This window comes from Dendrobates tinctorius, unplaced genomic scaffold (genome assembly GCF_039654945.1).
Source record: "Dendrobates tinctorius isolate UK_male_01 unplaced genomic scaffold, ASM3965494v1 ptg000304l, whole genome shotgun sequence".
Taxonomy (NCBI): Eukaryota; Metazoa; Chordata; class Amphibia; order Anura; family Dendrobatidae; genus Dendrobates; species Dendrobates tinctorius.
The window spans coordinates 592,687-736,865 of record NW_027361971.1 but is presented as its reverse complement, the minus strand read 5'-3'; the positions used below and the strand labels follow the sequence as shown (position 1 = coordinate 736,865).

Here is a 144,179-nt window from a genome sequence, read left to right as displayed (position 1 = left end):
TCACCATATATTGAGAGCTCTAATTTTTCCGTATTTTGACTCACCGAGTTATGTGAGGTCTTATTTTTTGCGAGACGAGTTGACGTTTTTATTGGTACCATTTTCGGGCACGTGACATTTTTTGATCGCTTTTTATTCCGATTTTTGGGACGCAGAATGAACAAAAACCAGCATTTCATGAATTTCTTTTGGGGGGGTGCGTTTACACCGTTCCGCGTGCGATAAAATTGATAAAGCGGTTTTATTCTTTGGGTCAGTACGCTTACAGAGATACCTTATTTAGGTAGTTTTTTTATGTTTTGTCAGTTTTATGCAATGAAAACTATTTTATATAAAAAATAATTATTTTTGCATCGCTTTATTCTGCGAGCTATAACTTTTTTACTTTTTTGCAGATGATGCTGTGTGGCGGCTCGTTTTTTGCGGGACAAGATGACGTTTTCAGTGGTACCATGGATATTTATATGCGTCTTTTTGATTGCGCGTTATTACACTTTGTGTTTGGCGGTATGATAATAAATGATTATTTTTTGTTTTGTTTTATATTTTTATTTTTTAAGGGGTTCGCTAAAGGGGTTAACTAATGGGACAGTTTTATAGGGCGGGTCGTTACGGACGCGGCGATACCTAATATGTGTACTTTTATTGTTTTGTTTTTTTTTATTTCTAAAAAATGGATTTATTTGGGGGAATATTTTTTTTTTTTCTAATTTATTTGGCGATTTTTTTTAATTTATTTTAACACTTTTTTTTATTTTTTTTTTACTTTATTAAATAGTCCTAGGTGGGACATCACTGTCCTGTGACAGATCACTGACATGGACGGGATAGTACGTCTCATGTCAGGAAGGGGTTAAATACAATTTACAGCTCAGGAGAGGGAGGCCACACCCTAACTTGCACAGAATGCAAAAATACAAAGAAAAAAACACAAAAATTGAGCTTGGTTTGAGTTGGTATACATGCAGCATATAAACACATGTTCACTGTAATTAAACAAATAAAAAGCAAAAGTGAATTTAAGTAATACAGAGTTCTTAGTAATACTATATTTGATCAAATATAGCAAAAAAGTCGTCCCACCATCGACAAGGTGACTCTGTGGTCGGGGTGGTCCTACACTGTCTAATATTAAAAACCTTATCATTTGTCAGGAATAAGCTGGGAAGCAGTCTAAGGCTACTTTCACACTTGCGTTTTTTTTTGCGCTGCGCACCGTGCGCAGTGCAAACGCACATAAAAAACGCATCATGCATTTTTGTGCGGTTTTATGTGTGTTTTTATCTTTAAAAAATGCATGCTTTTTTGCGCTGATGTGCGCATTACCATGCGCACGTCAGCGCACCCATAGACTATAATGGGTGGTTGGGTGAAAAAAAAACGCATTGCGTGCGCATGCGTTTTTTTGGGACAAGTCGGAAGCACAAAAAATGCAACAGGGTGCATTTTGTGTGCCCGAGCGCACACTTCAAAAAAACACATGCGCATACAGATGCGTGCAAACGCATGTGTATGCGCACCCATGTAAAGTATAGGAAAAAAACGCATGCGTTTTTTTGTGCAAAAAAACGCAAGTGTGAAACCAGCCTAAGACGGTCAGGTCCGGGCAGGTGCCGCATAGAAGCGTCAGCAAAAGTAGGGAGAGCTGAGAAAGCAAGTAGAGATGAATGTGTATCCTACAATGTGCTGTGGATATATTGTGTGAAGTTATCAGTAAAGAAACCGTTCTAGTTACCATGGACTATGTCTCAGTTACTGGGAGTCGCCTCGGAGAGAGGCCATCGGCCGCTTGGGAAGTGCCCAGGGGGACCCTAACCTGGAGACACAGGTACGCCGAACAGTGGATTGCAATTTTCTATGAGGAAAGGCCGGGAAACTGATGCTTTAGTGTCTCTGGCCACAACTATAGTCCTGGCCCCCCCTTACACAATCTCACTGATCACAGCATTTAGGCTATGTGCACACACTGCGGTTTTTGCTGCGGATCCGCTGCGGTTTTGGCCGCTGTGGATCTGCAGCAGTTCTGCAGACAGTGTACAGTAGCATGTAAATCTATGTGATTTACAATCCGCAGTGCACATGCTGTGGATTTTACACTGCGGAAAAGCTGCGGTTTTGAATCCGCAGAAAGAAATGATATGTCACGTCTTTTCTGTGGATTCTGCTGCGGTTTACAATTTCCTCCATTGTAGAGGTGATAAACCGCAGGCCAATCCGCAGGTAAAACCGCAGGTCATTTTACCTGCGGTTTTACGTACGGTTCCGCAGATACCAATCCGCAGCGTGTGCACATAGCCTTAAAGGGTTAAAGTGCTGGGTGCAATGTGGGCACCGCTCCTGGCACTGAGAGCTAGGTGTCAACTGTCTGTATCAGCTGACCACCAGCAGTGATTGCTGGCGCACAGCCCCCTCTATCACTATGACCTTCATTTTCTACAAATGTTAGAAAGGGGTTAAAGCATTTATTTAATTGAATTATGTTATAAAAGGCTGGTTAGGGAGGTAGTTTAATCATACATAGGTCAATGCTGCTGGATTGACGGGCATGGGGGATCTAACAGGTTCCCTTTAACCAGTTACCCTGAGCCTTGTGAAGTTTCTGGGTCCGGAGATTTGACCAATGGAAAGAATTGGCCCAGTTTACTATGGGCGTACTGTCATGTCAAACTTCAAATGTAATGTCAGAGAGGGTATTCAGCATGCCTGTGGCTTTATCACACCCAGGTGGACCAGGTTATCTGCCGCAAGTGTGAAAAACTTCACATTTGTTAGGATGAATCAGGGATCAGTGCAGACTTTCATTCACCTATAGCTGAGGCCAAAGTTTAATTTGTCCATGCCATATGCTGTCCTGTCTGTTATTTGTTCTACACTGTTCTGCTGCTGCCAATGCTAATGGCTCAGCACCTCCTAAAAATTTTTTTTACTTACAGTAATAGATGAAAAGTGAAGGTTGCTTTTTCACATGGCCTAGATTCATGCACATGTGCTGTCTATATTAGGCTAGGCTCAGATTTGCGGATATCAGAGCTGCGGAGGGCTGCATAGTTCCTCCGTTCAGCTCCACCTATGTCTGCATGCGGCCTGCGTACTTATCTTTAACTTTGGGTACACAGGCCATGAGGATGTATGCGGATGTGTCCGCATGCGTCGTTTTGATGCTGCAGCGACCTGCGTCGAACGCAACATGTTGCATTTTGTTTCAGTTGCCACAGCGTCAAAACAACGCATGCGGACACATCCGCATATATCCACATGGCCTGCGTACCCACTGTTAAAGATAAGTACACAGGCCGCATGCAGACGTAGGCAAAGCTGAACGGAGGAGGTGTGGCAGTGGGCGGAGCTTCATGGAGGAACTATGCAGCCCTCCGCACCTCTGACATCCGCAAATCTGAACCTAGCCTTATGCAGTTTCCATAGCTTGCACGTGTTCACATTAGGAGGTGCTGATCATTTTTTTTGCTTATTTAATTACTGGATGCTGCTTACAGCCTGATCTTGCACTCCTCCCACTGGCCTTGCAGGTGCCGTTATCAGCTCTACTTGCCCATAAATTGTAGGCTTAGCCCGGTAGTGACATGTTTGTCCAAAATTGTTGGCTGGTGGCCCAGAAGTTGCTTATATTGTAGAGCAGGGACCCATCGGAGGGAGGTCATCTTGCCGTGGTTGATGGGTATATATGAATTGGCCAATTTGTGCACTAAGAACCTTCATGTTTCATCTATTACTGTAAGTAAAAAAAAAAAAAAAGTTTGAAAAAAATTTTGGGGAAAATTTTGAGAAGTTTAATCTAAATGGAATGTTTTTAATGTTTTTCTGTGTTTTCACGTGGCCTAGATTCATGCAAATGTGCTGCTGTGTTCTTTTTTGTCTATATTATGCAGTTTTCGCAGCTTGCACGTGTTCACGTTAGGAGGTGCTGATGTTTTTTTTTCATATATATATATATATATATACACACACAGTACAGACCAAAAGTTTGGACACACCTCATTCAAAGAGTTTTCTTTATTTTCATGACTATGAAAATTGTAAATGACAGAAAAAACTGACGGCACATCTAAAACTAGTCTGAATAGGTGCAGACCAAAAAACAGCTTATGTATCAAAACAAGGAAATGGTTGCACTCAATTGCATTAAGGCATATGAAATATATGAAGTATGAATAGCATAATGGCTTTTGTAATTTAGAAAAAAAACATATGAGATACTTAGCACAAAATTTGGCCAAAAGATGTGAGCCCATTCACCAACGACAAGGTGATCTCATTGAACGGGTCCCTATTCTAACTGCCTAGTGTGAACTAACCTCTGGCTAATAACATGGTAAAGCCTGTATTTATAGGAAAATAGGAACCAAAATGTGATTGGATGTAACTAAAATCACAGCTTGACGAAGGGCGGAGTGCTCAGTCAGAAAGCTAACATGCAAATGACAGAAAAAACTGACGGCACATCTAGAACTAGTCTGACTAGGTGCATACCAAAAAGCAGCTTAGGGACCCGTTCAGTGAGATCACCTCATATGATTTTTCTAAATTACAAAAGCCATTATGCTATTTACACTTCATATATTTCATATTTGATATGCCTTAATGCAAGTGAGTGCAACTATTTCCTTATTTTGATATGAAAATTGTAGATTCACTCTGAAGGCATCAAAACTATGAATTAACACATATGGAATTATATAATTAACAAAAAAGTGTGAAACAACTGAAAATATGTCTTATATTCTAGGATCTTCAAAGTAGCCACCTTTTGCTTTGATTACTGCTTTACACACTCTTGGCATTTTCTTGATGAGCTTTAAGAGGTTGTCACCGAAAATGGTCTTCCAACAGTCTTGAAGGAGTTCTCAGAGATGCTTAGCACTTGTTGGCCCTTTTCCCTTTACTCTGCGGTCCAGATCACCCCAAACCATCTCGATTGGGTTCAGGTCTGGTGACTGTGGAGACCAGGTCATCTGGCGTAGCACCCCATCACTCTCATTCTTGGTCAAATAGCCCTTGCACAGCCTGGAGGTGTGTTTGGGGTCATTGTCCTGTTGAAAAATAAATGAAGGTCCAACTAAACACAAATCGGATGGAATAGCATGCCGCTGCAAGATGCTGTCGTAGCCATGCTGGTTCAGTATGCCTTCAATTTTGACTAAATCCCCAACAGTGTCACCAGCAAAGCACCCCCACACCATCACACCTCCTCCATGCTTCACGGTGGGAACCAGGCATGTAGAGTTCATCCATTCACCTTTTCTGCGTCGCACAAAGACACGGTGGTTGGAACCAAAGATCTCAAATTTGGACTCATCAGACCAAAGCACAGATTTCCACTGGTCTACTGTCCATTCCTTGTGTTCTTTAGCTCAAACAAGTCTCTTCTGCTTGTTGTCTGTCCTTAGCAGTGGTTTCCTAGCAGCTATTTTACCATGAAGACCTGCTCCACAAAGTCTCCTCTTAACAGTTGTTGTAGAGATGTGTCTGCTGCTAGAACTCTGTGTGGCATTGACCTGGTCTCTAATCTGAGCTGCTGTTAACCTGTGATTTCTGAGGCTGGTGACTGGGATGAACTTATCCTCCACAGCAGAGGTGACTCTTGGTCTTCCTTTCCTGCGGCGGTCCTCATGTGAGCCAGTTTCTTTGTAGTGCTTGATGGTTTTTGACACTGCACTTGGGGACACTTTCAAAGTTTTCCCAATTTTTGGACTGACTGACCTTCATTTCTTAAAGTAATGATGGTCACTCGTTTTTCTTTACTTAGCTGCTTTTTTCTTGCCATAATACAAATTCTAACAGTCTATTCAGTAGGACTATCAGCTGTGTATCCACCAGACTTCTGCACAACACAACTGATGGTCCCAACCCCATTTATAAGGCAAGAAATCCCACTTATTAAACCTGACAGGGCACACCTGTGAAGTGAAAACCATTTCCGGTGACAACCTCTTGAAGCTCATCAAGAGAATGCCAAGCGTGTGCAAAGCAGTAATCAAAGCAAAAGGAGGCTACTTTGAAGAACCTAGAATATAAGACATATTTTCAGATGTTTCACACTTTTTTGTTAATTATATAATTCCACATGTGCTAATTCATAGTTTTAATGCCTTCAGAGTGAATCTACAATTTTCGTAGTCATGAAAATAAAGAAAACTCTTTGGTCTGTACTGAATATATATATATATATTCAGTAGGAAGAGGCCATGGATACTGCTCCCCATGCTAAAAATATCAGCTTTTAGATATATATATCTACCTATTCTATTTTTATTTACTGTATGTAATCCATCTCTTCTATCCTGTCGGCTCCTGCTTTTCTTCTATCTATCTATCTATCTATGTAATATATATAAATATATACCATATTTTACAGATTATAAGACGCACTTTTTTCCCCCAAATTTGGGGGGTGAAATAGAGGTGCATCTAATAATGCTTATATACCTTACCGGTACTGTTGCTGTAGGCTGGGATGAGAGGGTGTCCGGCAGTGCTGCTGGGGTCTCCAATGCTGCTGCAGGGGTCTCCGGTGCTGCGGAGCGCTCTGCCAATATTTTGTGGCAGGCCAGAGCCCCTGCAGTTCTGTGGCTTCCTGTGCGGTGGACTCAGGGAAAATGGCCACCGGGGGCGACGCATGCGCAGATGGAGATCTCGGCATCAAGATCTCAGGAGATGAGATTTCAGTGCTGACCCCCACAGCACCACTGGACACACCTGCATAATTGCCGGGGCACCCGCAGCTCCGGACACCTGCATCGGCACACTGCACATCAGACACCCCCTCATCCCAGCCTGCGGCCTACAGAATCACCCTGCCTCCTCCAGCAGTGACCCTGGGACCCCGCTTCACTGCAGCCACCACCCCCAGTAAGCAATATGACACATGAATTATAAGAAGCACCACCTTTTTATAAAAAAAAAAAAAATTCTCTATTTTTCTCCGAAATATTTGGGGTTTGTCTTATAATCCAGAGCATCTTATAATCCTAAAAATGTGGTATATGTGTGTGTATCACTGATATCTATATATTCTATGTGTATATACAAGTGCTTCTCACAAAATTAGAATATCATGAAAAAGTTAATTTATTTCAGTTCTTCAATACAAAAAGTGAAACTCATTTATTACATAGTCATTACAAACAGAGTGATCTATTTCATATTTTTACTTCTGTTAATGTTGATGGATTATGGCTTACCGCCAATGAAAACCCTTAAGTCATCTCAGTAAATTAGAATAATTGACAAAAAAACACTTGCAAAGGCATCGTAAGTGTTTAATTAGGTTCCTTAGTCTGTTTCAGTAGGCTCCACAATCTTGGGGAAGACTGCTGACCTGGCAAATGTCCAGAAGGCAGTCATTGACACACTCCACAAGGAGGGAAACTGTCACGTGTACCTGTCCTGTGTGACATGACCCGCAGGTCGGTAACAGAAACAACAAGATAAAAGGGGAACACCCAGGAAACAGTTACAATGGTGGGCCCTGCAATAGGGAATGGGGATGTGGAGACCTCATGCACTCCCCTGAGGCAATGTCCCTGAACACTCCTAATGTTCCCTATACAGGCTCTTCACCTGTCACCGACCAGGATACCTGAATCCCTCACTAGCCCTGCACCTATCCCTTACTAGGGAACTGGATAGTGCGGACACTGGTCCCACCGCTGCACTAATACACACGAAGGAAAAATACACCAAACGGGGGAAAGCAACAAAGACTTGCCTTTAACACAAACAAAAAGCACAGAATGACAAATGTGCAGAAATACCTTGCAGTAAGACATATGACAGTAGTCGGCAAGTGCTGATAAAAGGTAACAAATACAGGGTATTTAGTCGATACGTTTTTTCGCAAAAAAATGTATGCCAAGCTGCTCCACCTCGTCAAGGTAACCCGTATTGAAGCAGTCCCTATCTAATGTATTTAAAACCTGAACATATGAACAGTGTCTAAATGAGCAGGATTAAGACAGGCGCTTTCTAGTATGGGCACGTGGTGTAAGACAGCTCCTTATGTGCATGTCACACAAGAGAGGGGTGGGGTCTCTCAAATCATGCATAAGCATGAAAAAAACTGGAAAAAACACATGACTACTGTCATATGTCTTACTGCAAGGTATTTCTGCACATTTGTCATTCTGTGCTTTTTGTTTGTGTTTCGGTCAGTGGGTGGTGTGAACATTGTCCAACAGACTTGTTCACATTTGTGCATGTCACATGTGTTTTTTTTTCCTTTTTAAAGACTTATCTTTCTCTGCTGCAGTCACCAGGCAGCAGAGTTGATCACTGGCTTAGGTGTCGAGCCACTGCTGAAAGCTAAGAGCCAGCTGCTACTTTCACCATCTTCAGCAGTGGCTCGACACCTCAGAGCCAGCTGCTACCTTCACCATCTTCAGCAGTGGCTTGACACCTCAGAGCCAGCTGCTACCTTCACCATCTTTCTCTGCTGCAGACACCGGGCAGCAGAGTTCAGCACCAGATCAACTTTCAGCAGTGGCTAAACACCTCAGAGCCAGCTGCTAACTTCACCTTGGTTGGAATCCACAAATGACCTGCTATAACCAACACCAGCTGATACACCATGTGACCTTATATAGCAAAGGAGGAGTGGTCACCATCAGCTGAGAAACCAAAGGCATGTAATAACCCCAGTGACCACCGGGGGCAAAAGGTAAAGCAAAGAAAACTATCAGACATGTAATAACACCTGTGTCCACTGGGGGCAAAAACCAATATTAAAGCCCCAAAGGCCTGAAAGGGGAAAAAAAAGTTTAAATGAGGGAATCCAGAAACTGACACAGATCCAAGAATTGGTCTGTGACAGTAAGCCACAAAAGGTCATTGATAAAGAATCAGGCTGTATTTAAGCATAATAATGAAAAGTTGAGTGGAAAGACAAAGTGTGGAAGAAAAAGGTGCATAAGCAATTGGGATAACCGAAGCTTTGAAAGGATTGTTAAGAAAAGGTCATTCAAAAATTTGGGGGAGATTCACAAGGAATGGACTGCTGCTGGAGTCATTGCTTCAAGAGCCACCACACACAGACGTATCCTGAACATGGGCTACAAGTGTTGCATTCCTTGTGTCAAGCCACTCATGACCAATAGACAATGCAAGAATCATCTTACCTGGGCCAGGGAGAAAAAGAACTACACTGTTGCTCAATGGTCCAAGGTGTTGTTTTCAGATGAAAGAAACTTTTGCATTTCATTTGGAAATCAAGGTCCCAGAGTCTAGAGGAAGAGTGGAGAGGAACACAATCCAAGCTGCTTGAGGTCTAGTGTGAAGTTTCCACAATCAGTGATGGTGTAGCAAGGTGGCACGGGGTGGTAGTCGTGGGTGAGTTCACTAAGCAACAGTCAGGGAGCATCCCAGCACCTTGTACATGAAAAGATAAAGTCCTGGTACTGCTATACAGTTGGTTATTTCTACAACAAAAAATTTTCATTAAGGTGTAATTCCTTGTGGGAAATATGAAGAGATCCCAAACAAATGAGGATTAAAAAATACTTTATTAAACAACAATTAAAATGACCTAAAAAACCAAAATACCATCCAGGGACATCAAGCAGAAAACAAAAATCAAGGGGAGGAAAGGCATATTTCACATGAACAGACCAACTAATATATATCTGAGACCAAACTCCCAAATAGGCACATAATATATGCAACATACATGAAATCATCTACATACAGGTATTCATATTCTTCATATAAAAAGGTTCCCAAAATGCAGAATAATAGACATTATCACTCTGTCAGAATCACATATCCCTTTTGCAAAATTTAATTATACAGGACAAAATAAGAAATAAGGCCAAATGTAAATAGCTGGGACAATGTTACCCAAATAGAATCCAAAATTAATGCACTAATGGCTATAAAAACAGGTGGTATATGAAAGTCCCAGACAAATAGGAAAAACAGTTTTACTGGTAAACAGGAGGTCCCACAAGTCTACTTGGCGTCCCACCCACCCCAACGCGCGTTTCGCCACCAGCTTCTTCTGGAGGTGTGTCAGGGTGAGGGGTAACCGAATATTTAAGGAGAGCACCTCCAATCAGTGCTTACGGAGGGAGGAAGGAGGAGCGCTTGCCATTGGTAGCACATGACGTGTCCTCCCACCTCACAGATGTACTTCCTTGGTAACACTCAATGACACACAAGCTTTCCAGCCTGCATGTCAGTGTATGAACATCTCCAGAAGTCTCGGAGGTCAGGAGCAACAAGCATGCGCACAGACCATCAGAAGTGCACAGAAGAAAAAGAAGGAAAGGAATGGCTTCAGGAACAGAATATTCAAATAATGGATTGTCAAACGATTCACCATGTATTGCTATGGAGGAGACACTGAGTATATTATGGAAAACATGAATTTTTTGAAGGATGCCAGTCTCATATTCCATATAAGTAAATACTGAGTAAATATAAAGTGCCCAATACATATATTTCTTAAAAAATGGTGATATTATGAGTAAATAAAGACATAATCAAAATGAATCATGTGATGACTATTTATTAAGGCAATACACATAATTAAGATGACAGTGATGGTGCTTGTATATAATGAACTTGCAGTGACCATACAAAAAACAATAAAATGGCAGTGAATCAAAATTGACAATGATGTAATATTAATTGAAGTGACCATGCCTCAAAATGCCTAAGATGCAGCTTGTGATGTGAAAACTACAGTGCTGAAAAAAAGAGGGGGGGGTGAAAAAGTGAACACATAAAGGTGGTTATGATAGTATCATAATTATAAAGTGCTAGTGCAAAGGTATAAAAACCCAATAAATAGAAAAAATCCATAATAAAAAAAAACCCCTAGGATTATATTATTAAAATGACAGTGCAAAAAATTAGATAAAATCTACATTGGAAATGTACTGAAAATAAATTAATAATAATAAAGGGGGTAATAATCCACCAAAGCACATTTAACAAAAAGATGTCCTATGAAGACCCCCCTCCAAAAAAACAGTCCTCCAAAAACAACTCCAATAAGTCTCCAGAAACCAAAAGCCTTCAGATTCCGATCCCAGGACATTAGATTCTGTAGAGGATCATAAAAATGAGAAATCCTTCCTAAGGGCCAAAATCATGTCAAGATAACTTGAATAGAGAGAAAAAGCAGTTAAAATACAAATAAAAACACATAAATAAATACCAGACAGTACCCTATGAACCCGGATACCACCCACCCATAAAAAAGATGCCCATTATAGAAATGCTGAATAACGCTGATAATGCTGATGGTTTAGTTTAAGATCTGAGGGATTGAGGGTGCCTAAACGATATATTCAGTGACACTAAAGTTGTGCCAATGCTTTGCCGATATCCCCCCCACAAGAACCCATATCCAATTGGTCAATGGCTTTGATTTTTAAGCCTGTGAGTTACTTATGTTATATTTTAAAATGGCATGGCAAAGTCTTTAGTTATGCATCATCCACAGCAGTACGGGCCTTTTCAATGTCTAAGACGTTCCCTAACCCTGATTTTTAATTCTCATGTAATGAGTCCAACATACACTTTTCCACACGGACACTCCGCATGGTATATGGCAGCCTTGGATGTGCATGTTAAATGTTTCCAACTCTCATACATCTGTGATCCATCAAAATTTTTAAAAACTTTCCTTTAACGAGATTGAGACATGCCTTACAAAGGCCACACGGAAAAAATCCCAGAGGAAGAGGAGAGATATTGGTGCCTTTCCTACATGGTTCATAGTGGCTATGAACTAAGAGATCTTTAAAATTTGCTAAACGTTTGGCCACACATTGTGAAGATGAAGGTAATATTTGTCTGAGTACCAGGTCCGTTAATAAAACCTTCCAATGTTTTTTTGATAATGTCAACCAGGTGGTGCCATTGACTATTGTAAGTTGATATAAATTATACTTGTTTCGTATCCTCATTATTTGCCCCCTTGTTAAGCCCATATAATAACTCGTCTCTAGATGTGCAAACTGCTCTATTACATCCTCTCCAGATCATCTTGCGACTATATCCTCTCTCCTGGAATCTTTCAGTTAGATCAATACATTGTCTTTTGAAGGTTTTTTGATCCATACGTATTTTCTTCACTCAAAGAAATTGACGAGATGGAATGTCTTGGATAGTACTTCTGGGATGTGCTGAATTTGCCATTAAATATGAAATTGTAGCAGTAGGTTTTCTGTACACGTCTGTATGTACAATTCCATCTATTGAAGCCTTGATTCAAATATCAAGAAATTCCAGGCTCCTACCAGATTTAAAAGTGAGATTCATATTAATGTCATTAGCATTTAATTTTGCATAAGACACCCTAATTCATTAACAGTACCCTTCCAGACAAAGAGGATATCGTCACTATCCCTCATCCAGTTGTGCACTTTACTCATCTCCTCCATGTAATCCTTTAAAAAATTCTTTCTTTCCCAGGCATCCATAAATAAATTTGCATAAGAGGGGGCACATGAGGCCCCCATAGCTGTACCTTGCTGTTGGAGGTAGACATTTCTATTAAAAATTAAAGCATTGTGTCTCAGGACAAAGTCAAGTAAAGCCAGAAGGAGGTCTGTTATGAATGGGTCACCGAGGAGAAAAAAAACAAAACAAGCTAAGCCACAGAAAACCAGAGAAGTTGGTAACTATGCAGATTGCAGATCCCTGATCTTGCCACACAACTAGCAGTAGCCGTGGAGCGTGCCTACGATGTTCCTAGACGCCTCGTCATGGCCAGAGGACTACATAAGCCTAAAGCAAGAAAAGGGAAAACTAACTGCCCCAGAGCAGACCCCAAAGGGATAGATAGCCCCCACACATGTATTGACGGTGAAACAAGATGAAGGCACAAACACAGGCAGGAAAATAGGATGAGCAAATGATGGGGCCCAAACTAACTAGACAGGAAAGGCAAGTCACTGTTTGCAACCTGCAAAAAACCCTACAAAAATAATGTCCAACACTTCTGATAGCAAAATTAACCCTGAAGTCACTAGACTTCTCCCACTATATCAGCACTCTGGAATATTCTGAGACAGAGGAAAAAGAGACTTAACTAGTAAGGGACAAAAAGCCAATTTGCAAAATACTGATAAATAAGAGTGGAAATTCAGCTCAGCCCCCAGCCGGGGCTGGCAGACCACACAAAAGACTGAATAGACCAACAAAATCAAGTGTGAACATTAGCAGAAAAACTTAGCTTTAGATGACTGGAACAGAGCTGAAAACCAAGAGCTGACAAGCCAGAAGGAATCACCAGCAACTCAAAAGGGCGTCGGCTGTCTTAAATCCAATCTGAGTATCCTGAGGTCCAATCGTCATCCTCATTCTCAGGTGGCAGACCTCCACCGATCAAACCAGCCGCACCTCCTCCGGAACCAGAGAATGAACTCACAACAGTAACCCCCCCCTTGAGGAGGGGTCACCGAACCCTCATGCACGCCACCAGGTTGATCAGGATGGGCCCGGTGAAAAGTACGAACCAATCTATTGGCATGAATATCGGAGGCAGAGACCCAAGAATTATCCTCCTGACCATAACCCTTCCATTTGACCAAATACTGAAGTCTCTGTCTAACCAAACGAGAATCCAATACTTTCTCTACCTCATATTCCACATTGCCTTTGACTAACACAGGGTCAGGAGGTGCTGCCATAGGAACCACTGGTTCAACAAACCTCTTTAACAGAGATTTGTGAAATACGTTATGGAACTTGAACGTAACTGGAAGAGCCAATCGAAACAAAACAGGATTAAGAATTTCCAAAATCTTATAGCGACCAATAAATCTTGGCTTAAATTTAGGAGATGCAACCTTCATAGGAATATTCTTAGATGACAACCAAACCATATCACCCACTTTAAACCGGGGATCAATGGTTCTATGCCGGTTGGAAAATCGCTGGGCCTTTTCCTGAGAGAGTGACAACTTATCCACCACTTGGTCCCATATCTGCTGCATTCTCTTAACCACAGTGTCCACACCTGGGCAGGAGGAAGATTCCACTTGCCCTGAAGAGAATCGAGGATGAAACCCAAAATTACAGGAAAAGGGTGACATCAAAGTGGCAGAACTAGCTCTATTGTTCAGTGCGAATTCGGCCAAGGGCAAAAATGAGATCCAATCCTCCTGATCAGCAGATATAAAACATCTCAAATAAGACTCCAAGGTCTGGTTTGTTCTCTGTCTGTCCATTGGTCTGGGGATGAAATGCGGGGGAGAAGGATAACTGAATTCCCAGATTGGAACAAAAGGCTTTCCAGAACCTGGAAACAAACTGGACTCCTCTGTCGGACACAATATTCTCAGGAATCCCATGTAACTGAACCACCTGTTGTAAAAACAAGGGCACCAACTCAGCGGAAGATGGCAACTTTGGGAGTGGTACAAGATGGACCATCTTCGGAAATCTATCACAAATCACCCAGATAACAGTCATTCTCTGAGAGACTGAAAGATCAGAAATAAAATCCATTGAGATATGGGTCCATGGCCTCTTGGGCACCGGCAAGGGCATCAGCAACCCACTAGAATGAGAACAGGGTTTAGAGAGAGAACAAGTCCCATAGGACTGTACAAAATTCCTGACGTCACGAGATAAGGCAGGCCACCAAAAGGACTGACTCACCAAATCTCTGGTACCAAAAATACCTGGATGACCAGCCAATGCGGAGCAATGAATTTCAGACATCACTATCTTTCTCCACTGGTCAGGAATATACAATTTTCCCATAGTGCAATGTTCAGGTTTATCCTCCTAAAATTCCTCCAAGGCGCGTCTCAAATCGGGCGAAATGGCAGAAAGAACTACCCTCTCACCTAGGATAGTAGTAGGCTCAGTCACACTAAGAGAATCGGCAAAGAAACTCCTAGAAAGGGCGTCTGCCTTAACATTCTTAGTGCCCGGAAGAAAAGAGACCACAAAATTAAAACGCGTGAAAAACAAGGCCCATCTAGCCTGTCTAGGATTCAAGCGTTTGGCCGACTCCAGATAAATCAAATTCTTGTGATCGGTGAGGACCACAACTTGATGTCTAGCTCCCTCCAACCAATGTCTCCACTCCTCAAATGCCCACTTCATGGCCAACAATTCCCGATTCCCCACATCATAGTTGCGTTCAGATGGGGAGAACTTTCGATAAAAGAAAGCACAGGGATTCGTCTAAGAAGTCACAGGGTCTTTTTGGGACAAAACAGCTCCTGCACCAATCTCAGAAGCATCTACCTCCACCTGAAATGGAAGTGAGACATCAGGTTGCCGCAAAACTGGAGCTGAAGTAAATCTCTGCTTAGGCTAGTTTCACACTTGCTTTTTTTTGCAGCGCGTTTTTCCCGCAAAAAAACGCATTGAAAAAACGCATACATAAGCATACAACTGCTGCGTTTTTTTCAAGCATTTTTATGAGCATGCATGAAAAAAACGCAGCATTTTTATGCGTTTGTATGCGTTTTTAGTGCGTTTTTACCGTGTTTGCGTTTTTTTCCAACATTTTTAGGTGGCCCCTCACACTACCCAAACCATGACTTTACTAACCCTAACCCTGACCCTAACCCTAACCCTAACCCTAACCCTAACCCTGACCCTAACCCTTAACAAAACCATACTTGACCCTGACCCTAACCCTAACCCTAACCCTGACCCTAACCCTAACCCTAACCCTGACCCTAACCCTTAACAAAACCATACTTAACCCTAACCCTGACCCTAACCCTAACCCTAACCCTGACCCTAACCCTTAACCAAACCATACTTAACCCTAATCCTGACCCTAACCCTGACCCTAACCCTAACCCTAACCCTGACCCTAATCCTTAACAAAACCATACTTGACCCTAACCCTAACCCTGACCCTAACCCTTAACAAAACCATACTTAACCCTAATCCTGACCCTAACCCTGACCCTAACCCTTAACAAAACCATACTTAACCCTAATCCTGACCCTAACCCTGACCCTAACCCTTAACAAAACCATACTTAACCCTAATCCTGACCCTAACCCTGACCCTAACCCTTAACAAAACCATACTTGACCCTAACCCTGACCCTAACCCTAACCCTAACCCTGACCCTAACCCTTAACAAAACCATACTTAACCCTAATCCTGACCCTAACCCTGACCCTAACCCTTAACCAAACCATACTTAACCCTAACCCTGACCCAAACCCCAACCCTAACCCTGACCCTGACCCTAACCCTAACCCTAAACCCCCTTAACTAACCCTAACTCTAACCCAAACCCCTAAATTCCATGGTTAAAAAAAAAAACGCATATGCAAAAAAACGCATACATGAGCATGCCAGTGCGCACATATGCGCATCCATAGGCTATAATGGCCATTTTTAGCGCAAAACGTGCGCATATGTGCGCATGCGCTTTTTTGCAGGGCCAAAAAATGCAACATGCTGCGTCTGGAAAATACCAACGCACACCCCAAAAAAACGCAGCGCATGAAAATCGCATACATGCGCTTACCAGCGCGCAGGTATGCGCACCCATGTTAAATATAGGGGAAAAAACGCATGCGCAGGTATGCGTTTTTTTCCAGCGTTAAAAAACGCAAATGTGAAACCAGCCTTAAGCTCCTGAAATGCTGAGAGAGCCTCAGGAGACCAATTCAGCACATCAGCGCCCTTCTTGGTCAGATCAGTCAGTGGTTTGACAATACCAGAAAAATTACCTATAAATTTACGATAGAAATTAGCAAAACCCAAAAACTTCTGGAGGGCCTTCAAAGAAGTAGGCTGAACCCTATCATAAATGGCCTGTACCTTGGCCGGGTCCATTTCAATAGTCGATGGAGATAAGATAAATCCCAAAAATGAAATCCTCTGTACACCAAAGAGGCATTTCGATCCCTTAACAAACAGGGAATTCTCCCTCAAAATCCGGACACAGTCCGGACGTGTTCCACATGAGAATCCCAATCACTAGAAAAGATCAAAATATCATCCAGATAGATGATCAAAAACTTATCCACAAAGTCACGGAAAATATCATTCATAAAGGACTGGAAGACAAAAGGGGCATTAGTGAGCCCAAAAGGCATCACCAGGTACTCAAAATGTCCCTCCGGAGTATTAAACGCCATCTTCCATTCATCCCCGTGCTTGATGCGAATAAGATTATACGCCCCCTGAGGTCAAGCTTAGTAAACCAGCAGGCACTCTTAACTCTGGAGAATAAATCAGACATCAGAGGTAACGGGTACTGATATTTAACCGTCATCTTGTTAAGGGAACGATAATCAATACACGGTCTTAATGAACCATCTTTCTTGGCCACAAAAAAAAAAAACCAGCACCTAAAGGTGACGAGGATGGTCTAATATGACCCTTCTCCAATGACTCCTTAATATAGGATCACATAGCATCATGTTCGGGTACTGATAAGTTGAAAAGCCGACCCTTGGGAAATTTACACCCAAGCATCAACTCAATTGCACAGTCATAACTCCTATGAGGAGGCAAAGATGCAGACTTACTCTCACTAAATACATCAGAAAAATCGGCTAGATAATCAGGAATATCATGAAATTGAGGAGAGGTGGAGGAAACAGGAGCGTCCCTAAGAACACACTGACAACCCCAACTCACCACAGACCCAGATTTCCAATCCAAAACTGGATTATGAGTTTGCAACCAAGGAAAACCCAGAACAATAGTATCATGCAAATTATGCAGCACCAAAAATTTACAATTTTCTTGGTGGTCTGGGGCAACCCGCATCGTCACCTGGGTCCAAAACTGAGGTTTATTCTCCACCAAAGGAGTAGCATCAATACCCCTCAAAGGAATAGGCGTCCATAAAGGCGTCATGGAAAAACCACAACGTTTAGCAAAGTCCAAATCCATCAGATTCAATGCTGCTCCTGAATCCACAAAAGCCTTCGTGGAAAACGTGGATAAGGAGCAGATCAGAGTAATTGCCAAAAGAAACTTAGGTTGTATATTGCCCATAGCAAATGTGTGTGCAAAACGTTTCTCTCGTTTTGGACAGACAGAAATAGTATGAGAGACGTCTCCACAGAAAAAACGCAGCTTATTACGCCTTCTAAACTCCTGACATTGCGCCCTAGAGAAAACTCTATCACATTGCATAGGTTCAGACTTTTGTCCAAAAGGTGGCAGCGCCTCTTGTGTAGTTATGCGTTCACGTAAACGCCGATCAATTTGAATGGCTAATGACATAGAATCGTCAAGACCAGAGGGAACAGGAAATCCCACCATAGTAACTTTTACGGTTTCTGATAAACCCTTCCGAAAGAGAGCTGCCAAGGCACCATCATTCCATGTAGTAAGGACCGCCCACTTTTGGAATTTTTGACAGTATAACTTTGCAAAATCCTGACCCTGGTTCAATGCCAATAGGGCTTTCTCAGCTTGATCAATAGCATTAGGTTCATCATACAACAACCCCAAGGCTTGAAAAAATGCATCCACATTAGTCAGAATAGGATCTTCAGGTGTCAAAGAAAACGCCAAATCCTGGGGATCGCCGCGCAGCAAAGAGATGACAATTTTAACCTGCTGCGCAGAGCTCCCCGACGAACTAGGCTTCAAGGCAAGAAATAATTTACAATTATTCTTAAAATTCAAAAATTTAGACCGATCCCCAAAAAACACATAAGGAGTAGGGATCTTTGGTTCAGCAGCATGTGAATGAGCGAGATAGGCGGAAATTCACCGCACTTCAGCAGTGAGCTGCTCCACACGATCAGACAATTGCTTAATCTCCATTAAGAAAAAAAAATCCTCCTACGGCCCCAGAGAAAAAGAGGAAAAAATATAGAACATAGAAAAAAAATAAAATTCTGACACTTTTTTTTTTTTTTTTGTACAATTCTTTCCTGCTTTTGAGTACCCTTGAATCTGCGGTATGGCTAGTGATTTTGTTTTGAATGGGTCACCGAGGAGAATAAAAACAATACAAGCTAAGCCACAGAAAACCAGAGAAGTTGGTAACTATGCAGATTGCAGATCCCTGATCTTACCACACAACTAGCAGTAGCCGTGGAGCGTGCCTACGATGTTCCTAGACGCCTCGTCACGGCCGGAGGACTACATAAGCCTAAAGCAAGAAAAGGGAAAACTAACTGCCCCAGAGCAGACCCTAAAGGAATAGATAGCCCCCACGCATGTATTGACGGTGAAACAAGATGAAGGCACAAACACAGGCAGGAAAATAGGATGAGCAAATGATGGGGCCCAAACTAACTAGACAGGAAAGGAAAGGCAAGTCACTGTCTGCAACCTGCAAAAAACCCTACAAAAATAATGTCCAAAACTTCTGATAGCAAAATTAACCCTGAAGTCACTAGACTTCTCCCACTATATCAGCACTCTGGAATATTCTGAGACAGAGCAAAAAGAGACCGAACTGGTAAGGGACAAAAAGCCAATTAGCAAAATACTGATAAATAAGAGTGGAAACCGATCAAACCAGCCGCACCACCTCCCGAACCAGAGAATGAACTCACAACAGAGGTCCACAAGATGTTGGTCAATGTTGCTCAACTTCAAGAACCAGGATGTACCCGACAAGCCATCACTATGTTTAATAGAAGTATATAAAGCTTCTACATCGGCTGTCACTAGAAGTATGTTGTCTTCCAACTGTAGTTGATCGATACGTTGCAAAGCCTGGTTGGTATCTATGATAAATAATGGAAGGGAGCAAACAATAGGTTTCCAAAAATAATCTATAACATCTGACACAATCTCACACAGTCCTCAATTCCCAGCCACTATAGCTCTCCCTGGTGGATCAGTGGGATTTTTGTGTACCTTGGGAATGAGGTAAAAGGTGGACAGTCTAGGATGATAATCACAAATCCTCTCCAGAAAAGTCTTGGATATTAAATCATCGTTAAAGGCCTTTTCCAGAATGTTAATTAAAGTCTATTGAAAAGGAGGTAACAGATTATATGTCAGTTTTTTTGAAGCATCGTCCATCATTCAACACTTTGTAGGCTTGTCTCACATACATTTGAACTGTCCGGACAGCCAGGTTGCCCGCTTATCTACCAGTTGGAAGACAACGTCATCCCAAGTTCTCAGGTCTGCCAAAGGTTTGCGTTCCAAACAAGATCGATTCCGCAAATTTCTTTGGTTTAACGCTAAACTTTCCACATCTTGGACTACCAATTGCCCACATAGGAATGCATTGTTCTGCTTACTTCCCGCATGTGGCTGTGCCCACCATGCGAAAAGTAAGCAGAACATTTGTGGATGGTACCCACGGTCCGGAGGAGAGGGGACTGTCCCTGTAAAAAAAGTAGAATTAAAATAAAAATAAAAAATATTGTTGTTCTCACCTTCCGGCGTCCCGCGCAGCCTTCCCGCCTCTCTCCATGTTCCCGGCATCTTCCGGACCCAGTAATCCTTTGCGAGAATGACCGCGATGATGTCACGGTCCCATGGGAGCGTGACGTCTCGCGGTCATTTGCGATGACGTCGCAGCAGCGTGACGTCTCGCGGTCATTCGCACAAAGGATTACTGGGACTGGAAGATGCCGGGAGCGTGGAGAGAGGCGGGAAGGCTGCGCGGGACGCCGGAAGGTGAGAATAACAATATTTTTTATTTTTTTTTAATTTTACATCCTACATAGGCATAGACATGCTGCATAGGCAGCAGCAGTAGTAAAAAGTTGGTCACACTTGTCAAACACTGTGTTTGACGAGTGTGACCAACCTGTCAATCAGTTCTCCAAGCGATGCTCCAGATCGCTTGGAAAACGCTAGCATTCTGCAAGCTAATTACGCTTGCAAATCGCTAGTTTTTCCGTGGGAAAATTACCGGAGTTTAAAATGCGATTTTCCCACGGAATGGAATTCCGGAATTTTTGCGGTAATTTCCGCGAGAGTTCCGCTACGTGTGAACCCAGCCTTAGGAAGGAAAATTTTTAGATTTCATAGTCAAATGATTTGGAATCATACTGATCTCCTTTTGGTTCATTTTCTTCTTCTAAAGATTCCAAAATTTGGATGGCTTTCCTCCCCTCCTCAGTCTGAAGAGCGCTTTGTTGCTCCGGCTTAAAATGCAATTTACGAAGTATGATCTTCCTAGCAAACAGATTAATATCTTTTACTGTATTAAAGGCATCTAGACCGGAAGAGTTTGAAAAGGTGAGTCCCTTGCCCAGAAGTTATTCATGGGCATTGGATAAAACATGAACGGATAAATTTATTTGATCTTTTGGCTTCCTTTGTCTAGATGGTTTATTAAACATGTCCAGAAACTTCTTATGTCCCCCACTACATAGATAAAACTCCCTGGTATATTTGGTATCCCCTGTAGACATACCACTTTCATTGCCTGAGACACTAGACGTGTCAGACCTGTCCCCTGAAGCAGTATGAGTCATGCCAGTTTTCTTAGGCTGTTGCCACCGATATACCATATGTGTTTTATAGTCTTTGGAGTCTCGTAAGAATTTCTTTAATCTGACTTGACTCACTTCATCCTCCCACTTATCCTCTTCCTTTCTTAGCTCATTCAACCACATATCCATCTGTTTCGCCGCTAAGCTAGTATGTAACGTTTTATAAGTGGTTTCCAATTCCATATCAATTGTTTTTAATATCGCTGTGTTATGCTCAATGATAATCTTGATGAAATACAAGGAGCAAGGAGAAGCTGTGTCAATCCATCAATTAGTTAATAGATCATCATTCAAGTCAAAAGTCGGATACAATTGAACCCTCAGACCTCGTGGAATTATCTTCTTGCTGAGATAATTTTCCAACGAAGCCTGGTTCCACCATATTTTAGTTTATTGGTGGAGGGAGTTCTTACATTTAAACATGAGTTATTTATTAGGAATGGATGCATCTTGAGAAACACTGATGGTATTTTGCTTAAAAATATCATCTGATTTGGTTTGCCAAGTCAATTCCTTGGATTTAAAATCCATGGTAGAATGGACAATCTGTTACAGAAACTGCAAGGATAATTATATCAAAAATATGTTGAAATTAAAGGGGCACTTCTACATAAAGCTACAACCCCCTGACGAAGGCAGACGCCGAAACGCGCGTCGGGCTCGGGTGCATCCTAGGAATCCTGCACCACTGATACCAGGTACTTATCGGGCACTTCTTTTGCATGTACGGTTTTACCTTTGGCGCAATGTACTTAAGAAAGGCATTTAAAGCGGCCATTGTAACTTTACTTCATAAGCCTGGATATGCTTCTCTGTAACATGTATTGCTTTACCTTTGGCATAACACACCTTAGATAGGTGTTCAAAGCGGCCATTGTGTCTTTACTCTATATGCCGGTATATGCATTATTTATTGCACTTGTAACAGCACTTTTTCTGCATTTGCACTTAATATATTGAGTGGTGTATTTCAGCCCTGCTGTTTTTTCATCAGTGACTTTTCACAAAAATTCTAATTATTAATGTGGAAATCATTCCTGCACTTGCACTTTTAATTATTGTACCAATATATATTTTTGTGAATTGATTTTTTTCACACCTGGTCTTTATTTTGTACATTTTCTAATTTATATTTTTCAGCACTGTGGCACTTTATAGTCATATTTGCACAAATTTTGTATTGATTTGTGGTAATCATTAATTACATTCATGTGCTATATTGTGGCACTATATGGGTTCCTATTTTTTTGCACAGTCCGTTTGATATTTGTTTCCCATCATTTTTTGTATGCTATTAACTTTGTGAATAAAATATCTATTTTATTTTAATTATTGGACGTTGTTGTTCGGATCTCTCGTCGTTATATGATAAAGCTACAACAAAAAAATCGTATTAACCCCTTCATGACCAGAGCTTTTTTTGATTTTTCGTTTTTAGCTCCCCTTCTTTCCAGAGCCATACCTTTTTTATTTTTCCGCCAATATGGCCATGTGAGGGCTTATTTTTTGCAGGACGAGTTGTACTTTGAACAACATCATTGGTTTTAGCATGTCATGTACTGAGAAATGGGTAAAAAAAATTCCAAGTGCGGTGAAATTGCAAAATAAGTGCAATCCCACACTGGTTTTTTGCTTGTTTTTTTTTTTTTGCTAGGTTCACTAAATTCTAAAACTAACCTGCCATTATGATTCTCCAGGTCATTACGAGTTCATAGACACCAAACATGTCTATGCTCTCTTTTATCTAGGTGGTGAAAAAAAATTCCAAAATTTGCTAAAAAGAAAAAGTGCAATTTTCCGAGACCCATTGTGCCTACAATTTTCGTGACCTGGGGTTGGGTGTGGGCTTATTTTTTGCGGGCAGAGGTGACGTTTTTAACGATACCACTTTTGTGCAGATATGATCTTTTGATCGCCTGTTATTGCATTTTAATGCAATTCACAGCGACCAAAAAAAGGTAATTCTGGCGTTTTGAATTTTTTTTTCTCGCGACGCCGTTTAGCGATCGGGTTAATGCTTTCTTTTTATTGATCGGGCAATTCTGAATGCAGCAATACCTAATATGTGCATGCGTGGTTTTTTTTAATTGTTTTATTTTGATGGGGGTGATTTGAACTTTTAGGGGTTTTTTTATATTTTTTTAACTTTTGGCATGCTTCACTAGCCTCCATAGGAGGCTAGAAGCATGCACAACTCGATCGGCTCTGCTACATATGGGAAATGAGCAGATCGCCCATATGTAGCAGATTTACTGCATTGCTTTGAGCTCCGGCCACGGGGCGGCGCTTTTAGCAATGTGCCTGCAACAACCATAAATGTCTCTATAAGAGCTCTGGTTGTCAAGGCAACGGGACGCCGACCTCCGATCACGTGACAGGGGTCGGCGATGAGCTCACTTCTGGCCCGACGGCCGGAAGCGCTAGCTAAATGCCCGCTGCCAGCACTTGACAGCGGAACTTAACTAGTTAATAGGCGCGGGCGGATGGCGATTCCGCTCGCGCCTATTACGGGCACATGTCAGCTGTTCATAACAGCTGACATGTTGCGGCTTTGAGGTGGGCTCACCGTCGGTGCCCACCTCAAAGCAGGGGAGTCTGACTGCCGATGTACTATCCCGTCAGCAGTCAGAAAGGAGTTAAGGTGTAATTACTCGTGGGAAATATAAAGAGATCCCAAACAAATGAGGATTAAAAAATATTTTATTAAACAACAATTAAAATGATCTATGATGAATTGATAAAATGATGGGTTTAAGGTTTAGATTATGATAGCTTAGTTCTTTTCATGGTAACAGTTAGATTTTATCTAATTTTTTGCCCTGTCACTTTAATAATATAATCCTAGTTTTTCTATTTTGGATTTTTTCTATTACAATCATACTCGGTCTGATCATCCACCAAAACAGGAGGCGGACGAGACGGAGAGTCCCCTGAGGAACGGGGGCAAGCGCAGGCAAAAGGCATACCTTCATAAGGTCCAATAAACTTGGGGCCCAGCTTGGCAGAAGGAATCCTCAACCTTATATTCTTAGAGGATAACCATACCTTATCCCCCCCCCCCATGAAATTCCGGCCTCACCAACTGTCATTTATCGGCAAAAAATTTATACTTGCCCTGAGCCTCCCCAATGTTCCGTTGGACCTCCCCCCAGACCTTCCCCAACCGATGAATGGCAACATCAGCTCCTGGACACCCCGAATCCAGCTGAGAAAATTCACCAAAATGAGGGTGAAAACCATAAGAACGGGGAAGTACCAGTGGACTGATTAATTATTAAATGCAAATTCTGCCAACTATAATAAAGAGCACCAATCGTCCTGACGGGACATAGCAAGGCACCGTAAAATCTGCTCCAAAGATTGATTGGTCCTCTCAGCCTGACCGTTGGTCTCAGGATGATAAGCTGAAGAAAAGGTCAAACTGATACCCAGCCTTTTACAAAAAGCCCTCCAGAACTTAAGCCCCTGTCTCACATAGCAAGATTGCTGTCGAGATCGCTAAAGCATCACCGATTTTGTGACACAACAGCAATCTCACCTGCGATCTCACTACATGTGACACGTAGCAGCGACCGCCCCCCCCCCCGCTGGATATCACTGATCGTGCTGGAATGTCCTGGGCCATTTTTTCATCGCTGTGTTTGACGCCGACGAGCGACCTCGTTGGCGATGCAGAACTCAGGGACGCAGGCTGGAATCATTCAGAATAGCTGCTGTGTGACAAGGTACCAACGATGCCGGGGTCGTTATATGGATCACCGGATCGTTGCTGCGTCACTGAAGAGATCTGCCTGTTTGGCAGCTTACTAGTGACCATTTAGCAACGCACCAGCGATCCTTACTAGGTCGTATCGATGGCACGTCGCTATTTGAAACGGGACCCTTAGACACAAATTGCACTCCTCTATCAGAGACAACACTCACGGCACACCATGTAATCGCACAACATGCTCAATGAAAAGTTTCGACAAAGTTTCTGCATTAGGCAACCCTGCCAATGGTACAAAATGCGCTTCTTTGCTGAACCTATCCACCACCACTCAGACCACAGTTTTGCCATTAGAAGGCGGAAGATCCATGATAAAATCCATGGGCAGATGGGTCCAAGGTTTATCTGTAATTGGCAACGGCACCAATTCCCCGGCCAGCCGGTTATGGGAGGTTTTCGCGTGGGCACATGTCTCACAGGAGGAAACAAATACAGGGACATCAGAAGTCAATGAAGACCACCAAAACAGCCTAGCCATGGCTTTGTGCGTGGCCGTGATTCCCGGATGCTCACTAAGAGCCAAGTCGTGGAATTCCCGGAGCACCCTTAACCTATACTGGACAGGCACAAAAAACCTATTATCCGGCATGGATGGAGCAGCAAGAGACTGGGCCTCCCGAAACTCCTGCTCTAACGCCAAGGAAACTCCAGCCACAACCATGATGACCGTGATTCGATGGACAGCCCCCTCCAAAAAATACCTCCATTCTTCAAAAGCCAATTTAATGGCTAGTAATTCTCTGTTACCCACAATTTAATTCCTTTCAGCAGAAGAAAACTTTTTAGAAAAGAAGGCACAGGGTCTTAAATTGGTTAACGTAGTGGGCCCTTGAGGCAACACCGCCCCCACTCCCACCTCCAAGGCGTCCACCTCCATGATAAATGGCTCAGACAGATAAGGTTGAATCAGTACAGGGACAGACATAAAAGATTCTGCTAAAGAAGAAAATGCCGCTAAACCTGGAGCTGACCAGCTTTTGATATCAGCCCCCTTGCGAGATAAATCAGTGAGGGGGTTAACCACCTGTGAAAACCCCTTGATGAATTTTCTATAGTAATTGGCAAAACCCAAAAATCTCTGAAGACCCTTGAGATCTTTGGGTTGCACCCGATCAACAATAGCCTGTACCTTTCTGGGGTCCATGCAAAACCCCTCAACAGACAAAATAAACAGACAAAGGAGAATTCTTGCACAAAAAAATGAACACTTCTCCAGTTTAGCAAAGAGAGAGTTCTCCCTGAGCCTCTGGAGGACAGCACGGAGATGACCCATATGTTTCATTTCATCAGCAGAATATATAAGGATATCATCCTGATACACCAACATGAAGCGCCCAATGAAATACAAAAAAAACATGATTATGAAATTCTGAAATACCGCTGGCGCATTAGTCAGACGAAAGGGAGAAATTTCACAGCAACTTTTGAGGACCAATGTCTCATGTTACCCTTGCAAAAATAAAAAAATGGGGGCTAAAAGATCATTTTTGTGGAAAAAAATTAAAAAATTTTATTTTCCCAGCTCTACGGTGTAAACTTCTGTGAAGCACTTTGGGGTTAAAAGTGCTCACCATACATCTAGATAATTTGTTCGAGGGGTCTAGTTTTAAAATGGGGTCACTTTTGGGGAGTTTCCACTGTATAGGCACATCAGGGGCTCTCCAAACGTGACATGGCGTCAGCTAATTATTCCAGTGAATTTTGCATTCAAAACGTCAAATGGTGCTCCTTCACTTCCAAGCCCTGCTGTGCACCTAGACAGTGGCTATACCTCATGTATGGGTTATTGGTATATTCAGGAGAAATTGCACTACAATTATTTACAAATACCTTTGTGAAAAAAATTTTTTTTTTTTGTCTAAAGTAAACTTTTAGTGAAAAAAAGTTACCGTATTTTTCGGATTATAAGATGCACCCCAAATTTTGAGGAGAAAAATAAGAAACTCTTTTTTAATAAAATGGTGGTTCTTCTTATAATCCATGCGTCTCATTGCTTCTCGGGGGTAGTGGCTGTGGTGAAGTGGGGTCCCAGGGTTGCTTCTGGAGGAGGCAGGAGTGGGGTAATGCTGCTGGCCACAGGCTGGGATGATGGGGTGTCGATGTTCAGTGCGCCACTACAGGTGTTGTGAGTTCATTTTCCCCTTCGTCACTGAGGTCTTGTGAACTCCCTATTCTGGTAAAGGAAGGTAATGAGCCTGATTATCAGGCACCTGAGTCTAATGAGGATGACTGGCTGAGTGGAGTCACGGACTGGATATAAGGCTGCCAACGCCCTTCTGCCCTGCGGGTGATTTCTCTGTGGACTTCTAGGACACCAGTCTGATTCCTGCTCCCCCAAAGCTAAGTTTTTTGCTTTGCCTGTTGCATTTGTATTTTGTTTTTGTTTTCCTTGCTTTTCTGGATTCTGCCATTCCCTGCTGGGGTGAGCTGAATCTCCTTTTGCCTGTTGCTCTGTCTTCAGAATATTCCTGAGTACTGACATAGCTTTTTGAAGCCTAGCGCCTTCAGGGCCTTTTTCACTGTCAGCCTGTTGGCTCTTATTTTCATAGGGTTTTTCACGGATTGCAGACAGCAGCCTTCCTGTCCTTTCCTATGTAGTTAGCTTGGGCCCCGTCTTTGCTCAGTCTATCTTTCTGTCTGTGTTAGTGTTTTCATCTTGCTTCACCGTCATTATATGTGGGGGCGCTGCCTATTGCTTTGGGGTCTGCTCTGGGGCAGTTTAGATTTCCCCTTTCTTTCTTTAGGCCTATTTAATTCTCTGGCTGTGATCGAGGGGTCTAGGGCTTCGTAGGAACCCCCCACGGCTACTGCTAGTTGTGTTGATAAGTTCAGGGGTCTGCAATCCGATAGCTGCCAATTTCTCTGGTTTTCTGGACTTGGCTAGCATTTCTGTTTTTGCCTCCTACAGTGACTCAATCATAACATACAGGTGTCCGGTGCTGCAGGTGTATCCAGCGCTACGAGTGCCTGGCGGTGCTGCGGGGTCTCCGTTGCTGCTGCAGGGGTCTCCGTCCGGTGCTGCGGGGGGGCTCTGTCGACAATTTGTGAAAGGCCAGAGACCCCGTAGTTCCGTGATTTCCTGTGCAGTGGACTCCGGGAAAATGGCCACCAGGGGGCGGCGCATCCGCAGATGGAGATCTCGGCATCAAGATCTCGGGAGATGAGATTTCAGAGCTGAAATTAGAATCACCATCCCGCTTCTCTGTATTCAGAAAAGCTCTTTGCTCACGCTCACCCCCTGACGAAGGCTACAGGCCGAAACGCGCGTTGGGGAGGGGCAGCTATCCCAGGCGTCCAGGAGCTTTACAACCTGTAAGTTATAATTCTATATATTAATGATGCTCTGAGTTTTTATACTAATCCTGAGCCTAGCTAGGTCCTGCCTATACATTTATACTGATTGCTGTTTGCGGGTAGTTTGATTGATATACTCTATACTGAGACACCTGCTGGTCTTTGAAGATAACTGCACTTATAACTGAACCTTATCAGCTCACATTTTTTATCACTTTTTTATAAGTAAATAATCTGTGTTTTCTTCGCATATATAGGTGGTAATTATTATTTTTTTGTGGCAACAATTATTTGATTTTTTTCAACACTTAATATTTTATACACTTGTATTGCACTTTATTTCCAGCAAAATGTTCATTGTATTAAGTATGGTCCCATAAAAGTGGACAGCACTGCCCCCTCTGCTTATGTAGTGATTATAACATTATGTTGACATTGCTGCTTTGCTTTTTAAAAAAAAAAACTTTGTTTTTATTAAATTATTAATAAAATATACAATTTTACAGCAGGACTTATGGTCATATGTTTTTTGTGGTATGCTTTGTTCAGTTTTTTGACTGTCCTAAGAGGTATTACATAGTCTGTGGGGATCTCGGCTGAACATATACCACTTGGTCTGAGAGAATATTCTGTTTAGTTGCTGTTTTCCACTCTTTTTCCTTTTGTTTGCTTCACACTGAAAGAGGATGCATTGCAGGCGGAGCAAGGAACCATACAGGGTGATTACACACAGCCAAGCCTCATGTCATCCCAACGTGGATTGGTTGACAATGAGGAAGAGGAGGAGGAGGGACAGGAGCTAGTTTCATGTGCTATAGACAGTACTATAAGCAAAACTGTCATACCGTCTGTTCAGCATGGATGGCCTTAGGACATGGAGGAGGAAGAGGACAGAGTGGTCACTCGTCCTCTTGGTGAGGATGTAAGAAGATGTGACAAGACAGAATCAGTGGTGTATGGTGCCCTTTAAGGCTGGAACTATCGGGACTGTCACCACTGCTAGCGGGGGGGAGATTTCCCCTGGGAGGGAGAGACCATCTGGTCAGACAGCAGGGGGCATGGGGTACTTAAAGGGGACTGAGCGCAGGAACAGAGCAGACTTTGCGGGAAGGCAGCAGGAGATGGTTGTCTCCCTCTCCGCAGCTCCTACTGACGACTCCCCTGCTTACAGACATCTGTGTGCTGACTTAAAGATTACCCTGGACACTATTGAGTTACCGTGTGTGAGCAAACCATTGGCCATTGCTGGTACAGCCAAGAAACTGTCGGTGCAGCTTAGACACTACTCTGGGAGACTGCGAACTGTTGAGGACAGTGCACATGCTTGCGACCCGTGCCCGGCGCCATTCCTGGGACATTCATCCAGAGGATTGTTTCCACGCTACGGCGCAGTAAAGACAAAGAGGACTGAATCCTTCGGCACTGTCAGGCAACAGTGTTATTCCTCTCTGCGGAACAGAGCCAAAGACTTTGTGTGCCACTTGCGACATCGCCGGGAGATATTCCAGCCTTCCCCCTGCCAGAACGTCAACCGATAAGTTCACTGTTTATTTTGCATTTTCTTGTTATCATTTTTCATTGCCTCCCTGTGAGGAGTATTGCTGTGAATGACTGTTTAATAAAAACTGTAAACCCTTCTCTGTCTCCGGTTGCTCACAGCATCAGGCGAACTGCTTCCTCCTCTTACAAGGACACTGAAGTCTTGCCTATTTGCACACTGGCATGCATGGCTAACTTTATGTTGCACTGTCTTTCCCGTGACCCTTGCATGCTCAAAATTTTGGGTGACACTCATTACTGATTGAATAAAAAAGGAAAAAATGCAAGCTTACCCGGTTGGTTCAAAAGATAAGCTGCTATACTGTATAGGCTCTCAGCAACGGATAAATGACAGGAGCTCTTGCCAACAATAAATGCGAAAAGGAGATGAATCCAGCGAGCCAAGTTTGAAGTACATAAAAAAATCTTTTTCTTTATTTCAAACGTGGATTAAAAATATTTATCCATAGCAGCATATTATAAATATAGGCAGAGATAGGAAAAATTACTGCTGTAAAGCGCACGGCAAGACACGTTTCGGCTAAATCTTTATCATTGCCATAAACATTACTGGTTGGTGACACTTCTAGACCCACACTACAAGAAGAACTTTCAGTCTCTTATTCCAGAGGCAGACAGGTCTACTAAAATGGGGCAGTACCAGAGGGCCATTGTTGCAGAATTATTAAAAAAAATTCCCATATGAAAACGCTGCCAGCAGAGGTCACAGTTCGTTGGACAACCAAGGAGTACAGGCAAGAGAGTCACAACTCCAATACAGCAGAGGCAGGGGAACACTGTCAAAGTTCTGAGAGAGTTTTCTCAGACCCTCCCATCGCACTGGCCCTGAGGCGCGGGGTACTCTCACAAGGAGTGCAAAGTTTTGGAAGATACTGAGGGAGTACCTTGCTGACCGTGCCAACGTCCTCCGTGATTCTTCTGTGCCTTTTAATTATTGGGTATCCAAGGTGAACACATGACATGAACTGGCTCTCTACGCCTTGGAGGTCTTGGCCTGCCCTGCCGCTAGTGTTTTGTCAGAGCGGGTTTTTAGTGTCGCAGGTGGAATTATAACTGATAAGTGCATCCGCGTGTCAACTGAAAATGCTGACAGGCTGACTCATAAAAATGAACAATGGCTGGATTGGGCCAGAATTCTCTACACCACTGAATGATAACAGCGAAACAACCTCAAATCCCAGTGTTATTTTTTGGGAGGTATATTCCCATGCACCTCTTCACACCCACACATGAGTATACGCTTCCTGATTTTGCCTATTTGCTGTTATTCTCCTCCTTCTCCTCATCCTCATCAGCTACCACCACACTAGATCACCATGGTGACCGTGGTCCATATTGCAATAGCCACATTATTGTGTTAAAGGGTGTTTTTGATGCCCGTAAATAATTTTTTTTACACATTATGTTGAGGTGTACCCCCAAGTGGGAAATGTTGCAACCATAGGATACCCGCTCATTTAAATTGGGAAAAGATTTTTAGTAAGACATCCTCCACGTCTCTTCCGACACCACTACTAGATTACCAGGGTGAACGTGTTCCATGATGCAACAGCCAGTTTTTTTATTTTCAAGAGTGTCTATGATGCCCATAAAAAAAAGTTTACACAGCGTGTTGATGTGTACCCCCCAGAGGGAAATGTTTGTCAGCCCATACACTTAGTGTATGAGCATTACAACCATAGAAAACCCGCTCCTTTAAATTGGGAAAAGATTTTTAGTAGGCCCTCCTCCACGTCTCTTCCAAGGGGTATTGAAGTGCATCCAAATGTGGAGCAGGCCTTGCATTCACTTCATGGGCAAACATGGGAGTAGCAAATTAAGAAAAATGCGAACTTTGGTTTCATGTGGCCATCCAGTTCATTGTTTCAAAAGGTTATTGGGGTGTGTATAACTTTGGGGCAGGGTAGGCCTTGCATTCAATGCATAGGCTAACATTATATGGGAGTAGCTAATTAAGAAAACTGGGAACTTTGGTTTCATGTGGCCATCCAATACGTTGGTTCAAAGGATTATTGGGGTGCGTGTAACTTTGGGGCAGAGCAGGCCTTGCATTCAATGCATAGGCTAACAGTATGGCAGTACCAAATAAATAAGAATGGGAACTTTGGTTTCATGTGGCCATCCAGGACATCTGTTCAATGGGTTATTGGGATGTGTCCAAATTTGGGGCAGGCCTTGCATTCAATGCATAGGCAATAACAGCGTAGGACACCCACTGTTTAATAATGGTAACAACAAAGCATAGCCGGCTGATGGCTCTCTAAGAATAGTGAGGACAAATTGCTGTCCCTTTAAGAAAATTAAAGTCCACCTGATGGCCCTCCTCCTTTAACAGTCCCTCCTTAATAAATGAGATGCATTTAGCTTGGTTGAAAGCAATGCTAAAGTTGAAAAACGCATCAAAAACACTACGTGTGAACATAGCCCAAGTGGTGGAGGAACATTTTTGTTTTGGGTTGTCTATTTGGCTTTACATACAAATCATTACCCTGGAAAGGATCTTTCTTAACATATTTCCCAGGAAAATCAGTTTTATTTTCGTATTTGTATGTTTTATTGTGCGCCCGGAAAAGTGGCATAAGACTCTGACAACACTGTTCACAGCAGTGACCTGGGAGTTAGAAATGCTTCCAGGCGTCTTCCCTATGATGTTCCCATGTCATTTCAGCACTATTCCCAGCGATTTCAGACATTTTTAGACCATAAAAAGACCCCTGGGGGGGGCACGGCAAAAATGCTCGGGTTTCCCATAGACTTACATTGGGTTCGTTGCTCGAGCACCCGAGCATTCCAATTTGCTCGCCCATCACTACGTGATATTTCAGTTTTTCTTTTTTAATAAAATTACAAAAATGTATGCATTTTGTTTTTTTCAGTCAAGATGGGGTGCAGAGTGTACATTCATGAGAAAAAAAATAATTTTTTGAATTTACCAAATGGCTGCAATGAAATAAAAAGAGAAAAGTTTAAAGAGGTTTGAATACTTTCCAAACCCACTGTAGACCCTTCAAAGTCACTTCAAATGTTATGTGGTCCCTCAGTTTTTTAAATTTGGTTGGCAAAATAAAAAATCACTGGTCAACTTTTAACCCTTGTAACTTCCTAACAAAAAAATTGTTTATATTGTGCTGATGTAAAGTAGACATGTGGACAATGTTATTTATTAACTATTGTTATTTATTAACTATTTATTAACATATCGCTCTGATTTAACGGCTTGAAAATTGGAAAGGTTTCTAATTTTTTACCAAATTTCCACTTTTTTCACAAATAAACGCAAGTCATATTGAAGAAATTTTACTACTTTTATGAAGTACAATATGTCATGAAAAGATATTCTCAGAATCCTTGGGATCCGTTTAAGTATTCCAGAGTTATTATCTCATAAATTAACACTTGTCAGAATTGTACTGGTCATTAACGTGCAAACAGTCTTGGGGGGGGGGGGGGGGGTTAAGGGGTTTATGGTAGAAAAGCCCCAGACGGATGAGTATACGAGGTCTTAGATTGCGCACAGACATTACAGGAAGAAACAAAGTTGACTAGATCCCAATTCAACCTTGGGTACCAAGAACAACAAAGAGCAAAGCCCAAGGTTGCTTCACTACTTGGACGATCAGCTATGATGAGCCCCTAAAACTTTGAGATGCAGATGAAGATGGTACAAATAATTTCCCTGAAAGACAAGCAGGGGCAACCCCCTGAACCTTCATTACCTTTCCCTCCAGCTTAGAACACACGGCAGAGACAACCACCCCTTCCCTTAAAATTTGAATAAAAGAGTCCTCTAGACAGAAGCAGAATGGACCTTCAGGATCCAATCCTTGAGCCCCAAGGATTGTTTTCGGTAAAGAATGTAACTTGCTGCTAATTTTCTCCAATTAAAGTATGGATTTTATTATTACATTTGAAGCTGGAATGTGTCACTCTGTGATATCTCTATTTAGAGTCTTTTATCTATATCTTTTTCTTATATACACTAATATCTGGTATTTATGACATGAACTGCTGGAAACCCCTGGCCCCATTAAGCCTTATTTCATCTTTTATGCTCTGTTTTATTGTTCACTATTAGGCTGTATCGCCCATCTACCTTCCGAGGAGTAAGTTCATGCCGGGAATGTCAGCGATTGCGATACAACTGCAGCTGCTCAGAGATACATTCCTGAGACATGGATCCATGGTGGCACTGGATATTGCTAGTGCATGGCCTTTTTTATTGGTGTGATTTTCCTTTCCACCACCGCATATCTGAACGCTTGTAGCTATGCGTTCCAGCTTGGAATGCATCGCTGGCATCCAGCGGAAGTACAATCTCCCTGCGCATGCACGGTTAGCATTTATGCGTTCCATTCTGGAACACAGATAATTCCAGGTCTGGGAGACGCTGCACATCAGCACGTGAGTGTTATACCATTTCACAGTGCTTTGATCCGGTACTGCATCACAGGATCAGGTACGGAAGGTATGGGCCAACCCATCTACATTTATTATATACATTAGGATGCTACCAGGAACTGTGTGTTGGAGGGAGGGGCCTGATGAACAAGTCAAACTCTTCCATATATTTAACCTCTAGCCTTATGGATTATAGGACAGGCATCGACGTATTACCTTGCACGGTGAGGGGCTACTTGGCATATGGGGTCATATTTAAGGAGCACATGTTGCATAGCCCAGGCACACCATCATGGGCCTCTAATCATCTTATGAACATCTATAGGCATCTACATCTCACATGAACATACCAGCCTCCTGATGAACCACCAGAGGAGAAACGCATCGAGGCAGGGGCATAGAAGCATCTGATATCCATCTACATCAGAATGATAAGTACCTCTATCTTTGTTTACTACGTGTAACCCAGCTTCCCATCCTGGTCCTTAGCCTAGTTGTCTCGTCTAGGCTCCCTGCATTTACATATGCACAGGGCCTGCAGGGTAAGGGGCAGCCTTCGTGGAGCAGAGGGCGCCAAACATCACTTTCTAGGGTGCCAACCTCCGCTAACAGGTAGAGATGACAGTGGACACGTAGGGTTTCCTAGGCCATGTGTTGTTGTACCTGGGATTTCTTCTGACTGAGATTATGCAGCCCGTTCTGGCCCCCTGCCTTTCCAAGGGCCTCTAATCCCTGGCATTTGGTGAGGAGGTGGAGACAAAACAGTGGATCTCTTTTGGAACATATGTTTGACTGCATAAAGTATATGATGCATCTGAGCAGTCATACATGAAATATATTGTCTGTGTGATTACTTAGTCCATCACAATTTTGTACACCTGGGTTTTCTTTTGGTGTTATTTCAATAATTGCTTAATAAAAGTATTTTTTAAGGGCTATATGTTCACACCTTTAATCCCTTAATATTATTTATACATTTTTTTATAGTATTGAGGTCCTGAACATTCAGTGTTTGCCAAGTGTTCATGTTCATGACAGCGTGGCAAACAATGCTTCTGATCGGTGGTAAAATGCTTACCACCAGTCAGACAGCTGCATTCCCCATGCGGTCAAATGACAGTGTGAGCCTGCAGCTGTGATCTGAGGTAAAAAGATAACCTTCGGTCACTGGTGTTGATTATGGGACTACGGCTCCCATCTGCCTACACCTGCTGCCGCTATTAAGAGTGAGAGCATTTGGCATTTGGCAGCCTATGGGAGTATTCATCAGCCATCGCCTGTGCTCTAATTAAATCATTTTTAAAAAATGGTGTGGGTTCCCCTTTACTTTTGATAACCAGCCAGGTGAAACTGAGAGCTGGGGGCTGCAAACCTCAGCTGTCAGAACTAGAAAGGCTGGTTATTAAGAATAGAGGGGTCTCCACGCTGATTTTAGCATTGCCCGGTGACATCAAGCCCATGGATTAGTAATGGAGAGGCTTTTTTTTTATTTATTTATAGCACAGGCGGCGGCTGATGAATACTCCCGTCAGCCACCATCTAGTCTCGCTGGTATTAGCGGCAACAGGTGTAGACTGATGGGAGCAGTAGTACCATCAGCGGATGCCAGTGACAGGAGATAATTTTTTTACCTCTGATCACAGCTGCGGGCTCACGCTGTCATTTGACAGTGTGGGAACCGCGGCTTTCTGACTGGTGGTAATGATTTTACCGCCTATCAGTCACAGTGTTTGCCATGCTTTCATGCACATGACCGCGTGACAAACACTTGGTATTCGGGGACAGAATCCGAACAGTGTCACGGTCTTGCTGGTGAAGTCCGTGTTCAGTGTCCGTGCTTGAACAATAGGTGTTTCTTACGGACGCCGAACTCTACTGTTCGCCTATCTCTAGTCACACCTCCTCCTTCTTCCAGATCGCACCAAGCTTTCTTAAGATGACCACCAAACCAATCCTTTCTTGTCAGGCACTTTGTTCTGCCCATTCTGTGCAGCAAGACATTTCTTAAGTGCTGTTCCTGCTATGGCCATTAGATGTCATAGTTGCCCTTCTCTTTCCTATTCATGTGTTTGGAATCTTTCCCCCTAAACGGTTAATCTGTTCAGAACCGCCCCATCTTCCTTCCCTGGTCAACAACATGTAACCATTTCTGCCGGATCGCTGAGGAGTTCACATGTGCTCAGCTCCCTGCAAAATCACTGCTTATATCAAGCGGATTCCGGTAAGGCTTTACTGCATTTATGTAAAATATGCTATGCATCTGTGTTAGCTGGCCATAGTGCATGCCTTATGATATTTGCAATGCATGTTCAGCTCCTGTAATGCTATTACAATGCATGTTAGTTACATGCATCCTCTGTTCAGTGAATGCAAGGCTGCAGCCATAAGTTGTTCAGATATTTATTTCTTTTTTACTGCTGTGTATGTTGTATTGCTCAACCTCTACATAATGCGTGCTACCGATATAACAGCCTCCTGTGTCATTGTTACTGTTGTGATAGTACTCTGTATTGCTGTGATATTGTCTGCCAGTACTGACATGCTGCATTATCTGTTTCTTATAGTTTTTACCTGAATCATCCATAATTGTGTACAACAATCTCTGATATCATCCACAACTTTGTACAACAACCCCTGATCTCATCTACTACTATGTTCACCAATTTCATCTACTATACTATCTGTTATCATCTCCCATTGTTGTCCATATTATTCCAATAAATATAGACTTAAGCACCCATACAGTCTTGTTACTGGGAGTGGATGAAAGGTTTAGCCGTATGCTGGAATCCACACAGCATCATACGTGGAAGAAGGCAGAACATACTTCTTCTCAATTGCTTGTACTGCCCCCTGGCCTGGGGCTCTGTCTGGTTCTTTCCAAACTGCAGTTCAAACCAGCAGAACAAAGTCCATTTAACAAAATACCAGTCTCTGCCAACAGAATGTATGTTTTTTTATTTCTCCTCACAGGACTGGAGTCTCTACCTCAGAATAAAAATCCAGCACAAACCAGGTTAAGCCAACGTCATCAAGCAGTTGCAGGGTATACAGTGGCCTCCTGTAGCTGTGATTAGTACTGCAGGCAAAAATATTGTCAATTCTACATTACTAACAAAATAGAACAGCAGCTAGCTGCAAATTATATGCAAAAGGTTAATGGTAAGTGATGGTCAGCGGCATATACCACATTACCTCACAATTACAATAATTTCTGGGAGAAACACTTTGTTTCTGGGAGAAACAGATTTTCTGGAACAATTTCAAGGATGCCAAAACTTTTGGCCATGACTGTATTTACACAATTAGACATATTGTGCAGTAACACTTATCCTGTCCTTTATACCAATTGTGTCTTATTCTGGGCATCTTAAAATGCATAGTCAATATCAGGGGCATGGTCTTTTTAAGGGGGATGACAAAAGTCCATAAACAATTTAGACTGTGTGTGAATTTTGGGTCAGTTTTCCAGAAAAACTTGAATAGTAGGTTGATAACCCTGTTTACGTGGGTGGTGTCTATAGCCAATAATGTTGCACAATCTGTCTGGAACTTACAATGTTCTATGGCCCATCTGTCACTGACAGATGCGAGAGGAGCTCAAACCAGGAGAGTTTAGTACAGAAGGTGAACACTTTAAAAGAGTGTAGAAAAGCAGCAATGTTTCAACTAATTATATGTAAATTGAAAAATGGAAAACACATACACCACAATGGCAGACTAACAAGAACATTTATTAGGAATTATACATTGAGGGTCTCAGGTTAGAGGAGATGGATTTTCACGGCCAGTTGCAGCACTTGCAACTCATGTCAAATACTAAGCCATCAGTAGGACATTTCGTTGAATAGGTAATTCCAGCTGCACATGTGTAAAATTTGTTGGAGTTTAGTGGGTTTACATAATGGCCATCAGCTCTATAAACACAGAAGTTTGTGTCAACATCATCAACAGGAGGATCAGGTGGAGGAATGACTGGAGGCACTGGTGTGCTGCCTCCACCAGGATTGGATGTTGTGGTTGTTGTGGTTGTTGTACCTGGAGTTGGCGGAGTAATGATGTCACCACATATCTCCCCATGGCAGTTCACTGTTGAACCTAAATAAGTTACAGAGAAAACATTCCATGAAACATTTCCTTATCTGTTGAACAGAAACAATTCCTTCAAGATGTTGTCCACTACTCTAACAACTCCCTCGTAATCCCTATGCTTCCCCCTTATAAAACAATAACACCTATACTCACTTCCGGTGCTGGTGCCATTCTAGCAGTGGCTCTCCCGGGATCATGGTTATGTCACACAATTCTTGAAGCTAATCGGCGCTGGCTTCACTCTCCTATGGGTAAAGCACAGACGCCAGAGGGAGGACACCCATTGGACAGGACCATCCTCATTTACATACAGCACCGAGCAAAGAGACGACAGACACGTTTATGGAATGCAGTATAAGAGCAGATAAAGGTCATAAGTAGAGTTGAGCGACTTTTGGTTTTTTAGGGTCGCGTTTCGTTTCGTGAAACCCGACTTTTCCAAAAGTCGGGTCGAGCAAGATCGTCCGATTATAGGGAAAAGTCGGGGTCGTCCCGAAACACGAAACCCAATGTAAGTCAATGGGGAATAAAAGTCGGCAGTGAGAGGAGGACAGGAAACACACCTACAGTGCCCATTTGAATGCCAAAAGCATCAATTCTTCTTTCTTAAGCTTGTCAACCTTAATTAACTTCATAATACAAGTTACGCACTGAAAAATGGGGGTTATTTGGCTACAAACTGTGGGGGGGGAGGGCTGGCTGCAGGTTTTCATGTGCCCTGGGCGAAAGAGCGCCCCTTTAACACATACCACAACTCATCATGCTCCGATACGGCAGAGAAATAGCGGTATAGTAGAATGAAAAATACCTCACGTTTTACATCTCATGACGAGGCCCATCTATTTCTCCATACAGAATCATTGGTCCCATATAATGTTTGAAACAGTATATGATGAGCTCCACATAATGCTACAGTATATGTTGGTCCCCATGGATGAAGCTCCACTGTCTTATGGGCCCAAATAATGCTCCAAACATAATGGGCCCCATTTCTAATGCTCTAGTGTATAATGGGCCCTGTAAATGCTGCTCCAGTGTCTGATGTCCACCTTTGGAATGTTCCAGTGTATGGTGGGCCCCATCTATCATTCTCCAGAGTATAGTGCTCTCCAAAAATTGCTGTCCCAACATTGAAAACAATCAAATAAGTCTCCTCGCTAGGGAATCCCTGTACTTGTCTGGACAGGTGCTGTAGCTTGCTTAACAGCTCGCCAGCCGTTCTCACGCCCAGTATGGATTACACGTGATTGCACAAAGGTGAGAAAGGGTACCGTATCCCCAGATAACATGTATGGATAGCGTACACATTCAAAATATATGTCTCAGGAGGCAGGCTCAGACGGTGTTAGGCCCAGTATGGATTGCACGTGATTGCACAAAGGTTAGAAAGGGTACCGTATCCCCGGATAACATGTATGGATAGCGTACACATTCAAAATATATGTCTCAGGAGGCAGGCTCAGACGGTGTTAGGCCCAGTATGGATCGCACGTGATTGCACAAAGGTTAGAAAGGGTACTGTATCCCTGGATAACATGTATGGATAGCGTACACATTCAAAATATATGTCTATACAGCATGAGGCAGGCTCAGACGGTGTTAGGCCCAGTATGGATTGCACGTGATTGCACAAAGGTTAGAAAGGGTACCGTATCCCTGGATAACATGTATGGATAGCGTACACATTCAAAATATATGTCTCAGGAGGCAGGCTCAGACGGTGTCAGGCACAGTATGGATTTGACGGCTCAGATTACACAGCGGAGGAGCAGGGAGAGGTAAAGATTGCAAATGCTGGGGCCCTGCCCAAGCAAGGGGGGCCCACTCGTGGGCGTCGGTACTGGCACTGGGCCCCTCATAGTACAGCGGTGTGTCTGACGGCGGGTGTGCACCACCACCGTCAGAGACACTTGATTGCACTATGAGGGACCCTGTGCCAGTGCCCGCGCCCAAGAGTCGGCCTACCCACCTGTCCAGGGCAACGGCACTCGCACGGTGTCGTGCGGTAGGTGGTGACCCCGGCCATGGGGGGGGAGGCAGCACAGTTAGGGAGTTTTAGAAAGTGGCATATGTTGATGTTGGACATTCAGCTGATGCAAAAGGCGAAATAGGTGAAGTACCAGGAAGAGGTGGACCAAAGCAAGCCATTTTTCTGTCACCCTATGTGTCATCAGGGGAAGGTGGGACAAAATCCTTGGAAACCCATGCGTGGTTCATTTTAATGAAGGTTAGCTCATCCACATTTTGGGTTGACAGACGGGTCCTTTTTTCTGTCAGGATTGATCCAGCTGCACTGAAGACTCTTTCCGATAGCACACTTGCAGCTGGGCAAGCGAGCTCCTGTAAGGCATATTGTGCCAATTCAGGCCAGGTGTCCAGTTTAGCGGCCCAATAGTCAAAGGGGAATGACCTGTGTGGGAGAACATCGATATGGGAGGAAAAGTAGTTTGTTACCATAGTTGACAACTGCTGTCTCCTGTCACTTTCCATCGATGCAGTATTACCAGTTGTGTGAGCGGTATTTGAAAAATCAGTCCACAACATTGTCATGAAACCCCTGTCTCCAACGCCAATTCTGCTGTGTGCACCACGAACACCTCTACCAAGCTGCCCCCGGCCCGTACGGCTCGTGTGAGAACCATCACCGCTGCTGTGTGCTGGGAATGCCTCAAGCAACCGATTTACCAGAGTTGCTTGTTTATTAGCCAATATTAGGTCAAGGTTCTCCTGTGGCATGATGTTTTGTAATTTGCCTTTATAGCGTGGATCCAGGATGCTGGCCAACCAGTAGTCGTCATCGTTCATCATTTTGGCAATGCGGGGGTCCCTTTTTAGGATCTGCAAGGCATAATCTGACATGTGGGCCAATGTGCCCGGTGTCAATGATGCACTGCGAGTGCTGGGTGGAGGAGCACTTTCTGGCAAATCCACATCCCTCCAGTCACACACAAACCCTGTACCAGACCTTGCCACGCCAACATTTTCACTTGCCCCACGAGATGCATCCTCCTCCCCTAAGTAATCATCCCCATCATCCTCCTCCTCCTCCTCTTCTTCCTCCACCTCGTCCAGGAGAGGTCCCTGAGCAGACAATGGCTGAATGTCATCAAGGATTCCCTCCTCCTCTTCCTCCTCATCAACATTGGCTGCAGACGCCTGCTCCTTAAGGTGCGTCAAAGTTTGCATGAGCAGACGCATAAGTGGGATGCTCATGCTTAGGATGGCGTCGTCTGCGCTTACCAGCCATGTGCATTCCTCAAAACACTGAAGGACTTTACAAAGGTCTTTCAGCTTCGACCACTGCACACCTGTCAACTCCATGTCTGCTCTCAAAGTGCCTGGCCGTGTATCCTCCCACAAATGCATTATGGCCTGCCTCTGCTCGCACAGCCGCTCCACCATGTGCAGGGTGGAGTTCCACCTTGTTGCAATGTCGATAATGAGGCGGTGGTTGGGAAGGTGGAGCAATCGCTGCAGCTTCTGCATACGAACGGAGTGTACAGGCGACCGGCGAATGTGCGCGCACAGTCTTCGCACCTTCTGGAGCAGGGCTGTTAACTCCGGATAATTTTTGAGGAAGCACTGCACCACCAGGTTCAAGGTATGAGCCAAGCAAGGTATGTGGCTGAGTTATGAAAGGGCTATGGCTGCCACAAAATTACGCCCGTTATCACTAACTACCTTGCCTGCCTCAAGATGTACACTGCCCAGCCATGACTCAGTTTGTCGCTTCAAGTACTCGGCCAGCACCTCGGCGGTGTGTCTGTCGCCCAAACACATCATCTGCAACACAGCCTGCTGACGCTTTCCACTAGCTGCTCGATAGGGGGACACATCGTGTGCAACAGTGGCAGCTGCAGATGGAGTGCTCGTACGACTGCGCTCTGTGGACGAGCTTTCGCTTCTGGAGGAGGTGGAGGAGGAGGAGGGTCGAACGCCTACAGCCAACTGTTTCCTATACCGTGGGCTAGGCAGCACTGTCCCACCACCGCTGTCCCCTGTGGACCCTGCATCCACCACATTAACCCAGTGCGCAGTGATGGACACGTAACGGCCCTGGCCATGCCGACTGGACCATGCATCAGTTGTGAGGTGCACCTTTCCGCTCACTGACTGCTTGAGTGCATGGACAATGCGGTCTTTCACATGATGGTGGAGGGCTGGGATGGCTTTGCGAGAGAAGAAGTGGCGACTGGGTAGGTCATAGCGTGGTACTGCATAGGCCATGAGTTCGCGGAAAGCTGTGCTTTCCACCAACCGAAAGGGCATCATCTCAAACGAGATTAGTTTGGCAATGTGGGCGTTCAAACCCAGTGTACGCGGATGAGAGACTGAGTACTTTCTTGACCTACTCATAGTGTCTGGGAGGGTGAGCTGGACTTGAGAGCTGCATATGGTGGAAGTAGCGGTGGACAGGGCGGACTGAGAGAGGGTTGATGATGGTGATGGAGTTGGTGTTCTTTCTGATGGCCTAGAATCAGTCTTTCGTTGATATAACAGTGGGATTCCCTGACTGCTGTGGCCTTGCAACGACACCTCAACATTTGCTGCTGTGCTAACCGGTGGGCTTACAGTGGGGGAAACAATGTAGCGTTGCTGACTACCTTCGTTGTGATCAGTTGCACATGTGGCACTTGAGGTTTGGTGTTGTGTCCACGCTTGCAAGTGCATGCTGGTTAAATGTCTAAGCATGCAACTGGTATTCAAATTTTTCAGATTTTTCCCTCGGCTAAAGGTCTTTGCGCACTTCTTACAGATAACCTTGGCCTGATCATGAGGATTTTGTTCAAAAAAGTGCCACACTGCACTCTTCCTACTTTGGCAGACATTTTGCGGCCTAGCACGCTGTGATCTTTTGACCCTCTGGACAAGCTGTCCAGCAACTCTTTTGATGTTTGGAACCTGTCTTTGGAGTGCTCCGGGCCTGCCAGATAACAGCTGTTGCGATGTCGATGTCTGCTGTGGATGCTCCTCATCTGAGCTATTGGAAGCAGCACCCTCTTCCCCCAATGGATGCCAATCTGGGTCAACAACTGGGTCATCCATCACCTCCTCTTCTATGTCATGTGCACCTTCCTCTGTGTCACCGTGTATGGTGGTATAGTGTGCGGGAAGGGGCACCTGAGTCTCATCAGGGTCAGAATCTGGCTCTGTACACTGCAAGGACAATGTAGTGCTCTGAGTGAATGTACCAGCAGAATTATCCATCAGCGGCTGTGCATCAGTGCACTCCATGTCAGATTCATCTTGGCCTGGGTAATTCACCATTTCACTTGATAATCCAGGCATGGTATGTGAAAACAGCCTTATGCAGTAATCAGTAGTATGGCCTGCGTCATCCTTCAATCTTGGTTGGGGTGAAGGACACAAGGAAAGGTGTGGTTCATGAACATGAGCCTCCAATGATGACTCAGTGCTTTTACTTTTTACAACTGAAGAAGAGGAGGCGATAGAGCTGGAGGCTGAGTCAGCAATGTAAGACAAAACTTTTTCCTGATGCTCTGGCTTTAAAAGCGGTTTGCCAACTCCTAGAAAACTAAGCGTTCGAGGCCTTATGTAGCCAGACGATGACGCAGGCTCAACACCTCCTGCATTCGGTCCTATTTTGCTCTTGCCACTACCATCAGATCCACCACCAACACCATCATTACCAGCTGCCAACCCCCGCCCAATTCCACGGCCTCTTCCACCAGCCTTCCTCATTTTTGGTAGAAATGTAGACAAAATCCAACAAACTATATAGTATGTAAAACAAGGTGTCTATAGGACAGGGGAGATTTTGAATTTCTGCACACACTTTTGGACACTGGACACTTTTGGATTGTGTGAGGCCCACTGATATCTGAGCGCTATGTGACTAGAGAATAAGTGAGATTTTGAATCTCTGCACACACTTTTGGACACTGGACACTTTTGGATTGTGTGAGGCCCAATGAATATCTGAGCGCTATGTGACAAGCTCGATGGCACAGCTGTGACCTAAGTGACTAGAGGATAAGTGAGAGTTTGAATCTCTGCACACACTTTTGGACACTGGACACTTTTGGATTGTGTGAGGCCCAATGAATATCTGAGCGCTATGTGACAAGCTCGATGGCACAGCTGTGACCTAAGTGACTAGAGGATAAGTGAGAGTTTGAATCTCTGCACACACTTTTGGACACTGGACACTTTTGGATTGTGTGAGGCCCAATGAATATCTGAGCGCTATGTGACAAGCTCGATGGCACAGCTGTGACCTGAGTGACTAGAGGATAAGTGAGAGTTTGAATCTCTGCACACACTTTTGGACACTAGACACTTTTGGATTGTGTGAGGCCCAATGAATATCTGAGCGCTATGTGACAAGCTCGATGGCACAGCTGTGACCTAAGTGACTAGAGAATAAGTGAGATTTTGAATCTCTGCACACACTTTTGGACACTGGACTCTTTTGGATTGTGTGAGGCCCAATGAATATCTGAGCGCTATGTGACAGGCTCGATGGCACAGCTGTGACCTAAGTGACTAGAGAATAAGTGAGATTTTGAATCTCTGCACACACTTTTGGACACTGGACACTTTTGGATTGTGTGAGGCCCAATGAATATCTGAGCGCTATGTGACAAACTCGATGGCACAGCTGTGACCTAAGTGACTAGAGGATAAGTGAGAGTTTGAATCTCTGCACACACTTTTGGACACTGGACACTTTTGGATTGTGTGAGGCCCAATGAATATCTGAGCGCTATGTGACAAGCTCGATGGCACAGCTGTGACCTAAGTGACTAGAGAATAAGTGAGATTTTGAATCTCTGCACACACTTTTGGACACTGGACACTTTTGGAGTGTGTGAGGCCCAATGAATATCTGAGCGCTATGTGACAAGCTCGATGGCACAGCTGTGACCTAAGTGACTAGAGGATAAGTGAGAGTTTGAATCTCTGCACACACTTTTGGACACTGGACACTTTTGGATTGTGTGAGGCCCAATGAATATCTGAGCGCTATGTGACAAGCTCGATGGCACAGCTGTGACCTAAGTGACTAGAGGATAAGGGAGATTGGATTGCTTTTAAAAAAGCAGTTTGCGGAGCAGTGGGTAAACAGCAATGCCAGCCTGTCAGGAAGCCTTAAAAGGCAGCCCAACAACCAACACCACTGATACACCACTATATAGCCTCCCCTTGCACTGCACACAGTGACTGGTGTGTTGTGCAGGCCAAATTGCTATCAGCAGCAGAAGCAGTTTTTTTTCTTCTCAGCAGGACAAAAAAAAAAATTGGGATTGCTTTTAAAAAAGCAGTTTGAGGCCCAATGAATATCTGAGCGCTATGTGACAGGCTCGATGGCACAGCTGTGACCAAAGTGACTAGAGGATAAGGGAGATTGGATTGCTTTTAAAAAAGCAGTTTGCGGAGCAGTGGGTAAACAGCAATGCCAGCCTGTCAGGAAGCCTTAGAAGGCAGCCCAACAACCAACACCACTGATACACCACTATATAGCCTCCCCTTGCACTGCACACACAGTGACTGGTGTGTTGTGCAGGCCAAATCGCTAGCAGCAGAAGCAGTTTTTTGGTCTTCTTCCCTGCCTAACGCTCTCCCTACAGAATCAGCAGCAACCTCTCCCTATACTGAGATCGGCAGAAGTAAGATGGCGGTCGGCGTGCACGCCCTTTTATACCCCCTGTGACGCCCACCAAAGCAAGCCAATCACTTGCATGCCCTTCTGAAAGATGGTGGTGACCCGTGCCTATGTCATCACGTTGCCCACAGTGTCCGTGGATCCTGATTGGCTGAAAAAGAGCGCAAAACAAACTTTTGAAACGCGACTTTGGCGCGTAAGTCGCCGACCTCGTGGCCGACCTCATCCTAGGGTCGGGTTTCGTTTCATGAAACCCGACTTTGCCAAAAGTCGGCGACTTTTGAATTTTTTCGACCCGTTTCGCTCAACTCTAGTCATAAGAGACTCAAAAACTGATGACAGTTTTCCTTTAACATACTTTTATTTTTTTAGGATGTTGGAAGACTTTAACACCAATTTTCCATGATTAAATGGAAATTTTAAGGGTATTAGAAAACACCTTCCCTATAAATTAACCCATTTTAGGAATTGCACCCCTCAAAAATACTGCTGCTTCAGTATTTTTTTTTTAACTATAAAATGCACTTCAAAGAAACCAACACAACGTGGAATGAAAGAATTAAAGATTTTTTTCCCACTAAAATGTTTTAACTTCAAGTTTTTCTTTTTCACGTTGTTGGAAAAAAATTCACCCCTTCTTTGGTCACAATTTTTTCAGAAAGGAAAATAATTGATATTTAAATGAGGCCTAAGTGTGAAAAAGTACTCATGTATGTTCAACAAAGTTGAATACAGCTACATATACAGCTCTAGCACTAATTACTGCAGGTTTGAGAAGAGGTTTTTGGCTTTGTGGCTTGTACAGGTGAAGCACACCAAGTTCGGCTATTTAGTGTAGATTATCTATATTCAAGAATTTCTGTTAAAAAAAAGGTTAAAAATGGAAATAGCTAATTGTTAAGTGCAGGTAATATGCAGAAAATAGAGAATGAGCAAATTCCAGTGTTAAAATTATACAGTGTTAATTCCCATTTAAGATGTCAGCAGATGTCATTCCTGCATAGGTTTGATGCTGCTTAATGCTAATAGCTGCATCCTCTCTGTAAAATGGTCACTTACTTGCCAGCAGGGACTTTAGGTGATTGATCAGTGGATATTTCCCTTCATTGCAAAAGCTTCCTCGGAAATCATCCAAATCAAGGGCCCAAACCATGGCACCACCAAACCCACTTTCTTTTAAGAACTTCACCTTGAAATAAGAAAGAGATCATAGGGCTAGATTCATTATTACATGTTTGTCCTTTTTTTAAATTCATTACATTTATGGCAAACGCACTTCAAAACTCTTTAGGGTAATCTTATGTATGCCAAAAAGGTGTTCTTCATTTTAAAAGAAAAATAGCACTGCATGTAGCCACATTTTTCCTCTTAAAAACAATGGAGTCTGCAATGGGGACTACTCAAACAGCAGATGTAAACAGGGGTTGTCTGCACATATAATACTGAAGAACTATCAATTAGATAGATCATCAATGTCAGATTGGTGGGGGCCATCCCCCAGCACCCACACCCATGAGTTGTTAACAGTTCCGGTGGCAGGCAGATGTAAACACTGAATGGAGATGTTCAGCACTGCTCCATTCAATGTATAGCAGGCACTGCCTCCACAGTGCTACACAGAGAACAGAGCTAAGCCATTCAATGCTAAAATCCAGCCTGCGCAGGAACTAATAACAGCTTATCACAGAACATAAGCAGTTCTTTTCTGCTACTGCCATCTCAGCAGTATATGCAAGGGAAAAATCAGCTTTTATTCGTAAAGTGATCACTAGGCATCCAAAGCACTGACACAGGGTTTTACCATAGACAGGGCCTTACCAGAGACAGGGCCTTACCAGAGACAGTGCGTTACCAGAGACAATGCTTTACCAGAGACAGGGCTTTGCCAGAGACAGGGCCCAACCGGAGATATGGCTTTACCAGAGACAGGGTCTTACCAGACACAGGGCCTCACCAGAGACAGGGTCTTACTGGACACAGGGCCTCACCAGACACAGTGTCATACCAGATACAGGGCCCAACAGAGACAGTGCCTTACCAAAGACAGGGCCTTACCAAAGACAGGGCCCTACCAAAGACAGGGCCCTACCAAAGACAGGGCCCTACCAGAGACAAAGCATTACCAGACATTAACAGAGACAGAGCCTTATGAGAGACTGGTCCTAACCAAAGACAGTACCCTTCCAAAGACAGGGTCCTACCAGAGACAGGGAAATACCAGAGACAGGGCCATGCCAGAACCACGGTCTACCAGAGACAGGGGCTTACGAGACCTAGGACATCTCTCTGTTGGACAAATGACGCAGGTTTTGTTCACAACTAGGTAAAATATTGGCTGCTTTTTCAGGCAAAGTAACAAACTTAAAAAAAACACTCCAGTGTCGTTTTGTATTTCAGCACTGGAGTGGTGCTGCTAAAGCAAGATCCCTGCACCTATTATACTCACCAGCCACTCCAGCTTCAGCTTGTTCCTAGCACCCCTCCGGTCCCCCGACACCATCTTGTGACCATAACTTCTGACTCACTGCAAGTCAGAGGTAACTGTCACAAGTTCTCAATGCAAGTCTAAGAGAGCCAGAACGAAGCTCTCACAGATTTGCATTGAAAAGTGACCACCGACTCACTGCAGCAAACACTAGAGCGATCCAGCAGGTCACAAACTGCCGGAGACTAACTAGAACGGTGAACAAAACAGCAGAAGACAGTGGATGGTAAGTATAAGACTAAGTGAAGCAACCGTAGATTAGTAGTACCAAATCCAGAGCTGCAATAAGAAAAAATGTTGGAGTGGCATTTTAAGGACACTATTATAGTCACTAGAGTCCTCCACGCACAGATCATTGACAGCTATTAATTCAATTTTTCTGTTAATTTGCTGGAAAAGAAAAACAGAATTTGGTACAGTCTAAAGTTGATTTCCACTGTATCTGATACTAATGCACCTTCAGATGCATAGAAAGGATGGCGCGGCATAAAAATTTTCCACCTAATGCTAGATGTGTCCAGCTAACACGAGATCAGGTAAATATAGTGATCTCTGCTAAAGATATACAGGGTAAGGCTATGTGCACACGCTGCGGATTCACCTGCGGGTTTTTCCGCGCGGATCCGCAGATTTTCCGCAGGTAAAGTGACCTGCGGTTTTCCTGCGGATTTGCCTGTGGTTTTCCCCTGCAGTTTGACACCTGGACAATGGAACAGGTGCCAAACCGCTGCGGAATCCGCAGAAAGAATTGACATGCTGCGGTTTGAAAACTGCAGCAAAACCCCACGGAAAAAATGAAGCGTGAGCACAGCGGTTTTGAAAACCCATAGGATAACATGGTACTGTACCATGTCTGCAGAACTGCTGCGGATCTGCAGGGCCAAAAATGCTGCAGAACCGCAGCGTGTGCACATACCATTAGCCATTTATATGGATACACCTGGGTGGGCCATTTATATGGATACACCTAAATAAAATGGGAATGGTTGGTGAAATCAACATCCTGTTTGTGGCACATTAGTATATGGGAGGGGGAAAACTTTTCAAGATGGGTGGTGATCATGGCGGCCATTTTGAAGTCGGCCATTTTGGATCCAACTTTATAAATGGCCCACTCAGGTGTATCCATATAAATGGCCCACCCTGTATATTATATAATAAATAAATCAGTATGCCTTCAATCTGCCATTTTTTAACCCCTCATCATGTGCCCTACAGACAGACAATTCCAGATATAACAATAGCTATACAGAAGACTTTAGAACAATTTATTTAAGCTCCATCTTACTTTGCATTCATAACTTTGTTGGTTGTCAAATCCAACCCACTCATTATCTTTACAAGCATATGGCACCCTCTGGTCAGCAATCCACCTCACTGTGGTCCCTTTAAGCCAAGTGCAGATCTAAGAAGAACATATAGAACAGAATGTTACACAGCGATTATTGTATTTGTGTGACACTGTACTGTACACCCGACCCTGACAGTCAACCATGGCCTACAATCAGGTTTGTTACAGTTTTGTGTAATGATACACTGATAGTATAAAAACCATAAACACGTTTCATTAACATTAAGCAATGTGAGCTCATAAGTGTTAAAAATCATATAAAATAAAATGCATCATTTATGAATTTGATTATGATGAACATATTAGTTTTCTAAAAACTGGTTACATTTATTGATAATATATTGTCCAAACATGAATAATTTATACATTAATGAAACACCACAAATATTTGGACACCTTTTTTGAACTTAACACTTCTTAGTACTATACAAGATATATATATATACAGAAGAATGATGGAGGTGGTGGAAAGGGCAATAATGGGGGTGGTGGTGGAGGAGGAAATGATGGAGGTGGTGGAATGGGCAATGATGGGGTGGTAGGGGAGAAGGCAAGGATAGCGTGGTGGGGAAAAGCAATGATGATGGGGTGGTGGGGAGAATGCAATGATGGTGATGGTGGAAAGGGCAATAATGGGGGTGGTGGAGGAGGAGGAAATGATGGAGGTGGTGGAATGGGCAATGATAGTGGTGGGGGAGAAGGCAGTGATGGAGGTGGTGAAGAGTGCAATGATGGGGTGGGGGAGAGGACAATAATGAGATGTGGGGCAGGAGGACAATGAGGGGTGTGGGGGATTGGGATGGGAGGAAGGGGGACTTATAATGACTTAGGGACAGGGGGAGGTGGAGGAAAACATTATTATTGCCTATTATTTCTAACACAGTCCCTTAGTATATAGTGTACTCACTTATGTCTAACACAGTCCCTTAGTATATAGTGTACTCAATAATTCTGTATAACACCATCCTTAGTTACATAGTTTCCACTTTTATTATGTATAACACCATCCCTTATTACGTACCATCCTCTCTAGTTATATATGGTGCCATCCCTTGTGTGGTGTAGTAACCACTATGTCCGCTAGGGGGCGCTGTGTAGAGGTTCCAAGGGAAAGGATGAGTGGCAGAATCCTGAAGGATGGTTGTGTATCTCAAAGGGGGTGGCTTTGAGATGGAGACTTAGTTATGCGTATTGATCAGCAATGGTATTGCTGAGGTGTTATTTCAAGGTATAAGGGAGAAGTCTCTAGGTAACTTGGGAGTTGGGCGGGCCAGTTACCTACAAACCCACCCAGGTGTGTGTCTGAAAACGCCTGTATTAAAAAGCTATGTGAGTGTGTGAAGGACCTGTGATGAGGTCATAGTCACGTGACCCGGTGGGTGTGGCTATAGACCATATAATGTGGCCAGGGTAGGTCACATGTGAGGAATGCTGGGACCTGGTTGGTCCAGTGTGGAAGGTCCTGCAGACATGGAACTTCCTGCCTGACAGCACGTGTGAAGTGGCTGTGAGCAATGGCAATATGTGCCTGAGAGTTCCCTGGAGGGAACGAACGTATGCGGAATGCTGAAGCCACACGAGGAGCCCTGACTTGGGTGAGATAATTGTGAGGCTAAGTGAGCCTGCGCACTGGACATTGATAATAAGATGGAAGCATTATAATGGACGCTATGCTGGTAATGCTATTAAGTGAACTTTCTGTTGCTGCTGTGGTTTATGAGGCGTGAATAAACCGCAAGGACTGTATGATTTGTTGGAAAATCCTGTGCCAAAACTGGTTTTTGTTCGCTGCAAGCGAGAATCCCCTAAGTAAATGACAGCGCTACCTCACATTTGGTGGAGAATGCGGGAAATATTGTAGCCTTGTTGCTGGGAGCTACGGAAGAGGACTGCAAAGTCGGTTGCTAAGGGCAACGGATTCCATAAAGGCGTATGTTGCAGTGCTGGCAACGCTGAGCCAGGAAGGCTGACGAGGAAGCCACTGCCCGGCTGTGGTTCTGGAACTGTGGGGCGGCCTAGTGAGTAAGGCACTCTCCGAATCGGTGAGCCCAGTGCGGCCGTTTCCTCAGGAGAAAGAGACTGGTATTTATTAGGATACCTCTGCGGTAGAGGGGTCCGAGAACCTGCGCGGCCAGCAGGTGACGGTCGTGAAAACCGTGTTGTACTGACCGGGCTCAGTGAGCAAGAGACTGGTGATTGCTATAGGGTGCCTCTGCGGATAAGAGGTACCCAAGAACCTATGTGGCTGACACAGGCAATGGACTGGTGTTCATGTGGTACTGACCTGGGTCAGTGGTAAAGACTGTGTTCCTGGAGGGTCAGTGAGCAAGGTCCTGGAGGGTCAGTGTTGGGAAGAGCCCTGGAGCATGTGGTATGACCTTGGACCAGGTGAGGCGTAAGTGTTGGGCAGTATCAGGCCGAGATGGATGTCCTGAATAGCACCCGCTAAGCCCCTGGACCTGGTGAGGTCGGTGTGTTGGGAAACCCTGGAAAGAGGGTCGGCTCTCTGAATAGCACCCGGTGCGCCCTGTGTGTTGGACGGTCTCAGGCGGAGACGGTGCATCCTGAATAGCACACAGACAGGACACGTGAGTTTTGTGTTGGTGAGGCCGGTGTTGGCAAACCCTGGGAGGAGGGTCGCTCCCTGAATAGCACCCGGTGCGCCCTGTGTGTTGGACGGTCTCAGGTGGAGACGGTACGTCCTGAATAGCACACAGAAAGGACACGTGAGTTTTTGAGGTTTTTTGTGGTGTTTAACTATTCTTCTTTTCTCAACTCAGCCGGCGGTGGCTCAGTGGGAGTCAAGAAGTTGACAAGCGGCTTGAGGTGGCTCAGTGGGGCCGCGAAGGTGACTAGCGGCTTCCGGTAACTCGGTGGGGTTACGAAGGTGACAAGCGGCTTCCAGTGGATCGGCGGGTCCACGAAGATGGCGCAGCAGGAGCTGCAGTGATTCCAGCCGCTGTGTGTGTGAACAGCAACCAGTGGTGTCGGTGATCGGTGACAGCAGGAGCTGTGGTGGTGCCAACAAGGACTTGTGTGGTATCGTTAAGACATAAACTGTGTTGTGTGAACTGTGGTCTGAGAAGACCGGTTTAACGGACATGGGGAGATCCCGAAAGGGGGTGGAGTCCCAGAAGGGGGCAGTGACCCAAAGCGGAGTGGTAACCCAAAAAGGGGTGGAGTCCCCAGGAGGGGGTGGCAACCCAACGTGGGGTGGTGGTCCAGAAAGGGGCCAAATTTGAAGGAATGACAGCACTGGGTGACTCAGTGGGTATGTCTGAAGTACCGCAGTATATGTGTATGTCATTTCCAGAATGTGGGATATTCTTTCCAAATGATGACGGGCCGCAAGTGTGTACCATGATACTACACCGGGAAGGGATATCGGGACGGTTGGACTCAAAGACTCAGGTGACTCTGGTAGGAACTCCTCTCACTCTCTGTCTGACCGAGAAAATGGTCCAGGTTCGCTGTGCACATGGGGTCACAGTGAACTATGCGGTAGACAGAGTAGTGTTTAAGGAGTTCAGAGGCAGTAAGTGCCAAGGTGGCAGTATACCACCAGACTTAGTGTATGTCTGGGAGTGGGGCCGGGACTTGGTCAGGGTTGATGACCTATGCCAGGAGGATAAAGATGTGTCTACTGTAGGGCTAGCAGACACTGAGATGCTGACGCCTCCTAATGTGGACAAGCCAGACGTAGGGGTGACCAGAGAAAGAATGGCGTCGGACGAATTTACTGACCTAACGTCACCTGAGGGGTACATCAGTGTGAATAAGAACAGTGAGGTAAACAAAAAGAGCGGAGCTGACACACAGAGAGAGAGTGCCTTGGGGGTTCACCGGACGGTGTGGTGTGACTGTGATGTGTAGTTACCAGTGGCCACCCCTTGGACAGAATCTAGTGCTGTGCTGACTGAAACTCGTGACAGGACGGATGGTAACCTGGTCGAGAAGATAACGGGAGTAGAGACACAGTCAGAGGGTAACTGGGGGGTTCACTCGACTGATGGGACTAACCCAGGGGTACCCTTAGACGATATGATTAAAGAATGATGATAGTGCAACACATACTGGCCAAAAGAGAACTAGAGCAGGAGATACAGTTAATAAAAGAGACAGTGAAGGAACAGCTCGAACGAGAAAGTGTGATGATACAAACGGCCAAGCACAGAGTGAAGGAGCTCGAGAAAGAAGTCTTGAACCTCAGAGGTCACCTGTCAACGTGGCACAGTGTGAACAACACCTTAAGAGAGGATGTGGTAGGGCTTGAGAAAGAAGTCTTGGAGCTCAGAAGTCACCTTTCAACGTGGCAAAATGTGAACAAGACCCTTACAGAAGAAATGAAGGAACTCAGAGGAGTAGTTAAAAGTCTTCTGCGGGAGAAGTTGGATGAAGACTTACCGCGGGTGAGCGCAAGTGATAACAGGACAGGACGGCCAGTAGCCCTCGGGGCAAAGGGTCATGAAGGGACCAAGTCATATGAAGTCGATGAGTTAAGAAAGGAAGAAGACAGTCACCCGGTCGGGTCAACGGCAGTGAGGGAAGTGTCCGTGGTAAAGCTAGAGCCTTCGGTCCAGGAAGAGAGCAAGACCACAACGTTCCAATTTGTGATTGATGTACCAGAGGACATGCAAGGGGCCTGTGCAGAGGAAGGTATGCATGAGGCTTTCAAGGAAGCGGTCAAGGCATGTGAGGTGCAATGGGCACCTGAGACTCGGCAGTTGGTGATAGTATCGGACAGAGAAGATACATCTACCCGAGTAGTTGTCCTAAAGGAGATGCATCTACAATGTCTCTACACTAAACCAAGGGTCAGGCAGAGTAATGTGAACGCTGCTCGATGCCTAGAGTTAGCAAGGGAGGCTATGGATCAGCTTGGTTTGCGGAAAGAGGTGGTGCCGGTACCCAAAGCTCTGATTGGGAGAATCATTGGAAGATCCGGGAAGGTAATGCAAGACCTTGTAAATATCTCCGGTGTGGTGAGAGTGAGGATCCCTCCTGATGATGAAGACCAAGTATCTAGTGAGGTGGGTAGGATTCCCATCCTGGTGGTTGGCTCCGTGGAGAGCCTGAGAGACTTTCAGATGCTATTGGAGTATCGGGTGAGGTACCTGCAAGAGATCGAGCAGTTGAGGCAGGACCGTCGGCGAATTAATAAAGAAGTACGGAATACCAGGTGGCGGCCGCCTGCAACCCAACGAGATGTAAGAACTCGAAGAGTTCCACCAAGAAGTGACAGGGCAGATGGCCGAAGAATGTCAGCAAGTGGTAGTTCGACTGGCAGGATGACGGGATGACGTTGAGAGACCGTAGTTCCTGTGAGACCCTGAATGAATCAGACTTAGGCCAGACAGTAGGCCTGATTAGGACTGATGACCATACCAACCGGGGGGGGAGCTGGTCGGGGAACGGAACAAACAGAGAGAGGAAGGTGGTGACTGGACCGTGTCTGATAACGCACTGTAACTGGAGGGTCAAAGAGCAGGACCGATATTCTGACCGCTGGGGGCGGGGGAGGCCTAACGTAGAGAGGAGGCCGTATGACAGGTGGAAAAGGTTCTCTCGACCTGTAGGGCAAGGTGTGATGAATGCCCGGTCTCGAGAGCCTGATGTAATGTTGTGTATCCAACCCCACAAAGCCACCCCCTTTGAGATACACAACCATCCTTCAGGATTCTGCCACTCATCCTCTCCCTTGGAATCTCCACACAGCGCCCCCTAGCGGACATAGTGGTTACTACACCACATACCTTGCCCCTCTGTTCAAACTTGAGATGGAGACTTAGTTATGCGTATTGATCAGCAATGGTATTGCTGAGGTGTTATTTCAAGGTATAAGGGAGAAGTCTCTAGGTAACTTGGGAGTTGGGCGGGCCAGTTACCTACAAACCCACCCAGGGGTGTGTCTGCAAACGCCTGTATTAAAAAGCTATGTGAGTGTGTGAAGGACTTGTGATGAGGTCATAGTCACGTGACCCGGTGGGTGTGGCTATAGACCATATAATGTGGCCAGGGTAGGTCACATGTGAGGAATGCTGGGACCTGGTTGGTCCAGTGTGGAAGGTCCTGCAGACATGGAACTTCCTGCCTGACAGCACGTGTGAAGTGGCTGTGAGCAATGGCAATATGTGCCTGAGAGTTCCCTGGAGGGAACGAACGTATGCGGAATGCTGAAGCCACATGAGGAGCCCTGACTTGGGTGAGATAATTGTGAGGCTAAGTGAGCCTGCGCACTGGACATTGATAATAAGATGGAAGCATTATAATGTACGCTATGCTGGTAATGCTATTAAGTGAACTTTCTGTTGCTGCTGTGGTTTATGAGGCGTGAATAAACCGCAAGGACTGTATGATTTGTTGGAAAATCCTGTGCCAAAACTGGTTTTTGTTCGCTGCAAGCGAGAATCCCCTAAGTAAATGACAGCGCTACCTCACACTTGTTATATAGCTTCCTCTGCTGTTATGTACAGTCCTCTCTTACATAGTGTATTCTTGTTAATTCTGTTACTCACAGCGCCCTCTTTTATTACATAGTCCCCTCTCTTTTTAGATATAAAATGACTGCTGATGGAGGAGCCGGTGACCAGACGACCAGGCCATCAGCTCCTCCATTAGAAAGGAAGCTTTCCCCATCAGCTCCATCAGCCATCATTCCATTATACAGTTAGAAAGACAGGACGGTATGCAATAAAAAGCATAAGAGACGGTGCTGTACATAACAAGAGAGGGCACTATATAATAAGGGATGGCAATATACATAATAAAGGAGACTATGTAATATATATACACATGTATGTGTGCGTGGTTATATATATATATATATATATAATATAGCTTTGTCGCCATAAAAGGAGGGAGGCCCAGACACATTTCTTACACAGGGGCCCCAAGCTGTCAGTGTCCACCCCTGAGGCCAGCACATAACACCAGACCAGGACAAGGTGTAGGCATACATATAGATATGGAGTTCAAACCTCTCACTCCCTCCATATATTTTTTCTAAAAGCAGAAATAAATACCAACAGAGTATAGAGAAAAAATACTTTCCCCTTCTCTCTTATGAAATCTGTTATTTGGGCAAAATATTAACAATAACAAGCAAATGAAGCCATACAAATACACATTAATTTATAAATTCACACACACGACATCCCATAATAGTGACCCGCTGTGCTATTGTGATACTCTGCCCAAAGTAAAGTAATACTATTGAATCCTACCTCATAGTAGGCCCAGAATCCAGCCTCCCTGGTATATGGTCCAGCTGATCCTGCTCCAGCCACCGGGATGCCTACATCACACTTGCTAGGATTTGGGTTTCTGAATGTTCGGCCATAAGTTGGGAATCCAAGAATTAGTTTCCCTGCAGGAGCTCCATTGTTTTTCCAATAATTCATGGCATAATGCTAGGAACAAAGTAACCATATGATGTTTGGGATTACATAGGACAGGGATGTCAAGCTCATATACACAGTGGGCCAAAATTAAAAACTTGGGAAAAGTCTTGTGCCAGCCTTGATATTTATAACATTAAACACAACAAAAAATGGGTGGTGGGGTTATGATGAGGGGTAAAAAAATGGGTTGGGGAAATCTTCCTATGGTGGGAAGAATCCCAATACTGCAGGATAAGTTAGAGTTGTGGGGATCGTAAACAGCAAAAGGAGTATGCAAAAGATGTGGTGACTCTCAAATACAAGGAAATATAGGGAAGTAGAGAACATAAGTACGTGAAGAGTATGCAAACAATAGCATTCACAGAGTCAAGATAGTAGGAAGTGAACAAAATGTTAAGATCTCAATACAATGGGGAAATGTTAGAATGTATTAAAAACAAAACAGAGAATACATGATCAAATCGAATAACAAAATAAATCATGGCATGATTACAGCGGCTCAATAGCATACCTGTTCCCAGATTATGGAGGAGATAGAGGGTAGGAGCTTTGAGCAAGCAGATGTGTGAAAGAGGACAAAGGGACTGAGAACTGATGTAGCATTAGGAGGGAACTTCCAGCTCAGGGGAATGCTGGTCAGAAAGTGCATCATAACTAGGGGGCGCGTTACTACGGGGCATGTTGTAAATAGTCTTGTGTCAACCAGAGAGCGTGCCAGATCGGAAACACGGGATATGTAGTATTAGCAGTGCATGCGCTGTCTACCAGCCAGCCACATCTAGTAGACATTTGATCTTTTCTTGTGGACCAAACATAATTAGATTGTGGGTCAGATTTCGCCCGTGGGCCTGAGTTTGACATCTATGATGTACAGAATTATATAAAGCCTTAAAAACAAGGTTAGAAGTGAGATTTACAATAGTACAATGCGTCAGAATTCTGATACACAATGCAACAAAAAAGTGGTGTACATGCAATACAGCAGATCCATCAGAGTGTTTTTGTAGTCTTTATGGGTAGCACGGTGGCTCAGTGGTTAGCGCTGCAGCCTTGCAGCGCTGGTGTCCTGGGTTTGAATCCCACCAAGGACAACATCTGCAAGGAGTTTGTATGTTCTTCCTGTGTTTGCGTGCGTTTCCTCCGGGCACTCCGGTTTCCTCCCACACTCCAAAGACATACTGATAGGGAATTTAGATTGTGAGCCCCATCAGGGACAGTGATGATAATGTGTGCAAACTGTAAAGCGCTGTGGAATATATTAGCGCTATATAAAAATAAAGATTATTATTATGCAAGCTCAAACAGATTTTTGGAAAACGGGCGAAGCCTAACAGTAGGACAGAGTGGCCAAAAGAGTCGGACAAATTCATCATAATTACTCCCCAAAGTGATGTAAATAATGACAGAAGTGTACTCCAGTCAACTACTGAGCACTACTTTGTTGCAGAGCAACTGGAAGATGCGCCAAATTTGAGGAAAAGGGCTTGTCTCTTAAAAATTTTGCCGCATATTACATCATCAGCCTCTTAGTGTTTTAGATGCAACTTACATCTCAGTACACAGTTCTGAAAAGTGTTTAGGAAAGGAGTCACAACTCAGAATAATCATGAAATATAGCAACTTAACTTTCATGTGGTCATAAATCAGCTGAGAGGTCCTCAGAGAGAGAAAGAGTGGCATTATAGACTCTTCTGTCAGTACAGGCTCTCTGAAGGATTAACTCCTCATTCAGCAGCCAGTAATAGACAGTGCAACACTGAGGCATACAATTTGTAATAACTCCTAATTGAAAAATACATTTTAGCCAAAAATATATGGATGTAAGTATAAAATATTCTGTCAATTAAATCCATATCCTTAAAATCGCTTTAAGGTATAGTAATGTCCATCAAAAAAATAGTGAAGTACTGTGTTAGCCCATGAAATCTATATGATTTTACTAAGAAAAAATAAAAAATTTGTCAATATAGACTAGTGATGAGCGAGTATAATTGTTGCTCGGGTTTTCCCAAGCATGCTCGGGTGTCCTCCGAGTATTTTGGCGTGCTCAGAGATTTAGTTTTTTTTCGAAGCAGCTGCTTGATTTGCGGCTGCTAGACAGGCTGAATACATGTGGGGATTCACTAGCAAACAGGCATTCCTCACATGTATTCAGCCTGTCCTGCAGCTACAAATCATGCAGCTGCATCGACACAAGCTAAATCTCCGAGCACGCCAAAATACTCGGAGGACACCCAAGCATATGTAGGATAGTGGAGGAGAGATAGATGAAGAGAGAGATTGAAGAGACCAACAGGGATGGGGGGTGACCCACTTCTTGGCGCCGACAGACTTGAGACTGAGACAGAAATTGAGTTCAACAGGTCCGTGTTTATTCACCGCCTTTTTGACGACTTCCGCACTTCGCCACAGGAATTTCGCATTTCCTTTTTACACAGACCCGGGTACCTTCACTTCTTATTGTGTAGGTCGTGGCTTCCTTTGTGTCTCTTTCCACTGTGGCTGCCCTAGGCACTTCCACCACAGCGCTTCACCATTCAAAGTACACGGTTACTTGTTACTCTCAGACCATCTCCGTCTGCCGCTACTGTCCTTTGGGCCACCCCCCATGACTGTCTCAACTGTCAGATTCTCTCTGAGGGCTTTCCACCACCTTTCACTTCACGGCAGACCCTCCTATCTAGTGAGCTCCCCTGGTTGACTGGAACTTCTAGAACCTTCCCTCAGCCTTTATACTACCAGCCCTGGTAGCTCCGCCCACTATCACCTGACAGTTATCCTGACCAATGGAAGTTACACAGTCACTCTACTACTCTCCCTACTGCCCTCTAATGGTCACACTACAGCACTTCACCCTTTTCTCTTCATCTCAGCACCCCTGTACCTACACTGCGCTGTCCCTCTGCCTATCACTAAAGGCAGATCTGTCCGTCAGGTCAACCTCCCTACACTCCTCCTTCCTTTGTCCATTGTTGTCCTCGACAATCTCATCCTATTCTCCTGGGGGTACGTGATACTGGGGACCTGACTCATATACCTTGGTCTGTCTACATTATTCCTGCCTCGCCATCCTGTCAACTTGAATAAGTCGTGGTTGGCATACTCCCCGCACCTGGGACCTGTTGAACACACATTTTTTTCTTTTATAACACTTTAACATTTCAAATTCACTACACACTTTAACATATTTGCTGCAATACGTTTTTATCAAAACAGAATTTTTTTTTTAGATTTTTTTTTTTAACACAACTCACTCAAAAAGAAAATGTTAACCAGATGAGGACAGGGGTGCTCCCCCTTCCTTTAAGAACCACACTTCCTGTGGGCATCCCTGCTACACCAGAAGTAGGACGTTCTTTCCCATGGGGACGCGGAACAGTCCCCTCTTTTGTGCAATGGTGCACTGCAGTCCCGGCAGTCCAATATAGTAGGTGCTCCGGGCCACCTCCTGGCGGCCCATGTCTCGCCATAACAGGGGACTCCACAGCCATGGAGTCTTCTGGGATGCCAACAGTATTACTGGGCCTCGAGTGTCCCTGATGCTTGAGACCCAGGAGTCCTCGTCCCTTTATGGAGGCTTGTTCCCCTCAGGGTAGGCGATGACGGCCACCGTATAGCAGCTGCGGGGACAATATTCTTTGTAAAAGGAGACTAAATCTCCCTCCCGCGGAACCCGGCCGTGCTTGATGGAAGCCACGTTTAAATAAATTTTATAGCGCATGGTGAGATCTCTGATAAACCCGTAGCCCTTGCCAGCATCCAGGTACACCAGCCGCCCATATGACTGAGATACAGGAATGGCGGCCTCCCCTTTTTCATGGAGCAGCACCCACACCTCCCGCTCCTCAGTCTTCTTTTCCTCGATGACCTCCGCAAACCAAGCAGAGGGTCCGGTATAGGCCGCGGAGTCCGGTGGGCGGGTCGCAGCCGAGAGTGGAGCAGAGGCGTCCGCAGACATTGGGGAGCAGGCCGCAACCGGAATAGCGGACAGGGCAGAAATGGCCACAGGTGTTATCGGGTAGGCTGTGTGGTCAGTCACAGCCGAAATCAAGGTGGCCGTGGGCTCGGGTGAGTAGGCCGCAGCCATGGTCGCAGATGAAACAGCGGTGGCCGTGGGTGCCGGTAAATAGGCCGCGGTGACTTGCGACGGGCCCGAAATGACAGCAGGCTCTGGTGAATAGGCCGCGGCTGGAAAACGGATCACCGCAGGGGCAGCAGTAGGTTGGCTCTGCACCGGCGTCGCAGAGCGGGGCAGATCAGGACTGTTATCGAGAGTCATGGAATCATCCAGGGCTGTAGTCGCTGAAGAGCAGGAGGTCAGTCAGGGAGACCGAGGGCCGGAGTCAGGGTCCGGGGGCCTGTTTGGTGCATTAGGCCTGGGGGCGGGTTCTGCCTGTGATCCCGCCGGCTGAGCCGGGGGAACGCTCACCTTCCCCGGTGTCACGGCTCCCTGTAGGCTTTCCCGCAGCTTCTCAAAACGCCATGAGTCTTCACTCTGCCCTCCGGCAGGGCTGGCCTCCAGACCCGATGGCTCTGCAGGAGATGTTTGTCCAGCTTCTTCCACCGGTGGGTGCAACGAGGTACGGACCACCGAGAATGGCTCCCAGGGGCAGGTCTCCCGGCAGGTTTCAACCTCCTGATGCCATTTCCATTCCAGGCGTCCGAGGCCACAGCAACTGCAGCGTCACACATCGCCCGAGTTTCCAAGGCTCAATGGCGCTAAGCAGCTGCACCCAGTCTTTTCACCAGGGCCACTCCCGCTCGGGGGTGGGGCGTTGATTGGCCTCTCTATCCATTTTCCAAGGGCCAGCATGGGAGGGCAGCTGCCTCCTGATGTTAGCCGTTCCCCCCCAGGGGCGGGTGCGACACAGTCCTAGATTGTCCATTACAGTTTCAAACTCCTGTGCTTCCTCCTGACGCTGAAATGCCACAGCTATTTTAACAGTACACTTTTCTGCTCCGGTTTCACTTATTGTCAGCTAGAAACTTGAAGCACAGTCCCAAATTGTAATCCACAGGTAGATTAAAATTCTTCACCCCGTACAGCTTGGGGTCCTCTGGTACTTTGTGGCAGGCTTGCCGCTGAAGATGTGTTTGCGGCAATGATCCTGCCGACTACGCCAAATGTAGGATAGTGGAGGAGAGATAGATGAAGAGAGAGATTGAAGAGACCAACAGGGATGGGGGGTGACTTACTTCTTGGCGCCGCCAGACTTGAGACTGAGACGACTTCCGCACTTCGCCACAGGAATTTCACATTTCCTTTTTACACAGACCTGGGTACCTTCACTTCTTATTCTGTACGTCGTGGCATCCTTTGTGGCTCTTTCCACTGTGGCTGCCCTAGGCACTTCCACCACAGCGCTTCACCATTCAAAGTAAACCGTTACTTGTTACTCTCAGACCGTCTCCGTCTGCCGCTACTGTCCTTTGGGCCACCCCCCGTGACCATCTCAACTGTCGGATACTCTCTGAGGGCTTTCCACCGCCTTTCACTTCACGGTAGACCCTCCTATCTAGTGAGCTCCCCTGGCTGACTGGAACTTCTAGAACCTTCCCTCAGCCTTTATACTACCAGCCCTGGTAGCTCCGCCCACTATCACCTGACAGTTATCCTGACCAATGGCAGTTACACAGTCACTCTCCTACTCTCCCTACTGCCCTCTAATGGTCACACTACAGCACCGCACCCTTTTCTCTTCATCTCAGCGCCCCTGTACCTACACTGCGCTGTCCCTCTGCCTATCACTAAAGGCAGATCTGTCCATCAGGTCAACCTCCCTACACATGCTCGGGAAAACCCAAGCAACGAGTACACTCATTCATCACTAATATAGATCCCTTTAGGTTTCTTCATTGTTACCTTGCACACATCTGACGCATTTCTCTCTACACGTCCTTGTAGTAGTGCAAAGGAATCACATGTCAGGTTAGTGGCCATTCAATCATAGCCCCTGTGGTGACATCACTTGTGACTACATACTTCTGTGGCAACCTATTAATTGGTTGGTCTGGTCACATGACATCTATATAAGCAAAGCATCACTGCACAGGCGTATAGACAAGTACAGCAGAAATCCTAAAGGTTATTATAGCATAAAGCTTCTAATTAACATATTAGTCTCAGTAAAACTTTTTTCCTTTAAATGTCAAGGAAAAGTATAAAAGTCATAAAACAATAAATGTAAAAATAAAGTATCTAATATTTGTAAAATGCATATATTGTAATGTACAACATGGACACAGGGCAGTCTGTTCTGCGCAGAAGTCAAGCATTGGACACATTAAGTTTCCAGCAGACTGAGGATTGCAGTACACTATCCTTGTCTATAGTTAGCGATTGACCAGAGGGTGAAGAGGATCATCGCAGGGGGAGAGGGCTCGGCTGGTTTATTATACACACACATATGTACATGAAACTTTTAGAGAAATATTAATAGTAAAGGAAATAAACTAATTTTCTTACAATATTAAAGTATACTAAATCTCCGGAGTCTGTGGATCCCTTACAGAGGGGGCTGTTATGTCCAGACTGAGGATCCCACCCACCATGGAAATCATAAGACATCACGCTGATGAAATCCAGTAACCTATGGAGAAACAAGCAAAGTCATTCCCAATTTCTTTCTAAATGTTGTACAACATGCAACAGTCACACTCATTCTTGTGATCTTCCATTATGCAGTTAAAACCACGAACTATGACAGACTGGTCACATTGCGGAAGATTACAAAGCCTCAAGAACTTCACCGTAGCCCCTTAGTTTACTTCTCCATACTCACCGTCCGATCTCTGCTATCTCATATCCAGCATCTATGGTGCCTTTTCCTGCAGACACTGCCGCTGTGATTAGGAGTCGTGGAAGACCTGAGGATCTCGCTTCTTCATTAAATGCATCAAGCATTTCCTAATAGAGGGAAGGGAAAAGCACAGTTTAAGGCCCCCTTCACAAGTCCATTTTTTTGTCCGTATGGGGTCTGTTTTTTAAGGACCGGAAATACAGACACACGTACACCCACTGTATTCAATAGTAGTGAGCAGATGTCAGGTTTTTCACAAGGAACGTGTGTCTGTGTGAAAAACCCCAGATATCTTTTTTTTTTACAGCAGCACGGAGCAATTGCGTACTGCACACGTGCACACTGATAACACATAGATGACATTGGAAATGAAAAGCTCCAGCAGCTGGGAAGGGCAGTACAGTTAGTGCTTTTCCCAAGTGTCGGGTGCCGATTACAACTATCATCATCCTCGCCTGCTCTCCCTGCGATCAGTGAGACTAGACGACACGGATGACAGTTGTAGTAAGCAGCCGCCACCTGGGAATAGCATGCATTAACTAAATCTAATATATAAAGCTCAATGTGGGTGTGTATGTATGTATGTATGTATGTCCGGGATTGGCATCCGCACCGTCGCAGCTACAGCCACAAAATTTGGCACAGTCATACGTCCGGACCCCGAGAGCGTCATAGGCTATGTTGTGAGGCAAAATTTTAACCCCGCGGGTTCCAATTCACCAAAGAATTTTGCTCCTATCTACATAATGGGGAAAACGTGAAAGGAAAAGTGTTGGAGGCAAATTGACAGCTGCCAGAAGTTAACAAGGGGGACTTAAAGAAATAGAGCGATGGCGCCAAAGAGTATATACTGTACAGTTGCTAAGGTGGGGCCCTGACATGGGATACTCACCACACACGAGGATATGAACATGTGGCGCCCCTGAGGGTTCAGTCGCCACAGAGGTACTGCACCTCCTCCTGAGGTGTAGTAACCCACTCTCCAGGTAAGATGGTAACACCTGACCAGCCTCCAACACCTGCATCCCACACAACATATTAGTGTAGCAAAGCACCTTGGGTGGCTCCCTGCTTGGAACACGAAGAGTCCTGGGAGGTGGGTGGAGCTTAGACTGCACAAGAGAGCGGGAGAATATTAAGAAAAGGACAGTCTGTGAGAGAGGATCACCTTTGAGAGATGGAGTGAAGGAGGTGCTGCAGCAGACTTCAGTGACCTGGAGCTGCTGGCACGGGAAAGAGAAATAGAAAGCCTGATTCTCAAGAAGGAAGAAAGATTAGTGCGGAACGTAAGGAGAAGAGAACTAAGGACTAGGGTCGGAGTGGAGCCCTTCCTCAAGTTCTAAGCGCATGGCCGGGGTCCGGTCACCGAGGTTGTATGGATACTGATAGTCCTACAGCAGACACCGGAGGAATAGAAGTTGTCACCACTTTATTCCCATCTAGGACTTGGGGGCACAACAGCAAGGTGAGTGAGCCGGGACTTGATAGCAAGGAGTCCCCAAAGCAGGCTACAGCTGTATGCCGTACAAGTAGAGTTCTGAGTAACATCAAGAAGGAGGAACTTGGGTTTAACACACAACTACAAGTACCTCAAATAAGCGCTAGTGAGGAGACGTTCAGAACAGGCACACGAAAGGGAGAGCTGGAGAGGTTAATTCCATCTGCCTGGGAGTTGGCTGAGCCCCTGGTCTGGAGACCGCAGCACTGAAGCGGGCACCAGTCTGTGCCAAGAACGTGAGTAAAAGAACTGGAACTGCATTCATCTGTCTCATTGCCTTCTTCCTGCGCCAACCCACTCAGCACTGCTATATCTCTGTGCCTAACACTGCATCATCTGCTTCTCCTCACTATCTCCTCATTTGCCCACCTCATCTACTCTGCCCTGGGATTACAGCCCTACCCATGGAGGGCTACAACATCATTGCTGCACCACACCATCTGTCCCAGAGAAGCAACCCTGCAGCACTGGTCAAACTGACCAGAAACCACGGTTGGCATCACGAATCATCTCAATGACTTTATCCCCATCACTCTACCCCCTTTTACATGGACGCCCAGGGCCACGGACCGGGTCACTGTCACTGTGACATCTCCCATTGAAATCAATGGGCCCGGCTCCGAGTACCCCACGGCCCTGACGGGCGATCCAAACACACACACAAAATGCACCACACACTACCACGAATATCTATGTATTTATCCATCTTTATATCTCTATCTTTGCACACCTAACACCTAATCATCTATCGTTTGCATAGGCAAATTATAATGAGGGCAATCTTAGCTACCACCTGGAGCCCGAAGCTCTGGGGGCCCATAATCAGATTGCCCTCATCATACCTCAACGGTATAGAATGGCAGCTCCAGGGGAAATCCCATCACCTCTACTGTGATGTGTCAGTGTGATGACATCTTCATTCCCACAACAAGGGCCTTAGAAAACATGGCGCTTCCCACCAAATGTATAAACCAAACAGACTAAGGAAGCATGTTGCCATAAAATACACATAGCTTTATTAAAGTACATATAAGACACACATACATGATAAAAGGAGATATGTATACCAGGGTATCACAAGTACATGGCATCCAAAAGTGGAAATAGGGGCTCAAAACACAGTGCTATACCGCCAGAAAGAGAAAATGCAATATGATCATAATGTGGGCGCTGTATTATAATTTACTAAAGTCATGTGCCCACTGATGAGTTTGAAAAAATTTCAAGACGCGTCTCACATGGCAATCTTACTTTTGCTCATAGAGAGGCGCTCAAGGAACTTAGCAAACTTAAAGAAGTGCTGATTAAACCCGCTGACAAAGGGGGAAATGTGGTGCTATGGCCTGTGGCAGCATATGAGAGAGAGGCGTTCAGACAGTTGAGGGACAGTCAGTGCTATCAAAAAATGACTTATAATCCCACGTTAGCCTACCAGCAAGAAATTAAGGCAATTTTAGATCGTGCCTTTCTTGATGGATTGATTAATCAAGAACTCAGGGACAATCTGGTACCTGAATTCCCCAAGGTAGCATGCATATATTTCATACCCAAAATCCATAAGAACTGCACCACCCCGCCAGGACGACCCATCGTGTCTGGAAACGGGAGTCTATGTGAGACTGTATCTAAATATCTAGACTTCTATATGAAACCTCTGGTCCATGATCTCCCATCATACGTGAAAGACACGAGAAAAGGAAAAGGAGAAGATTCCCTAGGGTTAGAAAAAATAGTAAAAGGGATGCTCTACCTATACCAATAACCATGGCTGAAGTTGTGTCCAGTACCTGTGGGAAAGATGCCACCCCGTTGGGCCTTATCCTCTACATCTGACTGTAAATACTGCTAGTCATAAAGTAAAAGTTTAATTGTTTATATGAATCTCGTGTCCCCTGACTTAATTGCTGCCCTGGTTCCAGAAGAGGGATTCCTGGAGTCAGAAGATGCCTGCGGGCAAGCAGTAAGTGGAAAGCACCACATACACAACAGCAGTACACTGTGACGGGGCCACCCTTATCTGTAAGGTGCCAGGGCGAGTGTGAACTAAAGCTCGCCCACGACCACCTTGGTTGGGCATCATACAGTAGCTAATACTTTCTAGTCTTTGCTCTATACTTTCAAGTATATAGAAAGGGCGGCTTCTAAGCGTAGCCAACCAAAGAATGTGCATGTTTGTTCATTTTGATGTTATTACAGTTAATTTTTGAGGAACTTCTGAGGAACTTTTTCTGGTGGATTCCAAGCAGAATACCCCTGAAAAAGATGTTGTGTGCACTTAGCCTTACGGAACCCAGGTGAAAACTGATGGTTCCTGTTTTAACTCAGTGTCATTAAATAGGATTTGTTGGGATCCAGTTGAAATAAAATCTATCATGATGTCTATCATTTTATATGCAGCATACTCCATGATATGCTATATATACGTATGGTGTCTAATGGAGCATGTAAAGCAATGCATGGAGGCTTCAGACCAAGCGGACAACATATTTATATCAGCAGATCTGACAGAGTCCCCACCTTTATCAGTATAGTAAATCTCTTCTTATCTTCTGGAGGGCTGCCTCGAGATCCTGGATACTCAAAATCGAGGTCAATTCCATCAAAGCCAAATTTGCGGAGATATGCAATCACTGATTTAATGAAAATTGACCGGTTCCCAGAATTAGTAACCATATCAGTGAACCTAAATGCCAGAGGTGAAAGGGTTATAAAGAAGTTCTATGACTTTAGCACCTATACTGTATACGTGTATGTGCATTTGCTTACTTCTGTGTCCCAAAGTTCCAACCTCCAATTGCCAGTAATGTCACAAGTTTTGTATTGCTGAAAGAAGAAAATAAAAGCAAATTATAGCATCATGTGTTTGTTTTATACAGAATATAAGAGCTGGATAGACCTTGTGAAGCCTTAATTATAAGACTCTAACAAAACCAGGACTGAATTATTCTCAAAAACAGTCAGTATCAAAGCTTGCGAGTAAATACTAACATCTTTTTTAGGTCATTAAACTGTTTGTATAGGACATCGTCATTCCACTCATAAGGTGCAATCTTATGCTCATTCATGGTGGCAAAGGAATATATGAGATGAGTGCAGAGCTGTGGGTCGACATCCCCTGGCATGAACTTTCCCTGGTCAGGCCGGTACTGTGACCAGTTTGTAAAGTAACAAACCAGTTTGTAGGTAGAACCTGAAAAAGTATAAAAACATTAGTTTTATATGGAATGCAAAGCAGTTTTGAATTTCATAATTAGTTTTATCATATAATCAACTGAAAAGTGGGAAAAAAATTCAAGCTTTTTTAGGTTTTGTGTCTACATTACATTACTGTAAAAATGACCTGGCAATATGGTTCTCCAGGTTAGTACAATTACAGAAATACCAAACTAGTAAAGCTTTTTTTTATTTAAATGGAGAAAAAAAAGAGAAAAAAAAAATTCAGAAATGAGTAAAAAAAAAAAGTTGAATGTGTTGCCATGTTCCGAGACCCATTACGTTTTCAATTTTTCATTTGATGGTACTGTGTGAGGACTTTTTCTGTGGAGAGCTGTGTTTTAGTTCATACCATTTTGGGGTACTTATATAATTTTAATCACTGTTTATTGCACTGTTCCAGTGACCAAATAAAACCCCAGAAATTCTGTCAATGTGAGTTTTTTATTTTCAATTTCCAGCATTAACCGCACCATTTCTAGCATTAAAGATTTTTTTTCTAGTCGGGGAAAAAGGAGAGTCATTCAAATTTAGATTAATACTCTGCAAGTAATATTTAAGGAGTTATAGGTGGACAGAGTTCCACCGTACTCGCTGATGTTAGAGGCAGATGATGGCTGTATGACTCAGCCACTAGCTGCTGGGACCAATTACTGAGCCTGCATCAAAGATAAAGACTGGACAAATTATGTACCAATTCATCATATGTCAAGAATGGCTGAATTACAAATACCTGCATCAGCAGTAACATATCTAAAATACAGTTTAAAATCCTGCTTCCTTCTCCAATTTCGTATTTATACTATTTTGTTGTTCTTCCACTATATTGTGTTGCTTAGCTACTTTTTGTTTTGGCCTTTTTTACAATTTGATATCTATAGCAAATAAGTTAATATCTTACCCAGCTGAACATGTAGCAGCAGGAATAGACCTGTATCACAGAAAACACATAAACTTAATTTCATATCATGGCAACAAATTACATCATGAAATCAATCACAAATCCTCAAAACTCAGATCATGCAAAGGGAGAAAAGATCATAATAATAATTGCAGAGATGCTGGAGAATAAGTGTGGCATGCATCAATCTAACAAACCTGATGTGCAAACATCAATGGACATTCGAGTAATATTATTGACGATCTTACCCGCCCAAAGCAGCATCTTCCTCATTTCTTCGTCTGACTCAGCAATGCCCAGAGGTTGCGATAGCACTTTACAGAGTAGGAATTCCAGCTATCAGTCTGAGAACTGTACAGGTGAATACAGTGATAAAAAAAAACAAAGACATAAATTTGACATAAAAAAAAGCACCTGGATGTTGGAATAGTGAATACTGGAAAACATGTTGGAACTATGAAAGCTGGTAAAGGTAGGGTGATATTGAATATGCAAGGGCAATCATTACAAAAACATAGTTCAAGGCTACAATCAAGGGCATTAAATCTGAAATTATATAATGATACAATTTATATAAAGATGATTGTATGTCACAAAGAGAGATTCTAAATAAAAGCTTTTTTGGTTTGAGATTCTACAGTGCTACACCTTTAAATAAATTACCATACCCAATATACTACCACTTAGTAAAAAAAGAGGAGATATGTCAAAAGTAAAAGAAAAGTCAAAGATGCTATAGGATTTTTACAGGATGAAAATGATGAAATGGTAAGACAGGATGTTGAGAAGGCTGAACTTTTAAATTCCTATTTTGCATCTGTTTTCTCTCAGAAAGGAAATGCAACATCAACTGTTATTCACTGTCCTATTAAGGGAATAGAAGAATCCAGGATATCTATAAACAGAAAGATAGTGAGGAAACACTTAGCTAACCTAAATGAATTCAAGTCTCCAGGTCCAGATGAATTACACCCCAGAGTACTGAAGGAGATAGCAGAAGAAATTTTTGAACCCCTCTCCATAATCTTTGAAAATTCTTGGAGAACAGGAGAAGTGCCAGAAGACTGGAGAAGAGCAAATGTTGTTCCTATCTTCAAAAAGGGGAAGAAGGTGGACCCAGGCAACTATAGGCCGGTGAGTCTGACTTCTATACCAGGAAAGATCTTTGAACAAATTATTAAACAACATGTATGTCAATACCTGGATAAGAATGAAGTGATTAAACAGAGTCAGCATGGGTTTCTAACTAATAAGTCATGTCAGACTAACTTAATTTCCTTCTATGACGGTATCACTGATTGGGTGGATCAAGGAAATGATGTAGATATAGTATATCTTGACTTCAGCAAAGCATTTGACAAAGTCTCTCATACAATCCTTATTGAAAAAATGACTAAGTATGGAATGGACAAGGCAACTGTTAGGTGGATTCATAACTGGCTTAGTGATCGGACCCAAAGAGTGGTCGTAAATGGCTGTACATCCAGTTGGAAGAATGTCTCAAGTGGGGTACCACAGGGCTCTGTCCTGGGCCCTGTATTGTTCAACATCTTTATCAACGATTTAGATGAAGGAATTGAGGGTAAACTGATTAAATTTGCTGATGACACAAAGCTAGGAGGGATAGCTAATACTAGAGAAGAGAGAGAGAGGATTCAAAAAGATTTAAATAAACTGGAGAAGTGGGCAGCAACTAACAGAATGGTTTTTAACAGGGAGAAATGCAAAGTACTACATCTGGGCAATAAAAATGAAAAAAGCATATATAGAATGGGAGGAATAGGGCTAAGTGACAGCACATGTGAAAAAGACTTGGGTATACTAATAGATCACAGACTGAATATGAGTCAACAGTGTGATGCAGCAGCAAAAAAGGCAAATGCAATTCTAGGATGTATTAACAGAAGCATACAGTCTAGATCACGTGAAGTCATTATTTCCCTCTACTCCTCTTTGGTCAGACCTCATCTGGAATATTGTGTCCAGTTTTGGGCACCACATTTTAAAAAAGACATCAACAAACTGGAGCAAGTTCAGAAAAGAGCGACCAGAATGGTGACGGGTCTGCAAACCCTGTCTTATGAGGAAAGGTTGCAGGATTTGGGAATGTTTAGTTTGCAAAAGAGAAGACTGAGAGGAGACTTAATAGCTGTCTACAAATATCTAAAGGGCTGTCACATTGTAGAAGGATCAACTTTATTCTCATTTGCACAAGGAAAGACTAGAAGCAATGGGATGAAACTGAATGGGAAGAGACACAGATTAGATATTAGAAAAAACTTTTTGACAGTTAGAGTGATCAATGAGTGGAACAGGCTGCCACGAGAAGTGGTGAGTTCTCCTTCAATGGAAGTCTTCAAACAGAGGCTGGACAGACATCTGACTGGGATGATTTAGCGAATCCTGCTTTGAGCAGGGGGTTGGACCAGATGGCCCAGGAGGTCCCTTCCAACTCTACGATTCTATGATTCTATGATTCTATGAATTGGGCTCATGCTTCAAACATGCCTCAATCACACCCATCCTCAAAAAGTCCTCTCTTGACCCATCCTCTGTATCTAGCTATCGCCCCATATCACTTCTCCCCTTTGCCTCAAAACTAGAGGAATAACACATCCATCTAAAACTGTCCTCCCACCTCTCCTTCTGCTACCTCTTTGACTGCTTACAATCCAGCTTCTGACCGCATCACTCCACTGAAACTGCCCTGACTAAAGCCACCAATGACCTACTAACCACCAAAGTCAAACAACGCTACTCTGTTCTCCTCCTCCTGGACATGTCCTCTGCTTTTGACACAGTGGACCATTCCCTATTACTACAGACCCTCTCATCTCTTGTCATCACAGACTTGGCCCTATCTTGGATCTCGTCATACCTAACAGACCAGACATTTGGCATCTCCCACTCACACACCACCTTCTCACTACACTCTGTCAGTCGGTGTCTCAAAAGGTTCAGTCCTAGGGCCCCTGCTCTTCTCTATTTACACCTTCGGCCTAGAACAGCTCATAGAGTCTCACGGCTTTCAGTATCACCTCTATGCTGATGACAAACAGATCTACCTCTCTGGACCTGATACCACCTCCCTATTAACCAGAATCCCACAATGTCTGTCTGCTATTTCCCCATCTCACTCACACTCCCCAATGGACCTATCCATTAAAGTAAATGACTGCTCACTTTCCCCAGTCCCACAAGCTTGTTGCCTTGGGGTAATCACTGACTCTGATCTTTCTTTCAAACCACATATCCACGCCCTTTCCACTTCCTGCCAACTTCAAATAAAAAATATTTCCTGGATCCGTGTACCGTGTTAGCCAGTAGATAGAAAAATATTTAGAATTGAGAGTCCCCAGTGGTTGATACCTTTTAATGGCTAACTGAAAAGATGGTAACAAATTGCAAGCTTTTGAGACTACTCAGGTCTCTTCATCAGGCATTGACTAATACAAAATCTGAAGAATCACATATTTATGCACAACACAGCACAGAAAAATGCAATAGATAAGACAAGTGACGTGAAGCAGAACTATCATTATGGGGGAGTGATAGACAGTTATGGCCAAAAATATTGGACCAGTTCATAGATAAGTGTGGCGCCCCAGAAGAAGAAGCGTTATGCTTCGAACCGCGTAGGGATTAAAGGGTTAACTTTTCTTAACCTTGTGTGGTTATGGAATCTGTCTGGCAGCGCACTTAAAGTCCAAGAATTTAATCCGTATTAAGAGTGTGAGATAGAGAAGATCCCCGGGAGAGGGATGGAGGAAGGAAGTGCTGCAGCAGGCCACAGTGATCTGGGTCTGCTGGCACAGGAAAGAGACAGAGGAAGGAAGCTTGATTCTCCATTGGAAAGAAAGATTAGCATGGAACGTGAGGAGAATAAGAGAACAAGGACCAGGGTTAGAGGAGAACCCTTTTCAAGTTCTAAGCGCAAGGCCGGGGTCCGGTCCCCGAGATTGTACGGATACTAATGGTCCTGCAGCAGACACCGGAGGAATAGAAGTAGTGACCACTTTATTCCCACACAAGACTTGGGGGCACAACAGCAACATATTAGTGAGCCGGGACTTAATAGCAAGGAGTCCCCAAAGCAGGCAAGAGCTGTCTGCTGTACAAGTAGAGTTCATAGGAACATCTCACAGGAGGAACTCCAGTGTAACTCAGTACTAGGAGTACTTCACTCAAAGGCGCTATAAGAGGAGACGTTCAGAAAAGGCACATATGCTGGCGGAGTGTTGGAAGGGAGTATTCCATCTGGCCTGGAAGTTGACTGAGTCCCTGACCCGGAGGACACGGCACGGAAGCGGGCACCTGTCTGCACAACAGACTGTGAGTAAAGCTTTGGAACTACATGCCCTGGTGTCCTCCATTTATTCCTGCGCCAACCTGCCCAGCACCGCTACATCCCTCGCGCCTGACATTACATCATCTAAGTGTCACTTCACCTACACTGCCCTGGGACTACAGCCCTGCCTGTGGAGGGCCATAACATCACTGCTGCACCACACCATGTTTCCCAGAGGATCTGTCTGCAGCGTCGGCTTACAACTCTATTGCCGAGTACCACAGGTGGTGTCACGAATCACTTATACATTTTCACTACCATCAGCACACTGAAACAACCCCTTTTTACAATGGTCACCCAGGGCCACAGGCCGGGTCCCAGCTGCCGTGACATCTCCCATTGAAGCTCATCGGGCCCGGTACCGAGTACCCCACAGGCCTGGTTGTGAGGGCGACCCATTTTTGGCATCACGAACAGGATGACGAGACCCGATGCCATCGGGTTCTGTGTGCCTGAGATCTGTTGGACTTAAAATTTTTGGAAATGTGCAGAAGACCTAATTTGATAGACTGTGAGATGAATGTTTAAAATGGCCGCCGGCGCGGTGAAGAAGGGCGTGACAACCTGAGTGGTCCTAAGAAAAGACCACGAACTGTCCTGGGCCTCCCATGTCTGAACTTTTATACAACAGCAACATGGCCCACCTCCCGAGGGGTTCGTATACTGGCTTGGTATGGAGGAGTTGGAAGAAGACGCCGCCCCCAGAAGGAGGAGCGGAAGCCAGTGGCGGGAAAAGAGCCGAGGCGGCAAGAAGAACGCCAGAACGCCATATTGGAAGGAGAAGGGTGGAGACCTGCGGAGCGCGAGGAGGTTGCATTGAATCTCCCCGGCGCCATGGCTGAAGGCGCCCGGCTTCCAGGATGGACTGTCAACAGCTGGAGGAAGAGATTGCCTGGTTGACTCGTGAGCTGTGGCTGAAGCAGGAGGCATGCTGGAGGAGGAAGTGGCAGCCCCCCCTGGAGGGGTCTACACCCGCGGTACCCCAGTTACCGGTACCCACCATTGCTGCGCCGGATCTCCCCCAGACGAACCCTGTAGCGCCTGCGACTGCTACAACACCACCGGCAGCATTCCCTGCAGTCTCTCCGTTACCATAGCCGCTGTGTGAAGCATTGGAAGCTGAAGCGGAGGAAGAGGAGCTCCCGCCTGGACCTGACGCGGCCGCGCAGGTCCCACCAAGAACCCCCACAGACCCAGAGCCGTTATCTGCTCCACCACCGCTGGCACCTGGACCTGCTACCCCGCTGGATACCCCTGCAGCTGCCCACCGTCCCAGGCCTGCACCGGAACCGCAACACTGCCGGGAAGCACCAGGTATGCCCGTCGGCCCTGAAGTTAGGAAAGCCACTGGGTGCCCGCCGGCTATGGCGGCCGGACAGGTGGTGCTGGACTTGACTTGGTTTGGGACCAGGATATCAGTCCCCGGGGGGAACCACCTGAACCCCTGACCGTGGTGCCGCGGTCCACAGTGAGCAGGGGCCGGTCCCGGGAAGAGGAGGAAACAGAAGCCCGATACCAGGAGACCATCCGCCAGTTGGCCGCCGAGCAGCGGGAGAGAGAACAGCGGAGGTTGGCTGTGCTGGGCCCAGATCTGGACCGCAAGGAGAAAGCTGGTCACTATGGGTCCCGGGACTCGGCAGGATGGGGCCAGGTCCTTAATGTGAACCACGAGCGAGGGTTCTGTTTCATCGCCGACCCTACACGGATCTCTGACCTGTTCTTTAGCCGGAGAGACGTGGAGTCTCATCTCCAGAAGAGACACCCCGCTCGAGACTTACAGCCGGGGGAATATGTGACTTTCACACGGCATGAAGAACTTTGAGGCTGGTACAATTTAAACGTACGCCGGATACCCGAGGACTTTCTCGCCACCTTTAAGAAAGAAAAGGTCTGCGCTTCCCCGGTACCTCCCACTGTGATCACCAAAACTGTGTTGGTACCCATGCCCGTACATCAAGCTGTACCAATCCAGCATCCCTTGGTACAAATTCCTACTTAGGATCAGCGAGTCCTCAACCCCTCAAGACACCAAGAGTATCTCCCCTGGAAGTAGCCCAAGCAACCAGCTTCCAGAACCCCAGGAGGGGATAACTATCCCTAATAAGTAACTTTGTTACTTTGGAGGGTATTTGCACCCTTTGTTCTTGTTTTCTATTTTTCTTTATAGTTATCATGTTTTTGTTTCTTCCCACTTGTTGCCCAGTTTGATTGGCAGCCTTTGCACCTGAACTGTGGAGATCATGGACCCTGAGTGATCCAGAACTGTTAATTTATATAGTTTGCACCTCTTTAGGTGCTTTCTCTTGGTTTTACATAGGAACCTGCCCTTGGAACAAGGACTACCTCGTTATAAGGACATTTCCAGACATGATGGCCGGTCCAATGTCTACTCTTTGCACTTGTTGATAATGCTTAGTATTTTTGAATAAGAAACTAGGAAGTGAAAGTATTAATGACAGATTTCATAGGGTTTAATTGAGATAGAGACATACAGTGAAGGTTTTACAATGTTTGAATAAAGATGTGAGATTTGAATAAAAATATGCAGAAGACAAATCTAGACAAAAGGAGAAGAAGAAAGTAGAAAATGTGAAAGATAACAGAAAAGAAATGTGTTGCTAGAAAATGTGTTACTCAAGCTGATAGTGAATTTGCTTCTATAGCACTTTAAATTAGGTAGCATAACTTTACATATAGATAGACAGTTAAATTGTTTGTAATGTCCAAGAATGAGTGCCTCTCATATTGAGAAGATTAGATAAGAACTGTTCATTATGCAATATAAAAATTTGTATGTTCCTGTATTGTCAACTTTGTTTCCTTACAGCCCGTGGACATGCTGTGTTTAACGGGGGGTATGTAGCGCCCCTGAGGCTCAGTCGCCACAGAGGTACTGCACCTCCTTCTGAGGTGTGGTACCCCACCATCCAGGTAAGGTGGAAACACCTGACCACACTCCAACACCTGCACCCCACACCACAAAGTAGTGTAGCAAAGCACCCCTTGGTGGCTCCCTGCTTGGAACACGAAACATGCTGGGAGGTGGGTGGAGTTTAGTTTGCACCAAAAAGAGCGGGAAGAGTTGAGTCAGTCAGTCAGTCTTTCATTCAGTGAGTGAGTGAAGATGTAGAAGGACAGAGTGTGAGATAGAGAAGATCCCTGGGAGAGGGATGGAGGAAGGAAGTGCTGCAGCAGGCCACAGTGATCTGGATCTGCTGGCACAGGAAAGAGACAGAGGAAGGAAGCTTGATTCTCCATTGGAAAGAAGGATTAGCACGGAACGTGAGGAGAATAAGAGAACAAGGACCAGGGTTAGAGGAGAACCCTTTTCAAGTTCTAAGCGCAAGGCCGGGGTCCGGTCCCCGAGATTGTACGGATACTAATGGTCCTGCAGCAGACACCGGAGGAATAGAAGTAGTGACCACTTTATTCCCACACAAGACTTGGGGGCACAACAGCAACATATTAGTGAGCCAGGACTTATTAGCAAGGAGTCCCCGAAGCAGGCAAGAGCTGTCTGCCGTACAAGTAGAGTTCATAGGAACATCTCACAGGAGGAACTCCAGTGTAACTCAGTACTAGGAGTACTTCACTCAAAGGCGCTATAAGAGGAGACGTTCAGAAAAGGCATATATGCTGGTGGAGTGTTGGAAGGGAGTATTCCATCTGGCCTGGAAGCTGACTGAGTCCCTGACCCGGAGGACACGGCACGGAAGCGGGCACCTGTCTGCACAACAGACTGTGAGTAAAGCTTTGGAACTACATGCCCTGGTGTCCTCCACTTATTCCTGCGCCAACCTGCCCAGCACCGCTACATCCCTCGCGCCTGACACTACATCATCTAAGTGTCACTTCACCTACACTGCCCTGGGACTACAGCCCTGCCTGTGGAGGGCCATAACATCACTGCTGCACCACACCATCTGTCCCAGAGGATCTATCTGCAGCGTCGGCTTACATCTCTATTGCCGAATACCACAGGTGGCGTCACGAATCACTTATAAACTTTCACTACCATCAGCACACTGAAACAACCCCTTTTTACAATGAGTGCCCAGGGCCACGGGCTGGGTCCCAGCTGCCATGACATCTCCCATTGAAGCTCATCGGGCCCGGTACCGAGTACCCCACAGCCCTGGGTGTGAGGGCGACCCATAGGCAGTGAAGGTTTTATTGTCCTGTGATTGCGGTCTGGTAATGTGTTGTGACGCCCCCACAAGGTCTTAGGAGCAAATTCCTTAATTGATGTAAGAAGACATCTGTACATTCCTCATCCAAGATGAAAATCCCTAGTCCATGCACTCATCATTTCACACCTTAAATACTTGACTGCTGCAACCTCCTGTGCTGTGGCCTCCCTTCTAACACTCTCGCACCCCTCCAATCTATTCCAAATTCAGCTGCCCGACTAATCCACTTATATCCCCGCTATTCTCCACTCTGTCAATCCCTTCTCTGGCTCCCCATTACCCAGAGACTTCAGTTCAAAACCGTAACCATGGCATACAAAGCCATCCACTACCTGTCTCCTCCATCTCCTGGTACTTACTTGCACGCAACCTCCGATCCTCACAAGAACTCCTTCTCTGTTCCCCGCTAATCTCCTCTTCCCACAATCGCATACAAGATTTCACCAGCGCATCGCCCCTACTCTAGAACTTTCTACCCCAACAAATCAGACTCTTGCCTAACATGAAAACCTTCAAAAGGAACCTGAAGACCTGCCTCTTCTGACAAGCCTACAACCTGCAGTAACTCCCGATCCACCAAACTGCTGCACGACCAGCTCTACCCTCACCTACTGTATCCACACCCATCTATTGTAGATTGTAAGCCCTAGCGGGAAGGGTCCGCTCTCCTGCTGTACCAGTTGTGACTTCTATTGTTTAAGGATAGATTATTGTACTTGTTTTTATTATGTATACCCATTTTCACATGTAAAGCGCCATGGAATGAATGGCACTAAAATAATAAATAATAATAATATGGCTTGAATTTACTCCAATAGACAGTAATGAAGAGACTCACATATATGTAAAGTCAATTCACACATGCTTCTCCTTCCAATAGTAATTTTCTAAATGCAATGTGTTACATACACGTTCTCCTAATAGGTGAACATCTTAGCAGGAGAATACCACTTTCATTGCAAAACCCTATTTAAAGGAACCTGTCATTTGATTCCTGCTGCCCAAACCACGGAGAGAATAAATCAGATCCTGGCTGCACAATTGGCGCCAGGTACAGTTGTAATAACAATAATAATAATAATCTTTATTTATATAGCGCCAACATATTCCACAGCGCATTACAGTTTAACAGTTTCAAAACACAAGTCATAGTAACAACGTTAACAATACAATAATTAAAGCAAAATAAGATGACCCTGCTCGTGAGAGCTTACAATCTACAATGAGGTGGGGGAGATACAAAGTACAGGTGTGTATTTACAGTGATGTATTTACAATGATAGTCCAGCCATCTTGAGGGAGTGAGGGATGGATGGAGATAGTGAATGGGCTACTCATGCACACTTACACATAGAATGATTTTGATTAGTGAACGTGATAGGCCGCTCTGAACAAATGTGTTTTGAGGGAGCGCCTAAAACTAGGCAAATTGTGGATAGTTCTAATTTCTTGGGGTAGAGCATTCCAGAGGATTGGCGCAGCGCGGGAGAAGTCTTGGAGTCGGGAGTGGGAGGTACGGATTAGTGCAGAGGTTAGTCAAAAGTCATTTGCAGAGCGCAGCGGTCGGTTAGGCCGATAGACAGAAATGAGAGAGGAGATGTAGGGGGGGTGCTGCATTGTGGAGAGCTTTGTGGGTGAGAACAAGTACTTTGAATTGTATCCTTTAATGAATAGGCAGCCAATGAAAGGACTGGTGAAGATCAGACGTGTCCGAGTACCAATTAGCCACATAGATGACCCTGGCTACTGCATTAAGTATGGACTGGAGAGGGGATAGTCGAGTAACGGGGAGGCCAATTAATAGAGCATTGCAGTAATCCAGGCGGGAGTGGATCAATGCTACAGTGAGGGTTTTTGTTGTTTCTATGGTGAGGAAAGGGTGGATTCTAGAGATGTCCTTTAGGTGTAAGCGGCAAGAGTGGGCAAGAGATTGTATATGGGATGTGAAGGAGAGATTGTTGTCAAACATAACACCCAGACAACGTGCCTGCTGCCGGGGTGTTATTACAGTGCCACCCACGGAGAGGGAAATGTCAGATTTAGGGAGGTTAGTAGATGGCGAGAGCAGAAGAAGCTCAGTTTTGGATAGAGAGTGGACATGATGTTGGAGACTGCGGACAGACAGTCACTGGCGTTCTGTAGTACAGCGGGGGTAAGGTCGGGGAATGATGTATATAGTTGTGTGTGATCAGCATAAAGATGGTACTGAAAGCCAAATCTGATGATAGTCTGTCCAATTGGGGCCGTGTAGAGAGAGAAGAGAAGGGGGCCAAGGACTGAGCCCTGAGGTACCCCGACAGCGAACGGAAGAGGAGATGACATGGAGCCAGAGAACAAAACACTGAAGGAGCGGTCAAAAAGGTAGGAAGAGACCCAAGAGAGAGCAATATCCTTAATGCCTAGTGACTGGAGCCTAGAGAGTAGGAGATGGTGGTCAACAGTGTCGAAAGCTGCAGATAGGTCAAGAAGAATGAGCAGAGAGTGGTCACCGTTGCGTTTTGCTGTCAAAAGGTCATTGGTCACTTTGATGAGTGCAGTTTCAGTCGAATGTAGGGGGGCGGAAGCCGGACTGTGAAGGGTCTAGGAGAGAGTGAGTGGAGAGGTAAAGGGTAAGGCGGGAGTAAACTAGGCGCTCCAAAAGTTTAGAGATGAAGGGGAGATTGGAGACTGGTCTGTAGTTGTTTGTGCAGGATGGGTCGAGAGCGGGTTTCTTTAGTAGTGGAGTAACGATGGCGTGTTTGAAGGAGGATGGGAAAATGCCCAAGGAGAGGGAGAGATTAAAGATTGTAGTTAGGTGAGTTGTGACGACTGGAGAGAGAGACTGGAGGAGATGTGAGGGAATGGGGTCGGTAGTGCATGTGGTCGGACGAGAGGAAGAGAGGAGTCTGGAGACTTCTTCTTCTGTGATGGGATCAGATGTGGAAAGTGAGCCAGGGGAGATGCAGGAAGGGATGGGAGTCACAGCACTTGGTGGTTGGGAGCAGATTTCCTGATGGATATTATCTATTTTTTCTGTAAAGTGGGAGGCCAGGTCATCAGCACAAATGTCTGTGATAGGGGCTTGTGCTTTTGGCCTGAGGAGGGAGTGAAAAGTGTCAAAAAGTTTCTTGGGGTTGTTGGCTAGTGAGGAGATCAGGGTGGTGAAGTAGGTCTGTTTGGCGAGGTGAAGGGCAGCGTTATAGGTTCTTAACATGAATTTGAAGTGGATGAAGTCTCCTTGTGTGAGGGTTTTTCTCCATAGGTGTTCAGCACTCCTAGAGCATCGCTGGAGAAGTTGAGTTTGCTGTGTGAGCCAGGGCTGTTTTATTCTGTGCTTGGGGGTTCTGAGGGTGAGGGGAGCTACTAGGTCAAGTGTGCTTCTAAGAGTGTCGTTGTAGTGATGAACAGCCAGATCAGGACAGGAAAAAGAGGAGATTGGGGACAGTGATGAGTGTAGGGAGTCTGAAAGTGTCTGAGGGCTAATGGCTTGTAGATTTCTGATTGTGTGGTAGAGGGAGTGAGCTGGGGTGGGCAAGAATTTGTAACCGTAAAGGAGAGCATGTTGTGGTCAGAGAGTGCAAGTGGTGAGTTATTTAGGTGGGAGATTGAACAGAGCCGGACAAAGACCAGATCAAGGGTGTTACCGTTCTTGTGTGTCTCAGAGGCTGAGAGCTGCAAGAGGCCTAGAGAGGTGGTTAGTGATAGAAGCTGGGATGCAGATGTGGAAGTAGGGCTGTTAATGGGGATGTTGAAGTCTCCCAGGATAAGAGTTGGTAGTTATGAGGACATGAAGTGCGGCAGCCAGGCAGAAAAGTGGTCAAGGAAGTGGGTGGGTGAGCCTGGGGGCTGGTATATGACCGCTACTCTGAGGGAGAGGGGATGGAAGTGCCTGATGGTGTGGACCTCAAAAGAAGGGAATGAGAGTGATGGAACAGGGGGGATGATCTGGAAAGTGCATTGTGGGGACAGGAGTATGCCGACTCCACCACCATGTCTGTTTGTGTGTCTCGGGGAATGAGAGAATTGTAAGCCACCATAGGAAATGGCAGCAGGAGAGACAGTGTCAGAATCCTGAATCCAGGTTTCAGTGAGGGTCAACAGATTAAGAGAGTTGTTCAGAAAGTAGTTGCGCAGGAAAGGAAGCTTGTTACAAACAGACCGTGGATTCCAGAGGGCACAATTAAAAGATGGAGATGAGGGAGTGCAAGTAATATTAATACGATTATTATGGTTTTGATATGAGGTAGGGTAGGGGTTGAGGTTGGGGGATGGTGGACCAGGGTTAGGGGAGATATTGTCACACCGTTCTGTCTGTATCTGCTTGTCGGAGTGACAATGCATGTGTTTGCTTTAACCCCTTACTCCTTTCCCCTTAATTGAGCTGGGATACTGCTGGCTGTTACCTGTATGGAGCCTGCTCAGTTCCCTCCTCTGCTGCGTAGCTGCACATGTGTTGTTCGGTCTTTGCTCTGCTGCTTGACCATCCACATGTGCGGTCCCTGGTTGCCGCTGTGGAAGCTGTCCGCGGGTTGCAAGGTCATTTGCAGCTGGTGCATGACTTTCCATGTGTGTCTAGGCTTGCAGACAGTGCCAGGTGCTCTAGGCTGCACTTCCTGAACTGACTGTGCTGCAATGGTTTCTGTGTGTGCTTAGGGCATGCGCAGACACACCTCCCCTGCTTTTATAGGGTTAGTGTGTGTACTTGAAATGCTGTCCTCAGCCAATTGCTGAGGGGCAGCTCCTTTATAAACTTACCCTGCCCTATGGGCGGGGCCAGAGCTACTCACAACTCACAAAGCTCCTGAACTTTGCCATGTGTGTCTCGTGTCTGTATCGCTGGACCTCATCTGTCTATGTTTTGGTACCAAAGTCCCTGCCTTGATTCCTGCTTTGTCCTGTTCCCTCACCCTGCCCCGGAGGCGGTATATCCGGGCCTGAATCCATGATCCTGTACCTGTTCTGTACCTGACCCCGTCTAAATTCGCCCTGGCCTGGAGACGGTGTATCCAGGCTTGAATCCTTGATCCTGTACCTATCCTGTACCTGACGATGTCTGAACTGTCTGCTGTGTTATGTTCCTGGAATCCCTCTGTGTTTGGAGCCTCGCACCCAGTGACTCTGAGTCTCTTGTAACCTGTGTTCCTGCTGAGCATCTACTACCCTGTGCTCTGACTACCATGCGGTGCTAGCTCCTTGCAGGCCCAGCAATCCTGCGGTTCTAGCACCATCATACTTGAGTTCCTTCCTAGGTCCGATGCCCAGAGCCTGATGACCGCAGTCTGGAACCTGATGACCGCTGCCTGGAGCCTGGAACTTGATGACTTCAGTGGTTCCTGTAAGTCGTGTTTGATGTCCGGAACCAAACGACTCCTGTCTGATGTCTGCCGGTGACTCGGATGTCCTGATGACCTCGTGTACCCTGATGTCCTAATGTCCTCGTGTACCCTGATGTCCTGTCTGCGCCCTGATGTCCTGCCTGTGTCCCGATGTCCCACTTAGGCTGGAGTGACACACAACGAATAAAAAATCGGTCCAATTTTTACGGTACAAAATCGCACAAAGATTTCTTGTCCAGGGATCCATCTGTCATCCCATTTTCCGGCGATGAACCGATTTTATTCACATCTAAGCATCAAATTGACATCCAATGCCAATGCCTGATGCTCTTTCCTGTTGACCTGGAGAAGTCTTGCAATTTAATCGCAAATCACACGTGTGGTGCGTTTTCAATGCGATTTTTAATCACATCCATAGACTTGCATTGGCGAATCCGATCCGAAAATCGGTGCGATTGTCTCGGTCCGAGGAACGGATCCGATAAAAAAACGCATGATGGGAGCAGCACCGTTGAAAAACATTGGGACGAATGCAATGCGATTTTTTATCGCATTGCATTCGTCCGATTTAATCGCTAGTTTGACTCCGGCCTTATGTGTGCCTCGGTGATCCGTTGGTGCTTTGGGGTCCACTGGGTGGTACCCTTCTGCAAGGTGTGGAATCGGGAGCCTGGCATAGCCCTGTTTCGTCTATGTACTGTGACTTTACTTTAGTAAACTTTACGTTTTTGATACCTGAAGTTGCGCGGTGTTATCTAGTCCTACGTGTATTCTTTGTCCACATGCTCAGCTGCCACAGAATCCCGGTCGCTGCCCTTTCCTAGTTCGGGTAGGCCCAGGTCCACCTCTGTGGTATAGAGGGTCCATATTGCGTCCCCAGGGGATGCCTGCCCCTCGTCATCGGCGTGGAGGCGACTGCTGGGCCACATCTGCGGCTGCAGTCGTGACAGATGTCCCCTGCAATCAGTAGGAGTAGGAAGATAAAGAGCAATTAGTTGTTGGAATTGCAAGTAGTTTATTTCTGCGATGTGTTGGGGCAAGATGGGCTGAGGTTTCTCAGGAAGGTGAGAAGTGCGTGTGAGTTGTACATGGGAGAGGGAAGTATAGAGGGGCTGATGTGTATGAGTCTTGATGGAGGGGGGATGGGGTGGTGAATGTGGATGGCAAAGGAGCACAGGAGGAGAGAAATAAAGCACATGGTTAGAGGGGAGAGCAAAATGTGGGTTACCTGATTCCTGCCCTGATTAACTGTCATGGATAACTGTCGTTTTCTTGATGCTTAACTTCTGTGATGCTTTGCTTATGGGATGCCTGCATGCACCCCTCACTACGTGAAAAAGTGTTTGCCCCTTCCTAATTTCCTATTCTTTTGCATGTTTGTCACACTTAAATGTTTCAGATCACCAAACAAATGTAAACATTAGACAAAGATAATGTCACGGTTCCACCCCTCAAGGTGCCTGGGATGCAGTAACTGACAGCTCGGCCATCCAATCCGGTACAGGGGCATGCTGAAGCTGTCAGAACCTTGATTGACAGCATGGCCATCCAATTTGGTTGAGGGGTGTGCTGAGCTCAATCTGTGATTGGGAGGCATTGGCTGTCTCAAATTGTTCACTATCCCGGGTGATTGCCATGCCTACTTAACTGAGCAGCTTCTCCCAGACTATTGCCTGACTCTTGACCACTCATGGCTTGACCGTGAGAAGTGAATAGCATCACATTACGTCTGGCCCATATATTTTTCTTTTTTGCCGTAATGGATCCTGTTCACACGCTTTGTGACCAGGTGGCGAATTTGATGCAGATGGCTCAGGATCTGGCGAAGGATTGCCAGAGTCTGGAATCATCGCAATATCACTAGCAGAGTCAGATAAATAACTTGATGAAGACCCCCCATAGCCCCTCACTGCCGGCAGTGGCTGTGACCTCAGTACTCTCTGATGTACAGATGGTCTCTCCCAAACCTGTGATATCCCTCCCTGATACATTTTCAGGAGAGAAAGACCAGTTTAGGGCATTCAGGGAGAGATGTAAGTTATTTTTTACCCTGTGTCCCTGGTCATCAGGGAAGAAGTTCCAGCGGGTGGGAAGAATCATGTCCCTACTGCGAAGGTGTCCTCAGACCTGGGCAATTCCTTTGTCCCCACAAGCCGCAGAACAGTTTGCTGTTGATGCTTTTTTTGACAGCTTAGGTCTGATCTATGATGAACCCGACAGAATCCAGGTCGCTAAGATCATGAACCTGACACAGGGTGGTCACACAGCTGAGGACTACTACACTGAGTTTCGGCAGTGGTCCACCAAAGTTCTGTGGAAAGATGCTGCTCTCAGGTGCCAGTTACAATGAGGTCTTTCTGAAACACTCAAGGATGCTCTGTTCCTCCATGATGCCCCTTGTTCTCTGATGGAGGCCATGACTCAGGCCATACAAATGTACTGCAGAATCCTTGAGAGACATGGTGAACAGCAAGCCGCAGGTTATACTTACCCGGAGAAGGTCCATTCACCCTAGTTTACAGTTGCCAGTCTTCATGTTGCAGAGAGAAGGCAGAGACAAGATCGTGGACTCTGTCTATACTGTGGTCTCTCTGGAAATTCTCTTAAGAAATGCCAAACTCATCCGCATGCTATCGAACCATCGGATAAATGTCTGAGTCTGGGTGACGGCCGAGGAGGTCACCCAGACTCTTAGGTACCTTTTCCTTCCTCTGATAAAGTACTGATAAATACGATAATTTCCTTCGACAACCAGGTGTTATCAACATTGGCGTTTATTGACTGTGGATCTGCTGCTAACTTTATTGATTCAGGAGTGGTTCTGAAGTTTGGGTTAGGGACAGTTGGTTTAGAAAGACACATTCAAATCATTGCCATTGACAACACACTGTTAGCTCACAATATGGTCAAGAGAGCAACAGTGGATTTCACTATCCAAGTGGGAACACTCCACTCTGAATCCATCTCTTGTTTTGTGTTGGATAATTTACCTGATGGATTGGAACTGGGGTTTCCATGGTTGCAGATTCGCAATCCAGTTATTGGTTGGTGTCAGAAGGTGATTGTGAAATGGAGCCCCAATTGATACAAGAAATATCTAAAGAATGTACAAATATGCTCCGCTAGTCTGGAGGGTCTTCTGGGGTACCTGAAAGATTTCGGAGATGTGTTCACGGAAAAAGAGGCAGAGATACTACCTCCCCATTGTACCTATAATTGTGCTATTGACCTTATTCCTAGGGTCAAGTTGCCAAAAGCTCACCTTTACAATTTGTTGGGGCCTACCATGTTGAGGCTACCATGAAAGGATATGTTAAGAAAAGTTTAAAGAAGAGTCATATCTGTCCATCCTCCTCACCTGTAGCTGCTGGATTTTTCTTTGTTAAAAAGAAAGATGGGGGTCTCCGTCCTAGTCTTGATTTCTGAGAACTAAAATCGGTTACCCACTTCCACTCATCCTCGACCTACACTACCGTTCAAAAGTTTAAGGTCACTTAGAAATTTCCTTATTTTTGAAAGAAAAGCACAGTTTTTTTCCAATGAAGCTAACATTAATTGATTCATAAATACACTCTATACATTATTAATGTGGTAAATTACTATTCTAGCTGCAAACTTCTGGTTTGTAATGCAATATATTCATAGGTATATAGAGGCCCATTTCCATCAACTATCACTCTAGTGTTCTTATGGTGTTTTGTATTTGCTAACTGTGTAAGAAGGCTAATGAATGGTTAGAATACCCTTGAAAACCCTTGTGCAAGTATGTTAGCACAGCTGAAAACAGTTTGGCTGATTAGAGAAGCTATAAACCTGACCTTCCTTTGAGCTAGTGGAGAATCTGGAGCATTACATTTGTTGGTTCCATTAAACTCTCAAAATAGCCAGAAAAAAAGAACTTTCATGTGAAACTTGACAGTCTATTCTTGTTCTTAGATATTAAGGCTATTCCATACTGGAAATTGCCAAGAAACTGAAGATTTCCTAAAACGGTGTGTACTACTCCCTTCAGAGGAGAGCACAAACAGGCTTTAACCAGAGTAGAAAGAGAAGTGGGAGGCCCCACTGCAAAACTGAACAACAAGACAAGTACATTAGAGTAGTTTGAGAAATCGACGTCTCACAGGTCCTCAACTGGCAGCCTCATTAAATAGTACATGCAAAACGCCAGTGTCAACGTCTACATTGAAGAGGCGACTCCGGGATGCTGGCCTTCAGGGCAGAGTGTCAAAGAAAAAGCCATATCTGAGACTGGCTAATAAAAGGAAAAGACTAATATGGGCAAAAGAACACAGAAATTGGACAGAGGAAGATTGGAAAAAGTGCTATGGACAGACAAATCCAAGTTTGAGGTGTTTTTATCACACAGAAGAACATTTGTGAGACACAGAATAACTGAAAAGATGCTGGAAGAGTGCCTGATGCCATCTGTCAGGCATGGTGGAGGTAATGTGATGGTCTGGGGTTGCTTCAGTGCTGATAAAGTGGGATATTTGTACAAGGTAAAAGGGATTTTGAATAAGGAAGGCTATCACTCCATTTTGCAATGTCATGCCATACCCTGTGGGCAGCGCACAACTCCAAATTATGCAAGAACTATTTAGGGAAGAAGCAGGTAGCTAGTATTCTCTCTGTAATCTCACAACAACTTCTCAACCCCATTGAGCTGTTGTGGCAGCACTTTGACCGTATGATATGTAAAAAGTGCCCATCAAGCCAAACCACCTTGTGGGAGGGGTTTCTGGAAGCATGGGGTGAAATTTCTCCAGATTACCTCAGCAAATTAACTGCTAAAATGCCAAAGGTCTACAATTCTGTAATTGCTGCTAAGGGAGCATTCTTTGACAAAAGCAAAGTTTGAAGGAGAAAATTATTATTTCAAATAAAAATCTTTTTTCGAACCTTGTCAATGTCTGGACTAGATTTCAAATTCATTTGGCAACTCATTTGATTACTAAAAGTATGAGTTTTCATGGAAAACACAAAATTGTCTGGGTGACCCCAAACTTTTGAACTTATATAATTAGCCTCTGTGGGCCAGGGAGTTTTCTAAACTTGATTTTAGAGGGGCTTACAATTTGATACGCATCCAGAAGGGTGATGAGTGGAAAATGGCGTTTTTAACATCTGAGGGTCTATTTGAAAACCTTGTCAAGCCTTTTGGATTACCTAATGCACCTGCTGGGTTTCAAAATTTTATGAATGATATTTTCTCTGATTGCATTGGAAGATTTGTTGTATTATAGCTCGATGACATTCTAATTTTGTCGCCAGACTTGGACACTCACCAGGAACATGTCTGGATTGAGGGCGAACTCTCTGTTTGCGAAATTAGAGAAATGTGTTTTTTCTATGCAGGAGATCTCTTTCTTGGGGTTTATCTTGTCAGCAGAGGGGTTTAGGATGGACCCTGGGAAGGTGCAGGCCATAATTGATTGGGTTCAACCTCATGATTTTAAGGCTTTGCAGCATTTTCTTGGATTTGCCAACTGTTATAGAAAATTTATTAAGAGTTTTTCACAGATAAACCACTTACTGACGTTACACATAAGGGGGCGAATCTCAAGGGCTTTTGAAAGATAAAAAAAGTGCTTTATGTCCACACCCTTTCTGATCCAACCTGATCTCCAAAAACCGTTCATTGTGGAGGGGGATGCTTCGGAAATTGGAGTGGCCCCAGTCTTATCACAGGGGCCCAAAACTCTGACTAACCTGCGTCCATGTGCTTTCTTTCTAAAAAACTTTCACCGGCACAGAAATTATGATGTTGGGAATCGGGAGTTATTTGCTGTCAAATTGGCCTTTGAGGAATGGAGGCATTTTTGGAGGGGGCGGTTCATCCAGTTAAGGTGATCACGGATCACAAGAATTTAGCTTACTTTGAATCGACTAAAAGGCTAACTACTAGACAGGCCAGATGGTCATTGTTTTTCTCTCGATTTAATTTTTCTATTACATTCAGGCCAGGGTCTAAGAATGTGAAAGCTGATGCTTTATCTTGTAGTTTAGATTCAATTTCTTCTCCAGAACCTTCATTCTCCATTACTCCTCAGGGTATTGTGTTGTCTATGGTAACCTGGAAGCTGGAAGAGAAAATTCGTAAAACCCAGTTGCTAGCTCCTTCTACTTCCCCAGGGTCTAAATTATTTGTGCCTGTGTACCTAAGATTGTGGGTGTTACAGGAATTTCATGATTCCATTTTAAGTGGTCATCCTGGGGTCACTGCCACAAGGAAAGCCATTTCTAGACTTTTTTGGTGACCATCTGTGCATAAGGATATTAAAGATTTTGTATCTGCTTGTGAAGTTTGTGCACGCACCAAAATCAGTCATAGCTGGCTAGCTGGGGAATTGGCTCCATTGCCTATTACAGAAAGACCATGGACTCATTTGTCCATGGATTTCATTACAGATTTGAGTTTGTCTGATGGGAAGACTGCTATTTAGGTGGTAGTTGATCAATTCAGCAAACAAGCTCATTTTGTTCCTTTGTCAGGATTACCTAATGCAGAGACACTCTCCAGATTGGTTATTTCTCATATTGTAAGATTACATGAGATCCCTCTGAACATTGTGTCTGATGGGGGAGTACAATTTGTCTCTAAATTTTGGAGACCTTTTTGCAATAAACTAGGGTTTGACTTGTCATTTTCATCTGCTTTTCACCCTGAAACCAATGGTCAGACTAGAAGGACAAATCCATCTTTGGAACAAATTTTAAGGTGCTTTGTGGCAGCGTGACAGGAGGACTGTTCTTTGTTTTTACCTCTCGCTGAGTTTGCTTTCAACAGTCGATTAAATCAATCTACCAGAACCTCACCATTCTTCTGCAATTATGGTTTTCATCCCCATTTTGGCAAGTTTTCTAGGATTAGTTCTGAATGCCCTGGGGTGGATGTCGCTATGCAGAGACTTTGGGATGTCTGGAGGGAGGTTCAAAAGAATATTGGGACTGGTCAGATTCACCAAAAACAAAAGGCCGATAGATGATGGTCAGTGGGTCCTGCTTTTAAGATTTGAGATAAGGTTTGGTTGTCTTCTAGGAACATTAAACTTAAAGTGCCATCGGCGAAGTTGGGTCAAAAGTTTATTGGTCCATATGAGACCCTAGAGGTGGTCAATCCTGTGGCATTTAGATTAAAGCTTCCTCCATCCCTTCGCATCCCTAACATATTCCATAAATCCCTATTAAATTAAAGGAGTTTGTCCCTTCTGCATTGTCTCCCTCATCCTTGCCTCCTCTGATTTATTTCAGTAGACGGTGGCCTTGAGTATGAGGTTCAGAGGGTTATGGATTCTCGGGGAGTCTGTAATTCCCTCCAGTACCTCATCCACTGGAGAGGATATGGACCAGAGAAGAGATCCTGGGTCCCTGCTCGAGATGTGAATGCCCATTGGTTAGTCAGGGCCTTACATCTAAAATTTCCTGGGAAGCCTGGGGTCAGGTGGCCCTCTCTAGAAGAGGGGTACTGTCACGGTCCCACACCTCAGGGTGTCTGGGATGCAGTTACTGACAGCTCGATTTTTAAGTCCTTTTTTCCCTATCTGTGAGCTTTTTACTGGCAGCTCGACCATCCAATCCGGTACAGGGGCGTGCTGAATGCTGAAGCTGTCAGTACTTTGATTGACAGCATGGCATCCAATCTGGTTCAGGGGCGTGCTGAGCTGTCAGTGTATTGATTGACAGCTCAATTAGCCAATCTGACTGGGAGGTGTCAGCTGTCGCCAAGCGTTCACTATCCCTAGTGATTGCCATGCCTACTTAACTGAGCAGCTTCTCCCAGACCACTGCCAGACGTACATTCAACAAGCGAGGTTTGTGCTTCCCTGTGCCTTGAGTTCTGTATCCTTGATCTGTTACCTGATCTTGGACTAGGTTTTGACCATCTGCCTGTTTAACCCCTTCTGTTCCGATCCGTTATCCTCCCAGTACTCTGACCTCGGAACTTTACCTGACTACGCTTTTTTCTCTTCCTTCTGTTTATAACGTACCCTCCTGGTTAATGACCTTAGACTCCTTAACCACTCTGATTCACAGCTTGTGCGAAGTGACTAGTGTCACAGATAACACAAGTAAACACAAAATGCAGTTTTTAAATTAAGGTCTTTATTGTTAAGGGAAAAAGAAATCCAAACCCACAGGGCCTTGTGTGAAAAAGTGATCTCCCTTCCCTCTTAAAGAACATAAATTACTGTAACTGTGGTTTATCACATCTTTGGGAAGCTGAGTTCAAATTCTCTAGCCACACACAGGCCTGATTACTGCTACACCTGTTCTGAATCAAGAAATAACGTAAGTGACAAAGCGAGGTAGACCAAAAGATCCTCAAAATCTAGGCACCATGTCGCCATCCAAAAAAATTCTGGAGCAAATGAGAAACAAAGTTATTGAGATCTATAAATCTGGAAAAGGTTATAAAGCCATTTCCCAAGCTTTTGTACTCCAGCAAACCATAGTGAGAGTGTCACGTCCGCCATGTCCGCCATGTCTGTTTTGCCTCATGACTCATGGAGCGGTGTGCACGCGCATCTCATGTCTGCTATCCTGCATGTTCCCTAGAGCAGTGTACACACTCACCTCATGACTGTTGGGCTGCAAATTGCCTGTGTTTCTGCTCTGCTTACTGTGATCATCTCTGTGTTCCAAGAACCCCTGATCATGTGACCTTTCCCAGGCTCCAGCGCTGTCTGGTTCTGTAATCATTACTGCATGTCTGGAACCCCTGATCATGTGACCTTTCCTAGGTTCCAGTACTGTCTGGTTCTGCAATCATCTCATGTCTGGAATCCATGGTCATGTGACTGCTCTCTGTGATCCTGGAGGATCTGAACTGGAAGTTCTCCACCGTGTTGCCTCCCTGCATGGCTGCTTGGTCTGCTCGGTCGCTCCCTGTATTCTGTGCCCCTGCACTCTGCCCTGTCGTGTGTCTCTGCACACGCTCTATGCTTGTACTCTGCCTCTTGTCTCGTGCCATGTCTTGTGTTGTCTCTCGTACCATGTTTGTCTTTGCCTTACTTTGCCTTGTAGTACTTCCGCTGTTCTCTGCCTTAGCCTGTTTTGCTATGTCTCGCCTGAGTTATTCTTTGACTTGTAGTCCATCCTCTGTTCTCTGCCTTGCCTGTTTCGCCATGTCTGGCCTTTGCTATTCTGAGCCTTGTAGTACTTCTCATGTTTCTTGTCTCTGCCTGGTTTTCCGTACTCTGCCCTTTGGTGCTCTATTGCACATTTCCATGTCTAGTCCCAAGGCTATGCCTTGGCCCGGCTCTGGGCTTTGGCCTACGCTCCGCTGCTAGACTCTGTCCTATCGTGCTCTCTTGCACATTTCTATGTCTAGTCCCAAGGCTCTGCCTTGGCCCGGCTCTGGGCTTCGGCCTACGCTCCGCTTCTAGACTCTGTCCTATCATGCTCTCTTGCACATTTCCACGCTAGTCCCAAGGCTCTGCCTTGGCCCGGCTCTGGGCTTTGGCCTACGCTCCACTGCTAGCTCTGTTCTCTCTCTGACCTGACTCTGTGTTTCTGCCTCTGTTCCTCTCCGTGTTCTGCTCCCTGCCTTGCCTTGCCTCACTCCCTGTCTTGCCTTCCCTGAACCCCAGCGTGGGTTCCCTCGCCACCGCCTGTGCCTTGGTCGTGCCTCGTGTTTGTGTACAGCCGTGTGCACTGGCCAGTGAGGCGTGCTTCCTGCGTGGCTCCTAGCATGCACCCTGCCTTGAACCCTGGCATGGTTCCTAGCACGCACCCTGCCTTGAACCTTGGCGTGGGTCCTAGCACGCACCCTGCCTTGAACCCTAACCCGGGCGTGCCCTCTGTACGCGCAGGACTCTGCCTTGAACCCTGACTCTGGCGTGTCTCTTTGCACGCGCAGGACTCTGCTTTGTTTCTTGTGTTTTGGCGTGTCTCTATACATGCACTCTGTCTTGTTTGTTGAACTTTGTGCCTAGGCGTGTCTCTACACACGCACTCTGTCTTGTTTGTTGCTTTGAACCCTGGTGTGTCCCCTACACACGCACCTTGCTTTGACCTTGCTTTGAACCCTGGCGTGTCCCCTACACACGCACCCTGCCTTGCACCTTGCCCGGACCCTGGTGTGCCCCTAGCACACACCCTGCCTGGAATCCTGCCTTGGACCTCGGCCTGTTTCCTAACACGCACCATGCCTGGATATCTGTCGTGCCTCCTTGCCTGAACCCTGGTTTGCCTGCCGGATGCCCGGAACCTGCCGATCGCCGCTAGAGATCGTAAGCCTGATGACTGCGCCCTGATGTCCGGAGCTGATGTCCGCAGCCTGATGCTCTGATCATGTTGATCGTTGCCAGCTGTCCGGAGTTCGATGCCATTGTGCCTTTACCTGTACCTAGGTGTGCCACCTGGCACGTACTATGCTATGGACCTTGGCGTGCCCACGCATGCACCTTGCCTTGTTTGCTTGTTCTCGCATTTTTGCACTGAATTTCCTGCAGTTATCTAAATGAAGATACCTTGAATTTACATCTTGTCCTGTCTTGTTTCCTGCTTGTCACTGGTCGTCAGACACTCACATAGTGTCCCCCTGAGCAGGCCGTCTGGTCCCAGCAGTCGTGGTGGCTCACCCCCTTGGTTTTCCCCTGACACTCCCTGTATAGGGGGTGGTTCCTCTCAAGGTAAGCTCGCCCTCGGTGGGTGGGTGCCACGACCCAGAGGGTCCACTCAAAAAATCGGCTCAGCAGAAGCTGAGTCCGTCACAGAGAGCCATTACCCATAAATGGTGAAAACATGGAACAGTGTTGAACTTCCTCAAAACTGGCCGGCTGACCAATATATACCCCAATATTGCAGACTTGACTCATCCAAGAGGTCACAAAAGACTCCACAACAACATATAAACAACTACAGACCTCACTTGCCTCAGTTAAAGTCAGTGTTCATGACTCCACCATAAGAAAGAGACTGGGCAAAAATGGCCTGCATGGCAGTTTCAAAGCGAAAAACCACTGCTGAGCAATAAGAACATAAAGGCTCATTTCAGTTTTGCCAGAAAACATCTTGATGATCCCCAAGACTTTTGGGAGAAAATTCTGTGGACTGATGAGGCAAAAGATAAACTTTATGGAAGGTGTATGTCCCATTTCATCTGGCGTAAAAGTAACACAGCATTTCTGAAATGGAACGTCATGCCAACAGTAAAATATGGTGGCGGTAGTCTGATGGTCTAAGGCTGCTTTACTGCTTCAGGACCTGGAAAAATTGCTGTGATAAATGGAACCATGAATTCTGCTGTCTACCGAAAAATCCTGAAGAAAAATGTTTGGCTGTTTGTGACATGAAGCTGAAGCACACTTGGGTTAGGCTGCAGGACAATGATCCAAAACACACCAGCAAGTCCACCTCTGAATGGCTTAAGAAAAAGAAAATTAAGACTTTGGAGTGGTCTTATCAAAGTCCTGACCTTAATGTGATTGAGATGCTATGGCATGATTTTAAACCCTCCAATGTAGATGAATTACAACAATTCTGCAAAGATGAGTAGGTCAGAATTCCTCCAGAGCATTGTAAAAGACACATTTCCAGGGGGCAATCACTTTTCACAAAAGGCCCTGTAGGTTTGGATTTCTTTTTCCCTTAGATATGCGTAAAGTTCTGACCGGGTACCACAGTTAGAGACCAGACAGTGTAACTCCAGGCTGCATCTTCCCAGTCTTGCGAGAGCTGATTGACAGATCTTTTGCTATGCGAGAGACCTGTCAATCATCTGCAGCAGCACGGGTAGAAGCCGGCCAGTCTGACATACCTAGAGAGGATGCTACGTAATAAGGGACGTCGCCATACATAGCTAGAGAAGATGCTACATAATAAGGGATGGCACCATACATAGCTAGAGAGGATGCAATGTAATAAGGGACAGTGTCATATGTGTCACGATCGACACGGTTAAGTCCAGCGGATGACACAACATATAACAACAATGGGATGGAATGGGGTGAGGAAGGCCCTAACCAAAGGGAAGGAGGGATGGGGCACCTCCTGAATTCCAATCTCTGCCTGTCCCTAAACTCCCTTAATGCCCTAAGCGGGTCCTTTCCCCCGCCACCGTCACGTGCCTAGTTCCTGATTGTCACCACACTATTCCCTGGCTTGCGCACTGGCCAGCAAGGACGATAGCTTCACCACTGCAGATGGTGAACAACACAGGGAGAGGGACAACAAGACTGACAGAAAAAGGGGAAATAGTACTTAACACTGGCCCTGCTGAAAAGAACCACACAGCAGAGGATTAGGCACCAGGACCATGAACTCCATAAAAACAGCAGATTCACCACTGAAACCAGTGAGCTCTTTATTCCCGGCTGGTCATCATAGATTATCATCAACAGTCAGCTGATGGGTCATGTGACTTTTTAAAGGTTAGTGGAAGTGGTCACCAGCCACATCAGCTGACTAGCAACAAAGTTGCTGAACCACAGCTGTTACAAATCCAAAAATGAATTGTAACAATTTTTAGCTAGAGAGGACGCTATATAATAAGGCACAATGCTATACATTTATACATAGGATGCTACATAGAAAGGGACGGCACCATATATAGAGTGGTTAGAGTAAATGCTGCATTATAAGGGATGGTTCCATACATAGCTAGAGAGGATGCTACATAATAAGGCACAACACTAATATATATATAGAGAGGATGCTAGATGAAAGGTGACACTGCCATACATGGCTAGAGAGGATGCTACATAATAAGGGATGGTGCCATACATAACTAGAGAGGATACCCAAATATATGAGTAATTTTATTGTGCTTATGGTCAAACACTCACCTAATAGTTTACTATATTGGCACACTGTGCTCTTACACCGACACCTTCACTCCATTGAAGTCCGGTTTCTTTGTACTCATAAGAGAGTAATCACTCATTGTTAACAGGGAATTGAATTAATACAATATCACACAACCTTTGCTAATCCCTTGCCCTATTTATCCCCCATCTTTTGTCTCTCAGGGTAGCAATGAAGGCTAATTATTATATAATGCATTTATATAATACATTTTTATGTCATTTATTTTTTTTTTCATTGTCACCATATCTATTTCCCTTTGCCTTTTTTATTTATGTGTTTCTGATTTTTGATCCCCTTATTCCCAGCTAAGTTTGCCAATCTCTGTGTCACTGTCGACACTGATCTACCCCCAGCAAAGTCATGACCAACCAAAGTCAATGTCAAAAAACAACCAATCCATATACGACGATCCAACCCCAGCATTGACACCTAAAAACTTTCCACACTTTTCTGTTACGCCTCCAAATAGCTCTGGTCAACGATTGTTTAATTTAAAACTACCTTGTTCCCAAACTCCATAACCAGTTGGGACATTTCACTCCCGAGTCCCACATCATTCACCCATGGAATCAAGCTCTGAAATCTGTGGAGCTGAAAACGGTGTAACAATGTGCAGGTGTCGGGTATGTCACGCAGAGCAGACAGACCAACAGATAAAGGGTTTATTTACAGGGATTTATACTGGCAATATAACAGTGCATGTGTATGCAGAGTGGAACAAGTTGTCAAACAGGCAAACAGTGTAAACAGTTATAAACAGAATTTCTTGGAAAGAACTTAACAGTCTGATGAAGATCTGCTTGCAGGGTCGTCTTCTCCAACGTAGGCGCCGAACAATAGCAGCACTTGTCGTCTCCAGTCTCTGTGAACTCTGTAGTCTTTAGCAAGCCACAGCTGGGGTCTCGGGGGTAACTGCAGGAGGCAGAGGGGGTACTAGGCAAACAGGGTCCCCTCTGCTCTGAGTCTTTTGCTTCCACACTACAGTCCAGAGGAACAATGCTCCTTTCATTAGGTCTCTCAACAGGAGTCAGGGGCTCTGCACTAACACCGCGGGTATCAGGGCTACACGCGGGGGTCACTGTCTCTGCATGGGCTGCTGTCTCTGCACAGGTCACTGTCTCTGCACGGGTCACTGTCTCTGCACGGGCCACTGTCTCTGCACAGGGCCAGGGAGTACCTCTCCCATCACTGCAGATTCCGGTTCCAAGTACTCACAGTCAGCAATACTTCTGACACGCCCTCCTGTCTGTGCCTTCTGACTGGGAGTTCTCTCTTCTCCCCTGCGTGCAGCTGCGACCTGCCCTGTCCCCTGCACACACTGCTCTGAGATTTGCGCGCTCTCAGTCTGCCTTCCTTCCTGTTCCTCTCTCCTCCCAGCAGCCACCAGGTTCAGCGCGTCCAGGGCAGAAAGTCTTCCCCCTAGCAACCCTGTTGTCTGGCCAAGTGGTTCCAGATCAAGAGCGGAGAAGGTAACCCCCCTCTGAGTCTTCTTGTGCTTCACCACCTTACAACAGAACAACACATCATCTACCTCATTGTACACCTCAAGCACAAGTCTAGCTATAATTCACACATTCTATTTCAAACCTTCCCATTTCTGAATTCCAAACCCCAAAGATTAAGGTCCACTATAATTGGAAAAATTTCCAAACACAAGTTCCTCACGAAAAACTGTATTGCACCAAGATGCAAGCCATTGGCCTACATACCAATGTCCTTGGAAAAATGCTCCAAAACCAACTTATCCTGCTGCATCGGTATACAGTTGCAATATTTTGCAGTGACAGCTGCCAAACGCCTAGAAAAAATATGACCCATATGCATAATACGACATGCAAAATTGAGCTTACTGAATAATGATTGCACTACCCTAAAGCGAACCTTCTTAGCCTGCCTAAGTGCAGCAACTGCCAACTTCAAATCTGTTGACTTATCCACCAGGAGCCTACATTTCATCACCACCAAATCAATCTCAGTGTCCAGAAAACGCATATCCATAGCTGGGCCTTCAGTCTTATCTGAGGACAAAGGAATCCCAAATGCTGAGGGTACTTTATTCAAAGTAAGCAACAAGATTGAACAAACCGATGAACCAGAAGGACCCACACAGAAAAAGTCATCCAAGTAATGAATTATAAAGGGAATGCCAGAAATGTCTGGCACCACCCTCTCAACAAATGAACTAGGCCTTGAAATATGAAGAAGAGATGCAACAATCTACTTAAAACTCACCAAAAATATGATCACCTAGGAAACCAAAAGCTTCAAACAATAAATACATCCAAAACGAACAGAAGCTATGTCTAAAATGGTAAATCTTTATTACAAAAATGCTCATAAAAACATGAAACATGTAAAGGAAGGGGGGACATAACAAGTGGGTCACCGCACCATGGGAAAATCGCCAAATTAGCAATATATGTTAAATAAACATTTCCATGGAGATATATATAACAGATCATTCATATGCATAATGCAAAAGGCGATCAAATAATCGCCACAAATTAGGCCATAGAGATGTGCCAATAGTAATTAGCTAGATAATGCTGACGTGCAGACCAAAATGAATGATCTCCATAGGAAGCAATAAAGTAAATGCCCTTCACAAAACCAAGCATGGGCAACTAATGTCCAGAGCTATATAGATAATGGCGCACAAATGCAAACAGTAATGTGTATATTTGGACCCCAGGGTTGGAAATGAAAAAGGATGTTAATGAAAAAGTGGCATATTTACCTAAGGTGCAGGCAGGAGGACCCCGACGCGCGTTTCGCGGCAGCTTTATCAAGGGGTATATAATAAAATAGTTTTGCGCCCTTTTTATATGATAGTGGAGTGGGGGAAATCAAACGCTGTGGAGCGCTTCTGGTGAGCGGCTCGGATCATTGTCGTCACAGACCGGCGTCATGCAAGCCGCGCCTCCTCCCAGCCCGACGCGTCAGGACAGGGAGGGGGAAGCGGCGGCATAGAGACGCGTTGCCATGACGACGCTGAAAACCGAACCACGTCCAGAGCGCGTCCCGTTGCCTCAAAAAGAAGTGATGAAGGATTAGTGAATGGGAAGAAAAACACTATTTATAAAGGTGAATGGGTAAGTGAATGAATATAAGGATAATAGACATATCCATATAGTGTATAGAGAAATAACAAACATATCCATATAATGTATGTAACCAATTATGTAGATTAGCATATATCCACTTGTTATGTCCCCCCTTCCTTTACATGTTTCATGTTTTTATGACCAGTTAAAACTCACCATTCTACATGCAAACCAACAAGTGAAAACTGTCAGGGTGCACTGGAAGTGAATGGAAAGCTTCTTCGATGTCTGACTCTGCCATTAAAGCCCCACACCCATTCTCCCTAACTTCACTGATTTATTAAATGACACATGATATGGAAGACATTTCGGGATCAATGCCATTGTTAACTGACATACCAGCTGGTTAAGACAAGGCCTAAACTTATGCTCATTGTTCAAGTTTTGGAACCACACCCAACGGGATGAGGGTCTAAAAACGGACCACTTCGTTAGCTATTTTTTCCCTTTCTACCTCCGGATTGTCCTTTGCTGATTTCAAATTACTTGGCAAGAAAACTGAAGCCTGAGAATCAAACAAAATCCTAAAACCATCTGAAAAAAAACAGAGTGAAATAGAAGTGCAGCTTCTAGATTCAGGTTCCTACTTAAAAAGGAGAGCATCACCGCGACCTTCCTGACTGGAACACGAAGCCCCAAATTTGCATTGTCCCTCATTATCCTGCCAGAAAAACCTTCTTGCGATGCTGAGGATTCACCCACTGGGCTAGAAATCCCAGCACCCACCTGAAAGGGCCATGAAATGGGTGGCAACATTAGGCACATCTATAAAGGATATGTTCTTTTGATTTCACCCCATGCCCGATCTCAAAACCTTATGCTGTCTAAATTACTCATCATACCTAAGCCAAGCTATACCCTCGTACACTCTGTAAGCCTCGCTGATTGCATCCATATACCCAAAAAGAGTCAAACAATGGTCAGGCTCTTTTTTCCCCATATCACACATGTCAGAATTGCAAATGACTGCTGGTTGCTGTGTTGGAAAACATCCTCAAAATAAACCGATACTGAAGCTTTTCCTCCTATTCTTTCTCTGTTTTTAGAATCGCTAAGCTTCACCTTATCCAAATTAAAGTTCTTCAAAGGAAGCAGTGAAAATATTTCACATACCCCCCCTTTCCAAATATTATTTCTAACATTCTGCTTTAAATGCGCTCCTAAAGAGGCCCTCAAAACAAACATATACCTCCTAGCCCAATCATCCAAACCACCCCCCATAAGCCCCCCCCCCTTGCTGACCCTTCCTAGGAGGTTCCTGAACGACAATCGAGGCCTTCTCAATTGACAATCTGACATGTATTGGGGGGTATCCAAGCTCCTACCGGTGTCATGCTATGACGGTCTTCGGTAAGGAAGGAAGGCCTCAAACTGTTCCTGGAACTGGGACCCTAACTATACCTGTCAAGGGGATATTCTTAATAGTAAATAGGCCTGAATCTCTGACCTTACTGTGCTCCTGTCAATATTCTAAGTTGTCCTCTCCCCCAAGAAGCCTGGGACCAATATGTTAGTGTAAATACACATAAGACAAACCGGGATAACAAAAAGCAACTTACATAAAATAACACTCACCAAAGGTAGAGAGGAATAAATGGAAGGATAAGAAGGTACAAACCAAATGGGAATAGGATAGTGGAGGAAGCATACACACAGAAACAGCAGACAACAATCTCCAGCAGCAACTACAAACTCCAGCAAGGAAGCAAAACTTTCACAGGCAGGGATGAGATGGTCTGGCCAGGTTTTATAGTGACAAAATGAGCATGTCAGGAGCAGCTGTGAGATGAAGTTACATATCTCTAACCAGCATACAAAGAGTTGTTACCCTCTTCAGTGCCAATGCAAACTAAGTCCATTTAATATGAGGAACAAATCACACAGGCTAAATGCAAGACCTGCGATTCACAGTACGTAAAGATTGCCTAACCCCAAATTTCCCAGGAGGACGTGACTCACTTGTGACAACCAGAGACTGCAAAATACCGGCCCCTAACCATTCTGCTAACAAACCTTGAAACACAACCAACAATTGACCCCACAAATCCGAAGCCCCAGCATCACTGCCATTAAAACAAAATCCCCACAACAGGTAGATCATAGTTTATTCCACTCATCATTCTCCCTCAGAGGTTTCCTTGGATCAGCCGTAACATTGGCGCTTCCTAGTCTGCCAACGTTCCTGTTGACAGCTCGCTCTCTTTTCCCCAGAATCAGCTTTCCTAGCATCACAGACAGGCCCAAGGGGAACCGCAGGAGGGAACGAGCGACGCTACCTACAGTCAACTTCCCCGGTCCCTGCTCCCTGGACCTCAACCTCCGCAGCCCTCTTTTTTGGTCTTGCAGCAGGCCGGAAGGACTTACCAGTAGGAGGAGCCCTAAAAGTCCTGACTGAGCCTGCTGCTATCTGGAATGCTGCTTACACATATGGCATGTCCGCTGACCTCAACTCCTCACTGCCAACTACAGGAGGGCCGTTCTTCTCCTCCATGATGCTAGGTTTGACCCCTGGCAAGCACATCACCAGGGGCCACGGCAGAACAGGTCCAGGACCCAGAAGGCCGCGGAACAGAAGTATGCCACAACTTGGCCTTCCCCACTTTAAGAAGACTGTGGCATCGGTGTAGATTCCTCCTGGGTACCATAGGAGAAGCAGGACATGCGCTTCATTCCCCTTTCTCAGAGGGTTTCCAAAAGAACTATTGGATCACCGCAAAAGCTCTTTCACTACCTTCCGGTGAATAGCACTTTGGTGGCTGTGACTGCTGGGGACGTGGTGGGACCGTGGCAAATGCTGTCCCTGCTCCAGGAGGGGCAGTACAGCCACACACAGCTTCTCCTGCATGAACTGGGGGCTATGAACTGCAGATATCATCCTCACCATCTCCAACAAGGCTGCGATGTCAGTCATGGGTCCTGTCTGCTGCTGCTGGATCCAAGAGGAGGTACCTGCTCACCCCTCATCTAATATTGTCCCCTATATGTGAACCCACCTCCATCCCCATAACCAATCAAATCTCTTGCATTCACCACCAAACAATGTATTCAACCCTGACCGATTCGCAACCCTTTTAACTAATAATTATAATAACAATATAACCCTTTCACTCCCACCCTCTGCTTGTTGCCTGTATGCACTATTAGGGCTTCATAGCTGTTCTTTACCCTCAGTACAACCAGGGCCAGCATTAATGGCAGGCAGGCTAGGCATCTGCCTAGGTCTCCTCTAGCCAGCAGCTAATGGAGGCACACCAGACGGCCGCTATGGGGCCCGTGAGTCAGGGGGACCCAGCGCCAGCGCCCTCTCCCCGCATCGCACGTTCAACTCAACAGCATCATACAGTTGAAAGCAATGATGGAGGAAAGCGCGTCAGAGGATGCTCCCTCCCCCATCATTCCCCTCTACTTCTGATACAGCGGGTGTGCGATGACGTCACTTCATCTCGCCACGCTGCTTCAGCAGCGGTGCTGATGTGATCCCCTGCAGAAGCCAGAGCAGCGCGGGGGAAGGGGAGAGGTAAGTACTGTATTAATGTATTTTTATAATATTGCTCGACTGTGGGGCTGCATTATAGTGTGTGTGTGTGTGTGTGTGTGGCCGTATTATACTCTGTGTGTGTAGGGGGCTTCATTATACTGTGTGTGAGGTTGCTGCATTTCACTGTGTATGGGGGCTGCATTATGCTCTGAGGGGGGCTGCATTATGCTCCATGAGGCAGCTCTATTATTCTCTTTTGAAGACTATGGGGTGCATTATACTACATGTACTATATGGGGCTGCATTATATGCTATTGAGGACTATGGGGAATGCATTATACTATGAGGAGTGCATTATACCATATGGAAGACTATGGGAGGTGCATTATACAATATGAAGGACTATGAGATGCATGATACTATATTGAAGACTATGGGGAGTGCAATTTACTATAGGGAGGATATGGGGAACATATTATGCTGTATGGAGGACTATCAGGAGTGTATCAAAGTATTTGGAGGCACATTATACTATATGGAGGATTATGCGACACATTATACTATATGGAGGACTGATTTGCAAGGAACCTCACCTTGCATTGCTATTTTTATACTGAAGATTTGGATGATTTATTTGATTCTGATGTTGATACTGTAGTTAAATCTGTTTCTAATATTAATAGTTTTGAGGAGCAACGTTCTATTTTGCTATTACAACAATTGGCAATGGAATCATTGGAAAAAGATATAAATTTGAATTCTTGTTTTAAAATTAAAAACCTATATTTCTATCCTATTCAATCCCGCCTGGCAGTACTTGATGATTTTCAGGATTTAATATAGAAGAAACTTCATTCTTTGAAAGATAGAATTAGGGTTAGGAGAATTTTTCACAATTTAACTTGGGAGGAAAGACAGGCTAAGGAGGAACTTTTACCTAATAAGGATCTACTTGTTAGGAAAGCTAAGTTAGTTCTTATTAATGCTGCGCTTTATGAACAGCTGAATTTAGAAATGTCAACAGATACCAAAATGTACCAAGAATTAAATTCTGATCCGACTGAAAAGTTTGTAGATATTTTTAAAAAGCTCCTCCAACAAGGGATTACTATGGGGGCGAGTTCAAAAAAATGTATCAGAGGATTTATTAGATCCCAATCCTATAATTCCTATCCTGCATTCTTTGCCCAAAATTCATAATCCCAAATTTTCTCCTCCTTTGCGGCCAATTGTAGCAGGGATAGGAAGCTTGGGTGAGAATTTAAGTTCCTGGATTGATATGTATTTACAGCCGTTAGTGCGGGAAACCCCTGGTTTATTTAGAGACACCAAACACGTTATTTCTTCTCTTGATGGTACAAAATGGCCAAAAGAATGTCGCTGGTTGTCAAGCGATGTTATTGGGTTATACCCTTGCATACCCCATTCATCAGCAATTGTGGCTTTATCATCCTTTTTAAAGGTTCACAGTAATTATACTACTGCTATAAATGAATTTATTGTGATGTCAACAGACTATCTTTTGTCTCATAACTATTTTTCTTTCAATAAAAAATTCTTCCTACAAAAACAGGGAGCCCCGATGGGGGCAGGTTTTTCATCTGCTATCGCCAATATTTATATGGCTGTTTGGGAAGAAAAATTTATTTTTCAAACAGGTTCAGTTTTTTCATCCCATTTCGCTATTTTGACGACCTGCTACTGATATGGAACGGATCTGAGGAGGAAGCTAATGATTTTCTGGGTTTCCTTAATGACAATGGAATGAATTTAAAATTTACTTGGAGCACACAAAAAATTCCATTGATTTTTTGGATATTACCCTTAGGTTTTCAGATTATGGTAATTTGATTATTCCTTTTAGGAAAGAAATGGCTACTAATTCCACCTTATATGCAACATCATGTCATTCAAAAAATACAATTAAAAACATCCCTGTGGGTGAATTTTTTCACACAAAAAGAAACACTTCTTGTGAAAAAACTTTTAAGAAGAAGGTTAAAAAAATTAGCAATAGATTATCAGCAAGAAGATATTCCTAATGGATGATTAATAGGGCTATTTATGCTATTGAAATAACAAGTAGAAATGAGATGTTGGAAGAAAAAATTATTTTGAAAGATAAAAATATTAATCCTATAACATTTGTTACCCAATATAGCCCCCAGTTTAGGGATATTACAAATCTTATCCTTAAATATATACCGGTATTATACCAGGATGAAAAATTGAGGGATCAAATTTAGGTGAGACTTCAGCTGTATTGAAGTCCGCCAGGAGAACTTTTGCTACCTATTATTAGATAGCTCTCCTTTTCTTCTTTTTTGGTTTACATTTTAGGCAAGTTTTCCTATTTGTTTCTTGTTTATTATTTGTTTGTTAACTTGCTGTTCCTTTTCAGGAAATGTTATGAAGATTTTATCTTACAACATCAGGGGTCTTAATAGTCCCCATAAGAGATTTGCAATATGGAAGGAGATTAACAGTATTCACCCTGATATTGTTTGTTTACAGGAGGTTAAGATGGCGGTCGACCACCAACCATATTTCCAGCACAAAAACTACCCTCATCAATTCAAGTCTTTAGGTCCCTCTAAGAAAGCTGGAGTCATTACTTTGGTAAGTGGCGATGTCCCATTCAAATTGTTCAATGAGGTCACTGATTCCCTGGGGAGATATCACATCCTTGTCTGTCTTCTCAATAATAGGCTCTGCACTGTAGTGAACACCTATGTTCCCTATAAAAATTTCTTTCCTAAATAAACTCGAAAAGAAAATTAACAAAACTAAATCTGGGGACCTTGTCCTGGCTGAAGACTTTAACATAATACCCGACAGCAGTATGGATTCTGATCACTCCCCGGTCTTAGCACAATTCACACTAGGCCCATCTCTAGAGAATACCCGTCTGTGGAAAAATAACCCATCACTTTTTAAAATACCTGAGTTTAAACAAGAGATTGAAAATCATATTGCCAACTTCTTCAATGAAAACCAATCAGACGAAATTGATATTTTCACACTGTGGAACACCCACAAGGCTGTATTACGAGGAACTCTCATCCAGATTTCCTCGAGGTATAGAAAGAAAAACAGAGAAAAAATTGCCACTTTGCAAAAACAAATCAATGAGAGAGAGGAACGACAAAATAATCTGTCACTTACTTCCCATGCCCTTCAAGGGGAAATTTTAAAACTTAGACAAAGCCTAAAACTCAAAATTATCCAAGAATACGAGGCAGTAATCAAAGCTTCAAAATATTATTATTATTATTTATTTATATAGCGCCATTAAGTCCATGGTGCTGTACATGAGAAGGGGGGTTACATACAAAGTTATAGATATCGTTAACAGTAAACAAAGATACAATGACAGACTGGTAGAGAGGGGAGAGGACCCTGTCCTTGCGGACATACATTCTAATATAAGACTTATACATCATTGAACAGACCTACCAGATACATGATGGCAAAAATGAAACGGGAACGAGTCAACAGAAGGATAAGCAAGATAGTCTCCCACTCAGGCGAACCAAAAACACACCCTAAAGATATCACTAACTCATTTGCAGAATTTTACCAGCGTTTGTATAATCTTAAAGATGACCCTTGGGCCGCTGTTGTGAACCACGAATCTATTAATAACTTTCTGGCAGGCATTGACCTTCCCAGGTTGACTCATTCTGACCTAGAACTCCTTGATTGCCCCTTCTTGGAGGGAGAATTGTTGTCCGTTATTAATAAATTAAAGGCCCAAAAATCCCCGGGACCGGATGGTTTCTCCTCCGAATACTTCAAGTCCTTTTCTAAAGCCTTGATTCCACATATGGTCTCAGTGTTTAATGCAGCGTCCTCTCGGGGCTCCTTCCCAAAGGAGATGCTTGAAGCTGTAATTGTTCTGATTCCAAAAGCGTGGGGGGACCCGGAAACTATGCAAAATTACAGGCCAATAGCACTCATAATCACTGACATTAAAATTTATTCTAAATTGCTTGCCGAAAGGTTAAAAGGCATACTCCCTCGGTTGTTATCCGATGACCAGATTGGCTTTGTCGAGGGACGTCAGGCGGCAGATGGAATGAAGAGAGTTTTTAGAATCTACTTACCAGGGCAAATCTATCCAATACTAGATCGGCGTGTCTGGCATTGGACGCAGAAAAGGCCTTTGACAGGATAAATTGGTCTTACCTGGAAGCGACTTTAACTAAATTTGGTTTCAGCCAAGGATTCCTGTCATCGGTCTTCACATTATATTCTGCCCCCACTGCCAGAATCTATGCTAATCATTGCCTCTCAAACCCGTTCCCTATTTCAAACGGAACAAGACAGGGGTGCCCTTTGTCACCCTTGCTCTTTGTGTAGGCAATAGAGCCACTGGTGGAGAAGATCAGATTCAATGAGAAAATTGTAGGATTTGATTTCCCCTCCCGTCATCTTAAAATTGGATTATTTGCTGACGACCTCTTTTTGACCCTACTGGACCCTTTGAATTCCATCAGAGCACTTGCTGCAGATTTGGAAATGTTTTCAAGGGCCTCTTATTTCAAAATTAATTTTTTCTATCTACTGGCTAACACGGTACAAAGATATACATCTTTCCTGTATCCTTTTTCAGACAAATTGAACTCTTTATATTTGGTAGGGTGATGGTTGTGAAATCCATCATTCTGCCCAAAATTCTCTATTTTTTTAGGATGCTCCTGATCACGCTACCATTTCAATCTATACAAAATTTACAAAATTTGCTAAAATCATTCGTGTGAAACGGTAGGAGGCATAGAGTGTCATCAGAAATTCTATATAAACATAAGAGCAGAGGAGGTACGAGCATGCCTAACTTACATGCATACTACTCGGCCTTATTAATTAAGCAGAGCTGGTATTGGCTCAACAGTACACAAAAATTCCCAGCTTGGTTCTACCTGGAAAGAGACATAAGTAAATTTGGCTATCTAAAAGAATTGCTTTTCTATTTCTTGTTTCAAGAGCCTCAAAAGGTATCTTCTCACCCTATTTTCAGTCCCATCATTTCTGCATGGAGATCACTGATCAAACCATATAAAAAAAATTAACAAAGTTGAACAGGCTTTGAGGTTTCCGCTTCGTGTAGTGGCTTTAATTTTTGACTTCCCTCTCTCAGAAATTTGGAATAATTTGGGTATTAAAAAAATAAAAAACATACACGATGGGTCTACTTTTCTCACATTCAGCGAATTAAAAGCCAAATATAATGTCCCCTCCTCTGAATTTTTCCCTTACTTAATGTTAAAAAATAAGGTACAAAAAATCCTTTTAGGCAAAGCATTTAATTATGAAATTGTGTCTTCACTGCTGTGCAGCTTAAATAATAAAAATACCTGGAGTCTAAGGAATGTGTACTCTTTTTTCAATAGAGAGGATCTCTCTTGTAAGAGTATATATTTAAGGAGATGGGAATCCGACCTTGGGATTGTTATTCCAATTGAGCAATGGGACATTGCCATAAAAAATATGTACAAGTCTAACATATCAATGACTCTTCATGAGTCTTAATTTAAACTACTTACCATGTGGTATCTCACGCCTATTAGACTCTTTCACTTTAACAAGGACCATTCCCCCCTCTGTTGAAGAGGTTGTGGTCAACCGGGGAATCTTTACCACATCTTTTGGTGTTGCCCGAAGCGTAAACGTCTCTGGCTCCAGGTTTCTCGTCATATTGAATCTTTCACAGGAAACTTTACTTTCACTCCCCAAAAAGCATTGCTTTCCTTAGATGTGGATCAATTGCACCCGTCAGTTAGACAGGTAGTTATTCATATCCTCCTGGTAGTTAAAAATAATTTGGCTTACTTTTGGAATAAACCTGATCCTCCTAAATTCTCAGACATTTTAAATAAAATCAACATAATGCTATTGAATGGAGGTTTGCAGTTATTAATAATACTATTCCCACCCACAGTAAAAAATGGAAGGTTTGGAACAGTAAATTTAGAAGAGTTTAAATTTAAATTTTTCTCATATACCTCCTTACATGGTTGGTTTAGACTGCCCTCCTGCCTCTCCTTCTCAAAGGTTCAGCATTTTGTACCGCTTATTGGTATTACTATATTGTATACTTATTGATGTATGCTTTATTACAAAGGTTCTCTATTTTTTGTGACCTTTACATTTATCCTTTTCCTTCCCCCTTCCCCCTCCTTGTTCCTCCCTCCCTTTCCACATACCAGTTTAATAAAAATTAAATAAAAATATTTAAAAAGAAAAATTGAGGGATATCCTACAAGGAAATTTGAGGTTTACAGCATGAAGAGCCCCTACCTTAGGGGATTTTTTATCGCCTAGTTTATATGTTAATCAAACAGGAATTGCTAATAAGACGTGGCTACATTTTAAAGGCAATCATAAATGTGGCCATGATGTTTGCACATGTTGTGATTATATGCAGACCTCGAGTGATTTTTGTTCTAGTGTTACAAATAAAAACTTTAAGATAAATTCTTTGATTAATTGCAACACTACATATGTAGTTTATTTGATAACATGTACAGGTTGTAATATACAATATGTAGATTGCATTTCTAATGCGTTAAAAGTCAGAGCTAGACGCCATTTGTCGGATGCTGCGAATAAGAAAGTGACTAAGTGCTCTGCAGCATCTAGACATTTTTCAGTGCAACGTAATGGTGATTTGTCCATGTTTAAAATTATGGGGATTGAAAGAGTAACTAAACCTTGGAGGGGGGGAGATCATCATAGACAATTGATAAACAGAGAATCCTGGTGGATCTACAATTTAAAAACGAGATTCCCTAGAGGTATGAATATAAGACAGGATTTAACTTATCATTATACTTGAAAAGATTTTTTTTCAAAGAGGGAGGAAAGAAAAAGGAGAAAAATTATTTTTTTCGAAAAAAAAAATTTTCAAGGAATTTTTTTTATGCTTTTTTGTTGCGTTTTTTGAGTTAACTGATTATTGATTATTTTATATATTGCTTTATGTATTAATTTCATTTGTTTTATTTATTTTTGGATGTGTTTGGGGCTATTTTGCTAAGAGGACTATATTATTCTTTTTCTTTTATTTTTCTTCTATATGTGGTTTGCTATGCACATCCTTGAACATATATCAGGTTTTGGCTAATTAATGTGTATTGCTTTAATGATATTCTGCACCTGATTTAGCAACCACTTGTATATAACACTAGCAAAATTGATTATGTGTAGAGCAATGATTAAGAGCTGCTAAGCTCGAAACGTGTCTGTTCTGTCCCACCTTCGGTGGTGACAATATGCTGATATGAAGTTGGAATTTATACAGTATATGTTGTCCAATAAAGGAAATTTCTCCAGGAACAGGAAGCTGGATTTCTTCGATTCATTTGGACATTAATCCTGCTGCACTGCAGGTTTCCGTGCTTGAGCTCCTAGATTACCAGAGGGGTGAGCTGGCTTTTTCTTTTTTCATATGGAGGACTGTGGTGCCCATTATACTATGTGGATGACTATGGGGTGTATTATACGAAACAAACAAAAATCTGCCCATTCATCGAGTGATTGGATTGTTTATGCCGGCACTAAAATCATTGTTCTCAGCAGCACATCGCTCCGTGAAAACTACATATATGCTGCTGACAACATGATACTTTTCGTACTAATGATGGTTCTATGTCCATCATAGTTCCTCAGTCGGTGTTGAGACTAGGAAACAAGCGTCAAACAACTTCAATATTGTCTATGATGCTCGTTTAACGGCCTGAATCCAGACCATGTAAATGCAGCCAACATGTTTCTGTGTGATGGTGCAATGTGTCAGCATTTGGGGCCCACATTAAAATTTGTCCAGGGCCCAACTTTGTCTAAAACCGGCCCTCAGCACAACCAAAAGGGTTTAGCGAGCAAACACCCCATAGAGAGGGATCTCTTTTCTGGAGGAACTTCAAATTGACCACAAAAAGCCATCTTTAATGAAAAAACCCTTCAGTCTATATTTGTTGATAAATATTTTGTGAGCTAGAGCTGCACAGAAAATCTGATATAGCGGAATCAGAATTAGTTCAGAGGACGCTACACTAGAGTGGGCTGTAGAAAAATAAGAGGTTTGAACAGGATAAATCTAACGGCCTGTTTAATCCAACCATCTAAGATAAACTGCTTGAGTCTTTGGTCAGTATCTGATATCTGCTGATTGGACAGACTACTATAATTCTGTACTCTACTGGAAAAGGAAAATGTAATCCGAGAAATGCAGGTACTGGGGCTGTTGCCCTCTGGGAATGCTAGAGGAGACTCTGCATTTCTGAAGTCTGGATATTCCAGTTTACTCCCATACTCCAAACACATACTGATAGTTAATGTAGCTTGTGAGCCCCAATGGGGACAGTGATGCTGATGTCTGTGCAATTAATAAAATCATTAACCTTATTAGCCACTTAGAAAACGTGGTTATAGAGAAGCATACTGAACCACATCATAGAAAAGTTGCTGATGAGCTGAATAAAGTGTACTTTCCATCTCTAGTTCCTCCTCTCTGTTAAGGCTCATTCACATGTCAGTATTTTGCATCAGTGTTTGTATGCCAAAGCCAGGAATGGAACTTATCAAGAAAAAATATAATTGAAAGATGACTCCTGTTTTTTGTTTTGGAGACATTCCTGGTTTTGGTATACAAAAACTGATGAAATACTGATCAAAAATACTGATGTGTGAATGAGGCCTCACAGAGATATTGGCTTGTAAAGTTTAGGTTATAATTTATGTCACTAGGTTATTACTATGTTGCCATCTTCAGGTAAAACACAATTATGCCTGGTATAGTGTGTATGCTCAGCAGCTATGCATTCACTGACCTCTTCAGTCTCTTCTGGAGCCTCTTCTGCTTCTTTGCTTCTCTAGTAACACTGAACCTTTATAAAGTGTATATGGGCGGCCCTGCAGCAAGAGCCTGTGATGTGGAAAGTCTACATTTCCCATGAGCACACTGTGACCCTGTGTGTGTTAAGCACTTGAACAAAGGTTTGTATCTGTGTTATTTTTATGAATGTCACTGCAACTTTTTTATTCTTAACGCCTTAAGGACCGAGCCAGGTTATACTTTAATAGTCGAGCCTCATTTTCTATATCTGACCAGTGTCACTTTATATGTTCCCATATGCTTTATGCGTCTATCAGCCCTCTGTGTCTGTACTGTTACACACTTAACATTATGGCTGGTCCGTACAATCAGGGCAACTGTTATCACCCACCTTTCATGTCTCCCTCTTTCCTCATAGATTGTAAGCTTGCGAGCAGGGCCCTCATTCCTCTTGGTGTCTGTTATGCTCTATGTGATTATTGTTATGCTGTAATGTCTATCGTCTGTACTAGTCCCTTCTGAAATGTAAAGTGCTGCGGAATATGTCGGCGCTATAGAAATAAAATTTATTATTATTTATTATTATTATATATGGTAATAATTAGAGTTGAGCGAAACGGGTCCGTCAATTTCAAAAGTCGGCGACTTTCGCAAAAGTCGCGTTTCATGAAACGAAACCCGACCATAGTGTGAGGTCGGCCACGAGGTCGGCGACCATGGCGCCAAAGTCGCATTTCAAAAGATGCTTCCAGCGCCCTTTTTCAGCCAATGATGGAGGACGCACACTGTGGGCAACACGATAACATGAGCAGCGGTCACCACCATCTTTGTGAAGGGCATGTAAGTGATTGGCTGGCTTTGTGTGGCGTCACAGGGGCTATAAAAGGGCGTGCACGCCAACCGCCATCTTACTTCTGCTGATCTCAGAATAGGGAGAGCTGCTGCTACTGATTCTGTAGGGAGAGCGTTAGGCAGGGAAGAAGAACCAAAAAACTGCTTCTGCTGCTAGCGATTTTGCCTGTACAACACACCAGTTAGTGTGCAGTGCAAGGGGAGGCTATATTTTGGTGCATTCAGCTCTATTGGTTATTAGGCTGCCTTATAAGGCTAAGCGAAAAAAGAAATATGCAGCACTCACCGATATGGCTCAAAAACTGTGCGTCTTTATTTCACATAAATTCCATCAAATGTGTGGACATGCAGGACGTTAGAGGAATGCTAGGGGAGGGAGGTGCCGGACAACGGCCGTTTTGCGATTACTCGCTTCTACGGGTCCAGGTTATAAGGCTCCCTGATAGCTTTATTGCTGTTTTCACACTGCTGTGCAAACTGATTTTTTTAAAAGCAAAAATACTTTTCATCCTCTTTTTTGCCCAGTTACCAAGTGTTCATTTTTCCACACTCTTGTGTGCAGCAGTCCTGCTTATCAGGCTGCCTGCTGCCATACTTGGGACTGAGAGCATCATTGCCAGCTTGCTAAAATCTATAGGGAGATGCAAATTCTCCCCAGTCCTATATAGACATTTTATACACCATCCAATTTCAGCCTGTTATATTGAGGTGTAATCTACACTGGGCCTGAGATAATAGTTCAGTGTCCTCAAGTCTGTAGGGAGATTCAAATTCTCCCCAATACTATATACACCTTGTACCTTGCTTTACAGTACCATATTGCTGGTGGTATTTTGGGTACATTTTCCCAAAAATGAGGAAGTGTGTTGGAAGAGGCCGTGGAAGTGGGCGGGGGTTGCCAGCTGGTAATGATGGTGTTGGTGGTGGTGGTGGATCTGCTGGTAGTGGCAAAAGCACAATAGCACCTAATGCAGGAGGTGTTGAGCCTGCGTCATCGTCTGGCTCCACAAGGCCTCGAAGGCTCCCTTTTCTGGGAGTAGGTAAACCGCTTTTAAAGCCAGAGCTTCAGGAACAAGTTTTGGCTTACATTGCTGACACAGCCTCCAGCTTCTGAACTTTCAAAAAATAAAAGCACTGAGTCGTCATTGGAGGCTCATGGTCGGGAACCACACCTTTCCTTGTGTCCTTCACCCCTACCAAAAGTAAAGGATGCGGCAGGCCACACTACAGATTACTCCATGGAGCTCTTTTCACATACCATGCCTGGGTTATCAAGTCAAATCATGAATTACCCAGCCCAAGAAGAATCTGACATGGAGTGCACTGATGCACAGCCACTGCTAGATTTATCTGCTGGTACATTCACTCAGAGCACTACATTGTCCTCGCAGTGTACTGAGCCAGAATCTGACCCTGATGAAACTCAGGTGCCTCTTCCCGCATACTATACCACCTTACATGGTGACACAGAGGAAGGTGCACATGACATTGAAGAGGAGGTGATGGATGACCCAGTTGTTGACCCAGATTGGCATCCATTGGGGGAAGAGGGTGCTGCTGCCAATAGCTCAGAAGAATAGGAGGAGCATCCGCAGCAGGCATCGACATTGCAACAGCTGTTATCTGGCAGGCCCGGAGCAGTCAAAAAACGGGTTACAAAAACCAAAAGAGTTGCAGGACCTCTAGGACAGACAGTCAAATTAGCACAGCATGCAAGGCCTCAAAATGTCTTCCATAGTAGGAAGAGTGAAGTGTGGCACTTTGTTGAACAAAATCCTAATGATCAGGCAAAGGTTATCTGTAAGAAGTGTGCAAAGACCTTTAGCTGAGGGAAAAATCTGAGAAATTTGAATACCAGTTGCATGCTTAGACATTTAACCACCATGCACTTGCAAGCATGGACGGACTACCAAAACTCACGTACCACATGTGCAAATGTGCAACTGCTCCCAATGAAGGTAGTCAGCAACGCTACATCATTTCCCCAACTGTAAGCCCACCGGTTAGCACACCACCAGCAGCAAATGTTGAGGTGTCGTCGCAAGGCCACAGCAGTCAGGGAATCACAATGTTATTGCTACGAAAGACTGAATCTAGGCCATCAGAAAGAACACCAACTCCATCACCATCATCAACCCTCTCTCAGTCCGCCATGTCCACCGCTAGTTCCACCATATGCAGCTCTCAAGTCCAGCTCACCCTACCAGAGACTCTGAGTAGGACAAGAAAGTACTCATCTTCTCATCCGCATACACTGGGTTTGAATGCCCACATTGCCAAACTAATCTCGTTAGAGATGCTATGACCTACCCAGTCAGCACTTATTTTCCCGCAAAGCCATCCCAGCCCTCCACCTTCATGTGAAAGACCTCATTGTCCATGCACTCAAGCAATCAGTGAGTGGAAAGGTGCACCTCACAACAGATGCATGGTCCAGTAGGCATGGCCAGGGCCGTTACGTGTCCATCACTGCGCACTGGGTTAATGTGGTGGATGCAGGGTCCACAGGGGACAGCGGCGGTGGGACAGTGCTGCCTAGCCCACGATATAGGAAACAGTTGGCTGTAGGCGTTCGACCCTCCTCCTCCTCCTCCTCTAGAAGCGAAAGCTCGTCCACAGAGCGCAGTCGCACGAGCACTCCATCCGCAGCTGCCAGTGTTGCACACTTGGTGTCCCACTATTGAACAGCTAGTGGTAAGCGTCAGCAGGCTGTGTTGAAGATGATGTGTTTGGGCGACAACAGACACACTGCGGAGGTACTGGCCGGCTACTTGCAGCGACAAACTGAGTCATGGCTGGGCAGTCTACATCTTGAGGCAGGCAAGGTAGTTAGTGATAACGGCCGGAATTTTGTGGCAGCCATAGCTGTTGTGAGTTCATTTTCCCCTTCACCATTGAGGTCTGATGAACTCCCTCTTCTGGTGAATGAAGGTAGTGAGGCTGATTACCAAGCACCTGAGCAGAATGATGATGACTGGGTGACTGGAATTGCTGACTGGATATAAGGCAGCCGATGCCCTTCTGCCTTGCGGGTGATTTCTCTGAGGGATTCTAGGGGACCAGTCTGATTCCTGCTCCTGAAAAGCTAAGTTTTCTGCTCTGCTTTTTGCATTTGTGTTTTGGTTTTGTTTTGCCTTGTTTTTCTGGATTTCTGCCATTCCCTGCTGGGGTGAGCTGAATTCCTTTTTGCTCTGTCTTCAGAAAATACCTGAGTACTGGTATAGTCTTTTTGATGCCTAGCGTCTTCAGGGCTTTTTTCCCTTTCAGTCTGTTGGCTCTTGTTTTGATAGGGTTTTTGGCGGATTGCAGACAGCAGCTTTTCTATCCTGTCCTATTTAGCTAGCTTGGGCCCCATCATTTGCTCAGCCTAGCTTTCTATCTGTGTGAGTGTTTTTTCATCTTGCTTCACCGTTATTATATGTTGGGGGCTGCCTATTGCTTTGGGGTCTGCTCTGGGGCAGTTTAGATTTCCCTTTCTGTCTTTAGGCTATGTAGTTCACCGGCTGTGATCGAGGGGTCTAGGGCACCGTAGGAACCCCCCACGGCTACTGCTAGTTGTTGTTGATAGGTTCAGGGGTCTGCAATCCGATAGCTGCCAACTTCTCTGGTTTTCTGGACTTAGCTAGTATTTCTGTTTTTGCCTCCAACGGTGACTCATTCATAACAGAATCACCCGCCAAACCGCAGATCCTAGGGTACTCAGTAGCAGGAAAGAATTGTAAAAAAAAAAGTGTGTATATTTTTTCCTCTATATTTCTGAGGTCGTAGGGGGAATTTTTTTTTTCTCTCAATGGAGATAAAGCAATTGTCTGATCATGTGGAGCAGCTTGCTGCGGAAGTGCGGGGAATTTCTGCCTACCTTGCTCATTCATATGCTGCTGAACCAAAGATCCCTACTCCTGATGTGTTTTTTGGGGATCGGTCTAAATTTTTGAACTTCAAAAGTAATTGTAAATTACTTTTTGCCTTGAAGCCTAACTCGTCAGGGAGTTCCGCGCAGCAGGTTAAAATTGTCATCTCTTTGCTGCGTGGTGATCCCCAGGATTGGGTGTTTTCTTTGAAAACAGATGATCCTATTCTGACTAATGTGAACGCATTTTTTTCAAGCCTTGGGGTTGTTGTATGACGAACCTAATGCTATTGATCAGGCTGAAAAGACCCTGTTGGCATTGAGCCAGGGTCGAGATTCTGCAGAATTGTACTGTCAAAAATTCCAAAAGTGGGCGGTCCTTACTACCTGGAATGATAATGCCTTGGCAGCTCTCTTTCGGAAGGGTTTGTCAGAAGCCGTAAAAGATACTATGGTGGGATTTCCTGTTCACTCTGGTCTTGACGATTCTATGTCATTAGCCATTCAGGTTGATCGGCGTTTACGTGAACGCAGGACTGCACGAGAGGTGTTGCCACCTGTTGAACAAGTGTCTGAACCTATGCAATGTGATAGAGTTTTGTCCAGGAAGCAACGTCAGGAGTTCAGAAGGCGTAATAAGCTGTGTTTTTTTTTTTGGAGATGCCTCGCATATTATTTCTGTCTGTCCTAAACGAGAGAAACGTTTTGCACACATGTTTTCTGTGGGTGGTGTTCAACCTAAGTTTCTTCTGGCAATTACTCTGATCTGCTCCCTGTCCACATTTTCTGCCAAGGCTTTTGTGGATTCGGGAGCAGCCCTGAACCTAATGGACTTGGATTTTGCTAAATGTTGTGGATTTCCGATGACACCTCTGCGGACGTCTATCCCTTTGAGGGGGATTGATGCTACTCCTTTGGCGAAAAATAAACCTCAGTTTTGGACCCAGGTGGTAATGCGGGTCGCCCCAGACCATCAAGAAAATTGCAGATTTTTGGTGTTGCATAATTTGCATGATACCATTGTTCTGGGGTTTCCCTGGTTGCAAATTCATAATCCAGTTTTGGATTGGAAATCTGTGTCTGTAGTGAGTTGGGGTTGTCGGTGTGCCCTTAGTGAGGCTCCGGTTTTTTTCACCTCTCCTCAGTCGCATGATGTTCCTGACTATTTGGCGGACTTTTATGATGTATTTAGTGAGAATGAGTCTGCGTCTTTGCCTCCTCATAGGAGTTATGACTGTACAATTGAACTGAGCCCGGGGTGTAAATTTCCCAAGGGTCGGCTCTTCAATTTATCTGTACACGAGCACGAGGCTATGCAATCCTATATTAAGGAGGCATTGGAGAAGGGTCATATTAGACCATCCTCTTCACCCTTAGGTGCCGGTTTTTTTTTCCTGGCCAAAAAGGATGGTTCATTAAGGCCTTGTATTGATTATCGTGCCCTCAACAAAATTACTATTAAATATCAGTATCCGTTACCCCTGGTTTCGGATCTATTCTCCAGAGTTAAAGGTGCTTGCTGGTTTACCAAGCGTGACCTCAAGAGGGCGTATAATCTTATCCGCATTAAGCATGGGGATGAATGGAAGATGGCGTTTAATACTGCGGAGGGACATTTTGAGTACCTGGTGATGCCTTTTGGGCTCACTAATGCCCCTTCTGTTTTCCAGTGCTTCATGAACGACATTTTCCGAGACTTTGTGGATAAATTTTTGATTATCTATCTGGATGATATTTTGATCTTCTCCAAGGATTGGGATTCTCATGTGGAACATGTTCGGACTGTGTTCCGGATCTTGAGGGAGAATTCCCTGTATGTCAAAGGATCGAAATGCCTTTTTGGGGTACAGAGGATTTCATTTTTGGGATTTATTTTGTCTCCGTCAACTATTGAAATGGACCCGGCCAAGGTACAGGCCATTTATGATTGGGTTCAGCCCACTTCTTTGAAGGCCCTCCAGAAGTTTTTGGGTTTTGCTAATTTTTATTGGAAATTTATAGCAAAATTTTCTAGTATTGCCAAGCCATTGACTGATCTGACTAAGAAGCGTGCTGATGTGTTGAATTGGTCTCCGGAGGCTGTTTCTTCCTTTCAGGAGCTGAAGCGAAGATTCACTTCTGCCCCGGTTTTGCGGCAACCTGATGTCTCACTCCCGTTCCAGGTAGAGGTGGACGCTTCTGAGATTGGTGCAGGAGCTGTTTTGTCCCAAAAGGATCCTGTAACCTCTAAAATGAATCCCTGTGCTTTCTTTTCCCGAAAGTTCTCTCCATCTGAACGTAACTATGATGTGGGGAATCGGGAACTGTTAGCCATGAAATGGGCATTTGAGGAGTGGAGACATTGGTTGGAGGGAGCTAAACATCAAGTCGTGGTCCTCACTGACCACAAGAATTTGATTTACCTGGAGTCGACCAAACGCTTGAACCCTAGACAGGCTAGGTGGGCCTTGTTTTTTACACGTTTTGATTTTGTGGTCTCTTTTCTTCCTGGCACTAAGAATGTTAAGGCCGACGCCCTCTCTAGGAGCTTCTTTGCTGATTCTCCTGTGGTGACCAAGCCTGCTACCATCTTAGGCGAAGGGGTAGTTCTTTCTGCCATCTCACCCGATTTGAGATGTGCTCTGGAAGAGTTCCAGGAGGACAAACCTGAGCGTTGTCCCAGTGGAAAGTTGTATGTTCCTGACCAGTGGAAGAAGAGAGTGATGTCTGAAGTTCATTGCTCTGCATTGGCTGGTCATCCAGGTATTTTTGGTACTAGAGATCTGGTGAGTCGGTCTTTTTGGTGGCCCGCCTTGTCTCGTGATGTCAGGAATTTTGTGCAGTCCTGTGGGACTTGCTCCCCGTCTAAACCTTGTTCTCGCTCTAGTGGGTTGTTGATGCCTTTGCCGGTCCCCAGGAGGCCATGGACCCATATTTCAATGGATTTCATCTCTGATATGCCTGTCTCTCAGAGAATGACTGTTATTTGGGTGATTTGTGATAGGTTCTCTAAGATGGTTCATCTTGTACCACTCCCTAAGTTGCCATCTTCCTCTGAGTTGGTGCCCCTGTTTTTGCAACAGGTGGTTCGCTTGCACGGGATTCCTGAGAACATTGTATCTGACAGAGGAGTTCAGTTTGTGTCTAGATTTTGGAGGACTTTCTGTTCCAAGCTGGGAATTCAGTTGTCCTTCTCCTCTGCTTTTCACCCTCAGACCAATGGGCAGACGGAGAGAACAAGCCACACCTTGGAGTCGTATTTGAGATGTTTTATTTCCGCTGATCAGGATGATTGGGCTTCATTTTTGCCCTTGGCCGAATTTGCTTTAAATAATAGAGCTAGCTCTGCCACTTTGATGTCACCTTTTTTTTGTAACTTTGGGTTTCATCCTTGATTTTCTTCAGGGCAGGTGGAGCCTTCTGCCTGCCCAGGTGTTGACACTGTGGTGGAGAGAATGCACCAGATCTGGGACCAAGTGGTGGATAAGTTATCTCTCTCTCAGGAAAAGGCCCAGCGGTTTTCCTACCGACATAGGACCATTGGTCCCCAGTTTAAGGTTGGTGATATGGTTTGGTTATCATCAAAAAATATCGCTATGAAGGTGGCTTCTCCTAAGTTTAAGCCTAGATTTATTGGACCTTTCAAGATTTTGGAGATTATTAATCCGGTCTCTTTTCGTTTGGCTCTTCCTGTCACATTTAAAATCCATAATGTGTTTCATAAGTCCTTGTTGAAGAGGTTTGTTGAACCAGTTGTTCCTGGGGTGGCACCTCCGGACCCTGTATTGGTTGAAGGTAACATGGAATATGAGGTAGAGAAGATACTGGATTCCCGTCTGGCTAGACAGAGACTCCAGTATTTGGTTAAGTGGAAGGGTTATGGTCAGGAGGATAATTCCTGGGTCTCTGCCTCTGATATTCATGCCAAAAGATTGGTGCGTGCCTTTCATCGGGCTCACCCTGATCACCCTGGTGGCGTGGATGAGGGTTCGGTGACCCCTCCTCAAGGGGGAGGTACTGTTGTGAGTTCATTTTCCCCTTCACCATTGAGGTCTGATGAACTCCCTCTTCTGGTGAAGGAAGGTAGTGAGGCTGATTACCAAGCACCTGAGCAGAATGATGATGACTGGGTGACTGGAATTGCTGACTGGATATAAGGCAGCCGACGCCCTTCTGCCTTGCGGGTGATTTCTCTGAGGGATTCTAGGATACCAGTCTGATTCCTGCTCCTCAAAAGCTAAGTTTTCTGCTCTGTTTTTTGCATTTGTGTTTTGGTTTTGTTTTGCCTTGTTTTTCTGGATTTCTGCCATTCCCTGCTGGGGTGAGCTGAATTCCTTTTTGCTCTGTCTTCAGAAAATACCTGAGTACTGATATAGTCTTTTTGAAGCCTAGCATCTTCAGGGCTTTTTTCCCTTAGTCTGTTGGCTCTTGTTTTGATAGGGTTTTTGGCGGATTGCAGACAGCAGCTTTTCTATCCTGTCCTATTTAGTTAGCTTGGGCCCCATCATTTGCTCAGGCTGTGATCGAGGGGTCTAGGGCACCGTAGGAACCCCCCACGGCTACTGCTAGTTGTTGTTGATAGGTTCAGGGGTCTGCAATCTGACAGCTGCCAACTTCTCTGGTTTTCTGGACTTAGCTAATATTTCTGTTTTTGCCTCCTACGGGGACTCATTCATAACACATAGCCCTTTCAAAACTCCGACACATACCTTGCCTGGCTCACACATTGAACCTGGTCGTGCAGTGCTTCCTCAATAATTATCCGGAGCTAACAGGCCTGCTCCAGAAGGTCCGAAGACTGTGCTCGCACATCCGCCGATCGCCCGTACACTCCAGTCGTATGAATAAGCTGCAGCGATTGCTCCAACTTCCCAAGCACCGCCTAATTATCGACGTTGCAACAAGGTGGAACTCCACTCTGCACATGATTGAGAGGCTGTGCGAACAGAGGCAAGCTGTAATGCATTTGTGGGATTATACACGGCCAGGCACTTTGAGGGCAGACATGGAGTTGTCGGGTGTGCAGTGGTCAAAGCTGAAAGACCTCTGTAAAGTCCTTCAGTGTTTTGAGGAATGCACACGACTGGTAAGCGCAGACGACGCCATCATAAGCATGAGCATCCCACTTATGCGTCTGCTCATGCAAACTTTGATGCACACTAAGGAGCAGGCATCTGCAGCCAAGGAGGATGAGGAAGAGAAGGAGGGAAGCCTTGATGATAGTCAGCCATTGTCTGCTCCGGGACCTCTCCTGGACGAGGTGGTGGAAGAAGAGGAAGAGGAGGAGGAGGATGATGATGGGGATGATTATTTAGGGGAGGAGGATGCTTCTTGTGGGGCAAGAGAAAATGTTGGCGTGGCAAGGTCAGGTACAGGGTTTGTGCGTGACTGGAGGGATGTGGATTTGCCAGAAAGTGCTCCTCCACCCAGCACTCACAGTGCATCATTGACACCTGGAACATTGGCCCACATGTCAGATTATGCCTTGCAGATCCTAAAAAGGGACCCCCGCATTGCTAAAAAGATGAACGATGACAACTACTGGTTGGCCAGCATCCTGGATCCACGCTATAAAGGCAAATTCCAAAACATCATGCCACAGGAGAACCTTGACCTAATATTGGCTAACAAACAAGCAACTCTGGTAAACCGTTTGTTTGAGGCATTCCCAGCACACAGCAGCGGTGATGGTTCTCTAACGAGCCGTAGGGGGCAACATGGAAGAGGTGTTCGTGGTGCACACATCAGAAGTGGTGTTGGATACAGGGGTTTCATGACAATGTTGTGGACTGATTTTTCAAGTCCCGCTCACACGACTGGTAATACTTCATCGATTGAAAGTGACAGGAGTCAGCAGTTTTCAACTATGGTTACAAACTACTTCTCATCCCATATCGATGTTCTCCCTCACAGGTCATTCCCCTTTGACTATTGAGCCTCTAAACTGGACGCCTGGCCTGAATTGGCACAATATGCATTACAGGAGCACGCTTGCCCTGCTGCTAGTGTGCTATCGGAAAGAGTCTTCAGTGCTGCTGGCTCAATCCTGACAGAAAAAAGGACCCGTCTGTCGACCCAAAATGTTGATGATCTAACGTTCATTAAAATGAACCATGCATGGGTTTCAAAGGATTTTGTCCCACCTTCCCCTGATGACACATAGGTTGCCAGAAAAATGGCTCGCTTTTGTCCTCCTCTTCCTCGGACTTCTCCAATTCCTCCATTTGCAGCTGCTGAATGTCCAACATCAACATATGCCATTTTTCAAACCTCCCTAACTGGGCTGCCCCCCCCCATGGCCGGGGTCACCACCTAGCGCACGCAACCGTGCGAGTGCCATTACCCTGGACAGGTGGGTGGGCCGACTCTTGGGCACCGGCACTGGCACAGGGTCCCTCATAGTGCAATCAAGTGTCTCTGATGGTGGGGGTGCACACCCGCCGTCAGACACACCGGCGTACTATGAGGGGCCCAGTGCCAGTACCGACTCCCACGAGTGGGCAGGGCCCCAGCATTTGCAATATTTACCTCTCCCTGCTCCTCCGCTGTGTAGTCTGGGCTGTCAAATCCTTCCCTGGGACTGCCACTACAAATTTGGTGAACTGATAGATGATGGTTAAGACATAGCTATGCCCTGTCCTGCTGGCCGGGCTCTAGCTTCAGATGATCAATGGCTCCCATTTCTTATGGACGTCGACTCACAATGAGATGCAGTGGTGGTTTATCATCAGCTTTCACAGTTTTCCTACTCACAGACGTGTGACATTCCTGCCCACATTTTTAAATGTGCCCTCTCATGCCAATCCAATAGAATCACCTACAGCCTGTGGCTTCTGTCTTTTGCACTCCAAAGTTACCTGACAGATCATGATAGGCAGTGAGGACCATGTCTACATCTCTCCCTGTGATCAAAATTTGATGGAGATGAGTAACGGTGATGGGATCAACGGTACTACGATACAGCAACCCTTTCTTCACAAAGAACTGTTTTCGCTGTCTCAACACACAAAGTAATTGAGGGTCAGTAGAGTTGAGCGACTTTTGTTTTTTTAGGGTCGCGTTTCGTTTCATGAAACCCGACTTTTCCAAAAGTCGGGTCAAGCAAGATCGTCCGATTATAGGGAAAAGTCGGGGTCGTCCCGAAACACGAAACCCAATGTAAGTCAATGGGGAATAAAAGTCGGCAGTGAGAGGAGGACAGGAAACACACCTACAGTGCCCATTTGAATGCCAAAAGCATCAATTCTTCTTACTTAAGCTTGTCAACCTTAATTAACTTCATAATACAAGTTACGCACTGAAAAATGGGGGTTATTTGGCTAAAGTTGAGGGGGGGGAGGGCTGGCTGCAGGTTTTCATGTGCCCTGGGCGAAAGAGCGCCCCTTTAACACATACCACAACTCATCATGCTCCGATACGGCAGAGAAATAGCGGTATAGTACAATGAAAAATACTTCACTTTTTACATCTCATGACGAGGCCCATCTATTTCTCCATACAGAATCATTGGTCCCATATAATGTTTGAAACAGTATATGATGAGCTCCACATAATGGTACAGTATATGTTGGTCCCCATGGATGAAGCTCCACTGTCTTATGGGCCCAAATAATGCTCCAAACATAATGGGCCCCATTTCTAATGCTCTAGTGTATAATGGGCCCTGTAAATGCTGCTCCAGTGTCTGATGTCCACCTTTGGAATGTTCCAGTGTATGGTGGGCCCCATCTATCATTCTCCAGAGTATAGTGCTCCCCAAAAATTGCTGTCCCAACATTGAAAACAATCAAATAAGTCTCCTCGCTAGGGAATCCCTATACTTGTCTGGACTCCTCGTCGTCCCCATCTTCCATCTCACTGCACAGTATTTCAACTTTGCAAGTGCTGTGATCCTGAGCAAGCAGGGGGGGCCCACTCGTTGGCGACGGCACTGGCACAGGGCCCCTGATAGTACGGTGGTGTGTCTGATGGCGGGTGGGCCGAACCTGCACTTTCATCTGCAGCTTCCTCTTTGTCACCGTGTAAGATGGAACTGTATATGGGAAGGGTAACCTGAGTTTCATCAGGGTCAGATTCAGGTCGTGTAGCGTGTGAGGGGAATGTAGTGGTCTGGGTCAATGTACCAGCAGATTCATCGAGCAGTGGCTGGGCATCAGTGCACTTGTGTCGCCCCCAGGAGTACGGTCGCCACAGTGGCATTACCTTCTTCCTAGGGAGTGTGATGTCATGCTTGGGAGCAACGAACGATCTCTCTAGCAGGTTAACTGATTGGGCGGCGTTATTCCCACGAGTCATGACCCTCCAAACAGCGTTCATGAAGGCAAAGTGTTTGTTTTACGTGGGCAGTATGGTTGCAAAGCTGAACCTTAAAGGAATGTCCAGAAGGGCACCACCAGGAGTGGAGCCTACGGTTAAATTCGACTCCACCTGGGAAACCTCAACCATGCCAGCTACAGAAAAGATGCACACATTGCAAGCTTAATTCCGTTAACGAACGAGACTCCGTCATGCCCCACGGTTCGAGTCCGGCTTACTAGAGGGACACGTGAGGCTCTGGCACATGAGATTGGCCAATAACTGGTGTGTCATGCCCTTACATGTCCGTGGCTGCATGTGCGCTACACTGAAAAGGCCAGCGTTTGTCGCTTACAGGTGCAGATAACCCGCTGAACAACGTTAGTGATGGGGATCACTGATTACAATTATTATCCGCGAACAATGATTTCCCAGTAAGTGCAGGTCAGCCGCAGTTCCGGAATTAGGCCTAACCGTCATTCCTGAAAAAATGAAAAACTTACATGTGCAAACCACAGGTGCTGTAGCTTGCTTAACAGCTCGCCAGCCGTTCTCACGCCCAGTATGGATTACACGTGATTGCACAAAGGTGAGAAAGGGTACCGTATCCCCCGATAACATGTATGGATAGCGTACACATTCAAAATATATGTCTATACATGAGGAGGCAGGCTCAGACGGTGTTAGGCCCAGTATGGATTGCACGTGATTGCACAAAGGTTAGAAAGGGTACCGTATCCCCAGATAACATGTATGGATAGCGTACACATTCAAAATATATGTCTATACATCAGGAGGCAGGCTCAGACGGTGTTAGGCCCGGTATGGATTGCACGTGATTGCACAAAGGTTAGAAAGGGTACCGTATCCCCAGATAACATGTATGGATAGCGTACACATTCAAAATATATGTCTATACATCAGGAGGCAGGCTCAGACGGTGTTAGGCCCAGTATGGATTGCACGTGATTGCACAAAGGTTAGAAAGGGTACCGTTTCCCCGGATAACATGTATGGATAGCGTACACATTCAAAATATATGTCTATACATCAGGAGGCAGGCTCAGATGGTGTTAGGCCCAGTATGGATTGCACGTGATTGCACAAAGGTTAGAAAGGGTACCGTTTCCCCGGATAACATGTATGGATAGCGTACACATTCAAAATATATGTCTATACATCAGGAGGCAGGCTCAGACGGTGTTAGGCCCAGTATGGATTGCACGTGATTGCACAAAGGTTAGAAAGGGTACCGTATCCCCAGATAACATGTATGGATAGCGTACACATTCAAAATATATGTCTATACATCAGGAGGCAGGCTCAGACGGTGTTAGGCCCAGTATGGATTGCACGTGATTGCACAAAGGTTAGAAAGGGTACCGTATCCCCGGATAACAAGTATGGATAGCGTACACATTCAAAATATATGTCTATACATCAGGAGGCAGGCTCAGACGGTGTCAGGCACAGTATGGATTTGACGGCCCAGACTACACAGCGGAGGAGCAGGGAGAGGTAAAGATTGCAAATGCTGGGGCCCTGCCCAAGCAAGGGGGGCCCACTCGTGGGTGTCGGTACTGGCACTGGGCCCCTCATAGTATGGCGGTGTGTCTGACGGCGGGTGTGCACCACCGTCAGAGACACTTGATTGCACTATGAAGGACCCAGTGCCAGTACCGACGCCCACGAGTCGGCCTACCCACCTGTCCAGGGCAACGGCACTCGCACGGTGTCGTGCGCTAGGTGGTGACCCCGGCCATGGGGGGGGAGGCAGCACAGTTAGGGAGTTTTAGAAAGTGGCATATGTTGATGTTGGACATTCAGCTGATGCAAATGGTGAAATAGGTCAAGTCCCAGGAAGAGGTGGACCAAAGCGAGCCATTTTTCTGTCACCCTATGTGTCATCAGGGGAAGGTGGGACAAAATCCTTGGAAACCCATGCGTGGTTCATTTTAATGAAGGTTAGATCATCCACATTTTGGGTTGACAGATGGGTCCTTTTTTCTGTCAGGATTGATCCAGCTGCACTGAAGACTCTTTCCGATAGCACACTTGCAGCTGGGCAAGCGAGCTCCTGTAAGGCATATTGTGCCAATTCAGGCCAGGTGTCCAGTTTAGCAGCCCAATAGTCAAAGGGGAATGACCTGTGTGGGAGAACATCGATATGGGAGGAAAAGTAGTTTGTAACCATAGTTGACAACTGCTGTCTCCTGTCACTTTCCATCGATGCTGTATTACCAGTTGTGTGAGCGGTACTTGAAAAATCAGTCCACAACATTGTCATGAAACCCCTGTCTCCAACGCCACTTCTGCTGTGTGCACCACGAACACCTCTGCCAAGCTGCCCCCGGCCCGTACGGCTCGTGTGAGAACCATCACCGCTGCTGTGTGCTGGGAATGCCTCAAGCAACCGATTTACCAGAGTTGCTTGTTTATTAGCCAATATTAGGTCAAGGTTCTCCTGTGGCATGATGTTTTGTAATTTGCCTTTATAGCGTGGATCCAGGATGCTGGCCAACCAGTAGTCGTCATCGTTCATCATTTTGGCAATGCGGGGGTCCCTTTTTAGGATCTGCAAGGCATAATCTGACATGTGGGCCAATGTTCCCGGTGTCAATGAGGCACTGCGAGTGCTGGTTGGAGGAGCACTTTCTGGCAAATCCACATCCCTCCAGTCACGCACAAACCCTGTACCAGACCTTGCCACGCCAACATTTTCACTTGCCCCACGAGATGCATCCTCCTCCCCTAAGTAATCATCCCCATCATCCTCCTCTTCTTCCTCCACCTCGTCCAGGAGAGGTCCCTAAGCAGACAATGGCTGAATGTCATCAAGGATTCCCTCCTCCTCTTCCTCCTCATCAACATTGGCTGCAGAAGCCTGCTCCTTAAGGTGCGTCAAAGTTTGCATGAGCAGACGCATAAGTGGGATGCTCATGCTTAGGATGGCGTCGTCTGCACTTACCAGCCGTGTGCATTCCTCAAAACACTGAAGGACTTTACAGAGGTCTTTCAGCTTCGACCACTGCACACCGGTCAACTCCATGTCTGCTCTCAAAGTGCCTTGCCGTGTATCCTCCCACAAATGCATTATGGCCTGCCTCTGCTCGCACAGCCGCTCCACCATGTGCAGGGTGGAGTTCCACCTTGTTGCAATGTCGATAATGAGGCGGTGGTTGGGAAGGTGGAGCAATCGCTGCAGCTTCTGCATACGAACGGAGTGTACAGGCGACCGGCGGATGTGCGCGCACAGTCTTCGCACCTTCTGGAGCAGGGCTGTTAACTCCGGATAATTTTTGAGGAAGCACTGCACCACCAGGTTCAAGGTGTGAGCCAAGCAAGGTATGTGGCTGAGTTTTGAAAGGGCTATGGCTGCCACAAAATTACGGCCGTTATCACTAACTACCTTGCCTGCCTCAAGATGTACACTGCCCAGCCATGGCTCAGTTTGTCGCTTCAAGTACTCGGCCAGCACCTCGGCGGTGTGTCTGTCGCCCAAACACATCATCTGCAACACTGCCTGCTCACGCTTTCCACTAGCTGCTCGATAGGGGGACACCTCGTGTGCAACAGTGGCAGCTGCAGATGGAGTGCTCGTATGACTGCGCTCTGTGGACGAGCTTTCGCTTCTGGAGGAGGAGGGTGGAACGCCTACAGCCAACTGTTTCCTATACCGTGGGCTAGGCAGCACTGTCCCACCACCGCTGTCCCCTGTGGACCCTGCATCCACCACATTAACCCAGTGCGCAGTGATGGACACGTAACGGCCCTGGCCATGCCGACTGGACCATGCATCAGTTGTGAGGTGCACCTTTCCGCTCACTGACTGCTTCAGTGCATGGACAATGCGGTCTTTCACATGATGGTGGAGGGCTGGGATGGCTTTGCGAGAGAAGAAGTGGCGACTGGGTAGGTCATAGCGTGGTACTGCATAGGCCATGAGTTCGCGGAAAGCTGCGCTTTCCACCAACCGAAAGGGCATCATCTCAAACGAGATTAGTTTGGCAATGTGGGCGTTCAAACCCAGTGTACGCGGATGAGAGACTGAGTACTTTCTTGACCTACTCATAGTGTCTGGGAGGGTGAGCTGGACTTGAGAGCTGCATATGGTGGAAGTAGCTGTGGACAGGGCGGACTGAGAGAGGGTTGATGATGTTGATGGAGTTGGTGTTCTTTCTGATGGCCTAGAATCAGTCTTTCGTTGATATAACAGTGGGATTCCCTGACTGCTGTGGCCTTGCAACGACACCTCAACATTTGCTGCTGTGCTAACCGGTGGGCTTACAGTGGGGGAAACAATGTAGCGTTGCTGACTACCTTCGTTGTGATCAGTTGCACATGTGGCACTTGAGGTTTGGTGTTGTGTCCACGCTTGCAAGTGCATGCTGGTTAAATGTCTAAGCATGCAACTGGTATTCAAATTTTTCAGATTTTTCCCTCGGCTAAAGGTCTTTGCGCACTTCTTACAGATAACCTTGGCCTGATCATGAGGATTTTGTTCAAAAAAGTGCCACACTGCACTCTTCCTACTTTGGCAGACATTTTGCGGCCTAGCACACTGTGATCTTTTGACCCTCTGGACAAGCTGTCCAGCAACTCTTTTGATGTTTGGAACCTGTCTTTGGAGTGCTCCGGGCCTGCCAGATAACAGCTGTTGCGATGTCGATGTCTGCTGTGGATGCTCCTCATCTGAGCTATTGGAAGCAGCACCCTCTTCCCCCAATGGATGCCAATCTGGGTCAACAACTGGGTCATCCATCACCTCCTCTTCTATGTCATGTGCACCTTCCTCTGTGTCACCGTGTATGGTGGTATAGTGTGCGGGAAGGGGCACCTGAGTCTCATCAGGGTCAGAATCTGGCTCTGTACACTGCGAGGACAATGTAGTGCTCTGAGTGAATGTACCAGCAGAATCATCCATCAGCGGCTGTGCATCAGTGCACTCCATGTCAGATTCATCTTGGCCTGGGTAATTCACCATTTCACTTGATAATCCAGGCATGGTATGTGAAAACAGCTCCATGGAGTAATCAGTAGTATGGCCTGCGTCATCCTTCAATCTTGGTTGGGGTGAAGGACACAAGGAAAGGTGTGGTTCATGAACATGAGCCTCCAATGACGACTCAGTGCTTTTACTTTTTACAACTGAAGAAGAGGAGGCGATAGAGCTGGAGGCTGAGTCAGCAATGTAAGACAAAACTTTTTCCTGATGCTCTGGCTTTAAAAGCGGTTTGCCAACTCCTAGAAAACTAAGCGTTCGAGGCCTTATGTAGCCAGACGATGACACAGGCTCAACACCTCCTGCATTCGGTCCTATTTTGCTCTTGCCACTACCATCAGATCCACCACCAACACCATCATTACCAGCTGCCAACCCCCGCCCAATTCCACGGCCTCTTCCACCAGCCTTCCTCATTTTTGGTAGAAATGTAGACAAAATCCAACAAACTATATAGTAATGTAAAACAAGGTACAAGGTGTCTATAGGACAGGGGAGATTTTGAATTTCTGCAGACACTTGTGGACACTGGACACTTTTGGATTGTGTGAGGCCCAATGAATATCTGAGCGCTATGTGACAGGCTCGATGGCACAGCTGTGACCAAAGTGACTAGAGGATAAGGGAGATTTTTAATTTCTGCACACACTTGTGGACACTGGACACTTTTGGATTGTGTGAGGCCCAATGAATATCTGAGCGCTATGTGACAGGCTCGATGGCACAGCTGTGACCAAAGTGACTAGAGGATAAGGGAGATTTTGAATTTCTGCACACACTTGTGGACACTGGACACTTTTGGATTGTGTGAGGCCCAATGAATATCTGAGCGCTATGTGACAGGCTCGATGGCACAGCTGTGACCAAAGTGACTAGAGGATAAGGGAGATTTTGAATTTCTGCACACACTTGTGGACACTGGACACTTTTGGATTGTGTGAGGCCCAATGAATCTCTGAGCGCTATGTGACAGGCTCGATGGCACAGCTGTGACCAAAGTGACTAGAGGATAAGGGAGATTTTGAATTTCTGCAGACACTTGTGGACACTGGACACTTTTGGATTGTGTGAGGCCCAATGAATATCTGAGCGCTATGTGACAGGCTTGATGGCACAGCTGTGACCAAAGTGACTAGAGGATAAGGGAGATTTTGAATTTCTGCACACACTTGTGGACACTGGACACTTTTGGATTGTGTAAGGCCCAATGAATATCTGAGCGCTATGTGAAAGGCTTGATGGCACAGCTGTGACCAAAGTGACTAGAGGATAAGGGAGATTTTGAATTTCTGCACACACTTGTGGACACTGGACACTTTTGGATTGTGTGAGGCCCAATGAATATCTGAGCGCTATGTGACAGGCTCGATGGCACAGCTGTGACCAAAGTGACTAGAGGATAAGTGAGATTTTGAATTTCAGCAGACACTTGTGGACACTGGACACTTTTGGATTGTGTGAGGCCCAATGAATATCTGAGCGCTTTGTGACAGGCTCGATGGCACAGCTGTGACCAAAGTGACTAGAGGATAAATGAGATTTTGAATTTCAGCAGACACTTGTGGACACTGGACACTTTTGGATTGTGTGAGGCCCAATGAATATCTGAGCGCTTTGTGACAGGCTCGATGGCACAGCTGTGACCAAAGTGACTAGAGGATAAATGAGATTTTGAATTTCAGCAGACACTTGTGGACACTGGACACTTTTGGATTGTGTGAGGCCCAATGAATATCTGAGCGCTATGTGACAGGCTCGATGGCACAGCTGTGACCAAAGTGACTAGAGGATGAGGGAGATTTTGAATTTCTGCACACACTTGTGGACACTGGACACTTTTGGATTGTGTGAGGCCCAATGAATATCTGAGCGCTATGTGACAGGCTCGATGGCACAGCTGTGACCAAAGTGACTAGAGGATAAGGGAGATTTTGAATTTCTGCACACACTTGTGGACACTGGACACTTTTGGATTGTGTGAGGCCCAATGAATATCTGAGAGCTATGTGACAGGCTCGATGGCAAAGCTGTGACCAAAGTGACTAGAGGATAAGGGAGATTTTGAATTTCTGCACACACTTGTGGACACTGGACACTTTTGGATTGTGTGAGGCCCACTGATATCTGAGCGCTATGTGACAGGCTCGATGGCACAGCTGTGCCTGTGACCAAAGTGACTAGAGAATAAGTGAGATTTTGAATTTCAGCAGACACTTGTGGACACTGGACACTTTTGGATTGTGTGAGGCCCAATGAATATCTGAGCGCTATGTGACAGGCTTGATGGCACAGCTGTGACAAAAGTGACGAGAGGATAAGGGAGATTTTGAATTTCTGCAGACACTTGTGGACACTGGACACTTTTGGATTGTGTGAGGCCCACTGATATCTGAGCGCTATGTGACAGGCTCGATGGCACAGCTGTGACCAAAGTGACTAGAGGATAAGGGAGATTTTGAATTTCTGCACACACTTGTGGACACTGGACACTTTTGGATTGTGTGAGGCCCAATGAATATCTGAGCGCTATGTGACAGGCTCGATGGCACAGCTGTGACCAAAGTGACTAGAGGATAAGGGAGATTTTGAATTTCTGCGCACACTTGTGGACACTGGACACTTTTGGATTGTGTGAGGCCCAATGAATATCTGAGCGCTATGTGACAGGCTCGATGGCACAGCTGTGACAAAAGTGACGAGAGGATAAGGGAGATTTTGAATTTCTGCACACACTTGTGGACACTGGACACTTTTGGATTGTGTGAGGCCCAATGAATATCTGAGCGCTATGTGACAGGCTCGATGACACAGCTGTGACCAAAGTGACTAGAGGATAAGGGAGATTTTGAATTTCTGCACACACTTGTGGACACTGGACACTTTTGGATTGTGTGAGGCCCAATGAATATCTGAGCGCTATATGACAGGCTCGATGGCACAGCTGTGACCAAAGTGACTAGAGGATAAGGGAGATTTTGAATTTCTGCACACACTTGTGGACACTGGACACTTTTGGATTGTGTGAGACCCAATGAATATCTGAGCGCTATGTGACAGGCTCGATGGCACAGCTGTGACCAAAGTGACTAGAGGATAAGGGAGATTTTGAATTTCTGCACACACTTGTGGACACTGGACACTTTTGGATTGTGTGAGGCCCAATGAATATCTGAGCGCTATGTGACAGGCTCGATGGCACAGCTGTGACCAAAGTGACTAGAGGATAAGGGAGATTTTGAATTTCTGCACACACTTGTGGACACTGGACACTTTTGGATTGTGTGAGGCCCACTGATATCTGAGCGCTATGTGACAGGCTCGATGGCACAGCTGTGACCAAAGTGACTAGAGGATAAGGGAGATTTTGAATTTCTGCACACACTTGTGGACACTGGACACTTTTGGATTGTGTGAGGCCCAATGAATATCACAGCGCTATGTCACAGGCAGAAATTGGCTAGTGTATCACAAACTACAAGGTATATGTAGAATTGGGCAGAATAGGAATCTCCCTAGAGTGCAGGTCTGTAAGAACGGAACATGTCCTCGTTTTATTCTCACAGAGTGACACACTGATAGCTTCACTGTGGCTGTGATAACAGCCGTTACACGGTACTGTGTGAGGAGCGTACACCGCTGTATGGTGTGAAAAAATGCACGCTCAGTACCTCAGCAGGACAAAAAATTGGGATTGCTTTTAAAAAAGCAGTTTGCGGAGCAGTGGGTAAACAGCAATGCAGGAATGTCAGGAAGCCTTAGAAGGCAGCCCAACAACCAACACCACTGATACACCACTATATAGCCTCCCCTTGCACTGCACACACAGTGACTGATGTGTTGTACAGGCAAAATCGCTAGCAGCAGAAGCAGTTTTTTTTTCTTCTCAGCAGGACAAAAAATTGGGATTGCTTTTAAAAAAGCAGTTTGCGGAGCAGTGGATAAACAGCAATGCAGGAATGTCAGGAAGCCTTAGAAGGCAGCCCAACAACCAACACCACTGATACACCACTATATAGCCTCCCCTTGCACTGCACACACAGTGACTGATGTGTTGTACAGGCAAAATCGCTAGCAGCAGAAGCAGTTTTTTTTTCTTCTCAGCAGGACAAAAAAAAAAATTGGGATTGCTTTTAAAAAAGCTGTTTGCGGAGCAGTGGGTAAACAGCAATCCAGGAATGTCAGGAAGCCTTAGAAGGCAGCCCAACAACCAACACCACTGATACACCACTATATAGCCTCCCCTTGCACTGCGCACACAGTGACTGGTGTGTTGTACAGGCAAAATCGCTAGCAGCAGAAGCAGTTTTTGGTGTCTTCTTCCCTGCCTAACGCTCTCCCTACAAAATCATCAGCAGCAGCAGCTCTCCCTATTCTGAGATCAGCATGAGTAACATGGCGGTCGGCGTGCACGCCCTTTTATACCCCCTGTGTCGCCCCCCAAAGCAAGCCAATCACTTGCATGCCCTTCTGAAAGATGGTGGTGACCCGTGCCTATGTCATCACGTTGCCCTCAGTGTCCGTGGATCCTGATTGGCTGAAAAAGAGCGCAAAACAAACTTTTGAAACGCGACTTTGGCGCGTAAGTCGCCGACCTCGTGGCCGACCTCATCCTAGGGTCGGGTTTCGTTTCATGAAACCCGACTTTGCCAAAAGTCGGCGACTTTTGAAATTTTTCGACCCGTTTCGATCAACTCTAAGGGTCAGCATCGCCTCTGAGAATTCTCTTGGGAGTTTTTCCCGTGATTAGTAATTCGTAAATTTCTGCAATGACTCGACTTTATGTCTGTACTTTTATCCATCTCGTTTCCTCTTGCGGAGAGTCTGGACTGTCTTACTGAGACAGAAATATATATGAAGATTTAAAAATACCCCAACAGTGTATACTGGTGTACGCTTCAAAAACATTTCCTTTTTTCTACTTTTTAGATTGTTGTCTAATCCATACTGAGGCTGTGAGTGTCTTTGTCGGACTCCGGAAATAAACACGGAGATTTTAAATGTTTAAACTATGCTATATATACATGTTATCCGGTGATACTGTACCCTTTCTCAGCTTTCTGCAATCTTGTCGAATCCATACTGTGCCTGAGACCGTCTGAGTCTGCCTCCTGATTACAGTTGAGTGGTGTTTGAGTGGAACTGTTGGCCAAGTTCAAATTCTAGCTGTTTTGGGCGGTGTTAGATCCATTCGTCGAACTACAACACTTTGATTAAAATTCGGCTGTTCAAGTTTCCGTTCGAGAAAGTTTTGTTAAACAAAAACGTATCTTTTTTTTCACATTGATAATGGTTTTCAATGATAATAGACAGTTTTAGGGCATAGTAGTGGTGTCTGGTAGTACACCTGTGAAGGAGCTACACCGTGTGTGTTTCTAATAATTTTTTACCGCATATTGTCCTGAAAATCCTTTTGGGTCTAGTAACTGTCTGCTACTCAGAAGAGGAGCCCACCCGTGAACCGAGCTATGCCGCCTGTTTATGTACGAACTGTGTGCTACCTGTTAAGCAAGCTACAGCACTTGTGGTTTGGACACTTAATTTTTTCACATTCTTTCTGTAATGCCGTTTAGGCCTAATTCCGGAATTACGATTGACCTGCACTTACTGGGAAATGCTTGTTCGCGGGGAAGAATTGTAATCCCAGATCCCCATCACTAACGGGGTTCAGCGTGTTATCCGCACCTGTAAGTGGCTCAGTCGCCACAGAGGTACTGCACCTTCTCCTAAGGTGTAGTGCCCCACCATCCAGGTAAGGTGGGAACTCCTTGCCACACTCCAACACCTGCATCCCACACACAGGATAGTTCAGCAGAGGACCAGATTGCAGCTCAATGCTTAGTGGGTAGCAGAGCTCCTTTCGTGGATCCTTGCTTCATAACATGAGATGTGCTGGGAGGTGGGTGGAGTTAGTATAAAAGAAGGGGAAAGATAGGATTTAGGTCAGTTGAGTCTTAGAGGAGTCTGACAGGAGGTCAGTCGGGAAGGAACCCACTCAATGAGGAGTGGGGGATCCCTGGAAGAAGGGATGGAGGAAGGAGTGCTGCAGCTGCCTCAGTGACCTGAGCCAGCTGGGACGGGAAAGGAAAGAGAAGGAGAGACGTAGAACTGTAACCTGTATTTCCATAAGAGAGAGAAAGACAAGTACGGAGCGAAGAGGAGAGAGAACAGAGTGGAGGACTGGGTTGGATAGGAACCCTGCCTATAGGTTCTCAGCGCAAGGCCGGGGCCCGGTCCCCGAGGTTGTATGGACACTTATGGTTCTGCAGCAGACACCTGTGGAGTAGTTGGCTATAAATGCACTACTCCCATCAAAGACTTGGGACACAACAGCAAACGAATAGAGAGCCGGGATTCAGGAGAAGGGAGTCCCCGAAGCAGGCTACAGCTGTCTGTCATACAAGTAGAGTTATTAGGAAAATCTGACAGGAGGAACTTCAGGGAACCACGGTACTAGAGTTCTTCACACTAAAAGGCGCAATAGAGGAGTCGTTCAGGAAAGGCACATGTTGGCGGGGTGCTGGCAGGGAGAGTCCTATCTCGCCTGGAGGCTGGCTGGGCCTCTGCCCCGGAGGACACGGTACTGAAGCGGGCACCTGTATGCACTACGAACTGTGAGTAAAGCTTTTAAACTGCAAGCCCTGGTGTCCTCCATTCATTCCCGCATCAGCACTGCTACATCTGGGTATCCGCGTCTACACCATCCTGGGCCTCTCCTCATCCATCGCACCCACACTGCCCTGACTACAGCTCCACCTGTGGGGAGCTATACCATCTTTGCTGCATCACAGCATCAGTCCCAGTGGATGTGCAAGCAGCGCTGGCTTACCATCTTACTTGCCAAACACCATGGGTGGCGTCACGAACTACTATTACATTAAACCACAAAAACAACCACCATTGATATTGGGCGCCCAGGGCCACTGACCGGGTCACCGCTGCTGCAACACATCCCCCTGACACCGGCCTGGTACCGAGTGCCCCACAACCCTGGGATGGGGGCTACCCAATTTTGGCGTCACGAACAGGATGACGAGACCCGACACCATCGGGTTCTGTGTGCCTGAAATTTATTGGACTTTACACTTTTGAAAATGTGCAGAAGACCTGATTTGATAGACTGTAAAATGGACATTAGAAATGGCCGCTGGCACGAAGAAGAAGGTAGTGAAGAGATGGGAGGTCCTAGGAAAAGACCGTGAAGAGCATTGGGCCTCCCCTGCCTGATTTACTATGTGACAGCGACATGGCCCACCCCCCGAGGGGTTCGTATTCTGGCTTGGTATGGAGGCGCTGGAAGAAGACACCGCCCCTGGAAGGAGGGGCAGAAGAAGCCAGTGGCGGGAAAGGGGCCGAGGCAGGAAGGAGAACGCCAGAATGTCATTTTGGAGAGCAAGGGAAGTAGGCCTGCGGAGCGCAGGGAAACGGATATCTGTTATGAATGGGTCACCGAGGAGGACAACAAAAAGTCAAGTCCCAGAAAACCAGAGAGGTTGGTAACCATGCAGATTGCAGATCCCTGATCCTATCCACACAACTAGCAGTAGCAGTGGAGCGTTCCTACGATGACTTAGACGCCTCGTCACCGCCGGAGGACTACATAAGCCTACAGCAAGAAAAGGGGAAAACTAACTGCCCCAGAGCAGACCCCAAAGGAATAGACAGCCCCCACACATGTAATGACTGTGAAACAAGATGAAAACACAAACACAGGCAGGAAAATAGGCTGAGCAAACGATGGGGCCCAAAGGAGTAGCATCAATACCCCTCAAAGGAATAGGCGTCCCCAGAGGCGTCATGGAAAAACCACAACGTTTAGCAAAGTCCAAATCCATCAGATTCAACGCTGCTCCAGAATCCACAAAAGCCTTAGTGGAAAACGTGGATAAGGAGTAGATCAGAGTAATTGCCAAAAGAAACTTAGATTGTACACCTCCCACAGCAAATGTGTGTGCAAAATTTTTCTCTCGTTTAGGGCAGACAGAAATAGTATGAGAGGCATCTCCACAGAAAAAACACAGCTTATTACGCCTTCTAAACTCCTGATGTTGCGCCCTAGACAAAACCCCATCACATTGCATAGGTTCAGACATTTGTTCAAAAGGTGGCAGCGCCTCCCGTGTAGTTTTACGTTCACGTAAACGCCGATCAACTTGAATGGCTAATGACATAGAATTATCCAGACCAGAGGGAACAGGAAATCCCACCATAACATCTTTTACTGTCTCTGATAAACCCTTCCGAAAGAGAGCTGCCAATGCACTCTATTCCATGTAGTAAGGACCTCCCACTAGAGTTGAGCGACTTTTGGTTTTTTAGGGTTGAGTTTCGTTTCGTGAAACCCGACTTTTCCAAAAGTCGGGTCGAGGAAGATCGGCCGATTATAGGGAAAAGTCGGGGTCGTCCCGAAACACGAAACCCAATGTAAGTCAATGGGGAATAAAAGTCGGCAGTGAGAGGAGGACAGGAAACACACCTACAGTGCCCATTTGAATGCCAAAAGCATCAATTCTTCTTACTTAAGCTTGTCAACCTTAATTAACTTCATAATACAAGTTACGCACTGAAAAATGGGGGTTATTTGGCTAAAGTTGTGGGGGGGTAGGGCTGGCTCCAGGTTTTCATGTGCCCTGGGCGAAAGAGCGCCCCTTTAACACATACCACAACTCATCATGCTCTGATACGGCAGAGAAATAGCGGTATAGTACAATGAAAAATACTTCACTTTTTACATCTCATGACGAGGCCCATCTATTTCTCCATACAGAATCATTGGTCCCATATAATGTTTGAAACAGTATATGATGAGCTCCACATAATGCTACAGTTTATGTTGGTCCCCATGGATGAAGCTCCACTGTCTTATGGGCCCAAATAATGCTCCAAACATAATGGGCCCCATTTCTAATGCTCTAGTGTATAATGGGCCCTGTAAATGCTGCTCCAGTGTCTGATGTCCACCTTTGGAATGTTCCAGTGTATGGTGGGCCCCATCTATCATTCTCCAGAGTATAGTGCTCCCCAAAAATTGCTGTCCCAACATTGAAAACAATCAAATAAGTCTCCTCGCTAGGGAATCCCTGTACTAGTCTGGACTCCTCGTTGTCCCCATCTTCCATCTCACTGCACAGTATTTCAACCTTGCAAGTGCTGTGATCCTGGGCAAGCAGGGGGGGCCCACTCGTTGGCAACGGCACTGGCATAGGGCCCCTGATAGTACGGTGGTGTGTCTGATGGCGGGTGGGCCGAACCTGCACTTTCATCTGCAGCTTCCTCTTTGTCACCGTGTAAGATGGAACTGTATATGGGAAGGGTAACCTGAGTTTCATCAGGGTCAGATTCAGGCCGTGTAGCGTGCGAGGGGAATGTAGTGGTCTGGGTCAATGTACCAGCAGATTCATCGAGTAGTGGCTGGGCATCAGTGCACTTGTGTCGCCCCCAGGAGTACGGTCGCCACAGTGGCATTACCTTCCTCCTAGGGAGTGTGATGTCATGCTTGGGAGCAACGAAGGATCTCTCAGGTTAACTGATTGGGCGGCGTTATTCCCACAAGTCATGACCCTCCAAACAGCGTTCATGAAGGCAAAGTGTTTGTTTTACGTGGGCAGTATGGTTGCAAAGCTGAACCTTAAAGGAATGTCCAGAAGGGCACCACCAGGAGTGGAGCCTACGGTTAAATTCGACTCCACCTGGGAAACCTCAACCATGCCAGCTACAGAAAAGATGCACACATTGCAAGCTTAATTCCGTTAACGAACGAGACTCCGTCATGCCCCGCGGTCCGAGTCCGGCTTACTAGAGGGACACGTGAGGCTCTGGCACATGAGATTGGCCAATAACTGGTGTGTCATGCCCTTACATGTCCGTGGCTGCATGTGCGCTACACTGAAAAGGCCAGCGTTTGTCGCTTACAGGTGCAGATAACCCGCTGAACAACGTTAGTGATGGGGATCACTGATTACAATTATTACCCGCGAACAATGATTTCCCAGTAAGTGCAGGTCAACCGCAGTTCCGGAATTAGGCCTAACCGTCATTCCTGAAAAAAAGAAAAACTTACGTGTGCAAACCACAGATGCTGTAGCTTGCTTAACAGCTCGCCAGCCGTTCTCACGCCCAGTATGGATTACACGTGATTGCACAAAGGTGAGAAAGGGTACCGTATCCCCGGATAACATGTATGGATAGCGTACACATTCAAAATATATGTCAATACATCAGGAGGCAGGCTCAGACGGTGTTAGGCCCAGTATGGCTTGCACGTGATTGCCCAACATGTATGGATAGCGTACACATTCAAAATATATGTCAATACATCAGGAGGCAGGCTCAGACGGTGTTAGGCCCAGTATGGCTTGCACGTGATTGCACAAAGGTGAGAAAGGGTACCGTATCCCCGGATAACATGTATGGATAGCGTACACATTCAAAATATATGTCTATACATCAGGAGGCAGGCTCAGACGGTGTTAGGCCCAGTATGGCTTGCACGTGATTGCACAAAGGTGAGAAAGGGTGCCGTATCCCTGGATAACATGTATGGATAGCGTACACATTCAAAATATATGTCTATACATCAGGAGGCAGGCTCAGACGGTGTTAGGCCCAGTATGGATTGCACGTGATTGCACAAAGGTGAGAAAGGGTACCGTATCCCCGGATAACATGTATGGATAGCGTACACATTCAAAATATATGTCTATACATCAGGAGGCAGGCTCAGACGGTGTTAGGCCCAGTATGGCTTGCACGTGATTGCACAAACGTGAGAAATGGTACCGTATCCCCGGATAACATGTATGGATAGCATACACATTCAAAAGATATGTCTATACATCAGGAGGCAGGCTCAGACGGTGTCAGGCACAGTATGGCTTGCAAGTGATTGCACAAAGGTGAGAAACGGTACCGTATCCCCGAATAACATGTATAGATAGCGTACACATTCAAAATATATGTCTATACATCAGGAGGCAGGCTCAGACGGTGTTAGGCCCAGTATGGCTTGCACGTGATTGCACAAAGGTGAGAAAGGGTACCGTATCCCCGGATAACATGTATAGATAGCGTACACATTCAAAAGATATGTCTATACATCAGGAGGCAGGCTCAGACGGTGTTAGGCCCAGTATGGCTTGCACGTGATTGCACAAAGGTGAGAAAAGGTACCGTATCCCCGGATAACATGTATGGATAGCGTACACATTCAAAATATATGTCTATACATCAGGAGGCAGGCTCAGACGGTGTTAGGCCCAGTATGGCTTGCACATGATTGCACAAAGGTGAGAAAGGGTACCGTATCCCCGGATAACATGTATGGATAGCGTACACATTCAAAAGATATGTCTATACATCAGGAGGCAGGCTCAGATGGTGTTAGGCCCAGTATGGCTTGCACGTGATTGCACAAAGGTGAGAAAGGGTACCGTATCCCCGGATAACATGTATGGATAGCATACACATTCAAAAGATATGTCTATACATCAGGAGGCAGGCTCAGACGGTGTCAGGCACAGTATGGCTTGCAAGTGATTGCACAAAGGTGAGAAACGGTACCGTATCCCCGAATAACATGTATAGATAGCGTACACATTCAAAATATATGTCTATACATCAGGAGGCAGGCTCAGACGGTGTTAGGCCCAGTATGGATTGCACGTGATTGCACAAAGGTGAGAAAGGGTACCGTATCCCCGGATAACATGTATGGATAGCGTACACATTCAAAAGATATGTCTATACATCAGGAGGCAGGCTCAGACGGTGTTAGGCCCAGTATGGATTGCACGTGATTTCACAAAGGTGAGAAAGGGTACCGTATCCCCGGATAACATGTATGGATAGCGTACACATTCAAAATATATGTCTATACATCAGGAGGCAGGCTCAGACGGTGTTAGGCCCAGTATGGATTGCACGTGATTTCACAAAGGTGAGAAAGGGTACCGTATCCCCGGATAACATGTATGGATAGCGTACAAATTCAAAAGATATGTCTATACATCAGGAGGCAGGTTCAGACGGTGTTAGGCCCAGTATGGATTGCACGTGATTTCACAAAGGTGAGAAAGGGTACCGTATCCCCGGATAACATGTATGGATAGCGTACACATTCAAAATATATGTCAATACACCAGGAGGCAGGCTCAGACGGTGTCAGGCACAGTATGGATTTGACAGCCCAGACTACACAGCGGAGGAGCAGGGAGAGGTAAAGATTGCAAATGCTGGGGCCCTGCCCAAGCAAGGGGGGCCCACTCGTGGGCGTCGGTACTGGCACTGGGCCCCTCATAGTACGGCGGTGTGTCTGACGGCGGGTGTGCACCACCACCGTCAGAGACACTTGATTGCACTATGAGGGACCCTGTGCCAGTGCCCATGCCCAAGAGTCGGCCTACCCACCTGTCCAGGGCAACGGCACTCGCACGGTGTCGTGCGCTAGGTGGTGACCCCGGCCATGGGGGGGGGGGCAGCACGGTTAGGGAGTTTTAGAAAGTGGCATGTGCTGATGTTGGACATTCAGCTGATGCAAAAGGCGAAATAGGTCAAGTCCCAGGAAGAGGTGGACCAAAGCAAGCCATTTTTCTGTCACCCTATGTGTCATCAGGGGAAGGTGGGACAAAATCCTTGGAAACCCATGCATGGTTCATTTTAATGAAGGTTAGATCATCCACATTTTGGGTTGACAGACGGGTCCTTTTTTCTGTCAGGATTGATCCAGCTGCACTGAAGACTCTTTCCGATAGCACACTTGCAGCTGGGCAAGCGAGCTCCTGTAAGGCATATTGTGCCAATTCAGGCCAGGTGTCCAGTTTAGCAGCCCAATAGTCAAAGGGGAATGACCTGTGTGGGAGAACATCGATATGGGAGGAAAAGTAGTTTGTAACCATAGTTGACAACTGCTGTCTCCTGTCACTTTCCATCGATGCTGTATTACCAGTTGTGTGAGCGGTACTTGAAAAATCAGTCCACAACATTGTCATGAAACCCCTGTCTCCAACGCCACTTCTGCTGTGTGCACCATGAACACCTCTGCCAAGCTGCCCCCGGCCCGTACGGCTCTTGTGAGAACCATCACCACTGCTGTGTGCTGGGAATGCCTCAAGCAACCGATTTACCAGAGTTGCTTGTTTATTAGCCAATATTAGGTCAAGGTTCTCCTGTGGCATGATGTTTTGTAATTTGCCTTTATAGCGTGGATCCAGGATGCTGGCCAACCAGTAGTCGTCATCGTTCATCATTTTGGCAATGCGGGGGCCCCTTTTTAGGATCCGCAAGGCATAATCTGACATGTGGGCCAATGTTCCCGGTGTCAATGATGCACTGCGAGTGCTGGTTGGAGGAGCACTATCTGGCAAATCCACATCCCTCCAGTCACGCACAAACCCTGTACCAGACCTTGCCACGCCAACATTTTCACTTGCCCCACGAGATGCATCCTCCTCCCCTAAGTAATCATCCCCATCATCATCCTACTCCTCCTCTTCTTCCTCCAACTCGTCCAGGAGAGGTCCCTGAGCAGACAATGGCTTAATGTCAACAAGGATTCCCTCCACCTCTTCCTCCTCGTCAACATTGGCTGCAGACACCTGCTCCTTAAGGTGCGTCAAAGTTTGCATGAGCAGACGCATAAGTGGGATGCTCATGCTTAGGATGGCGTCGTCTGCGCTTACCAGTTGTGTGCATTCCTCAAAACACTGAAGGACTTTACAGAGGTCTTTCAGCTTCGACCACTGCACACCTGTCAACTCCATGTCTGCTCTCAAAGTGCCTGGCCGTGTATCCTCCCACAAATGCATTATGGCCTGCCTCTGCTCGCACAGCCGCTCCACCATGTGCAGGGTGGAGTTCCACCTTGTTGCAATGTCGATAATGAGGCGGTGGTTGGGAAGGTGGAGCAATCGCTGCAGCTTCTGCATACGAACGGAGTGTACAGGCGACCGGCGGATGTGTGCGCACAGTCTTCGCACCTTATGGAGCAGGGCTGTTAACTCCGGATAATTTTTGAGGAAGCACTGCACCACCAGGTTCAAGGTGTGAGCCAAGCAAGGTATGTGGCTGAGTTTTGAAAGGGCTATGGCTGCCACAAAATTACGGCCGTTATCACTAACTACCTTGCCTGCCTCAAGATGTACACTGCCCAGCCATGACTCAGTTTGTCGCTTCAAGTACTCGGCCAGCACCTCGGCGGTGTGTCTGTCGCCCAAACACATCATCTGCAACACTGCCTGCTGACGCTTTCCACTAGCTGCTCGATAGGGGGACACCTCGTGTGCAACAGTGGCAGCTGCAGATGGAGTGCTCGTACGACTGCGCTCTGTGGACGAGCTTTCGCTTCTGGC

General features: G+C 45.3%; 1 protein-coding gene across 1 annotated transcript; it reads right to left on the bottom strand.

The window, feature by feature from the left end:
* Window positions 1–38,121: 38,121 nt before the first annotated feature.
* LOC141073498 (acidic mammalian chitinase-like) lies at window positions 38,122–111,976 on the bottom strand. Its single transcript, XM_073560743.1, has 12 exons — window positions 111,855–111,976; window positions 70,024–70,126; window positions 69,776–69,805; window positions 68,650–68,851; window positions 68,428–68,484; window positions 68,179–68,344; window positions 64,146–64,270; window positions 63,830–63,953; window positions 57,187–57,372; window positions 49,901–50,017; window positions 47,187–47,316; window positions 38,122–38,506 (listed from the first exon to the last, which is right to left on the bottom strand). Exons 2-12 carry the CDS (start codon window positions 70,046–70,048, stop codon window positions 38,190–38,192), a joined length of 1,479 nt encoding a protein of 492 aa, XP_073416844.1. The 5' UTR covers window positions 70,049–70,126; window positions 111,855–111,976; the 3' UTR covers window positions 38,122–38,189.
* Window positions 111,977–144,179: the final 32,203 nt, after the last annotated feature.

What these genes read in the sequence shown, in the direction of transcription:
- LOC141073498 (XM_073560743.1), bottom strand. Translation starts at nt 70,048, where the DNA reads ATGAGGAAGATGCTGCTTTGGGCGG. An exon ending in TGGAACTTTGGGACACAGAA is followed by an intron (nt 68,345 to 68,427) that starts GTAAGCAAATGC and finishes TCTGGCATTTAG; the next exon opens with GTTCACTGATATGGTTACTA. An exon ending in AACAAAGTTATGAATGCAAA is followed by an intron (nt 47,317 to 49,900) that starts GTAAGATGGAGC and finishes TCTTATTTCAAG; the next exon opens with GTGAAGTTCTTAAAAGAAAG.